Genomic DNA, 144,179 nt, shown 5'->3' with positions numbered 1-144,179 from the left:
CACGTCTCACCTATCTAAACTCTTCTCCATTATTGATCCAAGCTAGTGAAATGTTGCTCTCTTTTTTTCTTTTCTTTTTAGGGTTTTACTAAAGGTTTAATTATAAGTTGCCATTGGTTCTCGTTTAAATCTATTATTGGCGTGCGTTAGGGAGGCATAAAGCAAAAACTTTTATTTGGCTTTTCTAATCCTAATTATTAATTAAATACTATTTATTTGACTTTTCATTTTATATGCATTTAAAAAAAAAAAAACGTTCCTTTTCTATAAATGTAAAATTGCTAATTAATTAAGTTTTGGTATTTAGGTTTTATTTACATCTCTTTAACAAATCACAAGTTCTTAGGAAAATTTTGTAATGATTATTCGGCATACTCATAATAAATTTTTTGTTGTGAAATAGTTTATAGTTTCAATTGAGTTGGATTTCAATTGGCTAAATATTTTGGGAGCCTTCTTGCAGGTGGGGGAATAAAATGCAAAACCCATCTGTATATTTTTTCTTTAAAAAATTCATTATCATTTTACAATTTCAAAACATTTTTATACAATTTTGGTTGCCTTTTGCTTATGCAATAGGGATGCCTTAAGAGTTAAGATCCTCTAATTTTTTTTGGAATAAATGGAGGCTTGAGCCTAGGCCTTGAGTTGCCCCTAGTGTGTGCAGGATGGATTGGGCTGATTGATGGAAAAAAATTTAACCAATCCACCCATCGACATACAAAAATGGTGCGTCAGGTAAAAATTTGCATGATTCAAACTTGGTAGATTGGACAGGTTTAGAAGGATAGTTTTAGTTATGTGTTGAAGAATATTTTTTTTTTTTTTTTTTTTACCATTAACGAATAAATTCAAAAGTATTTCCTCTAAATCCTATAACCATTAAAGGACTTGGAACAAAAATATAAATCATTAAAGGAAATCATAGGAAGTATCCACTTTCTCATAGATCAAAGTATACATGTCTTATGGTATGAGTATTTTTCTAACTTTTTCTCCCAAAAAATAAAATTTAAGCATATTCATATCACTAATGCTTATGAATATGTTGGATAGTATCACATTTTCCATATTACACACATGAGTAAGTTGTCGTGGGGTGGTAGAGCTGAAATGGATTAAAATTAATGTGGAACTCAAGCTTTAGAGACCCGAGTTCCAGTTCTTGTAGTTCTTCCTAAACCAAACCAAAACACAACCCCACGAAGACCCAAATCAACCTCACAAAGACTCAAATCCACATAAGAAGAAGAAGAATTTGACCTAAAGGAGGATCTGACCGAAGAACCTCAACAACCAAACCCATTTCTCAGAAACCCAAACCCAAAAATAAAAAAAATACTCCCAAATCAAAACACAATCCCACGATAGTATCGATCTCAGCACCGAAGTGGCTTGAGTTTGTTGTTTCTGTTGGTAAAAAATCTGGTTTTGTATCTCATACAAAACACAAGCGAAAGTAACAAATAAGGATCTATTTCATTCATGATTGATAACGTGCACTATATAAATCTCAGAATTTAAGAACAAGATAACGTACCTTAGTGTAGAAAAATTTAAAATAAAGATTAGAAGCACTTGGGAATGCTTTTAATCTTCACTCCAATTTCACTTTTCGCCCAAGATGTGTGGTCTCTCAATCAGTTTTCAAAGGGAGAATGAAAGTGTGTCTCACTCTCTTATATACCATTTCTTATTTTTTCACGTATAATAATAATAAATAAAAATTCTGTATGTTTCTCCCTTTATAACTAACTGATTATCTAATTAGACTGCCTAATTGGGCTGCCCTATTGGGCTTTTCCAATTGGGCTTTAGTGTGTGGCTTGGAGTGGGACCAAAAGGGACCAATAAAACACTAACTCCAATGGGCCTTGGGCTTTTCCGTCAACTCTTGATAAGTTTAAAGTTACCATTAATTATATTTAATACCACTATATAAATATAATTGCCCTCTAGGTCTTATTAATAAATTATATCCTAAGACTTTATTATACACGCAACCCCTTCATAAAATATTTGTAGTAACACAAAGTCATAAATGTAGACTGCCACTTTGTAAATTACTATATCTTATTCTTGAGTACCCGGTTTAATCCTTTAAAGTTATTCATTATATATTTATGAAATCCAATTTCATAAATATATACTTTAGTAATTTCTTACCAAAGTGGTTAGGCCTAACACTCTGAATAACCAAACCTATTAAACTTATCTCAAGGGAATATTTTATATCTCCGTCAAGAGACTATGAATTCCATCTTGAGAATATATGTTCCATTAACACTTAATGTAGCTGCCCAACATACTAAGATTTTGACCGTCACTTTAGATCTCACTCCTGATATATCAAAGCAACCTACACCTCATGTTCAAGTCCATTATTCTCTCAGGATTAAGAGTTTATGCAAATAGAAGTCTTGGGATTTATTATTCATTTGACAGTCGTTAGGAGAATAATAAATCTCACAACGATCTAGTTCAATATGTCTTAACTCTTAAAACATATTAACATATCAACTAAAAGTCTCAACTTCCATAATCAAGACAAATCATCTTAGTTGATACGTTATAGTCTTCGCAGATGAAATGTCCAATTTCATCACCGACTATGAACTATAAATTCTGAGTTTATAAAGAACTTATGACTTATATCTTCTGTGACTAAATCATATGCTATGCATCTCATAAACTATATGATAATGTCCTAATATTCATGTTACCATTATTTTAGATAATAATAAAACAATTTTATTAATCACAATATTAAGTCATACACAATGTCATACATAATATCATACATAGTATCATACAATAGGATTTAAGGGCACAAATCCTAACAATCTCCCACTTGCCCTAAAGACTATTGTGCACTAATCTAACTCTCATTGCTTCCAAATGTGACTCGAAAGTCCTTGGAGGCAAGGCTTTGGTAAAAGGATCTGCTAGATTATTTGCACTTTCAATCTTTGCTAGCACAACATCTCCACAAGCAACAATGTTTCGAATGATGTGGTACTTCCTCTCAATGTGCTTTCCTTTATTGTGATTTCTTGGATCTTTGGATTGTACAACTGCTCCACTATTGTTGCAAAATAATGTGATGGGAACTTGCTCCATTCTCATAACACCAAGATCATAAAAGAATTTCTTGAGCCAAACAGCTTCCTTTGCTACTTCACAAGCAGCAACGTACTCAGCTTCCATGATGGAGTCCGCAATACAAAATTGCTTAACACTTCTCCAACTTATGGCTCCACCTCCCAAGGTGAAAAAACATCCTGAAGTGGATTTTCTGAAATCTAAATCTGATTAAAAATCTGAATCTGTATAGCCAATGGGAATTAAATCCTCACACTGGTAAACAAGCATATAATCTCTTGTTCTCCTAAGATACTTAAGAATATGCTTTACAGCTTGCCAATGTTTTAGTCCTAGATTTGATTGATATCGGCTGACCAAACCAACCGAATAATAGATATCTGGTCTAGTACAAGGCATGGCATACATGAGACTTCCCACTGTAGAAGCATAAGGAACTTGTCTCATCATATTTTCTTCCTCTTGAATCTTAGGCCTTTGGTCATCAGATAGAGGAACTCCATGTCTGGAAGGAAGCAATCCTTTTTTGGAGTTTTGCATGCTAAACCATTCTAGGACCTTATCTATATATCCAGCTTGTGATAAGTCTAACATCTTGTGATAAGTCTAACATCTTATTATTGCAATCTCACCAAAGCTTAATCCTTAGAATAAAGTTAGCCTCATCAAAGTCCTTCATATCAAATTGGCTTCACAACCAAACTTTAACCGATGGCATTACTCCTACATCATTCCCAATGAGTAGAATATCATTAACATAAAGCATTAGGAACATTACTACTTTGTCTCGATGTCTTTTCTACACACATAGTTCATCAAGATTTTGTTCAAAACCAAATGACTTGATTGCTTTATCAAATCTGATGTTCCATGACCTAGATGCTTGCTTAAGTCCATAAATGGACCTATTCAACTTGCATACGATATGCTCTTGGTTCTTTGCTATGAAACCTTCCGGTTACATCATGTATATTTCTTCTTCAAGATCGCCATTAAAAAATGCCGTCTTGACATCCATTTGCCAAATCGCTTAATCATAATGAGCAATAATGGATAAGAGAATTCTAATAGATTTAAGCATGGCTACTAGCGAAAAAGTTACATCATAATCAATACCTTCTTTTGTTGTATACCCTTTCGTCACTAATCTTGCTTTAAAGGTTTCAACCTTTCCATCTATTCCTCTCTTCCTCTTGTAAACTCATTTGCAACCAACAGGTTTAATACCGTTAGGCACCTTTACAAGATCTCATACATGATTGGAATACATAAAATCTAATTCAGATTTCATAGCTAGGACCCAATGATGTGCATCTATATCATTTATTGTCTCTTCATAAGTGTAGCGATTCGATTCAGCTTCTTCTGAAATAGCTACATGAGTTTCTTCCAAACCTCTAAATCTTATAGGAGGCCGAACAATTCTCCCACTACGACGAAGCACCTATGCACTAGACATCTCATGAGTAATATCTTGTGGTGTATCCAATACAGTCACACCATCCCTAGTTTCATCCATTGGTTGTTCAACTACGAGTTCATCTATTTTCAGCCAATACAACTTTACTTCTAGGATTAAAATTATTCACATAATCATCTTCCAAAAATTTGGCATGGGTGCTAACAAACATTTTGTTATCCTTGTGATTATATAATAAATAACCCTTGGTTTCCTTTGAATACCCTAAAAACATGCATACTTCCGTTTTAGCTTCCAACTTATCAAACTTCCCTTTCAACATATGTGTTGGACATCCCCAAATGTGGAGATATTTCATACTAAGCTTGCGCCCACTCCACAATTCCTTAGGTGTGTTGGGAACAGATTTTGATGAAACTAAATTCAAAACATGCATAGCAGTTTTTAGTGCATATTCCCAAAAAGAAACTGGTAAAGTTGAGTAGCTCATCATGGACCTAACCATTTTCAAAATAACCATATTCCTTCTTTCCACTATACCATTTTGTTGGGGAGTTCCATGTGCAGTCAATTGGGAGACAATCCCATTTTGAATTAGGTAATCCTTGAAATCCCCAAGAAGGTATTCGCCACCTCAATCAGATCGAATGACCTTTATGCGTTTACCCAATTGATTTTCAATTTCAGCCCTAAACTTTTTGAACTTTTCAAAGGTTTCGAACTTCCGTCTCATTAGGTACACATAATCATATCTTGAGTAACCATCCGTAAAAGTGATGAAATACTCATAACCTCCTTTTGATTGGGTTGACATAGGTCCACATACATCTGTATGAACTAATTCAAGCAACTTTTGGGCTCTTCTACCTTTTGCATTAAAATGTCGTTTGATCATCTTACCTTTCAAACAAGATTCACAAACTGGAAATCCATCAAAATCCATGGGCTGTAAAAGTCCATCTTTGATTAGTCTTTAAATCCTATTTGAATTAATATGACCCAAACGCAAGTACCAAAGATATGCATCATTTGTAGAAGGAAACTTTCTCTTTAATGATTTTACATGAGAGCTACTATCTAATTCTTTTCTTTAACCTGCAATGTCTTGGGTGTTGGGAAGTTTCAAATCTCGCAAGATACTTTAACATGCCTATTTCTTTTTTCTTTTCTTTTTTTAAACCCCCAAGATATTAAGAATGGAAAGATACTAATATCTTATAAAATAACACTACAAAGATGTTCCAATATATATATATAGAACAAAGTTTCTCTCCAAACTAGTTTGGAGAGAAACCCTACAAACTCATCATATATCTTTATATTGAGTGTGAATTTTGAAAATCTAACCATTAGATTACATATTCTTATTACATTCTTAATACTTACAAAATTTCAAGAAGATCAAAGATCAATTGCTATGTCATCAAATAAATGTTATAATTTCAAGTTTTGTGATTTAAAGTTGTATGTAAAAAATAAGTTAATTAATTAAATAGTAAATAATATCCAATTTGAACGAAATTTGATACGTATGTTAAGAACATAAGGAACATGAAATTCAACGGTTAGATTCTCAAAATTCACACCCAAAAATGAAATATATAAGAAATTTGAAGAGTTTCTCTCCAAACTAGTTTGGAGAGAAACTTTGTTCATATATATATATATACACACGCACGTGCGCGCACACAAAGAAATATGGTGGGGTTGGTCATATTTTTGTAATTAAAGAAAACAGCCACGTCTCACCTATCTAAACTCTTCTCTATTATTGCTCCAAGCTAGTGAAATGTTGCTTTTTTTTTTCTTCTTTTTTTTAGGGTTTTACTAAAGGTTTAATTATAAGTTGCTATTGGTTCTCGTTTAAATCTATTATTGGCATGCGTTAGGGAGGCATAAGGCGAAAACTTTTAGTTGGCTTTTCTAATCCTAATTATTAATTAAATACTATTTATTTGACTTTTCATTTTATATGCATTTTTTTTAAAAAAAAACCATTCCTTTTCTATAGATGTAAAATTGCTAATTAATTATGTTTTGGTATTTAGGTTTTATTTACATCTCTTTCACAAGTTGTTAGGAAAATTTTGTAATGATTATTTGGCATACTCATAATAAATTTTTTGTTGTGAAATAGTTTATAGTTTCAATTGAGTTGGATTTCAATTGGCTAAATATTTTGGGAGCCTTCTTGCAGGTGGGGGAATAAAATGCAAAACCCATCTGTATATTTTTTCTTTAAAAAATTAATTATCATTTTACAATTTCAAAACATTTTTATACAATTTTGGTTGCCTTTTGCTTATGCAATAGGGATGCCTTAAGAGTTAAGATCCTCTAATTTTTTTGGAATAAGTGGAGACTTGAGCCTAGGCCTTGAGTTGCCCCTAGTGTGTGCAGGATGGATTGGGCTGGTTGACGGAAAAAAATTTAACCAATCCACCCATCGACGTAAAAAAATGGTGTGTCAGGTAAAAATTTGCATGATTCAAACTTGGTAGATTTGACAGGTTCAGAAGAATAGTTTTAGTTATGTGTTGAAGAATTTTTTTTTTTTACCATTAACGAATAAATTCAAAAGTATTTCCTCTAAATCCTATAACCATTAAAGGACTTGGAACAAAAATATAAATCATTAAAGGAAATCATAGGAAGTATCCACTTTCTCATAGATCAAAGTATACATGTCTTATGGTATGAGTATTTTTCTAACTTTTTCTCCCAAAAAATAAAATTTAAGCATATTCATATCACTAATGCTTATGAATATGTTGGATAGTATCACATTTTCCATATTACACACATGAGTAAGTTGTCGTGGGGTGGTAGAGCTGAAATGGATTAAAATTAATGTGGAACTCAAGCTTTAGAGACCCGAGTTCCAGTTCTTGTAGTTCTTCCTAAACCAAACCAAAACACAACCCCACGAAGACCCAAATCAACCTCACAAAGACTCAAATCCACATAAGAAGAAGAAGAATTTGACCTAAAGGAGGATCTGACCGAAGAACCTCAACAACCAAACCCATTTCTCAGAAACCCAAACCCAAAAATCAAAAAAATACTCCCAAATCAAAACACAATCCCATGGTAGTATCAATATCAGCACCGAAGTGGCTTGAGTTTGTTGTTTCTCTCTGGGTTTGTTGTCTCCGGTGTCTCTTTGGTATAGTTGAGCTATTAGGATTGATGTAGTAATTTCTCATAGAAAAGCTAGAATGATGAAGCCTTGTTGAATGCATACTATCTTGAGAGAGCAATGGGGATGAACAAAATTGGTTCTTTAACATTGAGACAACTATCTGAATTCTTATAAACTTGTTAATTTTGGGAGAATCTTCTGGTGCTTCCGTTCTTTCTTTGAAGACATCATTCAAGCCTTGGATAATCAATCGTTGGATTTCTTCATTGACACAATCTGCTGAATCCTTTAGTCTGGATTAGGTATTGTGTAGGGAGCTCGAACCTTTAAAACTTAATTTCCATGTAGATAATTTTCAACTAAGCACTACCAGCACATTAAAAGCGAGTTTAAGAAATTTCAAATATTAATTTCCTAAATAATTTAAAAACAATATTAACTAACAAAATTGTTAACATTTAAGTGTCAAATTGCAAATAAAAAGAAATCCCATTTGATTCCTCCAAGGAATCCACTTTTGCATGTTGCCACCCATATTTTGCAATAAAAGATTGTTGGATCGAATCCACCACGTGGTTCACACTATATTCAAAAGAACGACACCATTTCATTTTTCATCTGACCAAAGGCCTTAACGAAGAAGACCAATAATTAAGGAACAAAAGAAACTAACAAACCACCACCACCTACCTACCTAAAAAGGCCGAAAAACCCATCAACAAAAAAAAATCCGAATCGGAAGAAACCTCCTCCGATCCGATGGGTTTCACCACCACAGCCAACGACGGAGACTCCGAATCAACCGTCCTCTTAACCACCACTCCAACTTCCCCAACCACCACCGCCGCCGCCCCAATCCCCAAAGACAAATTCCACCTCGCCTACATAATCTACTTCACACTCGGCTGCGGCTACCTCCTCCCATGGAACGCCTTCATCACCGCCGTCGACTACTTCACCTACCTCTACCCCGACGCCAGCGTCGACCGCATCTTCGCCGTCGCCTACATGCTCATCGGCCTAATCTGCCTCGTCGTCATCATCCTCTACTCCAACAAGTCCCACGCCTTCGTTCGCATCAACGCCGGCCTCGGCCTCTTCGTCGTCGCGCTCCTTATCGTCCCCCTGCTGGACGTGTTTTACATCCGGGGCCGGGTCGGGTTGTACGACGGGTTTTACGTCACGGTCGCGGCAACGGGTCTCTGCGGCTTCGCCGATGCGTTGGTCCAGGGTGGTGTCATCGGCGCCGCCGGTGAAATGCCTGAGCGTTACATGCAAGCTGTTGTTGCTGGCACCGCCGCTTCAGGTCAATTTTGAGCTTTTGGGTCTAAATTAGGGCATTTTGATTTTTTTTTTTTTTAATTTTAAGGTATAGCTCATAGTTCATATGACAGCAAAATTGATCTAATTTTCTGTCCATTTTGATGTATTAGATAGCTTATAATTCATACAAACTCTAATTTTTATGTGAAATAGTTTTTTGCATTACACAGGAAAATGGGTCCAAAAAAAAAACAAACTGTTTCTTAACTTTCCTTGTTTAGCTTGACATGAGATAGAGTTTTTTCATCCCATGCTAAAAAGAAAGTTAAGTGATAGTTTTTTAACTCATTTTAAAGTTGCTATTAAACATAAGCAAATGATACGGTTTTCTAGAAAAAAAAAAATAAAGGAAAATTATTCGTTTTCCAGAAAATGTTAATGTAGAAACAAACAATTATTGGTGTGTGTATTTTTTAGTACTACACTACTGCTGCTACGTTCTTGTGGAACTTTAGTTAATGTGGGTATATATATCTCCTTTCCGAATATATATATATATTATGCATTAAGATTTGAACTTACGGCTTAGTTCATGCCAAGGCATCAATAAGATCCTTTATGGTGTAGGATCACAGCTCACAAGTTAGTTAAGAGACTTTATTAGTACTAGTTTTTTTTTTACTGAAATTCATGAATAGAGTAAATCTTTGCACTTGAGAGATTAGAAGAGTTTTTTTTGAACAATGAGAGATTAGAAGTTAGCTCGTCATTTGGCTTATTATCAATTCAAGCAATTTCGTTTAGTGTTCCATTTTGAGTATGTGTGCGTGTGTGTAATTTGAATTTATGACATCTATCTCATGATGATTGTTCGCTATTATCAAGACAAGACATCAATGGGTTTTATAGGATTTGAGCTAAATAGAGTTTGAAACCCATATAAAAGAGTAAAATTCTGCAATGCTACTTTGTGTTTCATATAGGACCAAATGGCATACATCAAAATATGAATACTATTGTCAGGTCATTTTGAAGAAGATTGGTACTTGTTAATTGTTAAGAATTTCATTTTGGACATGCTAGAGGCTTAGGGTTCATGTGAAGCAATTTGTGCTGCTTATAACAGTTAAGGAGATGGTCATTCCCTAATGTGCAAGTTCATTCAATTTCACCTTTGCAGGGGTCCTTGTTTCTCTTCTACGGATCCTAACCAAAGCTGTATTCTCGCAAGATGAAGAAGGCCTTAGAAGCAGTGCGAATCTCTATTTCTCTGTTAGTATTGTGGTTATGGCCATATGCATTGTTTTTTACAATGTAGCTCATAAGCTTCCGGTTATGAGGTACTACACTGACTTGAAGGTTCTAGCTGTGAATGTGGAAAAAGAAGAGAAAGGTCCCCTGACTGGGCCTGTTTGGAGAGCAACCCTGTGGAACATAGTAGGAAATGTGAAGTGGTATGGATTTGGCATTGTTCTAATCTACATTGTGACTTTGTCAATATTTCCGGGATATATCACAGAGGATGTGCATTCTGAGGTTCTCAAGGATTGGTACTCGATCCTTCTCATCACTGGTTACAATGTGTTTGATCTGATTGGCAAGTGTCTCACTCCAGTATATTTCCTTAAAAGTGCAAAGGTTGCGATTGGTGGATGTGTTGCAAGATTGTTGTTCTTTCCTCTTTTCTACGGCTGCTTGCATGGTCCCGCATTATTCCGAACAGAGATTCCGGTGACCTTCCTGACTTGCCTTTTGGGGCTTACAAATGGATACTTAACTAGCGTTTTGATGATAATGGCTCCCAAAGTTGTCCCATTACAACATGCAGAGACTGCAGGGATTGTGATTGTATTATTCTTAGTTTTAGGTCTGGCCATTGGTTCAATTGTATCTTGGTTTTGGATAATTTGATATTAAAGTAATTTGGACGACATTAAAAACTGTCAAGAGTTACCATTGTTGCAAGCTCCCCCTATGGCCGTTGGAAAGGGTTGCCTTGATGGTGTTTGCATTCTGTAAAGCCTTGTAAGCTTGATTGTTAATAGTATCTGTAACGAGTGTGGTAGTCCCATGATGAATGACTCTCCAGGCCTAGCCATGTTAGGAACTCAATCTGATAATTTTCTGACTTGTCCAACTTGTTCGATGTTGGCCAATGACCGTTGCTCCACAACAATTAATATTTGGGTTATTGCAATTCAAATTCTAGCTTGTTATCCCTTGGACTTTCACTACAACTTGGAGCACTTATGCAATTCAAATTAAGAACATTACTGACCATTACTTGCAATTTGCAATTAATTATGTCACTCTGATCCTATTAGAATATAAATAAACAAATACTCCTTCCACTTTCTCAGAAGCCTTCGGACCTGTCTTTATATAACAAAATATTCTCAATTTTGTTTTGGTGTTGAGACCAAAGTGTAGTATCGAGAAGAAAACCAAACTAGTGGAAGTTTTCGATCTTCAAGGTAAGGACTGACACAATCCTTTATTGGAAATGGTTTCAAATTTTCAATGACAGGTCACAAGACTCAAGACCAACATGGCCTTCACATAGGGGCTATGCAAGATTCAACACTAGTATCGTATGTAATATGTAGTATGGATTCCTTCTTGTTGTTAGCCCCTTCTCCCTTATGTGGACCAAGGCGTGAGCTCTCTGGAGGGAGAGTCAAGACATGGCGAAGCTCATGGGCCCATTTGAATAGTTATATCGCACTGAGTGAATGAACTCATTGAAGTAGAGTCTAAGCTACAGGTGGAGTATATGCTTTGGTTTGGAGGTTTTACTTGCCACTTTGCGTGGAAGTTTCAAAAGGGTACAAGTAGCAAGTTTTATTGGGAACTTCAAATGGTTTAAGGAGTTGTTTGGACTTTGGATGCTTCTAAGAAAATATACTTAAAAATTATTTTTGTGATTAGAAAAACCAATCCGTAGATATTATAGTTTATTGAAATTTATGAGAGGAATACTCAATTTATGGGAGGGATTACTTCATTCATACTTATCTTATTGTTTTTTAGTTCATTTAAAGATACCACCGCACACCCTTGGTGCGATGGTCACTCCACAAGTATAAATACTTGTGGAGTGTGGGAGGCAAGGGCCGGGATTCAAGTTTCCAGGAGGGAGATTTACACACATTTACACTTAGATTAGGCTAGAGTAGAAATTCTATCTTGTATCCAAAAAAAAAAAATTCATTTAAAGATGATTGTTATGTATTATTATGTCTAGACACTAATTAGTTTATATGCAAAATTCAAATCCTAGTCAAGGATAGATTATATTTTGGGTTTTTCACACTGCTAGGGTTAGGTTTGCCTCCTAGCTGCCTATAGAATTATATCCCTAGCTTACTCTAGGTTTTTTGTTCCCTTCAACCCTTAGATCGGTTTGATAGGACGGTGGTGTTTGTCTCAATGTAGTATTCTTTTCTTGGTGGGTTGTTCTTGGTTTCATCTCATGGCTGGTTTGAATGATTTATGGTCTCATTTTTATCTCATAGAAGAAGAGGATGGTGGTGCAAAGGTTCCGCGACAGGAAGCTGCGGTGATTCATCGTCTGGCAGGGAAATTTTTCACAAAAAGAGTTGTGAATGTGGATGCAGTAGCACGAACCTCCAAACCTTTGTGGAGAGCGATAGGTGAACTTAAGATTCAAGATATTGGTGAGAACATTCTGTTATTTGAGTTTGAAGATTTGCTGGACCTTGAACGAGTGCTAGAATTTGAACCTTCGTCCTATGACAAAAATCTAGTGGCGTTTCGGTAAATGGAGGTCGTTGAATCGGTTCCTTATTTGGATTACTCCCATGCCTCTTTTTGGGTGCAATCCCACAATGTGGCCGATGTTGAGGACAAAATTTTCATGTCACATGACTTTATTTCATTGGCAACCCACATCACATCAACATTATCATGGATTTTGGGAAAATATACTTTAAAGTCCAAAAGAGCCCATATTTACACAAAATGATGCCAAAGCTCACGATCCAAAACTCATGGTGATATTATCTCATCAAAGCCCATGGTTCAAACTCATGGCACATCATTTCATTTTCGGCTTATGATCCAAACTTATGAGTCTCATTAGAGGAGCTTTGGGAGTCATGGTTTGGAGGGCCAAGAAGTATGTTCAGTAAAACTGTAGCAATTCAAAGTTGATAAAGAAAACATGTTGCTTGGCATGTCTTCCCCAATTCCTTGAACTCTGATGAGTCAGTGTGCAATAGGTAACATCTAGAAAGCCTCTCATTTCATATAATACTTAAAATGATAAAACTTCACATTGCTCTTTACCTAAAACTTAATATTCATCATATAATCTAATTATATTATTTCATATAAATTATATTATTATTTTCATCAATCCCAAACACATGCCTAAACCTTATTAGCTATCTCTAAATATAAGAAATCTATTTAATATCTTATCCAACATTAAATGTCCTCCTTGCTCTCCAAGATTTGGTCACAATACAAAGAGAGCATAATTACATCTCTAAAATTTCATCAAATATCAACCAATGAGTCTATTATTTATCAAAATTATATTGTAATAAAACCATGGACTAAACATATAATTTTTCAAAAGGAGAAACTTAGCCAAAAAGTACAAGCAACTACTCCAGCAGAAGCTGTAGTAGCTCTAGCAGAAGCTGTAGTAGCTCTAGCAGAAGCTGCAGTATCTCCAGTAAAAACAACAATAGCCCCAGCAGAAACTGCCGCAGCTCTAGTAGCAACTGCAATAGCTACAGCAGCAGCTTAGGCAATTGACACATGTTCAAAGCAACATCATCAACCCTTTAAAGCCCATTCCTAGCCACTTGCTGCCATACCCGAAGAAGCAAATATCCTATGAAAGAAATCCTACCATTTTAAGCTGAGATCCTTAGCCTTCAGCTGTAGTACTAGAAATAGAAAAATCCCATAAAAATTATCTTACCATTTTTACCTAAATCCATGAATTTAATGCAAAATATTTTCTCCAGCAGAAAACCTCACATAGTTGACATGATCTAGCTGTGTTAGGACAACTACTGCTGTAAAGCTGTCAGCTACAGCTGCCGTACTGCTGTGAAGCTGTCAGCTATGGCAGCAATTGCTATGTCAACTTCTGTATGGCTATAACAACAACCTTAAAGTTTCAAACTTTCTTTTTTTGGCTAAAAACCAAAAACCCACTAACAAAACCACTTACTTTGTGAAAGACTTTTCCTTATTTGCTAAATTTCCCTTCAACTGATTCTAATCTAATTACATACTTGGTTCTATATAAAGAGAACCAAGCCACACACTAACACACCCACTATCCATCTCTCTCTTACTCTCTTGTTCTGAAACTTCATCATTTTGCTGCCCATAAACACATCTTCATCTCCTTCTCCAACTCTTTTACAAAATCTCTCTTCTTTGAAGGCAACATAACCCATGACATAACACAAAAAACCACTCTAGCAACAACTATAATCTCACGTATTTACTATATTTAACCTCAATATCTCCCATACTTCCCTATATTCTACCTCACAAAATATTCATACATATTTCTTATATATCTTTAAACTCCATGTCTCACAGATATTGAAAGAGACAAACTTATTACAATTGCAGCAATTGGGTTAGTCTTATTTTCTTTTCTGTTAATGCTACTTTTTCATCGTTGTTTGTTTCATTTCTTGATATGTTTGTTGCTTTTTTTTTCTTTTTCATTTTTTCTGTTTTGTATTCATGTTCATGTCTAGTTGAAAACAAATACAAAACTCACGTATGAATCCAAATCACACAATAGAAAAAAATAAAATAAGTGAAAAAGTGAAGACGAAAAACTCTACATTCTGTCTTGTATGGATGGTCTGTTCCTTGTTGTTCTTATTATCTGTGCTTCCTTGTTCTATGGCTTTTAGGTGGGAATGAAGTTTTTGAAATTTGTGGTTTGGTTGACGAGGAGATTATTTTTCTTTGTCAGAATGATTTAAAGTGAGAGGCTCAGGTTGTTTCGGAAGTCGAAGTTTTATATCTACCTCACAAAGTATCTTTTTCAATTTTCACTTAACAAAAAAAACAAATTTGTTAAGTTTTTACCCGCATCGCACAGGTCTACAACTAGTGAATGGTTATAGCTATTACATTACATCAAATTTTATTACTATTAATAAATATTATCATTATTATTTTAAACCCCATTCGGGGTACCAAACATGCCCCTATAGGTAGATCTAATGATAAGCACACAACACTAGATTGTGTAAAAGGCAACAAATATGATTTGCACTTTTGTGAAAGTGTGTATTCTTAATTACATAGTGTTAAGAAATTGATTGGGTTTAGTATTTGAGTAATGTGTAGCAGCATAGATATTAATCCAAGGTCTAATTTTTTGTAATGTTTCCTTAACTACTAAAGTTGGGGTGACCCTAAGGTAATGAGAAGTAATGTTTGGTAGTGTATAAGGATGATATCAGAGACACCCTCATTAGTATAAAAAAAAAAAAAGTAATGAATGTTGGGTTTGAATCTTACCATAACACCCCTACCTTATGTAAGACATCACATTTTGTACCCCTTATGACTCGGACCCTCGTTCCACAATGATGTTAGAATCCAAAAACCCAAGATTGGTTTAGGGCCCGATTAGATGAAAATAAACTTGAGGAAAGTGTTTATAGAAAATGTAACTTATTTTTGGAACAAATAAACTATTTTTGGAAAAAAAAAAAAAAAAGGCCACGGAAACCCTAGGCTTTGCGCACGCATACACACGTATGCATACGTACTCTCAAGCTTTGTGTGCGCATACATGTTCATGCATGCATATGCTAAGGTTCTAGAAACTATGTAAGGAAAGTTTTGTTCATTTAAACTAGGTTTAAAACGAATCCCATGTTGTCTAGGAGCTCAAACCTCTATTTTTAGACTGTATAAAGCCATAAAAAGTACTTTTTCAGAGAGGACGGATTCTAGTGGTAAAACACACAAGATTTACTAGAAAATAGTAAATCAAAAGGGAAGTTTTCCACAAAACATCCTCAAGTCAAATTTTGCTTGATTGGGACCTTTTACAGTCTTGATCTTTGAATTCTAAGTTTACTAATCTGTCTTTGATTTGATTGTAAATAGATTGACTAAAGGGAACGGTCAAAACAAGCTCTAGAAAGTTTTAGTGTTGGGGTAAAGTTTCTAACTTTGGCTCTTTATTTTTCTTTGCTTTTATGCTTATATATGTGTTTTATTTGCTTTTATATGCTTGTCTATTTTAGGTTTACTTTGGTTCGTGTTATAAGCATGTTTGGTTGTTAGTTTATGTGTTTTTTGTGTTTTTGTTTTGCAGTTTCTGGGTTAGTGTTGTTGGGTGTGTACGTGCACGCATACTCTTACCTAGAAACCCTAATTCCATTTCTGTTTGTTTTCTTTGCTTTATTCACATGTTTTAGCCTCTGTCCAATATGTTTAACCTTTCTTTTAGTCTTTGTTTCTCCATCTTGTCTTGTCTTAATTTGTTTTATCTCTTTTATGCTTAGTAGGGTTTTAGTTTGCTTGAATACCATAAACATGCATATGAATATGAAGACGCATTGATGCATAGGTGCTGTGATGCAGTAAGGTAAGTCATGCATAATCATATGGACATGCATTGGATTTGAGTGATAGGCATGATGTGATTGATGAACATAAGTATGCTTGGTTGAATGCCATGTCTTTGATGTTTAGATGTTACAATATGCTTTTTTGATTCCGCCTTGAGATCTTTTTGCCCTTGGATGTATTTTCTTAATGCAGTGCCGGCTGAAGCTATAGGCGATTTAGGCCGCCACCTAAGGCCCCCACTTGTAAGAGGGGCCCCCAGTAATAATAATATATTATATAATATTGGTTTTTCATCTAAAAAAAAAAAAAGCCATTTCTCACAAAGCAAAAAGGCTAAAGTGACATGAAGAGTAATCCTATCACCATCACCAAATCTTTAGTGAAAAAAAAAAAATGGCCATTTCTCTAAAGTGACACGAAGGCTAATCCCATAAGTTCTCATTTGAAAAAGAAAAAAAAAAAGGCCCATTTCTCTGAAGTGACATGAAGGCTAATCCCATCAGTTCTCATCTGAAATAGAAAAAAAAAAAAAAAGACCCATTTCTCTGAAGTGACATGAAGGCTAATCCCATCACTAAATCTTTAGCTTGCAGAAGAAAAGATTACTAAAGGCAGAGATCTTTAGCTTGCAGAAGAAAAGATTACAAAAGGCAGAAAATTGAAAAAAGAGACAAATAAGAAAAGGAAGAAAAAAAACACTCTTCACTCTCTGACTCTCTCCATCTTCATTCATTCTAAATAAATAAAAAACTCTTTTTAGTTGGCTTATTCATCAATTGGTGTTGGCAATAGACTTAGTGTGTTCACAGATCTTCATTTCAGGTTCATTTCTTGCTTTCTCTTCCTTTGCCTCTTTCGTCTTCTTCATGGTTTGCTGTTGGGTGGCTTTTTTTTTTTTTTTTTTTTTTTTGCGTAAATGCACTTTTAGTCCCTACATTTTGACGCTTTTTCATTTTAGTCCCTACATTTTAATTTTACCACTTTTAGTCCCTAATTCAATTTACGCATTCTATTTTGGTCCTTTCCATCAGTCAACCAACGAAAATAGCTGAGATGGCTACCGGAGGAATTAAATTATTATAAATAATGCCACATCACCTGACACATCAGCATATAAATTTAAAAAATTAATTTATTAATTTTAACTAAATAATAAAAATAAAAACAGAATTAAAAACTAAAATTTACATGAATTAAGATTTAAAAGTTTCTTGAACAAGAACATCAAGAACACCAACTCAGATTTAAAGGATTCTCCCATTATTTCTCTTCTTGCATTTTCTTAGCAACCAATCATGCAAAACACCCAGCAATCTTCAAATGAGACCAAAGCCCAACAATCACAAAAATACCAAAACACAACATCTCAACCAAAACATCTCTACCAGACCCAACCAACCAAACACCAAACATCAAAACTCAACCAAACACTAGAACAAGAAAATCCTCCACCGATTCACCACCTTCAAACCCCACCAATGGCTAAAAAATTAAGATCTACCCACCACGTCTGAGCCCAGCTGACCACCGCCACCACCACCGCCACCCAAACCCATAAAACCCAACCAACACCATTGATCTCCATCTCCATCGAGCTGAGTTTGTCTTTCTCCACCTCCATTGCTAGTCTCCACCGCCGCTCTGAGCCCCTCCACTACCTTACTATCGATTTGCAACCACCACCTCTACTCCTAATTTGCAACCACCACTTCCACCACCACCGATCTAACCCCTCATTCTCTCTCTTTAACCCAAATCAAACCCATCTAGGAAAAAGAGAGAAAACTGAAAGAGAGTTGAGAGAGAGAGATCGAGAGTCAACTGCCGAGAGAGAGGGGAAAATGAAAATTAACCCACCACTGTGAGAGAGAGCAAAGCACTGATCTGACACCTTCTGCGTGGTCTCGAGGATCTCGACCGCGTTGAGTCTCTGGAGGATCGACTTCGTCACAACCCTCGGGAGCTCCAGCCACCAATTTTTAGGCATGAGATTCGCAATCAAAACCCACAAACTGTCGGCCGTCTCACAACCAAAAACCAAATCACAAACACACATTCAGACCGACCCATACAAGATCCACAAACACAAACCTCAGCCAATCCATCACCAAGATTTGTCGTGAGAGAGAGAGAGAGAGACATGGACCCAGCCATCATCACCCACTACCATCCGCGACCCAGCCACCGTACCCCCTTCCATCTCCGTCAATCTGTGAATGCAAGAGGCCCAAAACACCAAGACATGGGTGAGAAAAAAATCAGAAATTCTTATTTTATTTTAAAAGAATTTAGAAAAAAAAAACATAGAAATGTCTTTTTTTTATTATTATTTTATGCTGACTGGGAATTTATTAAATAACAAATAATTTTTTTTTATTCGCCACGTCAGCATTTTACTGTGTCAACAATGTGCTCCGGCTGCCACATCAACTATTTCCATCGATTGACTAACGGAAAGGACCAAAATAGAACGCATAAATTGAATTAGGGACTAAAAGTGGTAAAATTAAAATGTAAAGACTAAAATGGAAAAACGTCAAAATATAGGGACTAAAAATGCATTTACGTCTTTTTTTTTTTAAGAGGAGTTTGCTGCTGGCTGCCTGCTGGGTTTTTTTTTCTTCTTCTTTTTGGGTTTTGGTTGAACTTTAGTTTAGTTGCTGCAACTCTTTACCCATTTTTTTTGTTTTTTTTTTGGTTCTCTTAACTTTAGATTTGTCTAGAAGGCTATAGAATCAAATGGTCATTGGTCAATCCGTCAATGGGCCCACCGCTCACTTAAAGAGTTAAACGTGTAAGACTTCTCTAGAAGTCTTAGAGAAGTCTTATATGTTTTGTTTTGTTTGGTTTTTTTTTTTTTTTTAAGAAATTAGATCAGATTTAGTGGGATGGAGCCAGGAGTGGCTACTCTTAGTCTTAGCGAAGTCCTTGCTCATGGTTTTTAAACCCAAACCGGACCGTACGATCCGACCGGGTTAACCGTGAACCTCTCACAAACACAGTTCTTTTAGTCTTTAGAATCGGTATTGCCAGAAAAGCAGGGAACCGTTAGAACTACGGTCCAACTGCGGTTCTGAGAACCGTGATCAGACCGCTGATCACGGTTCCCTACTTCCAATCTGAACTTAAAAAAAAAAAAAAAGAACACAAAAAACTAGAAAAACAAGCTTTAAATTGATAAATTCTGCTTCCTTCAGATTATATCACGCAGCTCCCTTCAGAGTACTTACAGCCATTGTTGAAGGCTAAAGCTTCAACCACCATGAGATGCTATCAGACTTAAGATTGCATTGCCATCTTCCTATTCTTCTTCTCTATTTTGCTCGCACTCCCTCTTTGTGTTTTTAACATGTTGTTCCTTCATTTTTCCAGTCTTCTACAGAGTGGAGTCTTCTTCTTTTTTTGGTAAATGAAGTCCCTCCAGAGTTGCAGTCCTTTTTTTGCTGTTGCTTTATTATTTGTTGCTTTACTGTCAACCACCAACATGTGCTGTCAACCACTTCTTTTTTTTTAAACAAGTCAAAGCGTCAAACAACTGTCAACCACTTTTAGTTCTAGGCTAACTTTTGCATTTATCCTATAGTTTTTTTTTTTAATTCATAAATGGTGGACTATTCAAATGGGCTCGGGCATAAAAAAAATTGTTTGGGTTCTCAAATGGGCTTAGCCATGGCAAACATTAATTTATCTCTTTAATATTTCATTGGGTCTCATCAAATAAAAAAAAAATTTATTGGGTACTCAAATGAGCTTTGTTATGACTTAAGAGTTCTAACAAAAAATTTAAATATATATGTATGTATATAATTATTTATCTTTATTTTTAGATAAATTTTCAATTTTTACTAATTTAATATATTTATTTATATTTTAAATAATTATTAAATTAATTATGACATCATCACAGTTCGACTTCGGTCCAACCTTAAAAACCTTAAACCGCTCCCTTTTACAGTTCATTTAACGGTCCAGATTTCAAAACCTTGTTCTTGCTAAAAAAATGTTTATTGTTACAAAAAAAAAAAAAAGAGTATTGATAACAAAATTATAAATTTAGAATAATTTACTTTGTATTAATATTAATTTTAATTTTTTGTGCAGGTTTAAGGTGTAAAGTGCTCATATTAAGTAAAGCTACAATTGTGCTTTTGATAAACCAGGTTCTATTGTTTTATACATTAAATTTATATTATTCTAGTTAAATTGTAATTTTTTTTTATTATAAATTGTGTTTCATTTGTTTGCTTTAGATGCATGATAGAGTGTGTGTGAGTTAGAATAACATGTTAAATTTACCTTTAATGAAAATAAGATTTGGAACACAATGAGTGGAAGTCGATTCACGGGTCGGGTGGAGTTGTGTGCCTAACACCTTCCCATTCCCATACCTAAACTCTAAACACGTGCTCTGGTAAAAATCAGTCCTTCCATGAAGGATGTTATATTTATGGTTCCTAAACCTAATTTAGGTGGTGACTCCATTTATACCCTCCACCATGGTCCATCCTAAACCAAGGCGTACTTCCCATCGCGAGAATGACACCACGTCATGGGCGCTTGTGCCCACACCCCAAAGACGAGAAACTACAATGTATGTTAAAACTTTTGACTCGAATTTATTTGTGTCCACCTAATTAAAATGACAATTTTCTAGGATGAAAGATATTAAAAATGCTCCAAAATCAAATATGAATCATTAATCTACCTGTTGAAATGCCCCTAGAACATTTGTCCTCATTCACCAATCGGCATGATAATCATGCCGAAAACATTTTGTTAATAAATTGGAAGACTTGATCAAACTGAGCTTAGGGTTTGCCTAACGAAAATGAATTATCATTGAGGGTAATGATTGATTTCCAGTTGGTAGGACATTATAGCAAAGGTCATATGGTAGTAAGTTTGATTGCTAGAAAATATTTAACTATCTCACTTTTGACAATGTTATATGCATCCAGAACTAGAAAAGTTGCTCCAGCTCCTGATTCAGTAACATTTTTCAGTTGAAACACTTCTTGTTCTATTGGAAGCGTCTATCCATTTATGCTAATACCCAATACATTCACATAGTATCTACCTCAGCAGCTGTAGACATCCCATTTAATTTGCAACTCCCATTTAATCTTATTTGCATTGCATTGCATATCATTAGCATCTTAAGTCTCCAAGAAAAAACTATAATTTTGTCTGTTTGATCTCCAAACACTTTCATGAAATAAATCTTGAGATCATAACGATTAAAATGACAATCCATGGGTCTCAATTGGACAACTAGATTAAAAGATATCAAGAAAATATGTTTTAACAGTAACGTGCACTTGCATGAATTAAGTCTCAACCACACATAATTTTGAACTCTTAATTCTAATTGGTCTAATTTATTCCAATTTAAATGAATTAGGTGGTGTGTCATAACACTATTGGTTACAGATAGGATTTATGGTTAGGTTGCATATCAATTTGTAAGTTCAATATGGTAAAAGCTATAGTACCCATGTCACTACTCAATAAAAATACCTAACTAGGAAGAAAGGAAGAAGAAAAAGAAAAAAGAAAATATACAGTTAGATCGGCTCGGCTGAGTCAATCTCACAATATTCCAATCTTTGAGCTCCATCTCTACCCACGACCCAAATGTTAAATTCAAATTTTCAGCAAAAGTTATATAACAAATAAATAAGTAAACGTTTGCATGTAAATGCATATTTTGAGTGGATTTAAAGACTACCGAAATAAATCAAGCACGTACGGTCGACCAGCTAATAGCGTTGGAAAGTTGACTGCAACCAAGCTTTAAAGTAGATGTAGCCATGTAGGTTTTATACTCACATATAGCCACCCCCCACCCTTCTAGTTTCCACACAGGTCTATGCGACATTGGTGCCTTTCATTTGTTTTCACAGGCCCCTCCCGTTAGAAAAACTCAGCTGGCTAGTTCATTTGCACCTTCCTCACAGGTCACAGCCCCCTCCAGCTTCCACACACACTATTCCACAAGTATTCAATTAATGCAACATGACATTCATACGCTGCAAATTGTACCCTCTAAGTTTGACTGAAATTCATTTCAGTCCTCTAACTTTATTTTTGTTTAATTAAGCCCTCCAAGTTTGAAATTTATTCAATTCAAGTTTTTTGTCCAAATTTGTTAAAATTTTGCCATTAAGTATGCAATTAACTAATGAAACACCAGAAAATTCAACAAAACCCACCTTTCCACAAACCTAAACCCATCATCAACGAGACCCATAAATAGAAAACCACTACCGCCAATTCAAAAAAAAAAAAACCCACACAGAAAATATTAAATCAAACCTTGCAACCAAACTCAACACTTACCACAAGCCAAACCTCAAGTACAGTAGTGGAGAAACCAAGATTCACCTTCAATCAGTGGCTGTAGGTCTTGCTGATTAAGTTTTGGTGGTTATAGTGGTGGTTTGCGAGAGAAGAGAGGCTTGAGATAGAGTTAGAGAAGAGAAGAGAAGAGAAGAGAGAAGGGAGAGGCAAAAAATAAGTAATGTTTGTTTCACTGTTTAGAGACTAAATTATACCTAGGACCAAGTTGGTTAATTTTGAAAAGTCTTGGACTCTTTTGACATTACCTTAAACTTTTAGGTAGGGTAGTGTATTTTACTACCTTATATATTTTTCTGGGTGTGATTTTGAAATTTTAACTACTGAATTGCATGTTCTTATTTATATCATCCATAATTGCAAAATTTCAAGAATATTAAAGATTAATATTATACATAAAACATAAGTTTATTGATCAAATAGTAAGTAACATCCGATTTTAACGAAATGTTGACATATGTGTTAAAAACATAAAAAAAAATGTAATCTAACAGTTAAATTTTTAAAATACATATCAAATAAAATGATATGAAACAAATTTTATAAGGAAAATGGGCCAAACCAAAATTTTACACAAAGTCAGTTAAAAAAAAAAAACCGAACCGGTTAAACCAGATAAAGCGGTTTGACGTTTGAGTTAGTTGTTTTTATAAACGTTAACGTGATAATAAAAACGGCGTCGTTTTTCTCAGCAGAAACATCATAATTTTTGTAAAAAAACCCAAAACCCTACAACCTTTTCCTCCTCCACAGGAACGCCGAGGAACACCACACTCCATCTTTGACAAAGCTCCACACAGACACACTCTCTCTCCCTCTCTCTCTCTCTCTCTCAGGTATACTCCATCATCTTTTGCTGGGTCATCTCAAATTTTCAAGTGTGCACATGTTTCTAGAATCTCAAATGTTCAAATTTTGCCTTTGATTTGCTATGAGGAATTTCTCATTTTACACACTCATGATGTTTTGGGAATTTATCATAGTTGGTCATTGTGAATATATGTTTGCATTTGACACTTTCTTTTTTATTTTCTTTCAATTACTCATGATGTTTTTGTTTACTTGCTATGGTTGGAAAGGATCTTGATATCAAAAGTACTTTTTTTTTTTTTTGCAAAGGTTCTTCTGAAATCTGATTGGTTACTGAAGTAGAACAATTGGGTGGTAGCTGAAAGCAATAGAATTTCAGGTTATTTGACTGATTATAATCAAGAAGTTGAAAAGGAAGAAAATGAAAGACCTAGATTCCTCTAGGGTTTTAGGATTTAGTTATAGGGTTTGGGTGCATAAAAATTCTATAAACTTTAATTATTTTATAAGTTGGCTACAAACTGCTTTGATAACAAAGCTGCTGGAAACCCTTCATGAAAAAACTACTAAAATACCCAGTGACTTCTAAAAGAAAAAGAAAAAAGGATAATCTGACAGCGACTCGGATTTAACTTAAGACTCGGATATAACAAACTTCCAGCAATCAAACTAGCTTAGATTAATCCCAACTGGGTCTTGTCATCAGGTTAAAGATGCAGCACGATGAGGTCATATGGCAGGTTATCAGGCACAACCACTGCAGTTTCATGTCCAAGTAAGTCTCTCTTTCTTAAGCTCAAAAAACCATTGCTTTTTTGCTTTCCCCATAAATTTATCAATTTTGTTTTCTGATCCATTTGTTTATAGTGGCTGGCTAGTAATACGGTGGGACCTGTGGGTTCTGAAACTTGGTTTATTTTGTATGTTTTGTAGAATTACAACTGGAAATTTCTGTAGAAATCCCTATAATGTGACCGGAATTTGTAACCGGAGCTCATGCCCGCTTGCTAATAGTCGCTATGCCACCATTCGCGACCATGATGGTAATTTTCACTTACCCTTCTTCTTGTTCTGTCATTTTTTTTTTTTTTGGTGATTTATACATATAGGCAGTTGAATTGTTATTATATTGATAAGTTTGGGTCACTGAGAAGAAGCAGGTAGAGGGAGAAACTAACCTGTTGAATCCTTTATTTGTTATAGGAATTGAGAAAACAGAAACCTCCACCCAATTGAGCCTTTTAGGATTTTTTGGATATGTTGAGTTGAACTTTATTGTTTCCTTTTTCTGTTTTTTTTTTTTTTTTTTTTTTTTTTAAATAAATAAGTTGACACTATGAAAAAAATATGCTATAATGATTTGAGGCTGTCTATATGTGCTGTTAGTATGTGTGTATGTGAACTGTGTTGTGGTTGCACATCGATTGGTGTGTGTTTGTGCGTGTATTAATGAACGTCATGTGTGGTGTTTTTATATGGTTGTGTTGGTCTGCTGCAGGAGTCTTCTATCTTTATATGAAAACTATAGAAAGAGCTCATATGCCTAACAAATTGTGGGAGAGAGTTAAGTTGCCCAGAAATTATGAGAAGGCACTTGAGATTATAGACAAACATCTGGTATTGAACACTAGATTGCTTTTGAACTTTTGGATTATTTACTGTGACTTGATTATCAGTTCTGGAAGGGGTTAATTTGACCTCCCCTTTTTGACTTGACAGATGTATTGGCAGAAGACTCTTGTGCACAAAACAAAGCAACGATTGACCAAGATGACTCAAATGCGGATACGCATGAGGAAGCTTGCTTTGAAAACAAGGTTCACTTCTTCTCGTGCTTGCAATTTTTTCCATTTAACTACCATAAATGTTTACTCTTCCGACAATATTGTTCTATAACATGCTACAAGATTGTCTTTGGTACTCTACTTGGTTTCTTTTGGGAAATCATTTATTTTTGATAAGTAAACCAGTTTATTCTCCCCCGCACCACCCCCCCCCCCAAAAAACAAAAAAAAAAAACTAGTGGGAAATTATTGAAGTTATAAGGAGCCATTAATAGTTGTGTTTTCTAGAAAAGATGTTACTTAAAAAATAAAAAATTTAAGGTGCCGTGTGCTAAAATTTTGAGACTTGGAGTACTGCAGATCTTCAAATGTTTGGGTCTCACTTTTATACTCGAAGATTACCTCCCCCCCACCCCCAAATGAGATTTAGCTCATATGGCACTTCCTCTCCCTATAAGAGTGGTTTGGAGATGTGGTCATGGTTTAAAAACCCCTCGTGTAAGTTATGTTAACACTTTGTTTTCCAAAACTTTCAAACAGTAAGAATAAAGTAGTGCACAGACTTATTCAGATTTGAATACGGTTATCACTAGAACAATTTCTTCTTTCATAAAAAATACTTTATGAATAATTCTTTTGGTCAAAATGTAAGTAGACAGATTATAAGAAAATGGTCATTAATTAGCAGACAGAAGTTAGTTTTGCTTAGTTAGCAAAGATCTAGGCCAGCAGTGCATTATAGGTGTTCAGTAGTTTAATTTGCTCTGGGAATCAGGATGAACTATGTTATTGACCAAACAAGTGACATTGAAGTGAGGGTTGGATGTTGTAAGTAAGAAAGTCTTACTAAAAAAGACATGATACTCTGTATGGTCTCCGGGGTTCCTCGTCATCAAAAAGTGAGAAAATCTTATTCATGGTGAGATATTTAATTTGGAAGGCAAAAAAGAAATAAGTAAATGTAAAAGGCTAGTTGTCCTGTGCACAGAATGGGCAACTCGAACTCTGTGTGTGATGTTGAAAGGGGTCTAGTTTTTTTTTTTTGATAAGTGATGTTGAAAGGGGTCTAGTTGTAACCTTTTTATGTTAAAAAGTGTCCTCTGACATTGGCATGCTTTGTTATGGTGGAAATTGTTTCTGTTGCCTAACAGGGAGAAAATAATGACAACGCCAAGGAAGGAGAAAAAAAGAGAGGCTAGAAGAGAGGAAAAGGCTGAAAAGGCAGCAGCACTGGATAAGGTTATACATGAGCCTCATGCTACTGGTGTGCATCGACTCTGTGTTGTTTTTACAGCTCTCATTAAGACTTTATAGTTTTTCTGCAGAGTATTGAAAAAGAACTGTTAGAACGCCTTCAGAAAGGAGTTTATGGTGACATATACAACTATCCTGTTAAAGAATACAATAAAGTTCTTGATATAGAAGAGGGTCAGGCTGCTAGTGAAGATGAAGATGAGATGGTATGAACTGCCTGATATTATTGTTATAATTATGAACAATTTGCTTTGGTCATTTATTGAAGGTTCTACTTTTGAGAGAATTAAACCCGTGTCTTGTTCTTGCAATAAGCAGGAGCCTGAGATAGAATATGTTGAGGGTTATGAAGATCTTGATATAGAAGATGACATAGAAGATTTTGGTGGTCTTGCAATTGCTCGGTCTCAGATGGACAATGACAATGGTAAAGCTGTCACTAGATACTTTGTGTCAATTATTTTTCTTTTAATGTTGAATAAAAATGTTTGTTGATCTTATGCTTGCCTTTGCATGCACATTTTATATATTTACTTGCACCAAGTGAGTGTGTGGTTGGATGAGCTTATTTTCATTCTCTTATTTTGTTTAAAAGTAAGCTGTGAACATAGCTGTACCTAGAAAATATGAAGCTTTAAAAAGTTGTCCTAGCCAAATAAAAAAGTAAGCTGAAACTAGCAGACCCCAAGCAGCAGTTCATTTTTAGTTTACGTGCATATTTAATATTGAAGTTCAAGCATAAATTGTGGGGTTTGGTTTTTCCTGGTGTATAAAATAATGGGACAAGAGTACCTGATAGAATTCTGAGATGCATTTACATGTGTTTCTCAAATGAAATAAGAAAAATGAGTTTCATGATGCAGTTGGGATGGATAGTGATGATGAAAAGGTTGAACCGGTTGCTGGTAAGAGATTGAGGAAGGAAACTGCCTCAGCTTCGAGAAAGCTTGAGAAAGATGGACATGATGGCAAATCGAAGAAGAGAGCAAGGGTGCTTGTTGAGGTAATGATAGATGACATTTTTGTTTTTTACCGGCTTCTTATATTGTCATTGATATGCAATCCTTTCATTCATATTAAGACTGTTCCTACAGTATGGGGATTCTCATTTTATAAAGAACTTAGAGCCCTTCATCATTTTTGTTTTTTTTGTTTTTTTTTTTTGAGGAACCGGTAAGAAAGAGCCCTTCATCATTTTGATATGCAAAAACACAGATTTTTTGTTGATTTTGGAGTAGAAATCTTTCACTGGAAACTGTAGCACTATCACTTAAAACTGTGGTGATTGTTCAGGCATGATATATGCAACTAATGATCATAAGATTGTTGCCTTAGGATGTTACTCTGTTAATCGGATTCTCATGTACTTGGGGTCAGCTAGATTGCTTATATTCAGTCACTTTAGGGAGAATGATATCTTCCATTAAACAATGGGCAATATCAGCTTTTTCCTTCGTTCCACCCTTTCTTTTTAGAGAAGGGGGGAATATTGAATTCCATATGAGGCTATCAGAGCATTTTGATGGACATTTCTTCGATGCAATTATCGGAGAGTTCTTAACAGAGATTTTATAAAAAAAATAGTTACTGCTTCTCTATAATTGATAGTGTCTAGAAAAGAGAAATTTTTTAGGTACTCCTAGAGTACAAAGACATGGGAATCCCTCTCACATGAATGGTGGATTGGGATCCCATCATGATATTTTTTAGTGGGACTTATTATTATGTGAGAAGAGGGAATGCCATGCCTTTGTAGCCCCGGAGTATTTAATAATTACTCTTATAGCCACATGTGAAGGTGAGAATTTTTTTGGCAATTGCACTAAAACATTGGATTGCTGTTTCTGTTGAAATTCCATTTGAGTTGGTCAGTAGATACCCTGAACATCGAACAGCATCAATCATCTTATTTGCACCTAGGTTCCCTTGCAATTTATAGTTTGGGTAGATCAAAATGGATGCAATATTCTTGTGAACTTTGGGGGCATCCCCTTAACCTCTTACTAAATTTTCAGATTAAAAAATAGGAAATAATTGATCAAAGGTGGATACAGTGAAGTAAGCTAATGGTATCTTACCACATTTTCTTGATGATTATCTGAACTATTAGCTTCACTGTTCACTCACATAATTTTATTACAAATAATTTGGCTCTTGCATTCCTCTGTACTTTTGTAAATTGTCAGTAGCTACATTGATTTCAGGGCCCAAAATATTTCAATTGCTTCCTTTACTTGTCAGGTTGAGCATGGAGATGCTGATGAAAGAGAAAAGGTTATCCACTGAGTGCTTGTAGCATATTGCTTCACTTGTTTGACCCATAAACCAGGAATGGAAGAAATATCCTTGTTAGGGAGGATGTAGAGTATGTTTCAAAGCTCCGTGGGCAAAGAGGGAGTCACTAAAGGAGATAAAATTTTGATAGCTCATAAGTCATGATTGTAGTTGAAAGTTTTTTTTTTTTTCTTTTAATACGATGGTAGCTTTTCTTTATTTTATGTAGTTTTCTTTTAGCTTTTGGTTGTCTTCCTTATTTTTGGGATAAGGGGCTGTACAATAGTAGCATTCTCGAATCTTTTTGTTCTCAAATATTTTTGTTTATGTTGCTGCTGCTAAGAAATGAATGAATCTTGTTCTTGCACTTGTGTTATGGGAATTAGCTATCAATGGTTGCTTTTAAATGAGATTGAGGCCGTTAAAACTGAGTTATTAGACGACTTTGTTTAGTTAAACATTTGTATCATTATTAAAAACTGGACCATTTTTGTGCTTGTTTTCTGCCCAAAATTGTAGCAATATTCTTAGTACAACTCATGCGCCTCTATACCACTAAGTGCAAGTTCTATATCTACAGGGTACGTGCTCCATATTTGCTAATTACTAACTGAGTTCTAGCATAATGTGCGGTGCAATTTATTATTATTTACTAGCCTTATTGCATGCACTTTGCGCGTGCATGAGGCTCTTTTCTTTTTTTTCTTTCTTTTTTTTGAGGTTTAGTATCATAAATTTCTATTCATCACTATTTGAGATTTAAGTGTACGTTCAATCATGCTATGCATTTGATGATTACTAATACAACGAAAAAAAAAATTTGAAATTATATGTTTGTATGCGCATGTGCTCAATTTTTAAGCTAGCCTCATAATAGTACGTTGTATCAGTAATTCTCAAATGCATAATATGATCAAACATGCTCTTAAATCTCATATTGTGATGAATAGAAATTTATGATACTAAACCCCCAAAAAAAAAGAGCCTCATGCACGTGTAAAGCGCGTGCAATGAGTCTAGTATTCCATAAGTTTCATCCATTCAATGTGTTGTTCCTAATGTGATTTTTTTTTTTTTTTTTTGGGGGTAAAATTCTAATGTGAATGTTAATTGATTAGTTTTTTGTCCATAAATAATATGCTTTTGCATTTACGGCTTGGACAATATGGAACCAGTGGAATCATGTCAGGTTGTTACAAGCCAAATCGCTTCATCAGGTGGCTGAACAATCAAAAGCAGTGATGATAGAGTACCATACCAATCTGCAGCTAACTAAAACCCAGCCGAGACAGGGGAGGGAAGAGGTGGAAATAGATGGTGTACCACACCACTGGGATTTGTCAAGATAAATTTCGATGGTGCCGTATTCGAAGATGCTAATATGTCTGGTGTTGGAGTGGTAATCAGGGATAATAATGGCTCGGTTTTGGCCTCTTGCTCGAAAAAAATTCCCCAGGCTTACAAGCCCGATGAGATTGAAACATTGGCAGCGATGACAGCTCTCTAATTTGCGCATGAACTGGGTTTCAGACGTGCTATATTGGAAGGTGACTCACTTGGGTTGATTCATGCACTCCTTAGCCCCGCTGGGTATAGAGGATGTGAAGGTGCTTTCCAAAAATTTTGAAAGATTGTTTTATTCTCACATTGTAAAATGTTTTCCAAGTGTAAAATATTTTCAGATGAAAATATTTTTCGGAAAAGAAAATATTTTCAGGTGTTTGGTGGTATTTTAAAAAATACTTTGAAAAATATTTTTTAATGTTTGGTTGTGTTCTTGAAAATACCATAGAAAATACATTTTCTACTTGTTGCTCACATTTTCTTAGCATCCAAACAAATCTACATCATCATTTCTCAGCAAAGTTACATAAAAGAAACAAAACCCAAAAAAAAAAAAATCATCAAATCCGGTCAAGTTGAGAGAAGAAGGAAGAGAGAGAGGCGAGATCGCAAGATTTTCAGGCGACGGCGAGATCGCGCGATCTCAGGCGAAGGCACGGCTCTGCGATCTCAGGCGAAGGCGAGATCACGCGATCTCAAGCAGAGGCGAGATTGCACGATCTCGAGCGACGAAGGCGAGATCGCGCGATCTCAGGCGAAGGCGAGATCGCGCGATCTCAGGCGAAGGCGAGATCGCACGATCTCAGGCGAAGGCACGGCCCCGCGATCTCAGGCAGAGGCGAGATCGCGCGATCTCAGGTGGATGCGAGATCGCGCGATCTCAGGCGGAGCTGGGTTCGACGAGACCAGTGCTTCTGGTGCGATCTCCTTGATGTCTCTCTCTCTCTCTCTCTCTCTCTCTCTCTCTTCTATTTTCCTGGGGTGGAAATTATTTGAAGGTAAAATAAAAGCTGAAATGATTTTACGGCTGAGGCAGGGTATTTTACAATCAACGCGGAAAATGAATTGCGTTTGACCCAATTTTCTGTTGCTACCAAACACAAGGGCCGGGGTAAAATGATTTCCTGAAATCATTTGAAGGCAAAACAAACACAGCCTAAGAGAAACGACAGTTCTATAGCTCATAGTCTGGCTAAATATGCTATACGCATACCAGATTTTCTAGTGTCAATGGAAGATGTCCCACCGCAATTATTTTCTGTTTTACAATCTGATTTGGTTGATTTACATTAATAAAATTTCACAGGTTCACACTCAAAATATATATAGATATATATATTTCATCAACCAGTTCAATTAATTTTTTGTGTTTGGCACATGCATAAACTTCATTAGAAAACACATAAACTCCAAATTAAAATTGATGAAAATTTCAACATTTAAAAAAATAGAAAAAAAAAAAGGCTCTACACTTCTGGAGCATCTATGACAAATATTAGATGTGAAAAACATTGCACAAGTTGTAGTAGCCTTCAACCACTGCAACCTAATCTTTTCTACAGAATTAAGATAATTTTTCAAATATCACAGCCAAAATTCACAGGACAAAATACCAAATATATGCTAATAGATCACTTTAGTTCCAAGCCATGGATCATTAAACTCTCTAATGCACTCTTCCTCTTCATTGGGGTTGCCTCAAATTTTGGATGCCTGAAATCCAAAACTTAGCTACATCATTCTAGCAAATTGACTACTTGTATATTTTCACTAAAAAGAGTACCAAATTGCAAACTCAACATCACATACAACATCAATTAAAAAAATATTCTAAGCAAAAAAATAAAACTAACAAAATGACAAATTTTCATATTGACTTACCTCAGGGCTGTAAAATTTATATCCGGTGGGATCTTTAGCTTTTCTCATTAAAAAAAAAATGCATTTGAAAATGGTAGGAAAGATAAGAGGTTCTTATGTAATTCTTCTTCTTTTTCTTTAATACCTCTGAAGTCATAATCTAAATCAACCAATGCACCTCTTGGGCAAGTCCTTCAAATAAGAATATACATTATAAAGTTAATAAATGCATATAAAACCAAAGTAATGGTAAGTGTTCATTGTAAGCTAAATTAACACCAATTATATTTTTTGATCTACAAACTGAAACTTGTACATAGAAAAATCACTAAACCTCTTTATCTCAAACAAATTCATGTTTTCTTGAACACAAATTTTTCGATTTTGTAATGTGTAATAGTAATGTTGACTTGAAGCATATCTTTCATCATTGGAACAATAAGGCAACCAGTTTTTATAAAACTCCTATATATATATATATATATATATATATATATATATATATATATATATATATATATATATATATATATATAAACTTTAATACTAAAGTAAGTCATAATTCATAAATAATTGAATACAAAATTAAAAACTATGACGTATAAATATTCACAAGATAATTTTTAGGAAAACTTACCATTTTTTAAACTTTAACGAAAAAGGTTGTCTAGTTTGAATATTTGATGACTTGTCCAAAAATATCAACAAAAGAACTTAGTATGTCCTGTAAAATTTATGCTCACTAACAATCTTTCCTACAATAAATTTAATCTTTTACCATCTCCATAATGAAATTTGAAAAAATTTCATTTTTAATAAGAAAGCGCCTCTCTTAATGGGTGAGCTCAACTAATCAAAAAAATATCTCATGAGTCATGAGACATTTTGGGAAGCGCCTCTCTTTTATTTGATATGCTCTACACACTTATGAGACCCACATGTTGGGAGAAGATGCTCTATACGATTGCCTTATAAGATAATTTTTTTCAACTAATCACCAATTTACCTTCGCTTTTGGCAAGTTAATAGTAGTAAACAATAAATTAGTTTTGTTAATGAGATGATTTGATGACCAATAACTTTTCAAATTAGTTATTGTGAAAAATGTTGTATTAGCATTACTGTAAATCTCTAATGTATATGCCACTTTTTGTTATCAGATTCTCAATTAGAAGAGCTAGTAGCAGAGCTTCTACCTCTCAAAGTCGAAGACCTCCCAGTGATTAACACTATGTACCCTGATTCATATTATGAAATTGTAGCTTGCATGGTCAATGAAAGCAAGGCCTCTACAGGAATCATTTTGAACTCCTTTGAAGAGCTCGAAAAGTCTAAACTTGACACATTACGCCAAGAATTCCCCATTCCAATCTTCCCAATAGGCCCATTTCACAAATACTTTATAACCTCTTCTTCAAGTAGCTTATTAGCCCAAGACCAAAGTTCCATTTCCTGGCTAGACAAACAAGCTCCTAAATCCGTAATCTATGCAAGCTTTGGGAGCTTAGCGGCCTTAAGTGAAACCCAATTTTTGGAGATTGCTTGGGGGCTAGCCAATAGCAATCAGCCCTTCTTGTGGGTGGTTCGACCTGGATTAGTTCATGGCTCAGAATGGCTCGAGCCATTGCCAAGTGGGTTCCTTGAGACGTTGAATGGAAGGGCTCATATTATAAAATGGGCTCCTCAGCTGGAAGTGCTGGCCCACCCAGCTGTAGGTGCATTTTGGACTCATAATGGTTGGAATTCAACATTGGAGAGTATACTGTATATGTGAGGAGGTCCCTATGATTTGTATGCCTTGCTTCACTGACCAAAAGGTAAATGCCAGGTATGTTAGCCAAGTTTGGAAGGTTGGTCTACAGCTAGAGAATGGACTGGACAGATTGGAGATAGAGAGGTACATTAAAAGATTAATGGTGGAGAAAGAAGACGAGGGGATTAGAGTACTTGTATTTTAAGTTGTAAGCATTGGCACAAAAATTATTCTCTTCTTTGAGAAGAAATAAGTTTAAAGTACTTGTATTTGAATTTAATTGAAGAATTTAATGTAAGGCATTTAGAGAATTGTACCTAAGTTTTGTCTTTGTTTTAATGGGAAAACTTTGATGCTTTAACCTAACCTGAAAACTAGCACGCTAGATTTTGGGCAGAGTAATAAGGTAAAAAAATAGATAGACCAATGGTTGCAAGTGCTCCTTGGAATAGCTGGACTATTTTTGTAAAACCAAAGGTTCCCTCAAAAGAATTACTCGCAATCGTATTTGGCCAGCCCATGCATGACCTGAAAATCAGTCCATGCTAGAGCTTTCTGACTTTTGTTTTAAAGTTCAAACTTCAAAGTTAAAATCCCTTTTCCGTTGGTAGAATTCGGTCTAGATCCTAAGCATGCCATATTTTGGGCGTAAATTACTTACTACAATGTTCGCCCTTGAATTGGCCATCTGGGAACTTTGTGATGACATTGGGGATTTAACCTCTGTTATTTATCCTTGTGGAGATGCCCTTAATGTCAATTTAAATATATTACATTATTAGATATTTTTGGAGTATAATGAGATATTGTGTTCCTTCCTCTCTCATTAATGGTTGATCTTATTATGAATATAGAAGAGAGAGTATTATGTTACCAAATTTTGAGGAGTATCTAATAATTACTCAAACCCATCTCAAGGCCCTAGGAAGAGGTGAAGCAAATTTGAACCAATGGGAAATCCTAGAAATTTGTTCCAACCCAATTTGCTCTTTGGGCTTTTTCGCTCTTCACAACTCTAAGGGTTCGTTTGGTTGAAGAAGTAGAAAAGTTGGAAGATAGAAAATGGTGGGAGAGTGAAAAAGTGAGGGAATAAAAAATGAAATAAAAAAAAAGCAATCACCCAAATTTATTAGGAAATGAAAACCATATCTAGGAAAAAAAATCACGTCTAAAGAAAAAAAAAATCACCAAAGAAAGCAAAAGAGGAAAAAAAAAAGCAATGGATTGGACAAGCCCATGTGCAAGTGCGCTTCGACATTTTTGTCATTTATCTATCAAATTCCTCCCACTCAATTTTCTCTCCATTTTGGAGAGAAAACAATTTGGTGGGTCCAAAGAGAAGACACTTGGGTCCCACTAATTTTTTTCCCTCCCCTCTCCAACCAAATACTTACCAAAAAAGTTTTTCTTCCTATTTTCTCTCTAAAGTTTTCCATCCACCCTATTTTACCTCCAAACAAATACACCCGAAACTTGATCCTAATTTACTTCGGAATAAGATAAATAATATCCAATTCCTTAATAAATTAAAACGTAGTACGTCCATTTCTAGCAAAAACAGAGATGTCTAGCCTTTTTTTTTCATTGTCTGACTTCTAATGTCAACTTCTAGTGATTTTTAACTTGTATAACAAGAGTAAAGTTTTATTATTGAAATCAACACATTCAAGAAGAAAGGGACAGGCTAACACTTTGATCAATAAAGAACATTAGCATAATATATTTGTAGTCTAAATCTAAATCCAAGATTCGCTAACTTGCCCTAATACTAAACATAATGTTTTTTTCTCCCTCATAAGTGAGTTTGCCTCTTTGGTTCTAAAAAAGAGGCAAGGGCACTAGTGTTGGTTAAGCTCAGTTGATGGTTAAGACCACCAGTCCTCAAAACAACCCTCGGGAGCTTAAGACTGTCAGCGACAGCTTGAGTGAAGTAAAAGAGGGCATATGAGATTAAACAAGAAATAGGTTCCTCTGAGACATCAGACAAGAGCTTAACCATGCAATCCCGGAAATAGAATTAAATTGAGCTTAACCAACACTAGTGCCCTGCTTAATCATCCACAGTTGCATTGCCTTTGCTCCTTTTAAATAGAATTAAATATCGGGTCCACTAGGCAAGTGGGCATTGAAGGCAGTCTCTTTTGATAAATAGAAGCAAGTCTTCAACAACATAGAAGCAACAATCATATGAAGAACCCAATAGACACCCAAATGGAGCAAAGGAAGGGCCGCAGATTGGTACTCTTTCCATTGCCATTCCAAGGCCATATAAACCCTATGCTACTACTTGCAACCACTCTTCACTCCAAAGGCTTCTCCATCACCATAATACACACAAACTTCAACTCTCTCAACCCTTCAAACTTTCCCAACTTTACATTCCACTGCATCCCAGATGGCATCTTGGAATCTGAAGCCTCTTCAAAAGATGTTGTAACTCTTGTTAAACTCCTCAACACCAAATGTGTAGAGCCTTTCCAGGATGGCATGGTTAAGCTCTTGTCTGATGTCTCAGAGGAACCCATTTCTTGTTTAATCTCAGATGCCCTCTTTTACTTCACTCAAGCTGTCGCTGACAGTCTCAAGCTCCCGAGGGTTGTTTTGAGGACTGGTGGTCTTTCTTCTTCTGTTGTTTTTGCTGCATTTCCACTGCTAAGGGAAAGGGGTTACCTCCCCATACAAGGTATGTTGTTCCTTCTCATTTATATATGTGTAGGATACAGAGGAAAACTAGGAATGAGGTCTAGATTGATCCAATCCAATGCTAGTCTGAACATGATCCATTGGCTAGTGTGATCAATAACACCGTCTTAGAGGAATCGCTTTTGGTTGCTCAGTTGTTATTTGTTACCGGATGATTTGTTAGTTTTATGAAAGTTCTTATGGGATAAAGCCCAAAAAAAAAAAGGACAAATTTTCTTATAATTTTTTTTTTCCTATAAGAATAGTGTGAGGTCACTTTCCCAATTAATCGGTTATTGTCCGCTTTGGGGAGCCAGTCCCTCACGGTTTTGTCCTCAAGCGACATGGGAGGTACGGATTTTCACCCTCTAGAGGCTTTACACCGCAGTCCCACATCGGCAAAAAATTCCTCCCACTCATGGTTTATAAGCTTCTGGAGCAACCATGAGTGTACCACTACGACACATTTTAATGTGAGGTCACTTTCCCAATTAATCGGTTATTGTCCGCTTTGGGGAGCCAGTCCCTCACGGTTTTGTCCTCGTCCCCAAATGCAGGCACAAATAGTATCAAATAATTATCTGTTAACTGGAGCCAAATAATTCTTTCATTTCTTAGAGAGAGAGTGCTTATATTTTTATTACTAATAAAAATAAGGTAAAAGAGGAGAAACAATATAATTTAAATCCTTGAAATACAATGGATGATTCATTCATGTTTTTAGAAAGTAAAAAATTATATTTTTCTCTATAAAAACTTAAAATGTCCCCCACTTACCATTTCGTACTTTAATTAAACTTTTTGTTGATGTGTCTCACATAATAGATACTCTAATTAATAAATAAAAAAAAGCACTAAAAAATATATTTTAGGAACAAAAACGATATTATTGTGGTTCTATTTTTGTCTCTGGAATATTATCCTAGTTTTATGTTTGTCTCTAAGCTTAATAAAAGCGGATGGATGGATGAAAATGAAAACATTTTTAAAATTTCAGGATAGAAATAGAACACTTAAAATTTTAACGACTAAAAGAGAAATTAGAATATATTTTGGGTATAAAATTATTATTATTATTATTTTTTTTTTTTTTGAGAACGAATAAAAAGTATATTTTAACCCAAAAGTAATAACCTCAATGTTGACTCGAAGCATATCTTTCATCATTGGCACACAAATTGTGAGGCAACCAAAATTTTGGTGGCAGCGATATTATCCTTTAACATAAGAGAATGACGTCAAATTCAAATTAGCTTAGATTGCAATTGTTAAGACTGATGGATGTTTGAAAATTTAAATAATTTAAGGTATTGACAAAATGTTATTGAGTGCAAATTGTTCATTCACACTGAAAACGGTATTTTTTTTTTGCTAAATGAAATTGATCGAGAGGTTATAGCACAAATTTTCACTGTTTTTTTTCTTAGTTCAAGAAGATTGGAAAGGACATGGTTCAATTATAAAAGAGAGCTACTAGGTTAGTATCACTTAATGAGTGAGCTCAATAAATTAAGAAAATATTTCATGAGACGTATCACGGAGCACCTCTCTTATACATTTGGTGGACTCACTCCACACAGTTATAAAACTCACATATTGTGAGAGGATGCTTTATGAGATTGTCTCGTACGATAATTTTATCAACTAATCACCATTCTACCATTGCTTCCGGCAAGTTAAGAGTAGTAAACAATAAAGTAGTTTCATTAATGGGTCAATTTGAGAATCAATAACTTGTCAAATAGGTTGTAAAAAATGTTGTATTAGCATTACTCTAAATCTCTACTGCATATGCCACTTTTTTTGTTATCAGATTCTCAATTAGAAGAGCCAGTGGCAGAGCTTCCACCTCTCAAAATCAAAGACCTCCCAATGATGGACAATGTGGACCCTGAATCATATTATGAAATTATAGCTGGCCTAACCAATAAAAGCAAGGCCTCTTCAAGAATCATTTGGAACTCCTTTGAAGAGCTCGAGTAGTCTGAACTTGACACATTACGCCAAGAATTTCCCAATCCAATCTTCCCAATAGGCCCATTTCACAAATATCATCTAACCTCTTCTTCAAGTAGGTTATTAGCCCAAGACCAAAGTTCCACTTCCTGGCTAGACAAACAAGCTCCTAAATCTGTAATCTATGCAAGCTTTGGGAGCTTAGCAGCCTCAAGTGAAGCCCAATTTTTGGAGATTGCTTGGGGGCTAGCCAATAGCAATCGGCCTTTCTTGTGGGTGGTTCGACCTGGATTAGTCCATGGCTCGGAATGGCTCGAACCATTGCCAAGTGGGTTCCTTGAGACGTTGAATGGAAGGGCTCATATTATAAAATGGGCTCCTCAGCTGGAAGTGCTGGCCCACCCAGCTGTAGGTGCATTTTGGACTCACAATGGTTGGAATTTAACATTGGAGAGTATATGTGAGGGGGTCCTATGATTTGTATGCCTTGTTTCATTGACCAAAAGGTAAATGCCAAGTATCTTAGCCAAGTTTGGAAGGTTGGTCTGCAGCTAGAGAATGGATCGGATAGATTGGAGATAGAGAGGTGCATTAGAAGATTGATGGTGGAGAAAGAAGGGGAGGAGATTAGAGACAGAATTTCAAAGTTGAAGGACAAGGCAAAATTTTGCCTGCAACAAGGTGGTTCTTCACTCCAAAACTTGGACGGCTTGGTTAGTCATATTTCTAAACTAGAATCATTTGTCTTCCAATCTCAGTGACACCTTATTGCAAGAGTTTTGGACTTATTTGGTTTGGGGCATTTGAAGGGTCTACAAGAGTTTCACTCGATATCTTATGTTGTATTTTAAGTTTTAAATATTGGCACTTTGTGACAAAATATTTTGTCCAATTTTTACTCATTATTGTAAACTTTTGACTAGGAAAACCATCTTTGTTTCCTAAACAACTGTAAAATGTGAATTAATAATTTAGCTGAAGTGATGGGCATTCGCACATGCTACAAACTTTAATAATGACTAGTTGCAACTTCGCGCATTGCCTATGGAAAAATTTGATAGTTTATTTTTTTATTAAGTGAAAAATGAAAATAATAGATGAGATTTATAAGTTCTAGCCATAAATTATTTTTAAAATGATGTGAATATTTTTTAACAAAGTATAGTTAATACAATATATTATATTTTCTAAATGAAGCTATTATATTTGTTATTTGAAAGTATTTTAAATTTTGTAAGTTTTTTTTAAGGAAACATAATGCATTTTACATTTAATTATTATATAAGGTGAAATATTTGTAAATAATATAATGTGGGGTTGGAATCTGTTTTTAATGCTCATTACAAACGGTTTATCCATTATACATTTTGAATGACCTAAAGAATAAGCAAATATAAGTAAAATCTATCACTTATATTAGGAAAAAATACAAGACTTTAATAACATAAAAAATGTAATTTTATCAAAAATTTACTAACATTTTGCTAAGAATGTGATATAATTGTCAACAAAGCAGCTCCTCTTCTTACACAAACCTCTCCTCTCAAAGCATCATTAAAGTGGATTAAAATGGACAAAAGTTGATCGAAGTGAGTTGAAATGGATCGTATGGACCGAAAGGATTGAAATGGACTTGAATGAATCATATAGACTGAAATGGACCAAAGTGGATCGAATGAGACTGAAATGAATTAAAACGTTACACTAATGTGTAGCTCAAGAGGAGCGTAGTAGCAATATAGCAATACCTAAACTCTTAGATATTGTTTAGATATAGATAATAATAATAAATTTTGTCATTTAAAAAAAAAACATATAAATTTTATTAATGGTATTGTAGTACATTAGACTATTAGAGCTTACTTCCTTAGGTAGGAAATGTGGTGTTTCCTCCATCCGAAGTTTTTAAACTATCCACAATTTTATTTATTTCTACATATAACAATATAACAATATTACGAACATAAAATTTTTTACAATTTGTTTAAGTGACGGACTTTGATTAGCGTACAAATAATTTCACATAAATTCACCACTAACATTACTTTTATTGTAATGAATCACAACTTGCTATTTCAACAATTGTAGTAAAAATTTTGAAATTTGTTATACCAGACTTATTATTCTACATATCTAGTTAGATGTGAGCAGCTTTGTATACGCTCACTGCTTAAAACATTGTAAGTTCTGCTTTGCATCATCCAATACATATGCCATAATCAACGAGTTTGGCTGATATAGTTTGAGAGCTCTCGATGTCATTAATGAGGCAACAAGAAAGAGAAGTTTTAAATCTGTTTGTTCGTTTAGACCCCTTAAAGTAGATTGTTTAACCTAAAATATTAACTAAGTGATTACTTAGATTAATTATTCAAATCTAGGTTAAACACAAATAAATTATATCATGCAAAGCAGCGAAAAATAAATTGCACCACGATATGATGACCTAGGAAAACCGATGAAATGAATCGTTTCAAGGTAAAAACTTGGGGAGGATTTGACCTAACTATCCTCAACGTAAAGTAAATCCACTATAAGAGAAATGAAGTTTTTACAATTAGATTTAACCATGTATCTATTGCTACCTCATATAGTAACTTACTAACACAACCACGTGCAAGCTCTGAATCCACAGACTCCTTCTCTTCTTGGATTTATACCAACACAAACACCCTTGCTTGTGACTTTGAGATCCCACTCAAAGGTTTCAGATTACCATTAGTAATGATCTTGATGCAACAACTATGTTTTACCAATACTTGATTGTAGATCTTGCTCCGATAGATTCTTGTGTAGTTAGAAGGTACAAAACCTCTCAGATCTCACAAAGAGTAACACATAAGTCTTCCAAAAAGTCTGAAAAACGTAACTAGGATTTCCCTTTTATATGTAGAGAAGTTAGAATGAAACCTTAAACGTTTTCGTGGGCTTGGGCCTGTTTTAAAAATCTGCAGAATTTTTGTTCTTGCGATTCTCGATCAGTCAAGTCTAATTTCTCGATCGGTCAAGTAAGGCAGAAACTCACTTCCTTGTTTTGCAGTTAGCTGGACTTGAACCTTGAAATAAATACTTTTAAGCATTGCCTAACACCTAGACTAAACATGTTTTGTTCTCGGTTTACTAACACAATTAAAAATGATACTAAATATTTAAATCTAAATCTTTAGAATCTAACCAAATCCTTTACAGATAAGGTCTCATTAAATTTTAAAAATCAACAACCGAAGCTCTTGTGGCAATGAGGAAAGCAATTGAAGTTGGTATAAAACATTTGATGTGCAAAGGGGACAAGACAGCCTCAATGTCATACAACCTTTGTAGAACCCTATCTTATTTACTAACTTGTCTATTGAGAATATTATTCTTTAAGACAAGATCTTTTTTGGATTCTTTTGATAGTTGGTTTGTATTTTATATCTTTACTAACTTTCTATTTCCTTTGTTTGTCACAATCTCGCTAAATGTGCATTCTATCAAATTACGTGGGAGTGATCCCTATCTCTTACGTCCCAGAGTTTCGCTTTTGCCCATGACCTAGAGATGGTGGTTCTTCCTGTTTTGTGTGCAGTTTTTCTATTGTTTAATGAAATTCTTATTCATAAAAAAAGTTTTACTACAGTATATACTTAGGGCATATATTAATAAACTATTTTAAGAAAAAATTTTTTTATAGAAAAACGAAAAAATTACTAACTTTTTTTTTACAACTTTTTCAATTTTCCATTAAACGTTTTAAAAATGACTGATTAAATGATTAATGTATGTACTAAGAGCATATATTAACCAAGCCTTTCATAAAAAATAAAGTGTTTTTTTTTTTTTGGTTGAATCATAAAAAATAAATTGTTTTTCTCTTGTTATCACTCCACTTCATATTGATTGTACCTCTTCGGAAATAAGTATCTTTGTTCACTGTATATGAATAACTATGAATTAATAAAATCACCCTGGGTTCATGAGATTAATTGAAACTAGTAAACTAAACAATTGTCCCCATGTTGTAGATAGGAAATTGTGGTCCCCTAGTCTCATGGTTGTCAAAATTTCGAATTGGATCCTACGATTCTACGATTTTACGATCCCACCTGCCCAAAATGATCTGGATCTTTACAATCGTTCATGATCGGTAGGGATCGTATGATTCTGACGATCTCAAACGACTTTGATTTCTTGTAATCTTCTTTAACTTGACAAAAGGCTCAGTTGGACCTAAAAAAAAATCTCAATAGACCAAGTTTTTCCACTTTAATGTAGAAGGAGTGTCAGTTGGACTCAAATAAAAAATATCCCAATAGAATGTCACATTTTGAGGTTTTTGGCCTCTTTAAATGATGCTTACATATGAATGTAGTAATGTATGGTAATTATATCAATTAATGTATAATTTATGTGATTATTTAACATACTAATGTGTATTTTTTTGTTTTTTTCTCAAATAATGTAGGATCTTACAATTTACGATCCGATCCTACGATCTACAATCCCACCTACCTCCCACGATCCTACGTAGGATCCCGATTTTGACAATTTTGCCTAGTCTACACTGGACACAGCTACAAATTTTAATGCAAAAATTTAATTGCTCCTTATGCTTGGCACCATTGGTGCATGCGTCTGTGGTTCGCTTTCACCCCATTACATTATAACGATAGGTGGCAACAGGTGTAGTCTAAAAAAAAGTTGTTTTCCTTAAGTTGATTTTATTTATTTATATTTTTTGGGTATGATAGAATTTAAATTTATGTCATTTGCTCTATGACGATTGGTTGATCTTTATTTATTTATTTATTTTTATGTAGGCAGGATTGAAATCCAAATCCTTTGTTAAGTGACAATTGATTTCCTAAGCTTAATCTTAGTTTATTTACATGGTGCACTATACTAATACACTTGCACTTGCGAAATGTGCCTTTTCATCTTATGTGGCAATTATTAACCAAAAATTAATAATTTTATGTGGCATGGATTTTAGTTAGTTCAATCGATAAAGTCTCACATCTTAAAATAAAGTGTTATGGTTTGAATCTTACTTATACCAGAAAAGAAACTCATTGTATCTTAACCTAATAGTAAAGGAAAATCATAATTAATCTATAAATTGATATAAATTTTATATATATGAAAAGTATAACAATCATTTTTATTTTATTTTATACAAGATAGAAATTCTACTTTAGCCTAATCTAAGTATGTATATGTGTAAACCTCATTTTTAGAGACTTGAATCTCAACCCTTGCCCTCCACACCCCACAAGCACTTATAACAATCAAAATTATTATTTCACCTAAAATTGTACAACTTAGTTTCATTCATAAAATTGTGACTTTAAATCAAGGGAGGAAGGAAAGAAAGTTTCATTATTCAATTCCATGGAGATCACAAGAGAGATCCATATGCAACAAATAAAGGTCCGTAGGCTGATACTTTTCCCATTGCCCTTGCAAGGCCACATAACCCCTATGCTTCAGCTAGCAAGCACTCTTTATATCAAAAGAATGCATTTTTGTTATATAAAAATTATGATATTGAAAATTAGTTAAATAATATTTAATTAATAACAAAATGTCTCATTTAAATATATCGCCTTAGGCCTCAAAGTTTGTTGGACCGCCCCTGGTCAGCTAGATGGCTTATATTCAGTCACTTTAGGGAGAATAATATCTTCCATTAAACAATGGGCAATATCAGTTTTTTTCCTTTGTCCCACCCTTTCTTTTTAGATAAGGGGGGAATATTGAATTCCATACGAGGCTATCAGGGCATTTTGATGGACATTTCTTCAATGCAATTATCGGAGAGTTCTTAACAGAGATTTTATAATATAAAAAAATAGTTACTACTTCTCTATAATCGATAGTGTCTAGAAAAGGAAAAAAGTTTAGATACTCCGGAAGTACAGAGACATGGGTTTCCCTCTTCTCCCATGAATGGTGAATCGGGATCCCATCATGATATTTTTTAGTGGAACTTATTATTATGTGAGAAGAGGAAATGCCATGTATTTGTACTCCTGGAGTATTGAATAATTACTCTTATAGACACATGAAGGTGAGAAATTTTTTGGTAATTGCACTAAAACATTGGATTGTTGTTTCTGTTGAAATCCCATTTGAGTTGATCAATAGATACCCTGAACATCAAACCGCATCAATCATCTTATATGCATCTAGGTTCCCTTGCAATTTATAGCTTGGGTAGATCAAAATGGATGCAATATTCTTGTGAACTTTGGGGGCATCCCCTTAACCTCTTACTAAATTTTCAGATTTAAAAAAAGGAAATAATTTATCAAAAGTGGATACGGTGAAGTAAGCTAATGGTATTTTACCACATTTTCTTGATGATTATCTGAACTATTAGCTTCACTGTTCACTCACATAATTTCTAAAAAAATAATTGGCTATCTACTTTTGTAAATTGTCAGTAGCTACATTGACTTCAAGGCAAGAAATATTTCAATTGCTTCCTTTACTTGTCAGGTTGAGCACGGAGATGCTGATGAAAGAGAAAAGGTTATCCACTGAGTGCTTATAGCACATTGCTTCACTTGTTTGACCCGTAAACCAAGAATGGAAGAAATTTCCTTGTTAGGGTGGATGTAGTTTCAAAGCGCCGTGGGCAAAGAGGGAGTCACTAAAGGAGATGAAATTGTGGTCTAAAGATTTTTTTTTTTTTAATACGATGGTAGCTTTTCATTATTTTATGTAGTTTTCTTTTAGCTTGTGGTTGTCTTCCTTATTTTTGGTATAAGGGGCTGTAGTGCAGTAGTAGCTTTCTCGAGTCTTTTTGTTCTCAGATTTTTTGTTTATGTTGCTGCTGCTCGGAAATGAATGAATCTTGTTCTTGCACCTGTATTATGGGAATTAGCTATCAATGGTTGCTTTTAAATGAGGTTGAGGCAGTTGAAATTGAGTTATTAGTGTCCATTTAAGAACAACTTATTCAACTGAAACTGAAAATTTTTTGCTGAGTAGAAAAAAAATTTGAAAATTAAGTTAAATAATATAATGAAATTTATGAATAGTATCAAAAAGTGCAGTGTGATCTGTAAATATTAGTAAAAATAAGCTAAAATTGCAAATAAACTAAAAATTTCATCCCATCCCAAACAATCTCTAAAATAGACTTTTGTTCAGTTGAACTTTTGTATTAATACTGAAAAGTAATCCATTTTTGTGCTTGTTTTCTTCCTAAAATTGTAGCAATATTCATAGTACAATTCATGCGCCTATACCAGCCAAAATGGCCAAATACTATTTTTTGATTTTTTTTCAAAATATTTAGTAATTTACTACTGTTTTTGAAATATTAGCAGCATACCACTATTTTGAAACTCAAATTTTACAAAAAAAACTTGAATTTAAGAAAATTAAATTTCAAAAAATATATCACAACAACAAAAACTGATCTGACATTTTATAATTTAATAGTCCACGTGGAACTCTGGTTTGAGAAGCCTGAGTCACTTGTAACATAAAACTCGAGCTCTTTAGAAATTTGAAGTCATGTGGGACCCACACTACACAAGCATGTGCCCACACTTTTTTTTTTTTTTTACTGGAGGAACCGGTAAGAAAGCCTCTTCTTTCTTGACCGACGTTTTTTCTCTCTCTTTCTTTCTCCAGGTTCTTCTTCTTTCTCTATTTTCTTTTTTTCGTTTTTCTCCATTCGCCTATTTCTTCTTTCAGCTTCTTTCTTTCTTTATTTCTTCGCAACGGTGCTTCTCTTCTTCGAATTGAACACAGCACACACTGGTGCTTTCTCTTCTTCGATCTCACAAATTTCTCATGGTTGTATTTCGAAAATTAGGCCTGGGTTTTCTAGTTTAAATCTATGGATTTTGTTTGGTTTATTTGGTTGTGATTTTCAGAATATATAAGTTGTAATTTATGCATTTTTATGAGTTCTTGAGAATAGAAGAATAGTGGGTTTTTTGGGTTCTTATAGTCTTTGATGGGTTTCTTATTGTACCGAAGGCATTGATTTTTGTTAGTTTAATAACTGAATACATACATATAATATGGTTGTGAACAAGTGAGAATGATATCTTGCCTGGACTGAAGACAATCAAGAAGTTAGCCCGGAAAGTGCCCACCGTTTTTTGGAGCTCAACAATTTGACCTTCTGCATAGCACAAGTATTCTTGACTGGTGTTTAGCCTTTAAACATAATAAGAATTCAGATTTTTTTTCCTCTTCTAGTTTTACGTGTAATCTCAAGGAAACATTAGACAGAACTAAACTCGAGTTCCACGTGGCATTTTTAAATCAACTTTTGTCACTATGTCACATTTTTTGGAACTCAATTTTCATAAACTCGAGTTTTAAAATTGTAATAAATTGCTAAATATTTCACAAATAATGATAAATTACTAAATATTTTGGTATTTGGCCATTTTGACCCGCCAATGCCACTAAGTGCAAGTTCTATAGCTATAAGGGACATGCTCTATATTTTGTAATTATAAACTGAGTTCTTGCACAACTTATTATTATTTATTGATTTCTTTCATATTTCAATAACTTTTGCTAAAAATCTTATAATTTAACTAATTGGTATCTTTCCAACAGAGACATTCGTGGTTCAAATTCCCAACTTCCAACTATTAATGTACAAAAAAATTATTTCAAATATTTTCCTTATAAAAAATTGTAATATTTAGTTTTTTTAGAGACAATATAGAAAGACACTAAGAATAGTATAGTGATTTGATCATACTATATATATATATATATATATATATATATATATATATATATATATATATGTTTTTACAAATTGAAAATTGCATTAGATAGTGGCTAATATAGATAAGCATGTTTCATGCCTACTAAAAAATGCAAACATCCTTCAAAAAATAATTATACACTATTTATTGTTTTACTAAATTTTTTCCCCTTTTTGTTGGACATTGTTTCAATTGTTGCGAAAAAACTAAATTTGAGCAAGAATACCACACTTCTAAATTTCTAATCAATTGTTTCTGACATTAAAAAAAATTCAATTACTTCTCATATAAATCTTAGAAAAATGATATCAAAATTTCATTATGCTTAAAATAATTAATATAACAAAATAAACATAATTATTCTATTAGAAATCTTTCTAATTACATAGAATAAATATTACAATGTTAGTTACATGCACACACACACACACATACACACATTTAATTTTAATGAATTCACAAGTATTTAATTTTTATGGCTTTTGCGTCAATTGCTTTCACAGCAACTAAACATGAGAAAGAATATTATATTCTAAATTTATTATTATTATTTCAATTAAAAATTATTTTTTATATAGGGTTTATAAAAATAATCATATAAATTCATGTAATATAAATAATTAATGCACAACTACAGATAATTAATATATATATATATATATGTATATATATTATTGGTTAATTCATTGAACTAATACTTTGATATAAATTCACACTTTGTGGAAATAGAAGCCGAAATAAAGATACTCTTAAGATATGCACCATATGGCAAAACCCTATACTCTCCAACACGAGGTTTTTGCTTTTACTAGTAAAGGTCAGCTTTAATCGTGAGTTTTCTTTATTTTTTTGAGAAATAATAACCAAATGAGTTATTATTACATAATTCTAGAACTCGTTTCTAACTAAATGAATGATTATTATTATTATTATTATATAAAATGCATAATTTTGTATATTTATCCTTATATATAATATCTGTAATTAGAATTATAAATAAAAACTGTGAGGTTCCGAGGACCCAAGAACCCGAAGACCCGAAGAAAGGAAGGCCAACATGCATCAAGCAAGATGAAGTAAAGGAGTAAGGGAAGTTACCTGGAGATACCCGAAGATGAAGTAGCATGGGCGCTGCTGATGTAAGGGTTGCAAATATCCGAAGGTGGCAGGCCAATTTAAAGGGTTGCATTGAATGCTTGGCAACAACCATTCTGGTCGCATTAATTAGAAGGTACCAACTCAATCCGTTGCATTAATGTAGATATGACCTGAAACAGTGCTGAACGCAAAGTAGAACTCTGCTCCATTACCGACGGACAGGTGTCAAAGGGAAAAAGATAGTAAATTGTGAGGTGTAAGGCCACGATGAAAGGAACGTATGATATAAATAGGAACCAGGAAATTACAGAGGGGGACTTTTTGTTGTTGAACCCTCTCTACCAAATGTATTGTATGGGGACCTTTAGTGAATAAACAAACAGGGAAGTCTCTAAGTTGAGTTTATGCGTTTTTGGTCCTTACAATTGGCGCCGTCTGTGGGAACAACAACGTGACACATTCCATTTAGAAGTATATGGCGGAGGTGTATTTAGAAGGGGAAGAATCAGTGAATTCCCGAAGCAGGGATGTAACTGCAGGTTTCCAGCAAGGAAAAGGGAAGGGACATATCTCAGCGGTGGCGGAAGCACACGATAGTAGACGGGGGGCTGAACAACGATCACCAACTGAGGGGCACATATCTCGCGATGAGATGTTGCACCAAATGCAATCTGAAATAGCTTACTTGCGCAAGCGTGTAGATAGTAGAAAACGAAGATGTAAGAGTCATGCCTGTGACTCCAGTGATAGCTCGGAAGCGAACCTTGGAGGAAGTGAGCCCCCAGTGTTTGAGCCTACTCGGAGTGCAACCCGTGTCAGCGTATCTTCGGGTGTTAGGGCAAAGAAGGAGAGGGAGATGGCCAGGCCAGCTACCGAGGGGATATATCATGATGATGGAAGCGATGCAATGGGTAAAGCCCTAAGGCAAATCGCCAAATCCCCTTTCGTGATCGGGATTAATAGGGCGAAACTGCCTCGTAGGTTTTCTCAGCCCATTTTTACCATGTACAACGGGCGGACTGATCCTGTGGAACACGTCAGTCATTTTAGTCAAAAGATGGCCGTTTACTCACACAATTTGGCGTTGATGTGCAGAGTTTTTCCCTCTAGTTTGGGGCCCGTGGCCATAAGGTGGTTTGATGCTCTGGCTGAAGGTTCTCTGAGGTCTTTTGAAGAGTTGACTAGGGCATTTGGAGCTAGGTTCATAACGTGTGCGAGGATTCCTAAACCCTTGGATGCTCTATTGTCCATGACTATGAGGGAAGGTGAGACACTTAAGACCTATTCCGATCGGTATTGGGAAATGTATAATGAAGTTGACGGAGATGTGGAGAGCGTAGCTGTGAGAACTTTCAAAGTGGGCCTTCCCACGGAGCATGGGTTAAGGAAGTCTTTGACGATGAAGGCCGCGGTAGATATGCGTCAACTCATGGACCGGATAGACAAGTATAAACGGGTAGAAGAGGACCAGTTGCAAAGCAAAGGAAAGATGAAAATGTATCTGGAAAGGAAAGATCCTCGGGGAGGGGGGTTTCAAGATAGTCGGCCTAAACGAAACTTTTCAAGCCGCCCGATGATTGCCGAAATGCCTCTAATTAATTCCCTATTCAAGGAACCCGTGCATCATATATTGGAGAAGATTCGGCACGAGCCATACTTCCGGCCACCCAACAAAATGAATGGCGATGCAGCTATGAGAAATCAGAATCTCCACTGTCATTATCATCAAGATAAGGGACACACCACGGAGGAGTGTCGGACACTGCGCGATCATTTGAATCAATTGATTAAGGCCGGGAAGATCAACCACTTATTGGCAAAGCCGGATGGGAAAAAGGAACAACTAGGCACTCGGAAATATTGGGGTCATTCCCCTCAACCATCTCTAGGCACTATTAACGTCATCTTGACCCAGCCGAGAGGAGAATTTGGGAAACTTTCTCGGGTCATGGCCGTTCAAAACAAGTGTGGGAATGAGGGCGTAGAAGAGAGTCATCAAGCAAACAAAAGAATGAGGTCCTCGGTGACGCCCATATTGGGATTTTCTGATAAGGATAAAGAGGGCACGTTTCAACCCCACGATGACGCCCTGGTCGTTACGGTTCGTATCGGGGGATATGATGTGAAACGAGTCTTGGTGGATGATGGAAGTGGTGCCGAGATTATGTATCCGGACCTATTCAATGGATTAAAGTTGAAACAAGAAGATTTGGAAAAATACGACCATCCGTTGGTCGGTTTTGATGGAAACCAGGTGATCCCGCGGGGAATGATTAGGTTGCCTGTGCAGGTGGAGGGTTCCGAAGTACAGGTAAACTTCATAGTTGTTATGGCATACTCTCCGTACACGGCCATTTTGGCTAGGCCTTGGCTGCATGCAATGGAGGCAGTCTCATCTACTTTACATGTAATAGTGAAGTACCCTATACGAGGAAACGTGGGAATATTACATGGCAGTCAAATGGTAGCCAGGCAATGTCTAACGTCTGCCACTATTCGAACAGGCCGAGGATCGTTGGAAGGGGAAGATCTTGAGACATCATAGCAATTAAAGGAGGCTGTTCGGGAAGTCGGCCTAGATGAGGATGAAGGCTCTGCTGAGCAGCTAGCCAAGGTAGTTATTGGGGTAGATAAAGAGAAATATTTTCAAGTCGGATCTAGGCTACCGATACAGGAAAGAGAAGAGTTGGTTCAATTCTTACGGGATAATATTGATGTTTTTGCATGGACGACTTATGACGTACCAGGAATTAATCCAGAAGTTATTTGCCACCATTTGAATATTAACCCCCATGCGACGCCTAGGCAGCAGCCTCCTCGGCGAGCATCTCAAGAACACGCAGAGGCAGTTAAGGAGGAGGTTAGTAAGCTAAAGCAAGCTGGTGTGATCAAGGAGATCTTCTATCCTGAGTGGCTGGCCAATACTGTTGTGGTGAAAAAGAAGAATGGGAAATGGAGAGCCTGTATTGACTTTACAGATCTGAATAAGGCATGTCCCAAGGATCCTTTCCCTATACCCAGAATTGATCAATTGGTGGATGCAACTGTGGGGCACCCCCGAATGAGCTTCTTGGATGCATTCCAAGGGTATCATCAGATCCCTTTGTCATTGAATGATCAGGAGAAGACGGCTTTTCGTGACCCTAATGGTAACTACCATTACCGAGTGATGCCTTTTGGTCTAAAGAATGCAGGATCCACTTATCAACGAATGGTGACTAGAATGTTTAATGCGCAGTTGGGGCGTAATATGGAGGCTTATATCGATGACATGGTAATTAAAAGTAAGAGGACAGAAGACCATTTGACAGATTTGCAGGAGACCTTCTCGGTGTTAAGAAAGTATAAGTTACGCTTGAATGCATCAAAGTGTTCCTTCGGAGTGGGCTCGGGAAAGTTTTTAGGGTACATGATCACTCATCGGGGAATTGAAGTTAATCCCGATCAAATTAAGGCTATCTTAGGCTTGCATCCCCCTCAGAATCCGAAAGAAGTGCAGAAGTTAGCTGGTATGATTGCAGCCTTGAACAGGTTCATATCTCGGTCTGTGGACAGGTGCCGCCCATTTTATCGCCTTTTGCACAAGTGGAAAGATTTCCGGTGGACTAATGAATGCAACTTGGCTTTTGAGGACTTAAAGCAATACCTATCTAGACCACCGATATTATCAACGCCCGAGAAGGAAGAAGTGTTATATGCTTACCTAGCCGTCACAAATCACTCCGTAAGTCTTGTCTTAATACGGAATGATGATGGGGTCCAGAAGCCGATATATTATATCAGCAAGTCTTTACAGGAAGTAGAACAGCGATACCTACTTTTGGAAAAAGCGCTTCTAGCCGTGGTGCATGCAACAAGGAAATTGCCCAATTACTTTCAAGCTCACACCGTAGTAGTACTCACTCAATTGCCTCTGCAAGCTATCATGAGGAAGTCGGATTACACGGGTCGTGTAGCAAAGTGGGGAACCAAACTAGGAGCTTATGATATCAAGTATATGCCTCGGACAGCTATCAAAGGGCAAATCCTTGCCGACTTCGTGGCCGAGTTCACAGAAGGTCAGATTAATCACGAAGGTACCATGATGACAGTAATGTCCATTAGGCTGGAAAACGTCACTCCTTGGGAAGTCTACACGGATGGGGCGTCAAATCGAAAAGGAGCCGGGGTTGGAGTCGTGCTAATATCTCCTGAAAAGCTAGTCATTGAAAAGTCATTGAGGTTGGGATTCTCAGCCACTAATAATGAGGCCGAGTATGAGGCTCTCTTGGTGGGCGCCCAAATGGTTAAACACTTGGGAGGAAAGGTAGTGAGGTTGTATTGTGATTCCCGATTGGTAGTAGGGCAAGTTAATGGAGAATTTGAGGCAAAAGATGAACGAATGAAAAGCTATCTCAAACGAGTTCAAGGGGTGTTGGGTTTGTTTGAAAGTTTCAAGGTACAACAAGTCCCAAGGGGACATAACTCTCATGCTGACTCATTAGCGATGTTAGCCACTTCACTGGGTTCGAAATTACCACGTATGGTCATGGTGGAGGATTTACTGACCTCTAGCTTGACCAGCATCTCGGCAGTACGGGTTCACAGCGTTCATGTTGGTCCAAGCTGGATGAACCCAATTATAGCTTTCTTGCAGCACGGAATACTACCTGAGGATAGAACAATGGCCGAGAAGGTACGAAGAAGCGCTCCCCGTTACTAGCTATCAGAGGAGCAAAAACTCTATAGACGTTCCTATGCCGAGCCGTACCTGCTTTGCGTACATCCTGAAGCCGTGGAACCTCTGCTGGAAGAATTGCATGAAGGTGTGTGTGGGAGTCATACTGGAGGAAGATCACTAGCTCATAGAGCCATGACCCAAGGGTATTGGTGGCCGAGCATGCAGAGAACCTCTCAAGATTATGCCAAGAAATGTGATCAATGTCAAAGGTTTGCGCCCAGCATACATCAACCAGGGGGTAACTTAAATCCGTTATCCAGCCCATGGCCCTTCGCTAAGTGGGGTTTAGATATCGTAGGACCTTTTCCTCGGGCACCAGGCAATAGGAGATGGCTCATTGTCGGCACGGATTATTTCACGAAATGGGTGGAGGCCGAGCCACTAGCCAACATTAGGGATGTGGATGCCAAGAAATTCATCTGGAAAAATATCATAACTCGCTTCGGAGTCCCTCATACCTTGATTTCTGATAATGGACTTCAATTTGATAGCAAGGCTTTCCGACGGTACTGCGCAGAAATGGATATTCAACACCGGCTTATCCTCAAGGAAATGGTCAGGCCGAAGCAACAAATAAAGTCATCTTGGCAGGTTTGAAGAAACGATTGGATGATGCTAAAGGAGGCTGGGTAGAAGAATTGCCTCATGTATTATGGGCTTATCGCACTACACCCCGAAGATCGACAGGCGAGACTCCCTTTTCAATGACGTATGGAATGGAAGCTATAATACCATTAGAATCGGGTTTTCCCACCCTGAAGTCCGACCAGTATGACGAAGCAAGCAATCACGATAGGATGTATGATTGTTTGAATACTATTGAGGAAAGGAGAGAAATAGCCAATGTGAAGATGGGCAGCTATCAGCATAAGCTTAAGCAGACATACGACAAGGGAGTTAGGTCCAGGCCCTTGGTACCAGGAGACTTGGTACTGAGAAAAGTAGTGGGGGTAGCAAAAAATCCTGCTTGGGGAAAGTTGGGTCCTAATTGGGAGGGGCCGTATAAAATTACCTCATTAGCAGGTATAGGGGCTTATCGTTTGGAAGATCTGGATGGAAGGGTGATTCCTCACCCATGGAATGTAAATAACTTACGACATTATTATTATTGAGAAAAGAGTTTCCTTTTGTGCTAAAGATGTGTGTGCATGGTTTCCATTCGTATCAATTCTGCATCAATCAAAATACGAGTGTTAAACTGACCTTAGTTCTTGTTCGGCTCCTCGGGCCACAAGTCTAAGAAAAATTAATCACTTGCAAAAACACGAGTGTTAATCTGACCTTAGTTCTTGTTCGGCTCCTCGGGCCACAAGTCTAAGAGAAATTAATCACTTGCAAAAACACAAGTGTTAAACTGACCTTAGTTTTTGTTCGGCTCCTCGGGCCACAAGTCTAAGAGAAATTAATCACTTGCAAAAATCACAAGTGTTAAACTGACCTTAGTTCTTGTTCGGCTCCTCGGGCCACAAGTCTAAGAGAAATTAATCACTTGCAAAAACACAAGTGTTAAACTGACCTTAGTTCTTGTTCGGCTCTTCGGGCCACAAGTCTAAGAGAAATTAATCACTTGCAAAAATCACAAGTGTTAAACTGACCTTAGTTCTTGTTCGGCTCCTCGGGCCCCAAGTCTAAGAGAAATTAATCACTTGCAAAAACACAAGTGTTAAATTGACCTTAGTTCTTGTTCGGCTCCTCGGGCCACAAGTCTAAGAGAAGTTAACCACTTGCACAAATATAAGTGCAAAACTGATTTTTGTTCTTCTTCGATTCCGCGGACCATAATTCAATAGTCATAAATCCAACAAGATCAAGGCTAAGGAATTTCACGCAGCTAAGCATTAGCATAAACAAACCATTAGGCCTTGTTGCTCATTAGCACATTGAATCTCATGCCTTCTCTTTCAAGCGTTAAAAAATAACAAAAAGGGTTAAGTAGCGAAATTATGGTGTTCATGCTAAACTTTTTGTGTTTCTTAAAATCACAAGTGTAATCAACAATTTTGAAGTGATATTATAATTTTTAATTCAAAGTAAGCTTTTATCTGAATGCTTGCAAAGTGACAGTTGGATGGCATCGCATTGTAATAAGAGTTGTACACGAAACAAAAAAGAGAAAGGCTAATATTGATTTCTTAAAAAGTCTTTGTTACAAAACTGGAGCAATTAATAACCCCTTACATCCGTATAAAAACAAAAACAACAAAAAAACAAACAACAGAAGAGGATAACTACAATAAACTAATTAAGCAACAGGCTGCTTGTCCTTTCTCTTCTCGGGTTCTTTGTCTTTTTTCTTCTTCTTTACGGGCTCCTCAGTCAAATCACCCTCAACAACTTCTTCCACGATTTGGGCTGTAGGAGAAGGATTTTTTGTGGCGGGCGCATCAGAGGAGTCAGGAGCAGAAATAGGCGCAGCTGGTTCACTTGGTGGCATGGGGGGAGCAGGAGCAAGTCGTAATGCCGTGGGATAGTAAACACTATCTGGAGCCCGAAGTTCAGCATCGGCAGCTACCCCAGCAGCATCCAAAGCATGACCCCATACCTCCAAACAGAACGCCCTAGCAACCCCTTTGAGTTCGGCAGCCAAGCTATCCGAAGCCTTTTTCATTCCAGCATCATATGCTACTTGTTCTGCTGCGGCCTGCTCCTATTCCTTAGTGGCCAGCTTCCCTTGCACCTGCTTAAGCTCAACAACAACAAGAGCAAGCCTATTTTGAGCCTGCTTTTGAGCCTCAAGAGCAAGGTTTGCTTGTGATTCGTAGCTTTGAAGAGCAGCCTCAGCGTTCTTGTGGGCTTTTTCTACCTCAGACAAGCGAGTGAGGGTTTCCTTTAAGTTTAACTCAGCTTCTTTTTGTGCCCTCACTGCCGCCTCGGCATTATGCTCGGCTTTTCGGACTAGATCCAGCGAATGGTCTACCCACTCTTCGGCCATAAAAGAAGCCTGGACCGCCTATGATGCATCAGAATTAACAGAGTCAATCATAACAAACAGTTAAGTTCATAAGCAAAATGTGCAAAGATTTAGGAAATACCTTGGCTAAATCCTGCTTTAAAGACAGGAAAACTTCTCTTTTGCGGAATGACCGCAACTCAGCCATGTCTTCAGGAAGGCATAGAGCCTTCTCCAAACATTCAGCCACCAAGCTCGAACTTCCCTTATTCGGATCCCTCAAGTTGGCGTCATCCAAGACAGGGTTACCCGAGCTTAATGTGAAGTTGGGTCGCCAGGCTGACGCCTTCTTTGTAGACTCACTGCTGATATCCTTCGATGAACCAGTAGGAGCAACTTTTTTGGAAAGGGCTTTCCCAGCCCTGGTATCTTTAGCAGAAGGGTCGAGATTCTCCCCTTCTTCGATTTCTATCACATTCTTGTTACTTTGGCCTCTTTTTCATTTTTTGTCCGTCGCCTCCGAGGAAGGCGCACGAGTAACAGCTGGAGTGACTAGACGAGGAGGGACTGGCATCGCCGGTGAAGAGTCGCCTGCGTGCGCCTGCAATAAGGGCAACAGGTCGGGCTCTTTTTCTTGGAAACCCATTGCGCTGGTCAACGGGTTGGAACTGGAAGGAGCGTCTAGGTGGTAGAATACTTCAAAATCCCTTTCTGTCACCTCGGAAAGATTTGGCTCGGGTGTGGCAGCTCTATCCTCAGTAACAAGATTATCAGCTTGCTCCAAAGGAGGATAAAGCAATTGGGCGGCAAGTGGTGCAGGAAGTTGTGCGTCTTGAGTTCCTACAGGTGGAGGTGCGGGCAGTAGGAATCCCGGGGCCGCAACGTCAATTTGAGCTAGTCGTAGGTCCCTTGCTCTTATCACGTTCTTCGGGCTTTGGAAACGTTTGGTGGATGGCATGTATCCGAGGATGATGTGGGCTGCTCGGAGTTGTCCGTCCCGGTGTATAAATATCTCTGATCGAAGAATCCTGTTTAGATCGGCACGGTTCACAGCAGACAAGTTCGGAGCGGTATGATAATTGTCTGTAATGAGGTACGAAATCGATAAGAATAAATACGTTAAGTAGTACAAAGCATATAAAAGGATTTCGGTCAATCCTAAGTACTAAGTTAGTCCTCGGGAACCCAACCTGGCACCCCTTCTCGGGTAGGGCAGTGTAAACCGTCATGCCAGTTGCCCGAGATGACAAGGTAATCTTCATCCATCCCTTTGCTTGAATCAGGTAGACAAGAAATCAACCTAACGGAGGGGATCCTACACTTTATATAGTGTTTAGTCTGGTCCCCTTTTTGGCAGTTATATACCCAATTTACATCATGCCAGGTTAGATTGGTCCCCATTTTCCGGTTAAGAGCGTCTGTACATCCTAACATTCTAAGGATATTTGGGAAACATTGCGAGGGGGTAAGCCTATAGTTTATTAGAAAGTCTATTAGAAAGTCCCTAGTTACTCTACCCATAGGAATTTCCATGCCCCCCTCGATAAAGGCAATCATCGGAATCAAAACGGATTCAGCCGAGACACAAGCGGAATCTCTTCTTCCTCACAATACGTAATATCTACGTCATCGGGAATCCTATATCGGTTTTTAAAGGCGGCTTTCGCCTCGTCTGTGTTTACTAGCTTAGCGTACCTACCCATTAATCCCCGCGGCAAGAGGAGAAAATCAAGCAAATAGAGAGAAACGAAAGGAAGATGAACACACCTCTGAAGATCGCTTAAGGATGGTCCTCGGGAGCTCACTCTTCTTTCAATCCTTCAGAATGCCAAAATGAGCTTCATCCAGCCAAAAGGTTTGCTTTTATAGGGGTGGGGTAAAAGAAAAAGGAGCGGTAAATTTCCCGCTCATAATTGAGAGCAGGATCTAAGCCGTACATTACCCATCCAGCCGTAGAACGTGCGCGGGAAAAGAAGCGCCAGACTCCATAAATGCTCCATTGTGGGATACGAGGCGCCAGATGCGGGTCATGGGGCAGTGAAAGGACGGCTGTACGTGTGAAAACAAAGGGAAGGTAAGAAGCATGTAGGAGAAGTTAAAACTTGGTTATTAATTGATTGTTAATAACTCAAGTGTTAAAGGGGCTGTTGTGAGGTTCCGAGGACCCAAGAACCCGAAGACCCGAAGAAAGGAAGGCCGACATACATCAAGCAAGACGAAGTAAAGGAGTAAGGGAAGTTACCTGGAGATACCCGAAGATGAAGTAGCATGGGCGCTGCTGACGTAAGGGTTGCAAATATCCAAAGGTGGCAAGCCAATTTAAAGGGTTGCATTGAATGCTTGGCAACAACCATTCTGGCCGCATTAATTAGAAGGTACCAACTCAATCCGTTGCATTAATGTAGATATGACCTGAAACAGTGCTGAACGCAAAGTAGAACTCTGCTCCATTACCGACGACAGGTGTCAAAGGGAAAAAGATAGTAAATTGTGAGGTGTAAGGCCACGATGAAAGGAACGAATGATATAAATAGGAACCAGGAAATTACAGAGGGGGACTTTTTGTTGTTGAACCCTCTCTACCAAATGTATTGTATGGGGACCTTTAGTGAATAAACAAACAGGGAAGTCTCTAAGTTGAGTTTATGCGTTTTTGGTCCTTACAAAAACTTTTCTATTTTTTTATAATTCCTTATTTATTAATGAAGAGGATGATTTGAACTCAAGTAGTTAAATCTTTTCTAATACTTGCATATTATTGTTACTTGCATATGTGTAAGTTGCAACTCATAAAAAAAAGAAAAAAAAGCGTGGGGTGTAAGAGAGATCCTATGAAAGACCATTGGTGAATATATATAAGTTTTGAAATTTTGATAATAGATTTTTAGTTGGAGTAGGATTTAAATTTCTGAAATTTAGATGTATGTTACTTGTTCGGTAAAACATTTATTGTTACTTTACCTAAAGAAATTAATAAAAACAAATAAGTTGTAGTCTTTATCAACTGAAACTTAGATGTATGTTGCATATTTTGTAAAAATACTTACTGTTGCTTTATTTAAAGAAATTGATAAAAACAAATAAATTGTTGTCTCTATCAACTGAAACTTAGATACCATGTTTTGTTAAAACACTTATTATTATATTATATAAAGAAGTTAATAAGAATAAATAAGTTGTTGTCTCTATCAATTGAAACTTAGATATATGTTACATGTTTTGTTATAACATTTGTTGTTATTTTATCTAAAAAAATTGATAAGAACAAATAAGTTATTATCTCTTTCTAAAAAATTGTTTTTATTCAAAAAAAATTTGTAATTTGGTAAAGCCACTTGGCGCAATCACAGCTACTAAATCCAACTTTTATTATATAGTATATAATATATGATTACTTAAAGGTTCGTGCGTTGCATAGTTTTATCATAAACTTATAGAATATATATTTGACCAGATAAACAATAACGAAATAAATAATAATTATAATAACAAAATGAATAAATTGTATTGGTATAATAGCTATCAAATATAAAATGATAACACCTAAATAAAAAATTATTATTTTGTAATGTACCAATTGTGCTTTGATGAGAATTTTGTATCTTTGGAAGATTGTTGAATACCTCTTTATATACTATATTTTTAGTGTATCCTTATTCTTTTTTCTTTTTTTTTGAGTAAAGTGTATCCTTATTCTTGATTGTCATTATTCTTTATTAGAAAATTAATGATTGATAAAAATCATGTAAAACCATATTTAATGATTGATAAATAGTAAAAATCATGTCAAAGCATATTTAGTTTGTGGTGGTGCGGCAACCCAAACTGTACTTAGCAGCTCTTGATTCCTGCTTAAAAGTGCTGAACAGTCAATGGAATTCATAAACCCCATTGATGGTCAATGAATTTCATAAACCCCATTGATGGTCAATGAATTTCATAAACCCCATTGATGGTCAATGAATTTCATAAACAAAACAATACATACACTTTGTAAGTATTAATCTCACGGAAAAAGAGAATAAGCTGAAGATGAAGAAGTGTTTCTATTTGCATTTAACAACTTTACACACAAAAAGAAGAAGAAAAATCTACAACACCTAATTAATTCCTTTAACATTTCCATTGCTGATCTGTGGCATCACATGAGTTTTTTTTTTTTGAAAAGTATTGAAGTGTCTAAATATTTGTAAAAGTATAGTGTGGTAATATATTTTTGTGAAAATGAGAAGAGGGATAAATTGATATGAGAAATCGTATTGATATAATTTTTGAAGTTGTTCCCCAAAAATTATTGGAAAGAGAAACCCACCAATGAAGCCAGTGATCAAAATATGAATTTGAAGGTACCCAAATCATTTTAATGACCATCTTTTTTTAATTTATAAAATAAAGGGATCCAAAATAGTCTTTGCTACCAATTAAAAAAAAAAGATTGTCTTTGCCAGATTTTAATAAAAGTGGATTTATACAACTAATTTAGATTATGATATTTAAAAGAAATATAAATGTGATGTATCATTACCTGTTCCTCTTCTTCATTTGAAGTTTTCAACAAATGCATGTCTGTGAATAGTAGGCCTCAGCCTCTTTCTGTTGAAATTAATTTAAAACACATCAACAATTAGCCAATATATGCATACAAATCACTTTTACCACTTTTTATATTCCATTTTATGTTTTGTCAATTATAACTTATCATGCATTTGTTTAATTTTCCTCATAAAATAGCCAAAGTTCAAAATAGAAAAAAAGAAAAAAAGAAAAAAAAAAAGCACATGGCGGTATTTGACTTTAAAAGACAAATCATAAATATATATGATAGATTTCCATTTCATAGTCCTTAATCAAGGAGAAATTAAATTACCAAAAGTGATGCATGTCAAATATTTTGCTTGTTTTGTATATGACGTGTAACATTTTTATTTAAAATTAAATTATAGATAAACACTTCCTTGACTTTTTTCTTTTTTTTTTTTGTTGAGAAAGACACTACTGTGACTTCGTTGCGCTTTATGGTGTATTTTAAAAAAGCTGTGCAGGATACAGATCCCACCTCCTCCATTTATTGTAACTTGTATATATATATATATATATATATAGATACAGATCCCACCTCCTCCATTTATTGTAACTTGTATGTCTATATATATATATATATATATATATATATATATAGACATACAAGTTACAATAAATGGAGGAGGTGGGATCTGTATCCTGCACATCTTTTTAATATATATATATATATATATATATATATATATATATATATATACACGCACATGTATATATAGGATAAAACTTAGGTGCAGTACATTAGATTTTCTTTTTAAAAATTTGCCACGTGTCCCATTAACATTTTCATTAAACGACATTAAAGACCAACTATTTCCAGTTAGAAAATTCATCTAAAGCTGAAGACAAACCGATTTGCACAAGACCCAACATAAAGCCATTGAATTATTGAAACCCAAACAGAGACGGTAGACCCATTGAATTATAACAAATTTAGCATAGAAAATATAGATCAAAGAGAGAGATTATAGGATCTAAGAGGGTTAAAGAGGAGATTGATCAAAATGATAGAATGAAAGAGCAGCTAATCCGCCATGGCTAGCTCTCTCCAGCTTATCTCTTAGCCCAGACCCAAAATCAAGACCATCCTTCACTGCCACAGTAGATCAAGATGATATAATGATAACTTTTGTTTACACTTGAGATTGGATGGAATTAGGGATGACAATAGAGAAGGACGAGGCCAAATGATGGAATCTTCACCCTCATCCCGCATGATTTTGTCTTGCCCCATCCTAGTCCCATAAAATTCTATTTCGTGTTAATTTGTCCCACAACTATTACAATTTTTTTTTATAAAATTGTTTCATTAATATAAATATACTTGAATTCACAATTAAATGTATCCCATCAAATCAAACTAATTTTTTAGCAAAAACTGAATAATATAATCTAAGTGTTTATCAAGACAATTTCACAACAAAAATAAAAATCTTAATATCCATGTATTTAAATAAACTAATATTGGTTTGTTTGTTTAAATATTAGAGATTTAGGGTATGAAAATTTTAAAATTATAGCTCTTATCAATGCGGGGCAAGACGGGGCTAAAATGTCTAAACCCGTCCTTGACTAGCCAATGGTGAAGGCTAAAATCTCACTCCATCCTTGCCCCAACACCTATGTAGGTCAGGATAAACCCGTGCAGGGCAAAGTCGGGAGGGGCAGGGCAAAATTATTATCCCTAGATGGGATCCATATATCAATAGTTGGGGGTATTGACATGATCCCATAGAAAGAGTATTATTTTATTTTATTTTAATTTGACAGCCAAGGGAGAGGATATTTAAAATCTATATGTCTCTGTATAAGTTACATATTTATTAATCCCAAAGATATCTTATGTGTTAGTCAATCCAAAAAAGGATTGGCATGTAATCTTCCTCCTTTCTAGCTCTGAGTCAAATAGAAAATTTCCAACTTAAAATTATGGCTGGAATGATTAAAGAATTGCATCTCATTCCTTTAAGGCATTATGTCTCCAAAATGAATCCATGATTTGTATTTTATGTACTAACTGCTAACATTAATGCCTGATGATGTATTGATCACATTACTGAGTTACTAAAAATGAGAAAAGAACATTTTTAACCCTTGCAACAAAGGAACATGGGCATTTTTGGAGACTAGCTCACTTCCCATCACTCAAGAAAGAATTTCATTGCACATAATTATGGAAGCCATTGAAAGGTGATTAAAACGCCAAAAATGGAGATTACTCGAGTTATTGATAAACGCAATATACTTTTCGACAAAGTCCTATTAATTGATCATAATGATATCATGAAAATATTGCATGAATGATGAACCAATATATAGAGTGGCATGTAGTCTTCCTCCTTTTTAGCTCTAAACCAAATAGGAATTTTGGATTGAAAATTATGACTAACGTGATTAAAGAATTGCATCTCATTCCTTTGGGGCTTTATGTCTTGAAAAAGAGTCCTTACTTGTACTCTATGTACTAACTGCTGGCCTCAATACTTGTTGACAAATAGATCACGTGACTGAATTCTTATAAATGAGAAAGAAGATTTTTAGCCCTAGCAACAAAGGAACGAGGGCATTTCGAAGGATTAGCCCGCTTCCTATTACTCAAGAAGGAAATTTCTTGCACATAATTAACGTAGCCATTGAAAAATGATTAAGGGCCCGTTTGGTAGAGGAATTTGAGTAATATTATTTGTAATTTTTTGAAATACGTATAGATGAAAAAGTGTGTAAAAATGTGTATAATGTTATTTAAAATATGAAAATGTGAGTTTGAGCTTGCCTACCAAACAAGTCCTAAAATACCATAAACAAGATTGCTCGAGTTAATGAGACATAATAAAACTTTTTAGCAAAGTCCCATTAATTAATCATAATGATATTGTGAAAAATATTCTACGAATAATGAACTCATATATATAATAACAGAAACATAATCACCTTGATACTAAATAATCTTTGGCCACCTCAAAAATCTCATTTTGAATGTGTCATCTGTCCAAGACTCCTAGAACCCTAATCAATGATGCTAAAAAAAGAAAAAGAAAAGTCACATTTCTGGTATTGTACAGCTGCAAAAAAGGCATGACATTATTATTGTCTCTCTCTATCTGCTTCTCTGGACGGGCCCCTTGGGGGAGAGAGCCATATGACATGAGATTCCCCTGTTCCTCCTCGCATTAATTAAAATTTGGCGAGGGAAAGACGAAAGAAGGACGAAGCCGTTACGTTTCGTAGCGTTTTGTTGACGAACGGATAAAGAGTATTAAGCATACACGTACTTAGCACGCTTTTCCCTTTTGTCCTAGTCTCTCTGACATACCAGTCACGAGTAGAGAGAGAAACAGAAACAGAAACAGAAACTATTACTCTCTTCTTCTTCTTTTTTATTTTTTTATTTTATTTTTTACTTTTTATTAAAATCCAGAGCCAGATATTTTTATTACCAATTAATTATTTTAGAGAAATGTTAACGAATGTTCTTAGAGTATTGAATAATAATCTATTTAAAAAAATTTATTGAAAAAAAAAGTAATTAATATTTTGACAACTTTTTTCATTTTCCATAAAAGTAATGTCAAAACTTTCTTAAAATAAATTCTTAACTAATGTCTTAAGAGCATTTGTTAACACAATTCATTATTTTATTTTGAGAGTTTTAATCTATATTGTATATTTTTGATAATAACTTATTATTATCGGATTAAGATATTTATGTAAATGAAAATTAAACTCTTGTTTTATTGTTTTTTTAAGGATTGAGTTAACTGAATCTCACGTCAGCATTATTAATTACGTTTCTGAAACTGAAAGTTCAAAAAAAAAAAAAAAAAATTGTTTTTATCAATCAAAGTCCCTCCCTCCCAAAATACACGCTACCCACAAACCAAAACCAGTGGAGGTCAGTTTCGTAATTGGCTCACACTTGACGCGAGTCCCGAAGAATCCATGTCTCGACTTCCCTCGACTTCTTCTTCCATTTCATTTCCGCACTTCTCTCTCTCTCTCTCTATATCTCAGCTCTCGCTACTCACACTCGTCTCTTCACTCTTTCTTCACTTCGATCCCTCTCTTTCTTTTGTCTCTCTCTGCCAAACAAAACCTAAAAATCTTCGCCGGAGCTAAAATGCTCCGAACCACAGCGAACTCGAGCTCACCATGATCTCGCTCTCTCACTCTCAGTTAACCGAACCATGGAGCTCAACGAGCCGACGCGAGCTATGCCTTTCGACATCGACCTCAACGAACCTCCTCTCCCTTCTCCTCGTGCCTCTCACCTCTCTCCGCCTCCTCCCTCTCCGCCTCCGCCGCTGCCGCCGCCGCCGCCGAGCCGACCTCGCGCCGCCGTGCTTCTCGATATCAATGCGGCTCCGCCCATCGAACCCGACGCTGATCAATGCCTCCAATCCGTGAACTCTCGGTACTCATCTCTCTCTCTCTCTCTCTGTTTGTTGTTGTTTTTTTTGTTCAATTAGTTCAATTTTGAAATATCTCTCTCACTTCAAAGTTTCGATTTGGTAGCTGAGATAAATTTAGTAACTTTGACTACTAAAATTTCTATATTTGTATCAACACTCTTCAATAAATGCTAATTTATGAGAATTCAAGAACAAAGTAGAACGTGAAGTTCAAATTTTTTTTTTTTTTTAATTTCTGAGCTACTTTGTGCTATAGCTGCTTCCATTACTAGGGTTTATTAGAAAGGTTTTTTATTTTTTATTTTTTAAGTTTTGAAGTAGCATTTACATATTCAGCACCTAACGAATTTAGTAGATAATAGAGTTTAAAGCAGGCTAGTTACGTCAAGTTTTTACCTTTGCATGTATTATTTGCTCTGTGTTGCAATGCATTAAAATTATGAAGCATGGACATGAACACGAGACACGGGAACACATCAATTCTTGGAAATTAGGACACAACACAGTGGGGATACCACAGTTAATTAACTATAACAACTATCAAAATCTTTAAAAGCATATCTAAAATAAAAGGAATTCTTTTCCAATAAAAAAAAATATTATTTTTTCGCTCAATCCCCCATTTATGGTAGGCGCAAGCAATAAAAGGAATCTCATTTCAATGATATCATTCCAATCAGTTAAGGAATAGTTTGTCGCGTAGCTAGGTGTGGCTTTTTCGAGCAATCAATCAATCTGCTTATCACTTCCAACCAAGTCACTTTTGGGGGTGGACTACACGAGTCTTATGAAAGAGAGCCGGGGATTGAGAACACGCAAGCAGAAGCATCCCTGGCATGATTGACATAGACACGTGTCAGAATTGGACATGCTAGGGGATTTTTTAGCGTCCGTGCTTCTTAGATTAAAAATGTTTTAGTCACATTCTGAACAAAACTTTACATGTCTGACATAGACACATGTCGGAATTGGACATGCTGTGGGGGTTTTTTAGTGTCCGTGCTTCTTAGATTAAGAATATTTTAGTCACATTCTGAAGAAAACTGTACGTGTCTGACATAGACACGTGTCGGAATTGGACATGCTGGGGGGTTTTTAAGTTTCTGTTGCTTCTTAGATTAAAAATGTTTTAGTCACATTCTGAAGAAAATTTTAGACTTATTAATGAAAGTTAATTAGAAGGACCTAGTCTTCAACCTCTTTCTTATTAAGCCAATTCTGATACAGTAGTTGTCCTCTGGTGTAAATGACTTTCTAATGAACATGCTGATTTCCATATGGAGGGATGCAAGAAAATCTTAATGAATTGCCTTTGGTGTTCACTTTTGACTGCTGTTCTGATTGAATATTGTTGGTTTGAATGCTGCATATAATTGTCCTTGTCTGACTTGCATGTTTGAGGCAGTGGGTTTTTTTATTTTTTTTGGGGGGGGGGGGGGTTGTGGTTTATTCACGGTGTATATATTTTTCAGCCTTGAGTTTTTTTTTTAAATGTGTGAGTCCTTTAACAATTGATGGGTTACATGTCTTGTGGTTTGTAGAATGCAAGTAGTGCGTGATTCTTCTTTTATTGGAAACTCATTAAATGCCCCAGTGACATGTTCAAATTTGTTATATGTGGGGAATGAATTTGATCTTCTGAAGACACCTGGCAGTGTGAGACATAATGTTAGATCAGATTTTAAAGATTCGGTGCAGCAGAGACTGAATTTTGATGGAAATTTTACTGAAACAGATCTAGGCTCCAAACTAAAAGGAGGGCTTTGGGCTAGCGATACTACACCCCATAAAATACCATTCCAGAATCCAAGTGAGGCATATATGCAAGAACTGAGAGAATTTATTGCAGAAAATCATGGCATACTCAAGGATGGTTGGCGAGTAGAATTTAGCTATTGTCAGAATCGAAAAAAAATCTTTCCCATTTATTGTGCCCCAGATGGAAATAAGTTCCCTTCAATGTTTGATGTTGCCCGTCATCTTGGGTTGATACTAGACTGCCTCTCTGTAGAACCTGAGGGCACAAGTGATAGATTTGCTTTTTTGCGCAAAAGATTGCATTTGTGCCGGAGAAAAGAATCTATGTATTCAAAAGCAAAGAATTTGGAACGATTGCAAGAAAATTTGAGAAGTTCTCATGGAGAGGTCTCATTGGGCATTGGGACTGAGGTTAATCAGGCCTGCAGGTTGAAGGATAATTCAGGAACCACAGAGACTACATCATCAGAGGATAATGAAGGCTGTGCTGTTGGGCAGCTTCAGGTACTTTTAGACCAACTTATCTTTTATCCCATGTTTGTATTATTATAGTGTTAGAATTATGATGGTTATATTGGTAAGTTTATGGTTCATTTAGGCATTTAGCATCCTGTCTGACCTTATATTTTATTATAATACCATTGTAGGAAGGACTCCCAATTCAGTTTGAAGACTTCTGTATTCTTTCTGTGGGGGAGGTTGATCCCCGACCCTCATATCATAATACTAGCCAGATCTGGCCAATAGGCTATAGATCCAGCTGGCATGATAGGATTACCGGGTCTCTTTTTGTGTGTGATATCTTAGATGGTGGAGATTCTGGTCCAGTTTTCAAGGTTCAAAGATTTTCATGTTCTGCGCAGCCTATTCCTATTGGATCAACATTAATTTCCAAGCCAGGCTTTGGCTTACACAATGCTGAAGGCAAAGTGGAAAGTGATGATTCAACTGCTTTTGTTATAATTGATGATGATGATGATATAAATATTCAGATGATATTGTTTGATCATAGCCCTCCACAACTAGATCATGATATGTTAGCAGGTTCTAGGAATATTTCAAATGAAGTCTGCAATTTGCAGACAATGAATAGTTTGCAAACAGAGTCAAATTGCTTTCCTCAAAGTCCTAGGAAATATACAGCTGTGAACTCTGGGGTGATAGATAATATTGGTGAATTCTTAGTAGAAGGGAGATCATCAATTTCAGTATGGAAAATGGTATCTCAAACTCTAGCAGATGCTTGCCGCAATGTATACAAGCAGACTGGCTTATGTAAGTTTTGCTGCAAGGATGCTGTCCCTAGAATGTGGTCATCATGCTTGCACTCTGAGAGTAAAAAAGGTGATGATTCATTGGCTAAGTTTTGCTATATTTCTGGCCCTATTAACATCCCATGTTGTATTCAAAGTGATGATGAACTCATTACTACTTGTGAAGCACTGGTGAAGTGGTTAGACCAAGACCGATTTGGACTAGATATGGAATTTGTGCAAGAATTTATAGAACAGCTTCCTGGGGTACATGCCTGTTCAGAATATAAGTTCCTTAATGAAAGATGTGACATATCAAAGTCACAAACTGTTGGAAGTGGGTTTCTTCTTGTCAAAAGGAAGACTGGTATGCAAAGTGAGAAAGAAGCAGATGGTTTTCTCAAAGGCTGTAAAAGATCTAGGAAGCAGGCATTTGAAGAATCTGTCAAGAAAGATTGCTGTCCTCCTGGCAAGCCAGTTAGCTTAAAGCTTCCTGCTGATTTAATTGGTGATGTTCTTCAGGTATGGGTTAATGCTAGTTTTAAGTATCATGGAAACCTGTAGAAATTATAGGTTCATATACTTACCCTGTTCTATTCTACTTGTTCAGTCTTGGGAGTTACTTTGCCGTTTCTCTGAAGTTTTAGGGCTGGAGGAACCTTTATCATTTAAGGAACTTGAAGAGGAACTTATAAATGGCTATTCCTTTATTACTAGGAGAACTTTGACGAAGGTTCACTGCTCACTCCTAAAAGTGCTACTAGGTGAACTGCAGGTCAAGGTGGCAGCATTTGTAGATCCTAATTCTGATGTTGTAGGATCTAAGTTTAGACGGGGAAGGAAGAAAGACGCAGACTACCTGATTTCTGTCAAGAAATCCATGCTTGACATGCTCCCAGTTGATGAACTTACATGGCTAGAATTAGCTCGAAGGTACATTTTAACTGTTTCATTCATTCATGGTAACCTTGACTCTACGGAGATCATTGGCCGTGAGAGTTGCAAAGTGTTGCAGTGTTTGCGAGGTGATGGTGGACTAATCTCTGATTCTAATGTGGAAGTGGCTGGAAGAGAAGCAGATACACTGGTAAGATTTGCCGTTTGTTTTGTAATCTACTTGCAATAATGTTTTATTTGTTTCTTTTTAAAAGACGAGTGTTTTAAAATAATTTGAAAAGGCACCAATGAGCTCTAGCTCAACTGGCACCTCCTCCCCTTATAAGTTCTAGGTGGAGGGTGTGTGTGTGTCATATACCAATCAAAATAATAATAAAATTTTAAAAAAGCGATTCCATGAATTTTAATGCTTATTTCCTCTAATATTTCTCTGCAATCTCATCACTGGAATAGCTCATTTTGTAATTTGTGATTAAGATTGTGGATAAGTAAGGTCAAATCCAACTATGAAAATATGAGCTATTAAATGGGAATTGTGAATTTGAAATCGAATGAGGTTTGATTATGTTGCACTTACATGCCTATGTGCTTGATGACTGTTGAAGTTAGTTATTTATTTTGGGTTTTTTCACTTTTTTTTTTCCTTATGTTGAATTCATGAACTCTTTCTCCCATTCTTTTTTTATTGTTTTTAATATATATATATATATATATATATATATATAAAATGTTTGTATGTCTACTTGCATTTGGTACAATCTAGGTTTTATTTTGGTTTCTGGTTCATGCTCCTAAAATTGTAGAAGATGCTCATTAGATAGTGGTGCCCTAATTTTTGTTATTCTCAGCTGCTTGCAGAGGCTACAAAGCAAATCTTTGGCTCAGCACACACTGTCGATAATGGTTCAAGTGTTGAACACAACAAGTCTGATACAATTGTTGGTTGCAAAACAGTTAAAGTGAATAATGGTGAAACTCCTGAGTGGGCCCAAGCTCTGGAACCTGTTAGAAAGCTACCCACTAATGTTGGAGCTAGAATTAGAAATTGTGTTTATAGTGCTCTGGAGAAAGATCCCCCAGAATGGGCAAAGAAGGTACTGGAGCATTCAATAAGTAAGGAAGTTTACAAGGGAAATGCTTCAGGGCCTACCAAGGTACTTACTACTCATTTCTTTCTATCAGAAATTTCAGAATATGGTATTTAAAAATTTTATTTCATAAATTAAAATGGAGAGTTATTGTTTCCATTGTGTCTAGCAAGATGAATCAGTCAAAATTTCCAAATCTTAATGTCAACATGGCAATTTTTGAGTTCTTTAAGCTGCAGCTAAAGGAATGATAAGATGTTGCCTTACCAGTAGGGTCATAAATTTCACTTTAATTTGTTATGGGATAACTGGAGACTATTAGGCACTGTCAATTATTCCTCTAGCATCATCTCTAAATATGCTCCCCACTTCATGCGTTTGGTCATATTGAAGTTAGTATCTCTAATAATTCATTGAATTTTAAAGAAATCCCTGCTCTCATTAACCTTTAGCTTATATCTTTGTTAAGCTAAAGACATTTAGAGTAAAGATATGTTATTTTATACGAGGAGAAAACCCAAATCCAGAGGAAGTGTATCAAGCTATCCTAAATTATAATTTAAAACTTAAAAGATCTAAAAATTTAAACTAAAGACATTTATATGGAGCCTTACGCCAAACTCAAGGCTTGTTATTATTGGTTGGTTGCAGAAAGCTGTGCTTTCAATACTGGCAGAGGTGTGTGGTGAAGACCTGCAGCAGAAACCCAATAGAAAGAGGAAAGACAAGTGTGTTAACACTGTATCTGATGTGATTATGAAACAATGCCGAAATGTGCTTCACCTTGCCGCAGCTGCAGATAAAAAAATGGTTTTTGGTAGTGTGCTTGGAGGATCACTTAATATTTCTGATGACGACGATGATGAGGGGCTTCTTCAATCTCCTTCAATATTGTCACGTCCTTTAGACTTCAGAATTATTGATATGAAATTGACTTCTGGGGCATATGGTGGATCACATGATGCTTTTCTTGAGGATGTTCGAGAGGTTTGCTCTATGTTACTTAATCTATTTGGCTCTATGATTTTCAATGTCTAATTTTAATTTTTTTAATTTTTTAATTTTCTGCTGTTGCATAATTCATTCCCAGTATGCATATATGTCGGAAAAAAGGCTATTTCCGTTATACTTATACATTGCAAGAGCTTGCCTTAGATCCTGGATAAAATTGATTGAACACGTGAAGACGTTCTATGAACTCGGATCAAGAAAGCATAAATCCCAACTGTTTGGTTCAAATGCATTTGACATAAAAAGAATTTTAATGGCCAAGAGAGTTGAGTAAGTTGTGATTAGTTCAGATGGGATCGTGGTGGGTTAATTTTTAATGTATAATAAAGGCATGATGGTAATTTATTCTCCAATCTTCCACTTTGCCATCTTCTATACCAAGCACACATGGTGGAAATCACAAATGTTTTCTACCCTCACAACCAAATAGGTCTAAATGTAATTCTTTTAACTTGATCCTGCTTCAGTGTCACCTTAGAAACTGTCTTACTAAGACACTTGACACAACATGGATAAATATTCTTCTTACATAATATTACTTAAAGCAAAAAGATTAAATAAATATATATTTAAAAATTTAAATTAAATATTCACAATTTAGAGAAGATCACGATGATACTTGTATATAATTTGCCTAGTAAATGATTGACAGGCGTAAAGATCGTGTCTTTCTTCTACATAAAAAAAAAGGATAACTAGGTGTGTGCGTGTGCGCATGTGTGTGTGTGTGTGAGTGTGTGTGTGTGTGTGTAAAGTGCAGTTATTGTGTCTGAAATGTATTTCATATCTAAAGTTGCAAGTTTTTGTATCTGCTAAGGTGTGCCATATGACCCATATCTTGCAATTCATTTACCCCAATAATTTCTCTCAGTTACTTAAGGAATAGCAACTTTCTTGCCTACTCCACAAAGAACGGTGGGGAAGGAGAAGATAGCAAAATTCTTCATGATTCTGAATCACAGTAAATGTGTTTGGAGCAAGCAGCAATTTGTAATGTTGACATTCTATTTACTACATTCCACATTTAACTATGTCCTCAAGTTTATTTAACTTTTATTAGATAAAGATATAATAACTTTTGATGTGGGATCCAAAATGCTCAGAGCTTTGCGTGAAAATTTCTTAGTTTCTTGTTGACAATTAAATAGGAACTTCATTTTCTCAGATCAATTGTATACTTCCTGTGTGCTTGGGCTATGCCTTTCTTTTTATTTAATAAAATTTGTTACATATTAAATAAATAAAAAGGTTCTCACTGTGCAACTTCTCTAACCATATGGCAACATACACACACAGAGAACACTACCACCACATGAAGCAAGTTTGTGAATTCATTTTTTCTTTTTATCAAAATGTATTAGGTTGGTTTATTTATTATTTATATATTATTTTTATTTTTATTTTTATTTAAACTTTTGCTGCCTGCATCATCTAATGCTTCATCATTCAGAAGAAAATCTTAAGCTAAATCTTTTGGTACATGATACATGCAAATGTGAAGTTCATGATCTTATCTTCTTTGGGCAGGTTTGGCGTAACATTCGAACTGCGTGTGGAGATCAGGCAGATTTGATCCATTTGGCAGAAACATTATCCCAAAAATTTGAAGTACTTTATAAAAAAGAGGTTTGTTGGTACCGTTCTGCATCTTTCCCTTTTCTTTTCAGTTCGCTCACTATTAGTTTTCATGTCTAACTGATCCATATATATAATCATGTCTTAACAAAACTTCCACTATTGCTCCTTGTTATTTGGGAGTTTCCAGTATTTCACAAGCAAAATTCTTTCATGTTATCATATATTGATTGATGTGGTGTATTTGGTGAGAACAAAATGCTAGAAGCTTTGAGGTGGACAGTCTATTCTCGAGTTTTAAGTCTTTTTTCTTTCATACTCTCCTTCAATGGAGTTTAATTCTTTCATCTTCTTCTTGTTTTTTACTCCTTGTTTTACTTGATCATTGTAACTTTGGTTCTTGATTTTTGCCCCTGTAGTTCATTTTTAGTGTACTTGGGTTGGTTCTGTTTTTTTAATAAATTTTTTACGTTACCTATCAAAAAAAGAAATTGTTCATTTCCAAAACATATTTGCTTACTTTGTTGGGAAATTAATTTGACAACATGAATTTGCAATAAAGGATGAATATTTTTATGGGTTTGTCATATAAGATGTAACAAAAGTGTGCCGATTCTTTTTAGCTCCCTTTTTCATGAAGCATTATGCTGGCACAAGTTACTACTCCTTTATCAAAAGTGAGCCAAGTGACGTAGGACAAATTGGGAAAATGTATCTATGTGTGCTTGTGGTGGGTTTAAGGTTTTGATAGGTAAGAGAAAGGGCTTGATTTGGGGTTGTAAGGAAGTGGTAAAGGAAGGAAATTCATGGTGCTCAGATGTTATATAAACAGTACCCATGAATAGTATCATGAGAAAGATAAGAAGAAAATAGAGATTAAAGGAGAAGAGATAGTAAAGGGTAAAGAAGAAAGATCACACTAGGGCACACATGCTTTTTGCAACCAAATACTTAACACTTACTGTTTAACTGTCTTGTTGCAGTACAACAAACTTTGTAGCCCTTCAATCTTCACTTTTCCTAATAGAATTAGAACTACTTTGAACAGTAAATCCAATCATAATTGAATTGAACCAAATCCCTCACATAAATACCCATGAATTAAATATACCTATTAATAAAATAAAACTCAAGGCCCACAACTATGACCCAAAACCGACAATTACAGAATCCTGAAAATTTGTCACCCTAGAAAAACCAAATAAAACATAAAATAATGTACTAAAAACCTAATTAACCACCAAATTCATTTATTCTTGGGCTTTGCCTTAAGCTTAGGCTTCCAAAAAGGATATATTTTCTCTATCAATGCTATGGTTACGCCATCACCAAGTTGTATGTTATTCTTACTCCTGAAGTGAATCCAAAACTTGCATCATGAGGAAGAAGTAATGGTTTTGAATCTTCAAGAGTTATTTCATGAGGAAGTCATGCAAAATTTTAATCTTTTAATATTAGGGATTGTCACCATTTTTTGTGACAACACATACATCATAGATAAGTGATTGAGCAATGCTACAACTGCTACAAGTCCTGTGCAAACTGATATGGCATATGCATATCTTAGCTATTGAAAAACTAAATTGCCATGTCAGGTGTTTATTCATTTTAGTTATAAAAACCCAAAAAAAAAAAAAAAAAAACCCTTGAACAGAAAAATCTTCAAAAATCCCCCAATTTGCACAATCTTATTCCAGAGTTCCTCCTCCAATCTCGCCAGCATCAATACTGAATCTTTGCTCTCCGGCACTTAGATCTAGAAAATTTGATTGTCAATAGAAACAACTAATACTAGATGTTACAACTCCATTCTCATCAACAGCTAATCTAGCATGCAAAACAAAAAAGAAGGTAAGCAACCTGAGAGTGCTCAATACTCCTTAACCCAAACGTGGAAGGTATTGAGACATATAAGCTGTGTTTTAGTTCAAAGAAGGCAACATCATAGAATGATTTATCAGTTATGGAGGGTTAATAAACAATAGATTTTACTTTGTGTCATTGATAAGTATGTGAAGCTTCCTGGCTTATTGTCAGATATGCACAACAGAAATTGACAACCTCCCATGATGTGCAAGCTCTAGACAGATTAGTGTAATTAAAAGGGAAAGTTCCTACTCAATGATGCAGGGATCAGAGAAAAGGTTGAAGGTTGGTGCCAGTAGTGAGAACAGATGATATGGACAGTCAAGTTCTCTAGATATAGGTACTGGAGAAAAGAGATTCAAGATTGGTGCCAAACATGAGAATAGAGGTGGAAATCTGGATCAGATTGTGCAAATTGGGATTATCTAAGATTTGGCTGTTTAGGGGTTTTTGAAAAAAAAAAAAAAACTTTGGCTGTTTAAGCTTTTACAACTAAAATGAATAAAATCTGACATGGCAATTTAGTTTTTTAATAGCTGATGTGGCATGCTACATTAGTTTGTAAAGGACTTGTAGTAAAATTTGTAGTGGCTGTATATACAAGGCAGGAATCCCTAATCTTGTGCTTGTGGCTAAGTGAGGCCAAGATCTTCTTTTTCTTTTTTTCCTTTTATTTATATAAAGATTTACCTACACAAAATCACCTAAGCTTTATGTCATTAAAGCATAATCTTGTTAGCCATTCCACTATTTCTGGAGTAAAATTTCTCTGTAAAGCATTGATCAATATGTTGTCACTTTTAATGCAACACTTCTTTTGATCTTCTGCTAGTCCTTAGGCTGCAAGGAATACCCAGAGATTCTGTTGTCATGACAAACTTGGAACTGCTTTGAAGATTTAGGACAATTGTACCCTGCATTCTTGTTTACATTGCCAATAACACATGATGAGAGAATTGAAAAGATTGAATTTTAAAACAGGTTGGGATAGGGATGACTCTTGCAAAATTCCTATTTTCTTCCACCTCCCCTCTTAGAAGTTAAATGAAGCATAGGGAATTAATTTACATAAAAATTACTTCTGACAATAAATAATTTTAGATAGAAACAGATTTACATAGACTGGTCTCTACATGTAGCTTAGGCAAGAATATTATGTCTCTTTTTCCCATTGTTCCTTTCTGTATCTCCTTTTCAATAACACATCATAACTATGAGGGCCACATGAACAATGGTTAAAATTCCTTTCCATGTGATCCTGATGGGTGATAAACGACAAAACAACTTGATTCACTCAACTAACCATAGAGAGTGTAATCCTCAGTGCTGCATTTTTTCTGGGCCTTCAGTATGTACTTGCCTATTGTTGTCTTGAGTTTCTTGCTTTGCCTACACACACACACACGCACACACACACACACACACACAAGCTAAAAATAATTAATTGGCCTTGAATTTATGCTGATGACAGTTTGCTTCTAAAGGGTGTAGAGGATAGTGACCAGGAATTACTGATACCTTTAACTTGTTGCTTGCTGATTGGTTGAAAGCATAGCTTTCCTTCTCATGCAGTCATAAATTCACTTCTTATATAATTTACCTTTACACATTTTCCAATCCAGTTGGAGCTTTAGCATGGTTAATATCCACTGCAGGTTCTCAATTTTGTCCCGAAACTTGTGGATAATGAAACTGGAGGATGCTCAAGTGCTGAAGCAAAAAACAAGATGGGAGATATTAATGAATGTGCAAGAGAGAATCCCAAGGCTCCTTCAGATGAGGGTGTTTGTAAATTGTGCGGTGTGAATAAGGATGATAAGAAAGTGTTGTTGTGTGATATGTGTGATTCGGGGTATCATACATATTGCTTAAATCCTCCACTTGCCAAAATTCCTCATGGAAACTGGTATTGTCCTTCTTGTGTTACTGGTAATTGTTTCAGTCAAGGACCTTCACAAAGTACTGAGGTAATTAGCAGGTTCCGGAAAAAGAGATGTCAAAGAGAATTCAATCACAGATTTCCAAAAGCTCTGGCCCATTTGGTAACCACAATGGCGATGAAGGAGTACTGGGAATACACCATAGAGGAGGTTTGTCCATTGGTCCCTTTATATATTTTTACTGCCTCAAATTGATTTTTGATAGGCCCTATTGCATTTGTAAGTTACATATTGAATGTATGCCATCTAAGTAGTGGCTCTTTGATCATTGCTTTTTCTATTGAAAGCTTGGATTTTTTGAACTCTTAACCCAATACAGGTAACCAGTATAGTTACTGGGTCTTTTTCTGTGTGTATGTTGCATATACGTTCTGCCATTTCTCGTTTAGACAAAAGTAGAATGATGATACAGTACATGGTCCTCAGTAATAATATAAATTTAAGAGCAAAGAGAGATTGATGGTTTAATATCTGATCTTCAGAAACTATATAGTGATTATTTCTCTATTTTCATTTTGTGGAATTGAGCTTCCAATGTCAGCACATGGTGGATGTTTCTGGTCTAATTAAATATGTTAGATTTAGTCTGAAGGTTTTGTTTACTACAAGCTGCATTATATTTGTAATTGGTTATGTGTGTTAGGTTTATCTAAGTTGTTATTGTTCATATTTATCATGTTAAACTTATTCTGCTCCTATCTTGGTTGCAGAGGATTCTCCTTCTAAAGTTCTTGTGTGATGAGGTGCTGAACTCTGCTAAAATTCGGGAACACCTAGAACAGTGTGCCTCTATGTCTGCTGATTTGCAGCAGAAACTGCATTCACTATCTTCAGAATGGAGAAACCTGAAGTTCAGAGAAGAAGTTGTAGCAGACCAAGTGGGGAAAGTGAACCAAAGCACACTTAATGGTGTTGGAAAATCTGTAACGGAAGAAGTTGCTATAGTGCGTACAAGTTATCATAAATTGATGGGGCAACTACTTGGTAGAAGCAGCTGCATGTCACCCTTCTCCACTAATATGAATACTTTGGAAGATGGATTAGGGTGGCCTGTGCCAAATGATTCCAGTAAACAACCATGTTGGTTATATTCAAAAAGCAGTTCAGAGAAACATTCTACCAGTAGTGGTAGTCAAATTGTCAAGATGCATGATGTTGAATTTCAAAAAAATCAACTATCTTTTGGTAAGAATGGATTTATATCTGAGAATTCTTTATGTCGTATGATGCCTTCCAGTGAAAAAGATACATACAGTAGGCAAAGCATGCTACCCTTTTCCATTCCTCAACAACAGAAAGATAAGCCTAGAGGAGCGAATGTCACATGGAGTAATTTTGAAGGAAAGCAGGACTTGGAAAATGGCAGTGTTGATGGTTCAAGGGTGCCTTATTGTGAATTTCTAAGAGGTCATCTCTCATCAGATACCATTAGAACCCATGTAGCTGAACATGTACATGCAGTGCACATTAACAATGGGAATTTGTTTCCCAGCTATCATGGCATCATTCAACCTGCTGTGAATGAATCACAAGCCAAGAACCTCAAGGCAAGCTTCCTCAAGAATGAGATTACTGTTTTGCAGGATTCAATTGCCTGTCTAGAATCACAATTTCTGAAGGTATCATTGCGGAAGGATTTTCTGGGCAGGGACTCTGCTGGCCGGCTCTACTGGGGCTTTTCCTGGCCGGGTACGCCTCCATGGGTAGTTATTGATGGGACTATGTTAGTGCTGCAAAAGAAAATAGAAAAACAGGAAACTTCATTGCCTGGCAGTTCAACTTTGAGATGTCCTTTTGGAAGTGGGAGTGTTTTGAGTTCTGAAGGACTTGACGTATCTAATCCATATATGTCCGTGCACAATGATAGCACAACTTTTCCATGGATTTCTTTTCAATCTGACACTGAAATTGAAGAACTAATTCAATGGTTGAGGGATACTCACCCACTAGAGGGAGAACTATTAGGTGCTATCTTACAGTGGCAAAATATAAGATACAAGGATTCCAATGAAGCAATAAATTGTGTTCAGGGTGTGGATCAACCAACTTCGTCAAGGCCCGATAACAGTGAAGAACTTGTAAATTCTAATGCTATTGGGGCTTTAATTGTACTGGAGAAGAAGTTTGGTGCTTGCTTGAAATCAGAATCTTCCATTCCTATGAAGCAGAGTTGGAAGGCAGAAGTAAAATTTTCAGAGAAAATGTGCCGATGTGATTGCCTAGAACTCATATGGCCTTCTAGATGCCATTGCTCCTCATGCCACCAATCATTCTCCACTAGTGAGGAACTCAAGCGGCATGACAATGGAATGTGCCATCCAAGTGTGCCTACCTCTGTGAACAAGGTGAATGGTAGTGTCTTGAAGGGGAAGGGGATGATGGTGACTGAAACCTCACTGGGGGAGTGCTCTAATGAAAAAGGTCTTGGTAGAGTGACGGGAAGTGTAATGCATGAGGTTGGGGTTGAGTTTAATAAAATTACAGAGGAGTTGGCTTGCCCATTTGACATTGAGGAGATAAGTACCAAGTTTATCACTAGAGACTCTAATAAGGAATTGGTACAGGAAATAGGACTTATTGGTTCAAATGGTGTTCCATCATTTGTACCAAGCACATCTCCTTTCCTGGATGACCCCACCTTAAAGTTAGAGCCTTCTTGGAAAAATGAGGGGAAGCGAGGTGGTGATTCCAAGAACATAGAAAATCAGCTGCAACATTCAGTGGAAGGGAAAATGAAAATCAATGGGAGACAAGGCAAATTTTCCATTAACTCAACTAGAAGATTTGCCAAGAATGGAAAATTTGAGGGATCTATGAAAGGAGTTAAATCTTCTTTCTTGAAAAATTCAGATCGGAGGGTTGAGAGCTGTTCCATAATTTGTGAATCTTCATCAAGACCCATTATTGGCAGGGCAGTTCAGCTTCTTAGGCAGCTCAAAATGAACTTGCTCGATATGGATGCTGCCCTTCCCGAGGAAGCTCTGAAATCATCAATGGCTGGTTTGGATAAAAGACATGCCTGGCGTGTGTTTGTTAAATCTGCCAAGTCGATAATGGAGGTTAGTCAATTTCTCCTCTTCCATTAGGGAAATATTATTCCCATGCTAAAGCTCGAGGATGTATTTTAAACGGTTTTGGCTTACCTCCAGTACTTTTTAAACTGGAATCTCCTTTTGTTTTAATGAGAAATTACCACATCACTCACTAACTAAATAAAAGGTAGAGATTAAAACTCAATACCACTTACCATTGTTATTTAAAATAAAAGGAGATATTCGGTTAAAAAAAGTAATGGAGGTAAGCTAAATTATTTAAAAAGACATGTATTTTAGAACCAATTCCATATTTTAAAAAGTTTGTCAAAAAAAAAAATGTTCTTAGGTGGCCAACTTCCATTATTCACCAACCACACTTTTTTCTCTTCCAAGGAAGTCTAGAAGCACAATAAAATCTCACAACACTTTTGTTTTGTAGTGGGTCCCATATAATATATTTTTTTATTCTAGTTTATTTTAGTTTGACTTATGTTGGGCTGACACCTCAGCTTGTTGTGAAAATGTTGTTGGCTTTTGTTGTATCCGTAGAACTTTTTTTTTTTCCTATTGGGCCAGAGCCAAACACCCTCCTAGTGTCAAAGTTTCATAAGCTAGGCTGCTATGTAGCATGTTATCAAATCTCTCCAATAAATCATTTTTTCCCCTGATGCAGACAGTTTAGAACTGTGTGATTGTAGTATGTTTTACAACACCATGCATGATACAAAATTACGTATCAGTACCCACCATTGACATTACTGTACCTCCTTGTCTTACTCTTTCAGATGGTTCAAGCAACAATTGTATTTGAGGAAATGATAAAAACCGAGTACCTGAGGAATGGATGGCAGTATTGGTCATCCCTCTCTGCTGCAGCCAGGATTGCTACCATCTCCTCACTTGCTCTTCACATATGCACCTTAGATGCTGCCCTCGTTTATGAGAAGCCTTTGCCAAGTTCCAGTTCTACTGTGATTGAAAATCTGGGCAGCGAATCAGATATAAAAATTTTGACTTGTTCAAATCCTTTAGATACTCCAAAGACAGGGTGCAAGCCAGTCCAGAAGACTTATGGTGTAGATTTAACAGATAATGCCAACCCAAGTAGCAAACGAAGCAAGAAAAGGAAAGATTCAGGGGGATGAGTATGGAAAGATAATTACAAACACCCCCCCCCCCCCCAAAAAAAAAAAAAAAAAAAAAGGGGAAGATGGGCTTCTCTTCATTTGTGAAGAAACTAACTTACCAAGTTGTCTTGGTGGCATGTAAAGCAGAAGCATGCCTAACTGTTTAACGGTACAATAAATTCTTAACCTCACTGTGTCATAGCTAGTAAATTAGGTATAGGATAGATAAGACAGGCAGGTGAAAGTGTTGCTTTTGCTGCCTTCTGTGTAACTATAGAGCTACTTGACACACTAACTTGGATCAAAAAGCAGACGCCATTGGGTGTTGTTAGGGGTGGTTGATACATGCTGGTGTTATGAATTGAGCTAGTACAATTGCAGTTTGAGACAAGTTTCTTAGAGCTTGAGATATATGTTTGATTAGAAAAGAAACAAAGAAATGGAAGAGAAAGAGGCACAGAAGAAAGATATTTGGAGTCGTCTGCTGAATAGTGAGACCCACATTCAATGTATGTAAGAAATTAATATATGTAAAAGTTATGTGAAGGTAATGAAACTGATTAGTTATCTTCTCGTATTTCATTCTTTTCTACACAAACACCTCTACTATCTTGCTTGGGATTCATATTCCTTAATTTTTCTCTTGTTTAGTAGCCGTTCTCAATTGACAGGAATGGGGGTTTTGCACTCACTTGTGTGCACTGGTTTTTATGCTCAAAGCGCGCTGGTTAAAACCAGATTATGTTATTAACTACAGGTTTCCATGAGGTCTGGTTGGGGAAAAATCGCAGAGCAAATGAAATGCAACACTGAAATTTGACCACTGTTGACTGGATTTTCAAAAGAATTGAATTGTTGGAATTTCAACTGCTATATTTTGCACGCTAGATGTTTTCCCGTTGTGGTGTGCTGATTCTCTGGAGAAAGCTGGTTCGGACTCTCTCATGGCTATTCGCTGACAAGCTGACACAATCGAGCCACAAACAAGATTGTAGTAAAACCCTTGGGAGTATGCTGCCATTGTAAGCGCGCACAGTACCCAAAAACCTCATCTCATGCTAATGTTAAGTTACGTCTCAATCAGGGCTCAGCACATACTAGCAACTCTTTATAATGAGCACTGGCCTTGCACCTTTTCTTTTCCCCCATTTTCAGACTTACAAGATCATATTCAAATTATGGACTTGGATTGTACAGAAACATCCCACAAAGGCAACTATAAATTACATCCCTCACAGAATACTGCTTATATGATTAAAGCAACTATTTTTAACCGGCATCTCCAGCAACTATATCAAAATAAATCAAAAAGTTTTGTTTTGAGATAACTGATGGATGTCTTTTCCAAACATTGCTTTCCACTATGAATACTGGATCCAAATGGAAACAATTGGTACAAAAATGGGTCCATCACTAATTAACCTTTGAAGCAATACAGAATCAATAATCTCTAATCTACAATGAGTGATGACAAGAGCAGGGCCAATGAGGTGAAGCATATAGGTCCTGCAGGAACGAAGTAGCAATCAAACAATAAAATCCTAAAATATTTTTCACTTTGAAATAAGGCCTGCTTCTACTCTCTTGATTTCGTAGATGAGCATCCTCCACATTTTGAGCACAAACATTTCGGCTTCATCATCTAAAATTGATTGTAGTAGTTCCAGCATTTGAGTTGCCTTCACATGTTCTTGAGTACTGGATACAATGTAATCTACCAGTGTGGTTTCTTCCTCTCCTAAAAATTCTGTTATCTTTTTTGAAATCCACGGCCTCATTCTTTCATGCAGCTCATGCTGTGAAAGTGGAAGATAGCAAATAAACAGTCAGATTATTTAGAAGACATTGACCATGGTTATAACCAATAATAATATTATACACTAAAAACATCACCAACAATGAAATGTTATTTTCACTCCTGAATATCAAGACCAGGTTATCTAAACTTCTGAAGGCAAGTAGCACTAAACAGAACAAGCAAGCATAGGATGCCTGTTCTTCATTTATAGCCTACTTGAAGATACAGTTTCCAAAAGAAAAGAAACTGTCGGACAACTCAAACGGTCAATCTGTTATTTTCTAAGCAAAGGTTTCGCATACATAGTATAGGTAGCTATCCCAACATGTCCAAGTAGACACCAAATTTTTTCACCAATTACTAGGCCACAAACCATGATCAAGGGAATAATAAAAATTGACAGGGAGCCATTCCCTTCCCCTGCCTCAATCTCAAAGCATATAAGTTTAGTTTTTCCAGGAGAAAAGAGGTCCACAAATTTAAATAATTCATTTATTGAAGAATAGCCTAAGGTTGCATACCTTGTCATACACGGCCCAATTAACCTCATATGAAAATAACTCCTCCTTTGTCCTTGGTATCATATCTATCAATTGTTTTAAACTCAAAAGTTTTGTGTTATCTGGTGTCTTCAGTTTATCCATCCCCTGTCCACGATCCCTGTCCCGATCAAGACTCTTCTCCTTATTCTCATCTCTGGTGCGATTCACATCCTCATCACCCCGGTCCCTATCCCGCTGGCTTGACTTGTCATTGGAACGTCTACTTCTTTCCCTTTCTGCATCAAACTTATCTTCTTTGGGATTAACATTTGATATGCGCTTTGCAAATTCTGTTGCTGCAACCAAATTCGATGGTGGTGCCCCAGGTGCAGTGGGTTGGACAGCCTCCAGTTCCTCAGTCGAATAATCAATTGGGACAAGGGGCCTCATCTTTTTATCCTTATGTGCATCATCATCCTCCTCCTCATGGAAAACAGAAGGGACAGCAGTTCGTTTTCCAGAGCCAACTAAGCCAAACCCTAACTTTTTTGCAGGGGCATTGCCAGTATGTCGTGTGTCTGATACAGCAACTGATGCCATGGTTGATTCTTCACTAGTACCATTTCGTACAACCCCATCACCTATCATTTAGAATCATAACCAAATTCAAAGAAATGGAAAGGGGGTGAATAAAAGAAAAAATTCCACTCCAAGTAAATTCCAATAAGTTTACCTATATGGAGCTCCTGAGCAGGATCACCTTCATAACCCTGTTCCACAGGGTTTTCTTTCATTTCGACACTGGATGGCTCGACCAAAACAGTTTTTGCAACTCCGTTCATTACAGGATTGGATGAAACCTTCAATGCATCCCTCTGTAGCTTCTGTTGCAATTCCTCCTCAGCTCTCCTCTTGGCGTCAGCAATTTCTTCCTCTTCTTTACGTCTGTCAGCCAAGTCCTCTTCCTTTTCCCGTAGCCTCTTCTTTCTCTTTTCTTCTAATGTACGGCGCCGCCACCTTTTCGAATCCTCATCCTCATCTTCTTCATCATATTTTATCTCCTTCTTCCGTTTGCGTTCCCTCTCTTTTTCCCTGTCCTTCTCATTCTGCCGCTGTTTCTCTTTGTCTCTTTCTCTATACTCCCACTCCTTAAGACACTCCTCATATTTACGCTCAGCCTCCTCAATCTTTCTTCTTTGCTCCCTTTCTTTTCTAACCCGCTCTCGCTCTGTTTCCCTTTCATATCTGTCAATCTCCCGGTCCTTCTCCCTTTTCAGATCCCTATCTCGGTCTCTTTCTCTACTCCTCTCATACTTTCTATTCCTATCAGGTGAACTTGTTTCAGGCCTATCGTGCTCACTTGTTGGTTTGGTTTCACTAGTTGTCTCATCATCGTTTTTATCTTCAGCTGCATCTGCAAAAGTATGGACAAGCATAACCATATTAAAATTATGTCTTTTTTAAATGCCACTAAAAACAATCTCTTCTAATAACTACCACAAATGACAAAACTACCCATTTCCACAATAAAAACTCACCATTTCTCATTTCTGAGTCCCCATCCCTTGATTTAGCAGGGACGTCTGAGTTTGAATTACCAGAGCCACCATCAGTAATTGGTGGAGGGGGTGGAGGCAGAGGCCTGGTCTTTAATCTTTCTTCTATCATGCTTGTAAGCTTCTCCACAGCCTCACGGTCAGTGTCCTTGTCTTCGTCAGTCACGATTCCAAAATTAGCAAAGTCATGAATTTCCTTGCTCCCTGAACTATTGTCCTCTTTATTTGAGTTCTCTACATCAGCCTTCAGATGTTCACTCTTCTCAACCCCTACTGCACTTTCCTCCTCTTTCTCAGGCGCTGCAGCTTGTGCATCTTTAAGTTTCTTCGAGTTTTCAGTTTGTTTGTCAACATACCGTTCCAGATATTCTTTTGTAGCTTGATTGATATTTAACTATTAATCAAATTACAAAGAGACAAGGATCAAATATTTTAAAAATATAAATCCAATAAATTCAGGCAGGAAAAAGAATAATCCATATCTCAGAATGCACCAAAAGGTCAAGAAGGTGCTTGTTTTCATGCTTTTTAGAGGTGAACGCATAGGTTCAATGTAGCAATTTCCATCTCCCTAATCTATATGATTATCCACATACTCAACCATCAAATCGGCTTCTATAGATTATTCCCAAACATATTAAAAGATGGGCAAAACTTAGATACAGTTCCTTAAGTATTGTTACTTAGGCTCCCCTCTTAAAATTTTGACACTTGTCAAATTAGACAACTTAGCAAACGGATGTTAGCTCTCTCTCTCTTTTATTTTATTTTTCCTTTTCTTTTCTTAACGTTTTTTTTCCCCTTCCTAACCTGCGAGAAAACCAAAAGACAGATTTGAAAGAGTGAGGAGCCAAACGTGTATATGATTTTTCTCAGAGAAAAAAGAAAAAAAAAGAAAGAAACAGCTAGAAGGAAAATTTGTAGAGAGAGAGTGTCGATTGCTAGTTAACCCATAAAGATCTGAACTGAAGAAACCTTCTCAGATCTGAACAGAAGAAGTCTTCTTCCTTGTGCTTTCTTGCAGGTTAGGAAAAAAAAAAGTAAGGGAAGAAAACAAAAAGAGATGGGACTTTTAACGTCCGTTAGCTAAGCTGTCTAATTTGATAGGTGTCAAATATTTAAGAGGGGAACCTAAGTAACAGAAACTAAGGAACTATACCTAAGTTTTGCCCTTAAAAAATCTAACAAGACAAGTATCAACTTAGCCAAATATAATTATTATCATTATTTCTAATTATCTAATCATCTCCCATGTTTGATATTATTAGAAGCCAAAATACATAACAAAAAAGCATGATACCAATAGTAACTAAACTACTAATGGTAGAAACAAAAACATAGATACACACAAGTGCTCATTAGCTTATTTTTCAAGGTTTTTGTAGGACAAAGGGACACAAATTCCAATCTCAATAAATCTCTTTTATAAATATCATATGGAAGTATGCATAAATTAAAAGAAAAAAAATTCAGTTGTGAAAAAAGCTGAAGAAATTTTGAACTTTCTTTTCTTTGAGAAGTAAACATCATTTTATTAAGATGAGCAGATTACTGGAGCAACTCGTAAGTTCTTACGAATTACAACCTCTAACAAAAATCTTTCACAACAAAGTCCAATTTTCAAACGTTATAAATTTTGATCTTACATTTAAGTAGTCTTTCTTATTTCATCTCAAGTTTGGTTGTCAAATTTCAATAATGAGATCATGACGCTTGACAGATTTATTTTTTTCTTTGATAAATTTTCACTTTGACAGAATATATGTTAAAAGGAATGAGAAGTAACAACTGCATAAACACAGAAGTACCTTCATGACTGGATGCTCCCTCGGATCTAATTTTTTAAGCACACAACTAACAAATAATTTGGTTTCCAGGTCATAATTCTTTTTGGTTTGTAAACAGAAAAGCAAAATCCAGATATAGACAGAAAAGTCCATAATGGATGATAAGCCCATAACTTCAGCACCACCTAAAACACATAACTTAATAACAAATGCCCTACGATGAGAACACCCAATACTTTATAACAAGTATCCACCAGCCACGTAACCATTTAACAACTGAACTTGCTTTTATTTAAGAATAATTGAACTTACATTTTACATTCATCAATGGAGATTTCAAGCCTTGAAACCTACTAGATCAAGAAAGTAAGAGTTATTGAACCCTTAAATCTCATGTTAACCATAGATTTGATGATTGTTTAATTATTTCTACTCAATCTTTCCTAACTGGAGATACATTTCATAAGGTTTAGATCCTTCTGCATATCCGATCGATATTAATGACTTGTTAGAAAAATATCTACTTCATGTTTCCCATTAAACCAAGGATTTAAAATGTGTTTTTCCAGCAGATAGATATTCTAGAACACCATCTTAAATGCCAAAATCACAGTAAAAGTAAAAATGAGATAAAGACAAAAAAACGATCATAAAAACTTAAAAAGACAAAGAAAACAGTGAAAATCCAAACGTACCACCAATTCTTGCCCATCAATATTGAATTTACTAAGTAGGCGCAATGCACGAAGAACCCCTTCAGCAGACTCAAATTCACAGAACCCAAATCCTTTAGGAGTCCCATCTGTGGGATCTTGAGGACGTTTCCAACTTTTGACAGGTCCACATAGCTTCATAATGTGTACAGACATCAGAAATTAATGCCTCAAATAAAAGGCATTGAAGTATGATATTTATAATGTAAAAGAATCCAGAGTTGTAGGGTGTATATAAAAGGAAGCAGACCACCAAAAAATAAAAATCAATAACCTACCTTAAGAAGAGACAGCATAAAATCATTGTCCACTGTTGATGCAATCTTACTAATGTAAACTGTGGTTTGTGGTTTCTCAGCTGGAGTAACAGTAGGAACAACAGCTGGCCTAACAACAGGGGATATAATGGGGCGAACAACTCCAGGAACCCCTGGAATAGGAGGGCGTGACACTATTGGAGGCACACCAATTGCTCCTGGTAGGCGCATAGGGAATGTAGGTCGAACCATAGCTGGGTATGGAGATGGATAACGAGGAAGTCCTGCATAAATGGAAACAAATATCTATGCAAATATATCAGGGCAAGTTAACAAACAAAAATACAGTGATATTATACATCCCGTCACCAGTTTATATAGATATATTTATATATGAAAAAAGAATGTGACAAGAATAATTGAACGCAGTTACCACACATCAAAAGCATATAAGAGATGGCAGCACAGGCATGGCAACTATCACCAGCTGAACAGATAACCTGAAGGAAACATTAAAAAGTAGCATCCAGTTCATAAACCATGGATATGTAAAATGGGCTTACCTTATGAATCCATTTGCAACATACTAGCCTTCTCACACTATCCCATCCACCAATTGCAAAAAAACTGACGTTTAATTATCATGAGACTTCAAGCATCTCATGCAATCCCACAAAATTATATGTAAATTATGTCAATTTTATGTATCACAAGTGTTAGCAGCCCATGGTACAGCATGAAGAAAAGAAAAAGAGAGCGAGAAAGAAAAAGAAAGGGAGAGATGCAGGCTAAAATTGAAAGAATCGCAATACCTTAGAACACAAGCCAACGAGCATTCAGTGGCAAAAATGGTCTGCTTCTGGCAAATCATAAACCCATGAAAGGGAAAGTGTCCTCATAACTACCAGAAAGTAGCCTACTAAAATAAACATGGAATATGACAAGAGGGACAATATAACTTTCTGAATTTTCGAACACTGTTAACGTGTAAACTCCAAAAGGTTTTTTCTTTTTTCTTTTTCTCTTTTTTCCTTTTCTCATTAAAACAAAGTTTATTCTAAAGACAAACGAAGAAAACCAAGCAAAAAATATATATGTATATGCATACCAAAAAAGTAGTTGTAGAGGGAGGTCTCTAAGCAATATTCGCCTTCCAAACCTTCCCACCGAATTCAATCAAGACACTGTAGGAGAAAACATCCCGTCATCGATACCCCTAAACCAACTCAACTCTCATTAATTCTCTAAATCTTTTTTTTTTCCCAACTCATCATCTCTAACAACAAACTCTTCCCCAAATATTTCATCATTCACATCACATTCCACTAAATTCCTTAATCTACTTGTAACAGCTATTATTCAATCATGCATCATTTCCAAAATTAACATTCTAAGAACTTAAAACTCTCTCATCAAAACACACATATCAATTGCACATTGAAAAGTAAATCTTTCTTGGTTCTACTAATAATTTGGCAACACAAACATGCACATTACATGTATGCAATAATGAATTCATCAACAAAAAAAAAAAATCAATCGAGAATTTGACAAAACGTTAATAACAAACAAAGCATTTATAAGGAGACAGAATAACCCACCGGGATAACCATTCGGCATAGGCATCTGCGGCGGCGGCACGTAAGGCCTCATAGGCTGCCCCGGGTGCTGCTGTTGCTGCTGCTGCTGCTGCTGTTGCATCTGATACGGCGGCATCTGCATCATCGGAACCACACCGGGAGGCTGAACGCCAGGGTTTTGGTAATTCGGTATAGGCGAGAACTGTGGCACCGGCCGGAACGAAGGCGCAGATGGAGGAGGAGGAGGAGGAGGCATGACAACTCCTCCGCCGCCGGATACCTGCGGCAACGGCGGTGGCGCCACGTAGGACACCTGCTGAGGCTGAGGCTGAGGCTGTAACTGTGGCTGTAGCGGCGCCGGCGCCGGCGGCGGTGGTGGTGGAGTGTTCGAATTAGGGTTTACGGCGATCGGCGTAGATGCGGACGAGGATGATGGAGGTGTTGACGATTGAGGTTGTGGATCGGGTTGGGGATTTGGGGCTTCGGGTTCGGGTTGTGGAGGATTGGATTCTAGGGTTTCAGTAGTAGAGTCAGCCATAGTTGCACAAAAAATAAAAAACAGAGTGAACAAAAAATAAAAATAAAAGATCTATCTGTGTTGTTGCTGTTGTTGTTGTTGTTGTTGCTGGGCGTGACTTTATCAGAAACGTTCTTTGGTGATAAGTAATAAAAATGTTTTCTTTGTTTTTTGTGTTTTCGTTTTCGTTTTCGTTTTCGTTTTCCACTCTGGACTTTAATTGCTCTTTCTTCTGTGCCCTAAGAGAGAGAGAGAGGGTTTTGTTTTGTTTTGATTTGTTATGTGCTGGGGAATGCTTGGGTGTTTCGTGGGGGAAGATATTTGTTTTGGATCAGTACGCGTTTCGATTTGTAATTGGCTGGTAAAAGAGGCTTGGTGACTGTACATGTTGTGTAGTTGTAGCTGATCTGTTTTTTATATAAAGAATTCGGTTAAAGAGTACCATTTGGTTATTCATTAATAAAAAGTTACTTTTTTATTTTCTTATTAATTTTTTTTAATAGATTATTAATGTATTTTGGTATCGGTTTTTCAAAATTAAAATATGATGATGCTAGGTTAAAACATGCATTGTTATGCACTTGTGCAAAGTGCCTTTTAGCTTCATTGACACATCTATATATACAGTATATTGTAACTATCTAAAAAAATACATGTGTTGTTGTGGAGCTTAACTAATCATGCCCTTTTCAATTTCCAAATACAATTTTATGTTTTTTTTTTATTTTTATAATTTGATAGTAAGGAGGGGAATTTGAAGTTTTGAATTTTGAATGTTTCCAATGGAAACTTCAAGAGATGCCAACCAAAACCAATTTAACTACAAAACACTAGGTAATTTTATAAAATATATCTGGCTAAAAGTGGGAAAAAAGGTGCCTTCCATGGTTAACTTATCAAATCAATGAATTTGATTATTGACTAAATTTCTCTAATTATGAATAGTCACATAAATAACAATCGATTAACGTAACAATTTCATTTTCAAGTTGTGTTTCAAACTGTTAAGATTTGAAGATGACATTCTTATGGTAGAGAATTTGATACTATAGGGATAAAGGGCCTATGAGTATATATTGGGTTGTAGGCCTTGTTCGAGGACGCTTAGTGGTCTGAGGACAAATAGATGATAAGGAAGAAGTAAGAGTCAGAGCACCATAAACAAACTATGACTGCAAATGTTTGGAAAGGTAGTCCGAGGAGGAATGCCTCCTCAGCTAAGCAGAGCAGATGTCAAAAGGTTTGGTTTACCCTTAAGAGTAACACTACGAAATGTTCTACTAATAAGGATAAATATCAGGGAAACATAGGACAAAGGGAAGCTAAGAAATATCTAAGAGAAAGCTGCTACCACCGCATTGAATGCTCTGCAGCTAACCCTCTGGCTGCATTAATGTAGAGGTGATACCTGAATAGAGGTAAGCAGCCTTACAGCTACTCCCAAAAACTTTAGAAATGTGCTGATGGGACAAGGATCAAAGCCAATAACTTGACCTACACGTGGAGGGTGGAGATGAAGAAAATAAGGGTATATAATAGGAAAAGAAGCCCCTTACAAGGGGATTCATCTGAAAATTGAGAGAAAAACACTGTAGCAATAAGAACTAGACTTATAATCAAATTTAAAAGAAATATATACTAGAACTAATCTTCTCGGATGGTGCCGAGGACGATTTTTTTTGGATAAAACCAGTTTATTTTTATTTTCTTGTCATCCAGACCCACTATAATTGTTATCCAATTCATTAGAGCCTAGTTTTCTAACTCACTCTCTACAAATTTATTGTATTGGACTCCTTGGGCCTAGATCCTTTTATCTTTTGGGCTTAGAAACCAAACTGGGGCCTTACAATTGGCGCCATCTGTGGGAAAGTTACTTGAGCTTTGGTGAGATCAACATTCAGTTATGGTAGGCTCGGGGCCAAACCGGGAGGAGTCAGCTGGGTCCCAACATCAAGATTATTTTGTTAATTTTGAGTGGGGAAGGGACCGGGAGGTTAGTGTGCACACCACACACACTAGTAGGAGCCAATCTTGTTATGGGAGTCACATCTCCCATAAGGAAAATACTAGAAGCATGCAACTGGAGATTGACCGGTTGTGAAGAAGGTTACGTCGCGAGTGACGTAAGGGAACTCCCTCTAATTCTAACCATTCTTTTGGCGGTGATAGTGACAGCAGCTACTGGCCTAGGTCAAGGACTCCCCCCATTGAGTCCTTTTCGTGTGCTGAGAGACGCCATGATAGGCGAAGGGGGAAGAGTTCGTCTCACAAGGGCCTAGGCAATGGTGCTATGAGTAGAGCTCTGAATCATATTTCTAAGTCACATTTTTCTCGTAGGATTGAGGGAGGGAAGCTTCCTCAGTGGTTTACTCAACCAACGTTCACTATGTATAATGGCAGAATAGACCCTGTGGAGCACGTGAGCCACTTCAACCAGATAATGGTTTTTCACTCGAAGAATGAAACCTTGATATGCAAGGTGTTCCCATCCAGTTTAGGGCCCGTGGTGATGAGGTGGTTCAATGGTCTAAAGGAAGGTTCTATTGCCTCATTTAAGGAGCTAACAAGAGCCTTTGGTTCTCGTTTTGTAACCTGTAGTAGAGTTCATCGTCCTCTAGACTCCCTGTTGTCTATGACCATACGGGAGAGGGAAACCTTGAGGACGTACTCTGACAAATACTAGGAGATGTTTAACGAAATAGATGGGAACTTTGATGACGTGGCTATAAGGACATTCAATGTTGGCCTACCTGCCGAACATGGTTTGAGGAAATCTTTGACTAGCAAACCTGTTAAAAGTGTGCGTCAGCTCATGGACCGCTTTGACAAGTATAAGCGGGTCTAGGAGGACCAACAACTGGGGAAAGGCAAGGCCAAGGTGGTCCCTCAAGATCAAAGGGATTTCAAGTTAGATAAGTACAATAATAATCGTCATCGGCGGGATTTTTTTGGGCAATCTAGAACTGCTGCTACTCAGGTGGTTAGTATTCCGAGAACCAGTGTATCAAATCCTTGAAAAAATTAAGAATTAGTCATACTTTTAATGGCCAAATAAAATGGGCGGGGATCTCACAAAGCACAACTAAAGCCTTCATTGCCAATACCATCAAGAGCAGGGGCATACCACAGAAGATTGCAGGACTTTGTGGAATCACCTAGAGCAGTTGGTCTGAGGTGGAAAGTTAAAGCAATTTTCGTATCACCCTAATGGGCAAAGAGGTCAGGCAAGGTCAGGATCTCAGAGAGATGTTCCTTTAAGGCCCTATTTGGGCACAATTAGCGTTATCTTGGCTGCTCTAGGGAGAACTAGCTCTCATCCCACCAGGATGATGTCCGTAGCTCGGCCACTTACAGAGGACTCCTCCCCTGAGCCGAAAAGGAGCAGGCGGAGGTCCGACCAGAAACATGATGATGCCCTAGTAGTCACCCTAAGGATAAGGGGGTATGATGTGAAGCGGGTGTTGGTAAACCAAGGCAGTAGGGAGGAAATTATGTACCCTGATTTGTATAAGGGGCTGAAGTTGAAATCTGAGGATTTGGCATGTTATGATTTACCTTTGGTAGGTTTTAATGGGAGTCGTTATTCCAAAAGGCCAAATTAGACTACCGATACAAGCAGGCTCAAAAGTGGTTGAGGTGGACTTCATTGTTGTGGAGTACTTGTCGAAGGACCAGGTTGAGGAATTGGTCGGGAGCCAATCTGTGGCTAGGTAGTGCTTGGTAGCTGCAATTAGGCATCGGACTGAAATGGAGTCATCGGCCTCTATTGAGCGGGGCTTATAGCAATCAAGGACACCAATGTTATCTGCAAATGCGGTTTTAGAGGGGGCAAAGTGTGAAGAATTAGAAAAGGTGATTATAGGTGATGATAAGGAGAAGTTTTTCCAAGTCATAGCTTAATTGCCCGGAGAAGGAAGAGCTGGTAGTGTTCCTTAGGGAGAATATTGATGTGTTTGCGTGGAGTGCTTATGAAGCTCCTAGGGTGGATCCAAACTTCATTTGCCATCATTTAAATGTCAACCCAGCTGTCAGCCCCAAAAAGCAACCACCTCGGGCTCGTCTAAGGAGCATTCTTATGTCGTCAAGGAGGAGGTGATCAAACTTAAGCAAACTGGGGCTATTAAGGAGATATTCTACCCCGAGTGGTTGGCCAATACGGTGGTGGTGAAGAATAAAAATGGGAAGTGACAAATATGTGTAAATTTCACAGATTTGAATAAAACTTGCCCTAAGGACCCCTTCTCCATGCCTCGAATAGATCAGTTAGTGGATACAACTGTAGGCCATCCTCGGATGAGTTTTTTAGATGCCTTTCAAGTATACCATCAAATATCATTAGTTTTGGGTGGTCAAGAAAAGAAAACTTTCATTATGCCTACTAGAAATTACCACTACAAGGTGATGCCTTTTGGTTTGAAGAATGCAGGGTCCACCTATCAAAGGATGATGATCAGAATGTTCAAGCCACATTTAGGAAAAAATATTGAGATTTATATAAATGATATGGTGGTAAAGAGCAGGGAGGACTCCAATCACGCTAGTGACTTGGGAGATATCTTTGGAATATTGAGGAAACATAAACTGTCTTTTAATGCTTCTAAGTGCTCTTTTGGTGTTGGTTTTGGAAAGTTTTGGGAAACATGGTCAATCATCATGGAATTGAAGTCAATCTTGATCAAATTAAAGCAATTAACAATTTGCAGCCTCCTCAAAATCCTAAAAAGGTCCAGAAGTTAATGGGATGACTGCTACCCTAAATCGATTCCACTCTCGGTCATCAGAAAGGTGCAGACCTTTCTTCCAGTTGTTGGATAGGTGGAAGGGATTTGATTGGACCGAGGAGTGTGTCCTAGCCTTCCAACAGCTGAAGGAATACCTTTCTCAGCCACCTATCATGTTCAGGCCCGAGGAAGATGAGGTCATGTTTGCTTACATTGCTGTAGCTCTCCATGTAGTAAGCTTGGTACTGATACGAGTTGATGATGGGGTGCAGAGGCCAGTCTATTATGTGAGAAAGTCCTTACATGAAGTAGAGGTTCGGTATCTACCATTGGAAAATGCCATATTGGCAATGGTGCATGCTACACGTAAACTCCCCCATTGCTTCCAAGCTCACATGGTAGTGGTGTTGACTTAGCTTCCTCTTCAATCCCTACTTTGAGAGCTGATTATACAGGAAGGATTACCAAATGAGGTACGATTCTAGGGGCTTTTGATATCAAGTATATGCCTCGCATCTCTATTAAGGGCTAAGTCCTTGCGGATCTGGTGGCCAAGTTTGCTAAACTTCCTTTGGAAGAAGAAGGAGAAAAGCAGAACATAGATAAAAAAATCAGTTAGAATGGTCTCCTTACAAGAACATTTATCCTGGAGGGTGTATGTTGATGGTGCTGCTAATCAGAGAGGATCTGGGGTGGGGCTAATTATGGTATCTCCTAAAGGGATCATTATTGAGAAAACTTTGAGATTGCGTTTCTTGGCCACGAACAACGAGGCTGAGTATGAAGCTTTGCTAGTAGGGATGACTATGGTTCAGAAAAGAAAAGGAAAGGCGGTGGAAGTGTTTTCAGATTCAAGACTGGTTGTTGGATATGTAGAGAAAGAATTGGAAGCCAAGGTTCTGAGAATGCAAGAGTATTTAAGTCGGGTCAAACATTTGCAATCAGGGTTCAAGTCTTTCACCTTACAACAAATCCCTAGAAGTAGAAATACTCATGCTGACTCTCTTGCCACGCTTACAACCTCCTCGGCACAGAGTTTACCTCGGGTTATCCTGGTTGAGGATTTGTGCAAGCCTGCCAAGGTAAAGAGGGAGAGGGCGCAAATTCATCAAATTAGAGTGGGACCTAGTTGGATGGATCTCATAGTTCTGTTCCTTAAAAATGACATCTTGCCCGAGGAGAAAGGGGAGGCTAATAAAGTGCGAAAAAGCTTCTCATTTTTGTTGTCCAAGGACTAAAAATTGTACAAGCGCTCTTTTTCTTGACTATATCTGCTATGTGTCCATCTTGAGGAGATAGAGCCTTTCCTAGAAGAACTACATGAAGGGATTTGTGGAAGTCATACAAGGGGCAAATCGCTATCTTACAACACCCTCACTCAAGGATATTGGTGGCCTGGTATGCAAAAGGGAGCACAAAAGCATGTGAAGAAGTATGACCAATGCCAGAGGTTTGCCCCAAACATTCATCAGCCAGGGGGCATTCTTAATCCTCTATCTAGTCTTTAGCCTTTTGCTTAATGGGGCTTGGACATTGTGGGGCTTTTCCTTAAAGTAACAGAAAATAGGAAATGGCTTTTGGTTAGCACTGATTACTTAACCAAGTGGGTTGAAGCTAAGCCACTGGCAAATATCAGGGATGCGAATGCCAAGAGATTTGTGTGGAAGAATATTGTCACTCGGTTTGGGATTCCTCACACCCTCATTTCAGACAACGAACGTCAGTTTGACAGCAAGACTTTCAGGAGGTACTATTGTGAATTGGGTATCAAGAATAGGTATTCAACTCTAGCTTACCCGCAAAGGAATGGACAGGCCAAGGCTATCAAAAAAGTCATAGTAAATGAACTCAAAAAAAGGTTGGATGATGCCAAGGGTAAATGAGTGGAAGAGCTGCCACATGTTCTTTGGACATATCAGACTACCCTCGTAGGTCAACAAGGGAAACCCCATTTTTGTTGACTTATGGGGTTGAGGCTGTAATTCCTCTAGAAACTAGATTTCTGACGTTAAGGACAAGCTTGTTCACTCCGGACAATAATGACGGGTTATTGGAGAGGAGCTTAGATTTGATTGAAAAGTGAAAGGAAAGTGTCATGGTTTAGTTGGCGTATTATCAGCAGAAGCTCAGGAAGGGGTACGACTTAAATGTGAGGTTAAGACCATTAGTTCCTAGAGACTTGGTATTGCGAAAGGTTTTGGGTACTGCAAAGAACCTAGCATTTCACATAATTTTTTTTATGGTGTCGATCCTAATCAAAATCTTATTGTTGATGTTGATCAAGAGCTTGTGGATAGAGATAGAGATTTTGAAGAAGTGAACACTGCCAATGGTATTGATGCTAATGGTAGATTAGGTGCAATCTTACAAGATAATATAATAGCTAGTATGTGGCAAGATCATTAAGCTCATAGAGCATGACATTAGAATTATTGTTGAAAATATGTTGTTGTCTTTTTGGGGTTTTGGTAGTATTTCGTGTGGTTGAACTTAAAAGTTATTGTAGATTTAAATCTTTTGTTGTAATAAATATGGGATTTTCTAGTGGGTTAAAAATCATATTGTAAAATGTTTATATATATATATATATATATATATATATATATATATATATATATATATATATATATATATTTATATATATATATATATTATAAGCAAATGCACTTTCTTGGGTTGTGCAATATTTTTCTCATGGGATTTCTTTATTTATCTAATACTTGTTAGATTTTTTTTTAGAAGATAATACTTGTTAGATTGATCTAACTAATTTATATTATTCTATGAATATCAGTCATATTATAGATGGTTTTATTTTGATATTAACATTCTGCTTTTGAAAAATAGCTATAAAAGTAGACAACAATAGATCTGTTATTTCTATATATTAAAAAAAAAAATAGATATGCTAAATCTAATGACACTTTAAGCCCTCGTTTGGGAGGAGTGAATGAAATAGAACAGAAGTGAATGAAATGAAATGGAAATGAATGAAGAGAATAATTTTATAATATTCTTCATTTCCCTTATTTGAGAGTTTAAGTGGATGGAATGTAATGGGTAGGAGGGAACATCATTCCTCTCTATTCCCTTAAAATCTCAAATTTTCATTCCCCCGAAATTGAGAGAAATTGGAGGGAATGAAATTAGACTTAATGAATTTTTTACTAAAACTCCCAAAATACCCCTATATATTTAGCAATTTATTTTAAAATAGAGATCTAATAGTAATATTGTAATAAAATGATTTCATTCATTTCTCTCTATGTTACTCTCAAACAAGATTACTTAGGGTATGTTTGGTAAATGTTTTTTCCTCTTATTTTTTGTTTCCAAAAACAGTTTTCTATTTTTAAGACTAAAAAACTTGTTTGGCAACCCAAAATGGATAGAAAACAAAAAATGTTCTCAAAACTCAATTTGTGAAGGAAACTAAAAACATACAAATGATTGTTTTCAGTTTATAATTTTCAAAACTTAATGAAAACACGCATTTAATTTAATGAATCGGTCTCATTTAATGAGTTAGCATTAAAGTTCAAATCCTAATAATAACATATTTTAGTATTTTCTATTTTTTTATTGAAAAAACTATTTTTTTTTAATTTCAACTAATCAAACATATTTTTTATTTCAAAAATACAAAAAAATTATTTCTTCTTTATATTCCTATAAGGACTAGATTTGATTCCCGAGTCTAAAAGGAAAAAGACTTAGGCCCAAAGAGTCCAATACAATGAATTTGTGGATAGTGGGTTGGAAAACTAGGTTTTAATGAATCTGAACACGACTATAGTAAGTTCAGATGAAAAGAAAACAAGAATACAATTGGTTTGCATGAAGTAAATCGTCATCGACACGGTCCGAGGAGACTAATCTTATATATATGCTTATATTGAATTTTAGTTACAAGTCTTGTTCCTAATGCTACCGTATTTTTCTCTCTCTTCTCGATCCCTGGTCCCTGGAGGGTTCCTTGCATTATATAGCCCCCTTAGATGATCTTGGCCCTCCAACTATTGACCATCCAAGCCACTACTCGAGTGCATGTCCCATCAGACACCTTCCCAATCTCTTTGTGAGTCGCGGTAGCCAAGATAGCACTGTTTAGGGTTTTCTCCACATAAATGCAACTAGGAGGTTTGGTGGGATGCATTAAATGTCAGTGCTAGCCCCTTCCCCGAAGCTCTTTCTGTATAGTACGACCTCCTCTGATGACGTGCTATTGACGTAAAATTACAATCCGAGGGCGTGGCCTTCTCGGCAGGATAAATGTCCTCCTCGACCACGGGTATGACACATGGCGCAATTACCTTACTGGAATTCCTGTACCCCACAATTCCCAAAAACAAGTTTTTGAAAATAAAAAAATAAAAAGTGTTACCAAATAAGGTTACTTAATAAACTGTTATATTCCTTTATTTTTAAACATCCAAATAAGGTTACTTAATAAACTATTGTATTCCTTTAATTTTATTTTATTTCATTCTATTCCTTTCTTTTCCACTCTTTTCCCTTACTTAAATACATTTCATTTCATTCCATTCCTTGCCATTCCTTTATGTTCATTCCATTCCATTTCCTTATAAACTCTCAAATGAAGCCTAAAATAGACTGAGCATATGGATATTGTTATTATTGAAACATTATTAGATGAACGATATAAGGACAACAAAGTGGATAATGCTTTTACCTTCTATGCTTATGCAAATATTCTCAATGAATGAACTCAAAATTTCGGCTTCCTAATAGTTTAAATACACTTAAAACCAAATTTCATGCAGGTCTTGATCTTTTTAAAGGTTTGAGTAATTTTTCATAGACAACAATTTGGTGCATAGCTTGAAGTGTGGAATGATCTTGGAAAGGATTGTTTATATGTATATATATATACACACACAGGCACACTAGCCTCATTACACGTGCTTCGCATTTGCGATGAGATTTTTTCTTTTAATGTCACAATTGTATATTCATAACCAAATTTTATTATAACACCTTTTATGTAGTTCACGCATCACAGAAGGTCATAGATTTTTAAACTACTCTATGATCTTCTGTGATGTGTGAACTATTCGAAAGGTGTTATCAAATATTTTTGGTTATGAATAGAAAATTATGACATTAAATAAAATATATAAAAAGAAAGTCTCAACTAAGAGAAAACGACAGGGATTCAATTGACATAATACTAAAATGTTATAAACTAAATTCACACAAGTGAAAGATTAAAGACCAAATTAAAATATGATGTAAATGATAAGGATTGAATATATACTTTACCCATTATTATTTAATGAGAAAAAAATGCATTATTCAGTGAAAACCAAATGCAATTTTTTTTCAGCATAATATCTTTTTAGTAAGAATTTCAACACAACACCAAATGTTATTTCTCAGCAAATGTATTTTGACAAAATTGAAGAATTCATAATCTAAATGCAATAGGTTTATTTAAATCATGGTATGCCATACGTTTATTTAAATCTCCTTATAAAATTACTATAGTTTTTAAAAAAAATCAAACATAGGGCATACCATGATTGGTGAAGCATAAAGTGAAAAAAAAAAAAAAGTGAAACAAAGAATTTTTATTCATCTTGGTGACTAGGAGCTTTCAGGTATTGTAAAGATCCATACCTCACCTTGTCTACACTTAAATGTGATTTGTTGGGTATGGTAAAGATTATCAAATTAAATATAATGATGGATTTGGTAATGGGGGCATTTTTGGGTGTTTGCTAACTTGAGGAAAGAGTATTTTCGTAATAGTAATTTTGTTGTGGAATATTAAAAAAAAGAAGAAGATTCTATTGTGTTTTCAGATTAATTAGTTGCTAATTTTCAATAGTTGTGAGCGCAAAGGAGAGTACACCCCGGCTGAGTGGACCGTGACAGAGAAAAGTGAAGTTGCCACATAAATTAGGCCTAGGAACCATATTGGGCCTTTTGGGCCAATCACTTACATACATGGGTCCACATACAAGATTATGGGTACCGAGTTTAGGTACGGTTTGGGAAGGTGTTAGGCACCTAAGACTGCCCGGCTCGTGGACTGGCCTCCATTATGTGTTGCTAGGCCATTTTTAATTAAAGAGTTTATTAAGAGAACTCTAATCCTTAACTTAAACATACATCAGGCACTTAAAGAAATAATACACACAACATGTTAAATATCACATCACAATATAAAAGGAAACAAATAAAACACAATCAAACAAAATAAATTAAACGTGTTAAACATGGCAAGTTGACAATTAAATATAACCACACAAGGAAAAGATATTATATAAACTAAATATGGCAAAAAGTTTCAAATAAACATGGTTAATAATTAAACATAAATAATTAACCTAAATCAGAGTCAAAGAGAATCAAATAACATGTTAAAAAGTGAATAAAATAGTTTAAAAAAAACAAAATTTTGCCTTAATTTGGGTTCAGGGTGTGTACGCATACTAAAAAATGCATATGCATCCTTTAGCATAGATTCAAAAATTTTTACTTTTTTATAAATTTAATCATTCAAAGATATAAACATGCGAGATCAAACAAGCATGTTAGAACCCTAAACACTAAACTAACATGATGCAAATACAAACAAACATCAACATAAATAAATAATCAAGAAACAAAATCAAACGATTAAACTAAATTACATAAAATAAACATACATGTTATACTTTTCATGAAACCAAAATAATGAAATAAGAACAACCTAAAACAGATTATAAACAACCTAAAATCATATTAAAACATATCAAACATAATTAAAATCATCAAACAAATCAAAGATAACAAAATGAGAAACTCTATCAAGAAAATCATGTGAATCATATCAAGTAAAGTGGGAAACCATGAAAAAGAAAGCTCGCCTTGCTTTAGAATCACAGATTTGAAGTTGTTTAGCCGGCCCCTCAGTGCCTACAACACAAAAATTAGATTGAGGACAAGAATAATCAAAAGGACACAACAATAGTTAGTAATCACAACTCAAAAACAAGAGATTTTGATAAAGGTTTTGAGAAATCAAGTTAGAAAATTAGTTTCTACCTTAGAACTAACTAAAGAGAGGTTTTTAATTTGTAAAAAACGTGGTAAGAGGTTGTGTGTGAGTTTTGGAAAAGAGAATTAGGGTTTTAGAGAAGATGGAGGCCAAAAAATAACTCTCTCTAGTTAGGGTTTTAATTGGAGACATAATATGAGAATTTATAAGTTAAAATTAGGGTTTTCAGGGCTTTTTAATGGTCTTTGGACATTTCCAAGGGTCTAGGGGCTAGCCCACATCAAAGTATGATATTTTGAGCCCTTAAAATGAAGTTTTAAACCCAAAAAATTGGACCGAACAATTGGCTCAACTTCAAATGGTCATAACTTACTCGATATAAGTCCTAATTAGGCAAAATTTATGTTCAAATTGAAGCACAAGATGTCTACTTTTCAATGAAACAAACCTCACACAAAGCTTCTTTGTGGACCAAAAGTCATGGTTAAACAGTGAGCAAATATCATTTTTTAGTATTAATTTCAAAGTGATTTAAGCACTTTTAAGTTGTGATTACTTTCAAACTATTGTAAACTCTTTAATTACCCTTGGTTAACAGTACTTCAAGCTTATCATTGGAACTAGGGACCAAAATTTATTGACGGGTACAAAATGCGGTGTCTACACTATTTAAGGGTGACATTGCTCAATTTTGTTTTTTAATTTTATAGAAACATTGATGGATTTTATTTAATTTAGGGTAGGAGTGTACAAAAAATCGCTTCAACTACACGACCTCACTTAAATTGATCATCAAATGCGATCACTACACCAAATATTATGGTGGAGGTGCAAAAACTGCATTTGCAAGAGCAATTGCGATGCGATTAAAAAAGCTGCACCCCCAACGTACCTAATACTATATATGTTATATTTTATATATTTAATATATACTTTTTAGTAATTAAAAAAATAAAATTACTAAAAACTTTCACAACTAAAAGCCTTTTCACAATTAAAAAACTAATGGGCTACTCTAAATCAGTCCAAAACAAAGAAAAAAAGGGTAATTAGACTTAATTCACCTATGGTTAGACCGATTTTGACTAAATCGCTTGTGGTTTAAAAATTGTCACTTAACCCACTTAAGGTAGTTTATGTTGGAGAGACGTTACCCACCTTTTCCCTACCGTTAGAAAAACATATTTTAACACAAAACATAAAAGAAAATGGATCAAAAACCTCTCAAGAAAAACTTTCTCACACCATTTTTCTAGGATTTATTGACATAAAATTAGATACACATCACAATCAATCATGTTATTCACTTCCTATGCTGAATCCCTGTTCCTTCTTCTCCTTGTTGTCCTTGATCTTCTTCAATTCCAATATTCTCAAAATACAGACACCAACACACCCTCACACATCCAAACCCACAGTTACTAAAATAAAAATACCAAATGATTAAATCCTCCAACATAAAAAACTAAAAATCCAAGATAGAGAGAAAAATAACTTATAAACCAAAGATTCCTAACAAATATCCAAGCTCAAATCCCACAAACTGAAAAGACTCAAACCAAAATTTTCCTATTTGATCTATATACAAGACAAGCAAAAGTGTTTAAAATCCAAGGACTTGAGGAACCAGTTGAGGTATTTCATTATGCAGAGAGCTTGATCACGATCAAGGGGAAGATGGATTCATTGTTGGAGTGTGGTGATCCAAGATTGGTTGTCGGTCGTGGTAAAGAAAAAATCTAGACATAGATGGTGGTGTGACTCTCTTTGGTCATTCAACTCAAAATCTCCATGGCTTTGTGAGTCTCCTTTAAAGGCGATCTCCTAGATTCCCACCCCACCTTTTGCGACAGCACCACCCTAACTCCTTTTTGTCTTTGTCTCTCTCTCTCTCTCTCTCTCTCCCTGTGTCACTTTGTCTCTTTTTTCACTTTCTCTCTCCTATTTTGGGGTTTGGTTGTTTTAGTGGATTTGGGTTTAGATTTGGTTGCTTGTGGGTAGCAGGGGATCAAATGGTGGTTGTGATGGTTGTAGAATTTGTGGTGTTGAGTGGCTATGATTATGATTTAGGATTTGAGAAGCTCCATAGTTTTTTTAAACCATGTTGATTCTTTTAACCATGTTTGTTGTTGATTTTTACAAAAACCTATTGTTTTGATCTTTATTTATGTGTTTTTTTCGAAGTTTTTTATATTTAGGGAGGAGAGAGACATAAAAGGATAGCAAAAAGACATATTTATCCTTATTTTTTAACGGTGAAAACTTAAAGTGGGTTACAGAGACTTGATAGAGGGTATAGGTGGATTAAGTGACAATTTTTAAACAACAGGTGGCTTAGTCAAAACCAGTCTAACCACATCTGGGTTAAGTCTAATTACCAACCAAAAAAAAGAGATATTTTTTGGACTTGACCCAAACTAGCTCAAAATGGGAACAAAAGGCCCTAAACTAACACCAACTGAATTGCATAATTATAAACCGCTCCAAATGACATGGTGTTCGGGGGCCTTTTTTTGGAGCTCAGCCATGTGTGGTCCTTTGGAGGGGTGACCTTGCTAGGCTCAGGTTTGTTTGGGGAGTTGCGTCTGGAACTTAACATTAGGTCACGTGGTCTAACGGCTACCGGCGTACTTTTAAGCCTACAAAACCATTAAAATCAAATTCTAAGAATCACGATAATGGTTGAATAAATATGTAATATGTGTTTGATATAATAGCTTTAATTAATAGTTGAAATAAAGTAATATGTATTTAAAAGTGAAGTAATCATGTACTCAATGATGTAAATTTAAAGATATGGAAGTAAAGTCACTTATCTCTGATGGTTTGCAGCTCTAGCTGTATAGCATCAGTGAGTTGACAGTATTCCAACAGAGTGACTCTAGCAATTTAGAGACAGTTTGCCATTATATCTTTAAGATTGAGGGGGAAAAATGGGTGCAACTAGAGGAAGAGAAAGTATGTCCAGCTGTGTGTAGAGGCTGGTTAAGCTTGTCTCTTTTATCATGCACTTAAATGAGTTTCCCCTTGACAATGCTCTTTTAGTTGTTGTGAAGTTATAAATAGTGTTGCCTTCCATAAGAAGGGCTTTTGTATGGACTATTTATGCCTTCTAAGAGGACTTTGCGTAAGATAGATTTGTGTCTTCCGTGAGAAGGGCTTTTATAAGGAATATTTGTATCTTCTAAGAGAAGGGCTTTAGTATTAGAAGTTTATGTCTTCCATGAGAAGGGTTTTTAGTATGAGTGTTTGATATCTTTTGAAAAGTGTAGAGATAGTAAAAGATATAGATGTTTTGTGGGATGTAGTATTTATAATATGTATGATATATGGAAGTATGAGAGATATGGAGGTTAAAGATAGTAAAAATTTGAGATTATAACTGCTGGAGAAGTTGTAGAGATTGCTTTCCAAGAGGAAAGATTTTGTAAGAGAAGAGTATGAAGATGTGTTTAAGTATTTGGAGATAGGAGCAGTAAGATAGATGTATTTTCTGAATATGGAGAGTGAGAGAATGAGCATAAGAAAGTATTGGTTTTGTAGTGTGTTTAGTAATGCTACTGGGATTTTTTGCTAGAAGATTGATAAGGGCTTATGAAGGGCATTTATGAGTTAAGGGCTGAAAAGTTTAGTTCCTAATTTGGAAACTAAAACTCAGAAGCTCAGAACTTCATTAAGAGCTTAAGAAGATAATTAGAGGGAGAGAGAATAAAGAAGTTTATGAGAGAATTGTTCTTCCCCATTGTTGTTCCTTTTGTGTGTTGATGAAGGGTTCTCCTTATAACTGAGTTGAAGGGGGTATTTTAGCAAATAATCCCAGCCAAAATTTATCCCAAACAACAATGAATTTTCAGAAAATCCATCCTAGGATTTGGCCAAGAATGGTATGTTTAACTTTAAGATGTTCTTGCTGTTTTGGGTAATAGCTGTTGGGGAAAGAGTAGCAGAAAAGGAAAGTATTTTAACAAGAAAAAGATAGTTTCTTTAGTTGGTTTTGGTTTTTAGTCAAATGTGGAAAATCAGTAATATTAAGGCTACTGGGTCAGATGTCATAGTTGTTCTGAAAAGGTTGTCCCAGTTGTCAGGAAAATCTGTCACAGCTGTCATAAGACAGCTGTTACAGTTATCATAAGACAGCTGTTGCTTGTGGCAGAAACAAATGAGGTCAGATGTTAGGCTGCTGGGATGGATATTGCATGGATTTGGATGAAGATGGTAAGTTCTCTTTTAAGGGTATCTTGTTATTTTGGGTATAGCAGCTGATTGCTGGGATTTCAGTATTAAATAGCTGATGATATCACTTCTAGCCAGGTGTTAAGTGCTAAATACACTGCTGGGTTTTGTTGGAAATGTTTCCTTTTTTGGGTGTTTGTATTTTTGGTCAAATGTTCCATTACAACACATTTTTAGTAAGTAATAGAATGATTGGTTGATAGTTAATGAAGCTTTAGAAATTTAGTCAAGGCCTCATTGTATTGTGACTTAATCTTGGTGAGCAAGAAGAGCATTTAATGCTCTATTCTAGCAGCTGGCAGAGGAATATATGGTCTGATTGTGGTAGACAATAGCTGGGTATTAGAGATATCATGAATATTCTATATATTTGGAGATTAAATATAGCAAATCAGATTTGGCCATGTGTTTGAGTTGAATTTTAGCTGAAAGTAGTAATGTAGTTTATGTAGAAATATAGTTTATGTAGAATAATATAATGAAGTTTCTAAATTTTTATAGGAACAGCTGGAGGTTGAATGAATAGTTATTTGTTCAGCATTTAGATGGCTGGAGATATTGACTATTTGTCATATGATAAATATTAAGTTTTAGAAAAAGAGCAATGAAGAATTTTATCATTTTAAGTGCTATGTAATAAGAGATGCTTATCATATGTTACCCGTTACACACAGACTCGTCAGAGTTTAGGGAGTTGGAAAAGACACCACAAGCAACATGTTTTTTTTATCAACTTTAAACTGCTGGAGCTTTATTAAACATACCTCTTGGCTCTCCAAACCACGACTCCCAAAGTTTCCCCAAAGAAACTTATGAGCTTGGATCATAAGCCGAAAATGAGATGACGTATCTTGGGTTTCGTTATCATTTTGCGTAAATATGGGCTTCTGTTGAAGAAGCTGCTTGCCATGAGTGTAAGAGAGATAATATGAGTCGTGAGCTTTGATTCATTACTTAAGCCCGATCCATATGTTAATATTGATGATGTCATGGGGTTATGATCCCAATTGATGAAGAGTAAATGTGGACCATGAATCCGCCTCTTGAAGTAAGGATCTTGTGGGTTATATGAGCCTAATCCATGAGATATAAAATTATTTTGGAATTTAAAGAGATTTATCCAAAAAATCAATAATATATTAATATGACGTGAGTTGCCAATGAAGTGGTGTCATGTGAGGCGAAAAAAAGAGTCCTCAACCCACAATGATCTATCAATTTAAGGTGAGCTGAGTGTTTTGGACAAACCACAATGAACTATGTAAACCATTATAAAAATTGTAAACTATGCTTTATTTATTTATATTTATATTTATTTATTTAATTTTTTTATACAAAATAAAAGTTTTACTATAACCTACTCCAAGTCCGAGTATATATGCGTCAAACCCTCTCAAAAAAAAACTTTGGACTTTAATCCTGGTCCCATAGCTTAAGAACACTTGTACCTGTGGACTCTTTTTTTGATCACGGAGTGCCACTCTCGCCCCTAATTTTGCAGCTCACTCCTCTCATAAGACCCCAAAATTACAAAAAGCTGCGTCTCTCATATTCCCAAACTGAGTCTTAAACACTGAGAGACACGCAGAGACAGAAAGCTCTTATTGGGCTCTTAAATCGAAATTCAAGAAATTTAGAGAGAGAGAGGGAAAGAGTGTCTGTCAGAGCATTCCATGCATGGAAGAAGACAGAGCAAAGAAAAGACCTCTAGAGCTTGATTGGGAAAAGCTTCTACCCAATTCTAGCCAAAACGACGACGCACCGCCGGAACTGATCGTGAAGTCGTCCACCACAACCACCACCGCCACCACAATGGGCAGTGGTGACGAGCGGCACGAAGACTTCGAGAAATGGGGCGATCGGATGCTAGAAGAGCAGATAGAGAGAAAGCGGCGCACTTGCGAGACCATGGGTCCCAGAATGCCTGACAAAGGGGAGAAGTTACGCCTCACTCTCAAGCGATTGGAGGACGAGAGGGAGCGCAGGAAACTCGCTCGACCCCAAAAACTCAATTCCTCCTATGCCTATGTATGTCCCCTCCCTCAATAAAATTTACTATATCTCTCAATTTTTGTTTTTTCTCTCTCAAACTCAATTAGGAATTGCAACAACATAGCAAAATTAAATTCACTTTAAAAATATTTTTTTATTAATAATAAAGTAAGAATCTTTCTAAAAGGACTCGCTTTTTAGTAAGTAAAACCTACGGCCAACTGACCCACCACTAACCCCAGAGGATTATCCCTAACAGGCTAAGCAGTTTAATGCTCGTCTTCTAGAGTGTTAACTTTTTTTTATTGGGGAAAGAAATTACTAACTGTACACTAAAGTGTGCAAATTAGTCCACACAAAAAGTGATGCTCTTTACAATCTAAAAAAAAAATGAGATTGATTGTTTTGTGTGCTGTCATTTAGTTAGTGAGTGATTTGAAGTTTTGAACTGTCTGTCAGTGATTACTTGTGCTTTGTGTTTAAGCAGGAAGGTGATGGATGTGAGAAGCCCACACAATCAAGGAGCTTAGGTACTGTTGGTGAGGTTCTACTTACTCTGCTCTCATCATGTACCTTTCTTGATTACCAATAGAGCATTCAGTAGGTAAAATATATGTCACTAAGCATTGACACAAGCGGGGTTGGTCGATTAATATTATCTAATGCTCAAGCCATTATGGAACAGTATATTTTATAGTGTTACATATGAACAATGGGGATGGCAATGGAGGCATGACATGTGATGGATGTCAAGGGTTCAGCTGTTAGTTTTATCAAAACTAAAAAAAATGTTTTTTTTAGAAGTTTTCAATTGTGCTAATGGTTAATGTTACACTTAGGATATCTCATACTTCAAGTATGAACAATGTGTTAAAACAGGCTGCAGTTCTATAATTCAAGATATTTGTTTTGAAGACACGTGGTTAACAGATCTAATGTTGTCTGTAGGTGTTTCTAATGGCTTTAGGGAAGAGTCCACATCATCTCAAGCCAATTCAGGGTCCACATTTGCTTCTCGTTTATGTCAAAAGATGGAAGAAAATGTATGGTGCCTTACTATTTTTTTGATAAGTAATGAAAGTATATTGATAAAAAGGAAACACCTGTGTACACCTGGGGTGTACTCGGGGTGCAGTACAATCAATCTTTCAAATCACAATGCTCATATCTAATAAATTAGGGCACGGAAGAAGTTTAAGAGAAACATTCCAATCCCGTATAGTATGAAAAGAGAGTTTTGATCTGAAGAATAGTCCTCTAAGTGAACAATATACTTACCTTTCAACTTTTTTTAATTTTAAAGCAGATAAATTGTGGGGCAACTGAAGCATTTAAGGAAGAGTTATCAATTTTGAGTCATTGTGACCGCCGGAAAATGACAAGTAAGGAAGAGTTATCACAAAGTAGAAGACATAGAGGTCGATCATCATCAAAACAATGGTCTTCTCAACGTCACAACAAACTTTCAAAACATGCTCTCTTGAATGCTAATAAGAAACGTAGAGCTTCTCCTTCTTATTCTCTTCACCAGAATGGAGAACATTGGTCCAGCAGCTTCGCCAAGAAGTAAGCATGTTTCCCTTTTGCTGGGTTTCTCTCTCTCTAAATTTGATTAATTTCCACCTTTTTACTTGTACAAGAGCTCATGGAGTTTTTTGCAGATTGAAGGTTGTGTGGCTGCCATTGAATTTAAAGGTTGTGTACATGTAACTGAACTCACACACCATATGTGTGTTCCCATTGTATCTGGTTTTGAGATATAGGTACTAATTTCATTATATACATAGGGATGACTAGGTAAGAGTGATATGGCAGTATAGGATTAGTAGATTGGAGTATTGAAACGATGGCATATATATTTAGTTATTCAGTTTGAGTTTGTCAAAGTGGTGTAAAATTGGCCATAGAAGATAGTATTGAAATTCGATTAACTTTTCCTGTGGTTATTAGCATAAGCTTTAATAGGAAATATGAAATATAGCCCATATCTATGTGATGCAAACAACAGAAAAGAAAGGGCAGAAAAGATTGATGCACACACAAACACCCAGATTTATGTGGTTCCCCAAAACTAGGGCCATGTACATGGGATCACTGCAATTTTATTATGATGGCTACATGGAGGAAATTCCAATAAAGAGAATAGGACATCTAAAGTCTACTCAAATATTGGAAATACCCCCAAAATTGCCTGGAAGGAATTTTTCATGGAAAAGCTTTAGACAGTATAACTTGACAATATTTTAATGGATAATCAATGTACATGTATCCTTAATATCTCGTTGTCAGCTGTATTTCATTTTATTTTTGTCTTTCACTGGTTTTCTCCTTGTTCTTTCTTTTTTCTTTTCCTTGTAAAGTCAATGTAGTGCCACTGCTTGTGTACTGGCCATTCCTATTGGCAGTTTTGTGGTTGGAAAGGGTAGGGGCAAGAGGAATTATCTGGGAGTGGATGGTCTAAGAGATATTTTTTGTCCAAAACCAGCGCCCCCCCCTGCCCCCCTCCCTCCACAAAAAAAAGAGAGAAAAGAATTGTCTATTTTTTCGCTATTTACCTAGTGGCCATACCAATCACAACTACCATTCTATTGTTTTGGATTGAGTGTTTGTTTATTTATTATAATTTTTTAAGTTTCAAATCACAATTCCTGCCCAACAAGGCCTTTGAAGTCTTTGAATATCCTTTACTTGACTGAATTGACCTATGATGGCATTAATCACAAAACCTACACTCAGGAATAATAAGCCTTATTGGTCACAACATGTTGATATTGGTTGAGTTTGAGGGACCTTCACAGACTAAATCCATCAATAAACCTAGACTCCGGCAACCTTTGTACAAAGCATCACGACAACATCCAAAGGTCACCCTTGGATTCTTAAGTGGAGGGGCCAGGAGCTGCATGTAGGAAATAAATTAGATAGATAAGTTTAGGAATATGATTTTAGGATTCATGATTAAGATAATGAGTTTTGGGGTTTTAGATTGATAGGATCCAAAGAACTTTTAAGGCAAAAGGGGTTTGAGCTTTAAAATAATTTTTTGGCTGCAACAAAATAAGATGTTGAGTTAGGGGTTTAAGGAGTGAATTCAATGGAAAAAGTGTGTAGAACTAGGTTTTTAGGGTTTATGAAGGTGCAAGAAAGAGGGTTTGGTTTAAATTTAAAACAGGCTGTAAGAGATTGAAACTTGGCAGTTAGGGGCTTTAAACAATATCTGTGAACAGTAATGGTGAATTGAAGAAGAAGAAGACTAGAAATAAAGGAGAGAGAGAGAGAAGGAAAGAGAGTAGATGATTTCGCCTTCAATAGATGAATATACTCTAAATTCCATTGATAGATGCCTGAATTTGCTCAAGTACATTTGCTCTTTCTAGTCTTTTAGACTGGTTCCTATTTCAACAGGACTATGGCATCTAATTTAGAAAATTTGACTAGACATGTGGCTAGAAACTTATGAAAACAACGCATATTGATCCATAACTTTCCTAGCCAAAGCTAACCCCAAAAAGTTGTGCCTATCCAAAAAAAAAAAAAAGTGGACCCAATGTGTGAGATTTTTAAATGTGAGGTATAGTGGAGACAAATTTCAAAAACTTAGGACCACCTATTCTGATACCAAGATAAATTACCAATTGTTTCAAAAGTTAACGTTGATAGAGATGATGAATTTATTATTTAACCATTATTCTAACAAGAACATATTTCTAAACTCTTTTTGCTCTCTGAGTATCAAAATTCTAACTAGTCTTATTTTGTGTGCATCATGAATGGCTTGAAAAAATGAGTTTGTTGTATTTTGTATTCAATTTTGATACTTCTCCTTTTCTGATAGAAAGGATGCTTTTCAAGTCCATCCAAATGGTTCGAGGCATAAGAAGGTACACCTTCTTTGTTGTTTTTGCATTTTATGTTTAGCCGTTTTGTCAAAAAAATGTTTAGCCGTTTTGTCACCAACCTTGAAACTATTGTCATGGTTCATGATGTTACTTTCATATATCCTTTTCTTGAAAATTGAAAAGGGCTTTAGAAGAATGGGAACAGAACAGCTGTTTTTGTTTCTTTGGCCATAAACAAAACTACTATAAGTATGTTAACCAATGAAGATTCCTCATTTACAATATACCATATGATTTATATTTTTTTCAACCTTTTCGGTCCTTTATCTTCTTTTACTGATACAATTAATGGCAAAATTATTGATTCAGGAGCAAACCGTTGTTCTCATAGATGAGGATGAATCTCAAAGTCTAATAGATGAGGATGAATCTGAGAGTCTAGAGATTACAGAGCGAGTGGACAAACTTGCTGAATGGTAAATAAGACTTCCAATATTGGTTGTTACTCTTAGCTGCATTAGCTTTAGCTAATACTTAATGAGGTCAAATGTAATTTGATTCCCCTCTTTTCAGCATGAAAGATGCAAAGATCACCTACCCCTCGAGGTACACTGATAACTTTCCTTATAAATGATGCAGACTGTTTTTTCCTTTTACTTCTGTTTATTTAGAATTTGTGCATTATATACTTCATCATGTTTTGTTGGCCAGGGATGATCCAGAATCTATTGAAATTTGTTACGTGGACATAAACTGCCTTGCTCCTGAAGGCTATTTGACGTCAACTATTATGAATTTTTACATCCGGTTCGTGTATTTCGATTGTTGCAATAATTGGAAATATACATGAATAATACCTATGGCAGTAGTGTTGCCCTATCTGTCAGTATCATACCTTGTATTGCACTGTTCCAGCATCATACTTCAAGTTGTGCTATTGTTCTTCCAGCAAGTCTTGGATGGTTGAATGGGAACTTTTACTTTGTTTATCTTCTTTTATAGCGATTTCCATTTAATGAACTTGATCTTTGACATTTGTTTATAATTTGTTTCTCAGTTTTTTAGATATTGTTTGCCTGAAGGTATTCAATGTTTTCTGCAGTGTCTCTTATGCAGCTTTTCCTTTTTTTTATTTTTATTATCATTTTCTTTTTGATCTTCTTTTATCATGGTTGATAATTTAAAAAAAAGGACAAAAATGTGAATGGGTCCTCAGTTTTCTAAATGATGCTTTGGAATGATCTTAGTTGAATTCTGTTGGTCCACTGATGTTGAATTTTAATTTTGACATGGTGTAATTTCATCAACTAATGAAAATTTCTTTTTTGCTTTTTAAAAAAATTTCAATAATATTATATATACATTTTTTAATATACTAAATAAAATACATTTTTCTTGGGGATTAATTTAAGCAATACATAGCATGGTTATTTGGCTAGTTTAGAATATAATAGACGTTAAGTTCAGTCCATTTGGGATAAGTTTAGAGGCCTTTCTGTTGGTTTTGAAATCCAATGTTGGACTGGAGGTGGAGACTAATTAAGTCGAGTCCATGAACTCAATTAGTTTTGGAATTCTACCTCGGTCAAAATAATAATAAAAATATGCACTAGTTCCTATTAAGAGAGTTTGTCCCACATTGATGGGAAAAGTAGTTGTGTATGATAGTTCCTATAAATAGAGTGGCGATGTAGTCTCCTTTGCGCCTTTTTTTTCCGGGTGTTTGTTTTTGTTTTTGTGAGTGATAGAGTTGGAAGACTAAGCTTTGTCTAGTGCGTTAATGTGTGAACACTTTTGGGTGTGTTGGAGATTCAGTTTACGTTATCTTTATTACAGTTTTGAGTAAGGTTGTTGTAGCTTCTAAAACCTGGATTCTGGTTCTTCTATTATTGTGAGAAACACAAAACAAAAAAGATGAACACAAGACACAATTTTTGGTAAATAGGATAGACCATGCATTGGATTTGATAATGATAATGCCTTTGGCTTGGGGATCCGGAAAATTGGGTTGTTTAACCAAGCTTTGCTTGGAAAGTGGCTCTGGTGGTTTAGGAAGGAGTACACACGTTTATGGAGGCAGGTTATAGCTTCCAAATATGGGGAGACTAGAGGGGGATGGTGTACTAGAGTTGTTAGAGGGACGCATGGTTGTGGTTTGTGGAAGAACATTAGGAAGGGGGCTGAGAGTTTCTTTGGTCATGTGTTATATGTGGCGGGTTAGGGTTTTCGTATCAGATTCTGGCATGACCCTTGGAGTAGCCCCACTGCCTTGAAAGATTTATATCCGGCACTGTTTGATATTGCTGTGGACAAGGAAGCTATGATTTATGAAATGGTTGATTATGCTCCAAATGGGGGTGGTAGAAGCTGGAACTTCCGGTTCTGTCGTGCTTTTCAAGATTGGGAGACAGGGATCTTTTATGATTTCTTTGCGTACATCTCCCCCAAGCTACCTAGGGGGGGGGGGATGATACCATGATATGACAATTGAATCGTAGTGGTGTCTTTGATGTGCGCTCTTTCTATACTTCATTGCTAGTAGCCCCGTTGGTGTCTTTTCCTTGGAAGAGCATTTGGTGTGTTAAGGTACCTAAAAGGGTGGCTTTCTTCTTATGGACAGCTGCTAGGGGTGGGCTTCTTACTATAGACAACCTTGTTAAGAGGAAGTTACCTCTTGTGAATTGGTGTTGCCTTTGTCGATGTGAAGAGGAAACTGTGGATCATTTATTGATCCATTATATGTATGCTTATACCTTGTGGAGTGAAGTCCTTCGTTTATTTGGGGTTCAATGTGTGATGCCGAAGAATGTTGTTTCTCTTCTTACTGCATGGTGGAATTGGTTGGGGAGTCACTCTTCAAAAGTGTGGAATATGGTTCTAGCATGTCTTATGTGGCTAATTTGGAAGGAACGTAATGCCCGTAATTTTGAGGAAACTGAGAGACTTGTTGACTGTGTGAAGTCTTTGCTACTTAGGACATTATTTGAGTGGTCCTGAATTTGGGGGTTTACGCATTGTCATTCTTTGTTTGATTTTCTTAATTCTGTTAGTCTCTCTTTTTGATTGGTTTGTATTCTTTTCAGTGCAATGAGTTTACTATCGTAAATTCATTGTGCTTTTATTATCAATAAAGCTGTTATTACCTATCAAAAAAAAAAAAGCCTTTGGCTTAGTAATCTGGAGGCATATATATTTGCACACATGCACACCCAGGCATACACATGTATTAAGTATTAACTAAGTGGAATCACAATATTTACGTTGCCCTTGCTAATTCTCAAGTTTAACTTGCAAGAGTCCTCTTCAGTTGCACTGTCTAACATGCCTTCTTCTTGTCGTTATTCTCTTGTTTTTTCCCTCAATTAGATTCGCGCGCGCGCACACACACACACACACACACATATATATATATATGAAATTTTCTTTTAAGTTTCTATATTTTAATCACTTGCTGGTTCATTTTGCTAGATATATTCAGCTACAAGCATCTCCTACAAATAGAGCAATGTGTGATTATCATTTTTTCAACACATATTTTTACAACAAGCTTAAAGAGGCTGTATCATACAAGGTAGTTATTTCTCTCGGTTTCTTAATTTTCTTTAAGTCAATGTTTCCAGCTGCTAATGCTGTAGTCATTTTTACAGTTGGGGGTTGCAAATGCTGATCTTGGTTGTTACTTGTTAAGCTACTTATTAGCACAGTTTGATTTGTTTTTGATTTGATTATGAATAGAGCATTTTGATGGTGGCTTTGTAAGTTTTAAAACTGAGGTAACTCAGCTGCATATGGAAACCAGTTCTCTTTTTTTTTTTTTTTTTTGGGGGGGGGGGGTGGGCGGTGGTGATTATACATAGTGCGTTTTCTTATAAAAAAAAATTATGCATAGTGCATTTATCAGTTTATGTGGGAACAACATTACCGATGTATGTTACCTATAAAAAAAACATTAATGATGTATCTCAGATAAGTTTTGATATTTGCATTTGATATTGTGTTGCGTTTTTTTGTCTTGGCCCAATTTATCTCTAACTTGTATTCCCTTGTAATATGTAGGGAAGTGATAAGGATACTTATTTTGCCAAGTTCAGAAGGTGGTGGAAGGGTGTCAATATATTTCAGAAGGCATATGTACTTATTCCGATACATGAAGAGTTAAGTCTTTTTTAATTCATTTGGAGTTCCATATGTGTAAGATGGTAAAAATGGTCAGAGTAACATTTCAATGCCTTGACATATTTATTTGGAGTTCAGTCTTTTTTTAAGAAAGATCATTTGCTATTCACAAATGAGATTGACTGGAAATTCTTTGGTTCCAGCAAGCATCCTTTTGGTTATTGCAATTCCTAAGTTATTGTTATCATGACCAGAATGGTACAGCTTGTGGTCTGTAGCCACCCTGTCTACCTAAGTGTTCCCTTTCTTTTTATTCTCTTACTAATTTTTTTTTTTATTAAAAAAAGAAGGTAAAAATTATACAATAGAGACATTTGAGCTGTTTTCTCTCCCCTTCCCTCTCCCCTTGGGGATAAAACATGCTTATCAAAAAAGTTTGAGCTAAGATCTCACTCCTGGCAATATTATTATTGCTGCTTATTGAAAACAGGTACATTCCATGATCATGCAAGCAAACTACTCTCACCTTCTTATGTTGGGAATGTCAACATGAGGCTCTGCATAATATTTAATTAAGTTTCCTGTCCAACAATCATCCCCTTTCATTGTTGCTTGCTGATCAATACAGACTATATAGTTGGTACCAGGCTGTAAAAATGCCTGGGCTTAGATGAAGTCTGCGTTGTTTAACTAAAATGAGGCTGTTCTGATATGCCTGACTTAGGAACCTGGATGAATACCAAAATAAATTGGAACTGAACTAAATATGAGATGTAATGCTCAAGAATGGAGTGTATTACAAACTGGAAATTGTCTTTTATCATCTTAAAATGGTATATCAGCTTAGCCTGTTGGGGGGAATGCCCCTGGATTACTCAGCAACAGAATCTGACAGGTGGGGTTAGTTGTGGGTAGGTTTTCCTGGCTAGAGGCAAGGCCAAAGGGCTCTTCTTTAGAAAGGTTCCTTACATTATAAAAAAAAAATGGTTTACCAGAATGATTTAGGAATAAGTAGGATGGTATTGGAGCTTCAGGAATAGAGCAAGGTTTAGAAGAAAGGAAAAGGCAAAAAGAATTGGTGAAGAGTGCCTGATTGGGGGCACTAGTGCAGTGGGTCCATTAGGATGTTGGGTGCATTGTACATAAAACAAATATTAGTGGCTACTTTCCATTTAGCATGTACAACAACGAAACCTTTAGTCTTAAAAATTTGGGTCGGGTAGGACCCTCCACAAACCAGTCTCTATCCGAAGTCATACTCTTAGTTGGCTCCATAATTGACATGTCTCTTTTCACTACATCTACTAATGTTATTTTCCACATAACCTGCGAATGAGAGAAATATAATAATGTGCTATGCTTTCTGCTACTCACCCCATTTCTTGTTTGGCTAAAACCATTGCACATTTTTCGACTTATTTATGTTGTTGATGTATTCAGTCTTCATTGGAGCTTGGTGATTATATGTATCCCAGACAAGGAAGATGAAACAGGACCAATTATTCTTCATTTGGATTCATTAAGACTTCACTCAAGCAGATCAATTTTTGAGAACATCAAAAGGTGAGACAAAAAAAGACTTAGCTGACCAATTACGGATATCTTATGTCTGATATCCAGTGTACTAGGTGTAACTTTGTCAAATTGGTTAGGACTTTTCGATAGGGACCTTTTGGCATATATATTACAATATATCTTATATATACCTAATAACATAAACTAAACTAGAGACGCAACATTCTTTCTTTTATTCCTTCTCACAAAAAAGTAAGAAATAAAAAACATTGATTCCTTTTGCCTGACTAATAAAACTTTGTGCTGTTTCTTTCAATATCATTATTATTATTATTATTTTTAATTTCATGCATTTTTGCTTACTACAAGTAAAAGATAATGACTTTTTTCTCCTAAAACTCATTCAGTAGTTATTCTTGTGTATCGCACGAGTAAGCGACTAGTTAACATTATTGCCATTAGTTTTAGCCTTTACTTAGTAATTTGATTGTATGTTAGTCAGAACAATATATTGTTTGTTAAACACATTTTAATTTAAGATGCATAAAACTGTAGTGTAGTGGATTGGTGTTGTATGTGCAAGTTTAGTGGTGAAACTATGTATCATTTACTGATGCATTTTGTAGTGGCAAGAGGGCTGTGGTCTCTTGTCTTTCTCTTTTTGGAGCCCAATGGGTGATACCATAATGGGTGATTGTTGTCCTCTTTGGGATACCTATTGCATTTAGATTTTGAATTCTTCGTTTTGCCAAAATACATTTGCTGAGAAACAGCATTTGGTGTTGTGTTGAAATTCTTACTTAAAGGTTATTATGCTGAACAAAATTGCATTTGGTTATTTCACTGAAGAAGGAATTTTTTTCTCATTAAATAATAATTTGTTATTAGCATATTATTCATTTAATAATTTTCTAAATAATTCAACTGTAATAAAATATGCACAAATAAAAAAATTTAGTTTATTTTTAATCAGATAATTTTGTACAAAAAAAATTAAAACATATACCAAGTAACTGGAAGGCCATAAAGTCCTCTAAAAAAATTTATTATCTTTAATTTCTCTACAGTTTTCCATAATTTCTATAATTTCTCTACTATTTCCAGATCTATGCACAAACAACTTTTCACAGAAATCCATGAATTTGACATATTGTAAAAAAAAAAAAAAAGGATCATCAGCCCATCATCATCACTGGCACTGTGACCTAATCACCACACAAAACCGCCTCTACTACCCAAAACCACTATCAACAAATTCCTGAAATCTACCTCCACATTGTTTTTATCAACCTTGCTGGCCACTGAAAACCACCATAAAAAAATTCATGAAATCTACCTCCACATCAGTGCCATCAGCCTCACCGCCCACCCAAAATCACCACCAACAAAAATTCATGAAGTCCAACTCTTCATCGCTGTCATCAACCTCGCCAGACTCATGAATTGCTACAACCCAAAACCACCACTGTGACTGACTACAATCTAAAATCCCCCTAAGACCACTGCCAACCCTAAATTGCCACAGCCGGTCAGTGAGGAATGGGAGCAAAACAAAAGAAAGTTGTAGAGGAAAGAGGAACCTGAGAAAGAAATGGAGAAAAAAATGATTGTGGTGGGGTCCCATAATATTTTTTATTGTACAATGAGAATCCTCAGATTTGGGTATTCTCATTTTGGCTTAAAAGAATGAGATATAGAGAACGCATTTTTAGAATCTACTGCAAAGTAGATTTAGTAAACAAGTAAAAAAAAATTGCAAAATGCATTCTTGGTAGAGTTACCCAACATTAGCTAATATGACATAGTAAGCAAAGAATACACACACACACACACACACACACACACACACACACATGTACATGTATACATATATAAAATTTTGTCCTGGATTTTCATTTGGTTACACACCCCCCCTCTCTTTCTCTTTCTCTCATTTTTTTCTTCTTTTAGCTGAGTATTTTATAGACTAATAGAAGAAAAATTTTGAGTTCTTTAGAGTACTCAGTTTTTTTAGTTTTGATTGTGTATATTGAATTTTGAATTTTTATTTTATGTCACATGAGACTCCTTCAAGCAAACTTTTATTTGAGACCTTGGATGTTGGAGAGGGCAGCAAACTCATGCTCATGAATTAAATAACCAACCTTTTTGTGTGAAAACAACTTTTCTGTTTACTATATTAGTTTTATCATGTAGAAATATTTTTTTACCAGTGTAAGCTATTTTTACAATATTGACATGAGAAAGATTTCCTCAAACCAACTATTCATTGGAATGCCATTGTAATGACAATATTATTTGTTTACTCATGGTTCCATTTTTTAAATGCATTTTTCCTACATCTAAAATAAATTTAATATCAGATAATATTGATAGGGGGAAATATGTTTTTCAATTGCAGTGCCTTCGTAATTGTAATTTTTGAACCTAAGGGATGGTGTAATTGTTTTTTTTGTAGCTTTATGAAAGCTGAATGGACCTATTTGGCTCCAGAAGTTGCTCCTTTAGATCTTCCAATTGCAGACAAGATATGGAAGCATCTCCCTCGTAGAATTGACGATAAAATAATTGCGGTAATTTTTTTTTCCTCAATTGTCTGTAATATTTCTTGGACCATCAAGGTCAATTGGGCGTATGGCCTATGCAATGGAAGGTAACCCCCTTCCATCACTTAATCCCTCTTCCCTGGTGTAGGTGGGAATTGATCCCAATCCTCTTGTGTCATGGAAAGGGGTTTCACCATCTAAGTAGCTTAAACCTACCAAAGGTCACTTTAACTCAAGTGGTAACTGATGGTGACAGATTGGGGTTGAGCATAGTTCTTATGTTTTCCATTCTACTATGTGAAGCTGCTTACCTTGAAACATCGAGTGAGACATACTTTTTCTGGTTCCTTTTCTCAATCTAGACTATTTTTGACAGTAGTTGCATTAACAACGTTGGAGCATCATAATTGTCCAATGAATATTTTTTAGCTTCGAATTTAGTGTAGCTAATAAGTCAGAATATATGTTTAGAGGGGAAACAATGAAAATAAAATAAACACTGGATGGCTTAATAGGAGTGGCATCTATGTCCAGCCATCTAAGTTCACGCATTGAAGTTAATTTATTTACAAAGAAAGCAAAGCCCTCAAATACTGCTTGTTGGTCTTCAGTGAAAAAGTTAGTCATTTTATTTCATTGGTAAATTACAAATGCAGTTGGTGGGTTTTAAAATTATGACTCTCCACGTTTGGGAGGAGGTGCCATTGGAATGTTTTGAAATTCTGCAAGACAAATTGGAAGAGCTTCTGTTTTACTATAGAGTTTGTTTCACTAATGACAATATCCATGAAATCTGGGTTATGCCGCAATCCGTTGTGGGGCTTCTATCTTGTTGGCAAGGCAGGTTTGATCATCATTGAAATGGTCATATATGGTTCATTGTTCCCCGTTGCTTAATGTGGTGTCTTTGGGGGGGAGAGAAATAGTAGGTGTTTTGAAGATAATGAGAGATCCACACTAGACCTCAAGCTATTTTTCTTTAGAACTTTATTGGATTGGTTGGTTGCTATGCGAAACCAATCATTCTATTATTTTCTTGATTTCCTTGATTCTTGTAATTTTTGTACTTGAATTGTTGACCCCTTGTACACTTTGTGTGTACTAGGGTGTTCCATTTTTGATATCAATAAAACTTATTATTTATCATAAAAAAATAATTTTGGTTGGTAGAATGTGAATATGATGTTTTGGAACCTTAGTATGTGCAATAGACCCTGTTTTTATTATAACCAAAAAAGAAAAAAAAATCTGTTCTTAACTAAAAAGGTCATTGTTTCACTAATGAGTACAGCCTTGAAAGTGATGCTATTATTTAGGATTTGACTAGTAAGTCTTGCTCAGATTTGAAGGTTATACATGTCAACGTGAAACTTTGTCAGCAGGGTTTAAGCTCGATGATTAGGAACCTTTGTATGTCCACTTTGTCAAAATGGTTGGGGCTTAGGGGCCATACAAGTAGTTGATGGAAAAAAAGGAAGGGGGTGGGGGAACTGATTAGAGTGCTAGTCAATCGTCACTTTTGAACCCTAACATTTGACTTGATCAATTGCTATCAATGCAAGTAGGCAGATCAAGATTCAGGAATCAGGAGAATAACGTTTCCTTGAATATTCTCAGGTTCCGATTGTCAACCAAAAATCAGCTGGACCCTTTTTGATTGATTCTTATTGAGGATCTGGCGCTGGCATCTTGAATCAATAAACTTGCATGGGAGTTGTTGCTAGGGGAAAGGTTGATTTTGAGGATCATAAACCCTATACTGAACCAGAATATGAGGGGATTCTTTCTCCTGATTGTCACTTTTTTTAAACTCTAAGGTCGTTCATCTTTGCGATGTTTTCATTTGAAACTGTTGACGTGGAGTTTCATTAATGACAGTTTATCTTGGGCTCTTAATCTCTAAATTAATAGAACCCTACCTCTTCTTATCTGTTCTGTTCTTATTTCCCACCAGGTTCCTCAACAGAAGAATGACTCTGATTGTGGTCTCTTTGTTCTTTTTTTCATGGAGCGCTTCATTGAAAAGGCCCCTGAAAGGCTGAAAAGGAAAGATCTAGCAATGGTACGGTATTGGTTTTCATGAAAAAGACTGCTAAAATTGTTTGTTCCTTATTGTTAATTTCATGAAACGTTTTCCTTGGTTTATATATTTTTGTTCTCAGTTTGGTAGGCAGTGGTTCAAACCTGAGGAGGCCTCTGGTTTGAGAGTAAAAATCCGGAAGATACTCATGCTGGAGTTTAAAAAAGCATGTGACGTTAACTGCAACTCAGAATCTTCTCCTTTTCCTAAGGGTGATGATCCAGCCAATATTGACCACCGGACGGATTCTGACTGAATTTGGTGCAGATGCAACTTAGTACTTTGTCGGGAAATGGACGTGTCATATTTGTACAGCTCACATGGCTAATGCAAGTACTTTGCTTCTGACCTTTCATTTAGTCAGTGTATCAATGGTAAATCAGCTGTGTAGAGATCTTCAAATTAGTTTTGTATAGCTTGAAAACGTAGGCCCAAATATCATTACTGGAAGAGGTGTAAACGCCAATTCGTCTGGGTCACCGAGGCACATCTTGGTCATTAAGTACTGACCAGTTTTGTGGGCTAAAAGCCCATTTAAATTGCTTCACCAGATGTATAGAGGAACTTCAGTGATTTTTGAAAATAGTTAATAATTTTTCATTTCATTTTGCTTTTTTATTTTAATGTTCTGGAGTTCTGCAGGTAGTTTAAGAGTTAAATTCGATTTCACTTGAAGGCAGAAACAATAACGGCCATCGTTGTGTGATTTATAAATTGATACTCGTTAGTTCCAATAGATTGGCTTGCAGCATTAGGTATATTTTTGATTGCCACGCAAAGAGATTTGTAGCCTAGAGACAGACTACTTTCTTCTATCAGGGCTCGAATGAATCCTCGCTCCATCATTGTTGTAGCTATCAAATTATCAAAAAAAAAGAAAAGAAAACCATTGTCGCAATGAATGTGTTTGACACTTAATAGACACTTGCTGACTGGAAGTGGTAGCCAATGGGTAGTCAAGAGGAGTTCTGATGTGGGATCAAGGACAGGGATGCCATCTTTATGCAAAAATTGATCAACAATTAAAAATACCGAGTGTCTGTTCTTCATTGTTATGTGACCTTGTCAAAAGCAAATTGTAATTCATCCCATTCTACATTTTTGTATGTAATGTCTTTGTAATTCATCTCATTCTACATTTTTGTATGTAATGTCTTTGAAACTAATTTTGAGCTCGTTGACCAAATATAACAAAGAAAATTTAATCAAAGTTTGATTGAAGGTCTTGTAGTCTATATACGTGCTTGCTTCTTGAGCTGATATGTACAAATACAAATTTAAGATCCTCATCTGCAGAAGAGTAAACAGCCCAGTGGTCCATACAAAGTTTTCATCCCTTTTCCCTTTGAAGTGTCAATGGCTTTTAACATAATTACTACCTCTTCCATCTCTGGTCTATTGTTGGGGTTTACATCCCAACACTTCCTCATAATTTCTGCTAGAGAGCTTGGGCAACATTTGGGTATCTCTGGTATTATATTCTGCACAAAATATGTCAAACTTTATTTGATTTGATGTGCAATAATTTGTGTCACAGATAGGTAGAAGGGAAAATTATATACCTGATAAACAACAGTTGAAGATCGATCTGATAATATAACATTAGGATATGGTGCCACATCGCAACAATATATCTCCCACAAGCAAATTCCAAAACTGTAAACGTCGCATTTTCTATCATATGGTTTACTTTCAAGTACCTGCATATTATATTGACATATTAGGCTAAGAATGTCTTGGATTTAAGAATTATTGTGGAACATCAAATAAAGGAAAACAAAACTAATAATAATCTAAATTCTTATAGCAATTAATTTACACAATGTATGGGCAATTATGTCTAATTCAGCTTCCATAGCATCACTTCTTAGCCGGAAAGAAAGGAAAAAGTGAAACTTAGGTACAAAAGTATATTAGGTTCCTTAATCAAATTCAAACATCTTATTGCATTGATCAGTAAAACATAAATAATGTTCTTTTTCCCAATGACAATTAAATTCATTGCAACTAAGTGTTTGACTTCAATTGGAGAATGTGAGGCATTTAAGGTAATATATTTAAGTTGAAAAACAAGTTAGAAAAAAAGAAGTAAAAGCTTCTATAGCATTGCCTAAGTGAAATTTCTACTTGTGAACTTGTGTGTTAGTAAAGACTATTCTAAAAAAGCAAAGCAGAACTGTCAAAGCAACAAACAATATACCTCAGGAGCCATGTAGCCAAGGGTCCCTAATCTAGCAGTCATCTCATTAGGATTTGAAGCCTCAAGACAAGCAACATCAAAGTCAATTATCTTTAGAGTGTGATTTTTGTCAAGAAGCAAGTTTTCTGTCTTTATGTCTCTGTGAACAATCTTCCGAGAATGAAGGTAACTCAACCTATAAAAAAGAAGAAGGTAAAGTACTTAGTTGTTGAAGTGCTACTTCAATGAACTACTGGTCATGGACATTTTGAAAAGCCTAAACCAAAAGAGTAATGCTAGGGACATCATTTTTCCCGACTGTTGACATTGCCTGCTATGATTAGAACAAAGTTACTTTCACTTGGGTTCATCATTACATCTTTTATTTATTTATTTTTTCAATGCACCAATCATAACAGGTCATGTCAATAATTGTGAAATGTTTTTAAATAAGTTGGAACATTGAATGAAAGTAAGGATGGATGTGGGAAAGGAATTTGTCTGACCCTCTTGCAAGATCTAATGCCATTCGTACTACAGTTTTGAAAGCCAGCTTCCTTTTCCGATTCTTTCTTAGGTAAGATGTTAGAGTACCACAAGGAAGATACTCAATAATAACACTAGCAGAAGTAGCTGCATCACTTTGCATGTCAATTTGCTTGTTATGTGTATGGAATTTCAAGCCTGATGTGCCCAATGTTGCTCCAAGGCACTGAGAAAAAAAGAAATTCATCTAGAATGTTAGGGCATGTAAATAAGATTTATATATTTAGCAAGAGAAAAAGACTCAAAACTCTCTCTTTTGTCCATGAAAGGCACTTATGCTCAAGAGCAGCTAAACAACCTTACTTAATATCTTTTTATTGGAGGTGAATTTTGATAAATTCATCATTAAATTATATCTTCTTCTTATATCTTTCATACTTGCAAAATTTTTAGAAAATTAAAGATTAATAGTTATGCCATCAATAAATTGTTTAAATCACAAGTTTTTAGTTTAAAATTATACATAAAATATAAACTTATAGATGATATAGTAAATAATATCCGATACAGTATTAGTATATTAAGAGTGTAAATAATATTCTATTTAATGGTTAGATTTTAATTTTTTTTAAAATCATATTAATATGTATTAATGTTTATTTTATTGAGTAAAATTGTAGTCTAAGATTACAACCAATTTTGTAATTAAACTTTGTTTAATGGTGAAAATAAAGCAATATTTATCAACATTGATAGAAAAAACAAAGAGTATATATACTTTTTATTTATGTTTTTATTTTTTTATTTTATGGACTGAAAAATCATTCAATATAAAGGAGAGAACAACTGCATGCTTCTCCCAATAAATAAGAAGTTTTTTTTTTATTTTAAAAATAATTATTAACAGCTGATTTCAAGGAGTCCACGTTGTCAATGAATTCATATATAATAGTTGACCTGTATTGATTAGGGCGATTATGGAAGGCTTTTCTCATAATACAAATAATGAACTTGGAAATATAGAAAAGTATCAAGTAATTATATACAACTAGCTAGGCTAAGATTGATGTCACTATTCATAATATAAACTCTAATATCTATCTACATGTTCACACATGAAAAAATCAACCAAACAATATAAATTTTTGCAAAGAATTTATCTATCTACATCAAAGAGAGTGCAAATTCATAGGATTATACGCACCTTAGCAATATTAGGATGATCAAGCTTAGGCCAAATAGAAACCTCCCGTGTAAAAGCAATCCTAAGTGAAGCTATATCACCTTTTGCTCTTTGTTCTTCCAGGACTTTAACTAATAAGAATTTATAATAAATTAAGAAAAACAAAAACAAGGAATCTGCATCGAAAAAGTTGATGTAAACACATATAGAGATAAGAAAAGCATAGAAATTGTAATTACCAGCAACGTCTTGGCCATCATAGATGCCTCTATGAACAGTACCAAAGGCACCAGGAGCAATAACTTGTTTTATGATAAGCTTAGAGGGATCGATTTCCCAGTCTTGTTTTTCTGTAAATCTCACTTTCTTCTTTTCTTTATCATGAAGGTTCTGCTGCTTCTGCATGCCTTTATCGTCAAGTTTCTGCTTCTGCATGCTCCGTAGGCTTAGATTCCTTTGAAGCTGCTCGTCTATTCTCTTAATTTCCTCCCTCACAAATCCCTTACTCCTTTCTTTCATAACTTCTTCAATATGTTTTCAATATATACGAATAGATTTTTTTTTTCCTCGTATAATGAATACATGAATACAAATCCTTTCCTTTGTTTTCAATATATACTACTACAATTATACGAACCCTAGAACTCTTTTTTTGATAAACTAGGATAAACACAAAATAAGGAATTAGTAGTTTTGTTGATATAAACTTCTTTTTTAGAATTTGTGTGAGTAATTAGTAGTTTTGTTGATATGAACTTCTTTTTTAGAATTTGTGTGATCAGCTTTTTTGGGATTCGCTTCTTTATTTATTATTTTATTTATTTATCTGTTGAGTGTTATTTTTATTCCTGATACATCACTATTATTAATAGTTTTTATTCTCTTATAACTTCTATATTGATTAGAAGTCTAAATTCATTACAATTTTTATATATAATAAATTTCTTTCAACTTTATATATTTTCTATTTTTTTTTGGTGTAGCCACACTCACCTTTATCTTCTTTGTTTTTATTTTAATTTTATTTTTTTGGTCTCAGTGGGTTTAATTCTTTGGCCTCGGATGGTTTTATAAGATATATTTAGTAAGAAGAGATATGAATGGTGTCCTGAAACTTTCAAATATAATTTACAATTCATTAACAGTACTTCTTGAGGAGAATCTGTTTATAACCGTGGTAGGAGTAACATATTTTGCACACCTTCATAAATTTAACTAGCTCAACTAATCCTATAATGAGAGAGTTTACCTTATCTGGCAAGACATTTACAGATAATTTTTAGGTACTCTCGAAACACAGAGAATGATGCTCCATATTCTCACATTTATGGTGAGGTCCACTCATTAAATTCATACTGAAATCTACCATAAATGTGAAAGAAGGGAGCATAATTTTTCCATATGCCGGAAATACCTAAGAATTTTCCAACATTTACATGGTTTTTAATTTTCCTCATTATATTTTTAACTTAGTTTTTTTTAATCTGAGATAAAATTCTACTCTAACATAACCTAAGTGTATATGTGTGAAATTTCCTCCGGCACATTTGAACCCGATACTTGACTCCACATTCTTTCAAGCACTTAAACTTGTGGAGTGATTATCACATAAAGGGTGCATGGTGATATTAATTTTTTATTTTATATGAAATACTGTAATTTTATTAACAAAAATATATATCTTTAACTTCTGGTAGGAGTCCCATGTGATTTTCCCCCCTTATTAACACAATAATTGCTCACATGATCATTCCTTCTTCCTTCACTATATCTCTTTCTGTACGTGGGCAAACACATAATCCTAAAATAGTTCACTGTTAAAAATCACTGTGGTTTTGCTTTCTCTTTAGTTATGTTTATGTTGAATCTTTTTTCGATGGTTTGGTTAAAATTACGTGGAAGGTCTTTTAAGATTTGAGCAATAAAATATTTAAAATACTAACCTGAAAGAAAAAGAAAAGGTTATGTACTAGAAGTAGTTTATAATATACTGAGCTGATTGATGTGTTAATTTTATGTTAGGATAAAACTTAGGTACAATACCTTAAGTGTTGTTCTTTAGATTCTCTTCTTAAGATTCAGCCATGTGATTACTTAACTAAAAAATACACTTTCATCATATGAGAAAAAATTCACATGACAGAATCTTAAAAGTGGAACCTAGAGAATAGTACCTAAGTACTGTACCTAAAACTTGCTCTTTATATTAATACTATTTTAATACTTAGATTACATACACATCTTACTTTGTTAAATGTTGATATTAATTTGATTTTTTTTTTCAAACCAAATGTTAAATGTATACATGTTGCTTTGCCTTGAGTAAAAAGCTCTGAAAGTACATATTTTAATAAAGAGCAATGACAAAGAAGAAGAAAGATACACTAAGAACATAGTGTACAAATTAAAAGGCATTCAACAACCACCTAAAGGTAATAACTACTTCTAATATATTTCTTCATTAATATTATTATTGTTAATAAAAGTGCAATTCATTTACAAAACTCATTCTATTGCAGATCCATTAGAAAAAAAAATTCAAATGCAGACATTGCATTATATATAACTACAAATGTCATTATAAGATAATTGGTTGATGGTTGTTGTACCAATGCAGTTTACTCCTTTTTGTTTTTCATAGGGAAGGAATCTATAAGCATTACAAATATCATGTGTCATTCTTGAATGCACAAAGTTTGATTGGAAACTTGGTTGGAGCCTTAAGCTACAACTCACGAAGATAACACGTGTTTGTCATGTGCATTAATGCACATAATTCAATTGTATACAATCACTTAAGTGTAGTTAAGTACAACGACGCATTTCATCTCCCTATTGTGAGTTGTAGCTTAAAGCTCTAACTAAGTTTGTAGTCAAACTATGTCTCTCTTGAATAGACCTAAGCTTTTTAGCTACCTAAATTTCAGCTATAAGACATGCACCTCTTATTTGTTGTATAGAAGCTTAACACTTTTTTGTAATTGCCTCATATTTAATTCATAGTATTACCTATATTATCTATATGTTAGCAGCTATGTGACTATGTCTATGAAAATATTGGAATGGTAGATTAGAGTTCTAAAGTTATATAATAATTTTTTTTATTGTCCCTCAAATAAATTATGTATTCTATAAGTTTATGATAAAATATTGCACATACCTCTAATTAGCCAGACAATATTATATATAGGGCAAGACTTAACTACAGTACTTAGATTTTTTCTCATGAGAAGGAAGTGTATTTTTTAGTTAAGTAGTCACATGGTGGAATCTTAAGAAGGAACCTAAGAAACAACATATAAGGTACTGTATCTAAGTTTTGTCCATATATATATATAAAGCGATATTATGTGGAAGAATATGAGGTTTTCTCACGTGACACAATCTTTGATATTCTCTTTATTTAGGTTTTCATCTCAACAAAGTTTTCATTATATCAAACTATTAATTCATTATATTAGCCAACAGAAAAAATCCAAACATTAATTATTTATAGTTGTGAATTAATTGTTTACTCATATATTAAAAGAATTTATATGATTTTTTAAATATAAATTCTATATAAGAAACAATTTTTATTTGGAATAATAATAACAATAACAATAACAATAACAACGACAAAAAATTTAGAATATGACATTCTTCTTCCTTATTTTTAGTTGTTTCGACAAGAATTGCCATAAATGCCATCAAATTAAATATATGTGAATTCACTAAAATTAATCTTTACCATTTATATATCCTAATCCTTTCAGTGACATATAATATATATAATGATATTTTGATGTCATTAATTTATCTAAGAATTATATGAGAAATAATTGATTTGAAATATATTATTCTTGCTCAAATGTTAGTTGCTTTTGTAACAATTGAAACAAAGTCTAACAAAAAAAAAAAAAAAACAATAATTGCATTCTTTAGTAGGCATGAAACATACCTATTTATATTAGTCACTATATCATACAATTTTTAAATACATATATTATGATCAAAATCACTACATTAGTCTTATTGTCTTAGGGAAATTATTGAAATATTTTTTTATGCATTCAATAGTTGGGACTTGGGAGTGGAGATTTGAACATTGGATGTGTTCACAAAGAGATGCCAACTAGTTGAAGCGTTTAACAAAAAATATTGAAATATTAGAGGAAACTAATAATAAAACATTGTGCCAAAACTTAGCTAGTAAAAATAATTATGCACCACGTTTATTGTCAATAGTTCTTCTTCTCATATAACTCCTATATTGATTAGAATTCTAAATTCATTACAATTTTTATAATATAATGAATTTCTTCCAACTTTATATATATTTTTTATTTTATTTTGGTGTAGTCACACTCACCATCTTAGTTTTTTTAAAAAATATTATGTATTTATCTTCTTTGTTTTTGTTTTATGTTTTGGTCCCAGTGAGTTAAATTCTTTGGCCTCAGCCATCAATGATTTTATAGGATATCTTTAGAGCATCCATAGCCCATATGACAAATTGCAAATGTAAGCCCAAAAACGTCACTCCATTAGAACTTGTAAAAGCCAACAATTGCAAATTTTTTTTCAATTCAGCTACAGTGTAATTCTAAATGTAGAATGCACTGTAATTGAGTTGTAAACCTAAATACTATTATTTAATTCTCTTTCTCTCCTTCTTTTTATTAAACAATTCCAATACTTTCTCTCTCCTCTCTCTCTCTCTCTCGTTATTTCTTTGCTCTCTTCCTTCTCTCTTTAGACCCAAAACCCATAGCCACCACACCACGACAGATTGGCCTGGCTGACGGCGGCAACGTGGCTTGGTTTCTCTCTCTCTGGTTGACGGCAGTGACATGGATTGGTGTTGGTTTGTGTTGATTGTGTTGGATTTTTGGAATGGGTTTTGATGGGGTTTGCTATGGGTGGGTTTCGATGGTTTGGGTTTGCCATGGATCTGGTTTTGGGTTTGCCACCGCGAGTTGTGGGGACCGTGGGTTGCTTTTTTTTTTTTTTTTTGATTTTTGTGGTGTTGATGGTCGGAGAGGGTGGTGTTCTTCAGATTTTCATTGGTGGTGGTGGTTGGTTGGTTGGTTTGGTGGCATGGGTTTGTGGTGAGTGGGGGAGTGGTGGACGGGTGGGTTGTTTTGGCTGTGGATTTGGTGGACAGGTTTGGGTTTGGGCTTTGGTCGTGGGTTCTTCAGATTTTCAGATTTTTTTTTTTGGTGTTGACGGTAGATTATGGGTTGCTGGTGGTGGTGGTGTCAGATGTGTGTAGTGCAGCGGTGGTGGGCTTGTGGTGATGGTGGTTGTAGCGCTGGTGGGTTTGTGGTTGTTCTTGAATAGAAAGAATGAGAGAGAAAAGAATAAATAATGTGTTGTATGGTAAATACTGGTGATTTTGAGATATATTATTTTATTGTGTAGAAATGTTATTTTAATGTATTGTATTGTAAAATAAAAGTTGGGATGGTGGAGGATTGTAAAATAGTATTGTATAAATTGATAAAGTAGTTTTTTGAGATGGTAAAGTAGAATAGGATGAGATTTTGGGCTATGGATGCTCTTAGTAAGAAGAGAGATGAATAATACCTTGAAACTTTCAAATATAATTTACAATTCATTAATAGTACTTCTTGGAGAGAATCTGAGTATAATTAACCGTGGTGTGAATAACATAATTTGCACTACATAAATTTAAGTAGCTGAATTAATCCAATAAAATAGTTTAAAAGAGTTTACATTATCACATTAACTCTTGGCGGGACATGTACAAGGATTTTAATTTTTCTTATTAAATCTTTAATTTTTTAAATTTTTTTTATAGAACTCTACTCTAACCTAATCTAAGTGTAAGTGTATGAGTCTCCCTCTTAGAGACTTGAAAGTTGAAACTGACACTTATATTTGTTGACCAATACTTATATTTGTTGATTGACTATTGCGGGCGAGATTTTTTTTGGAAGGACTCCCATGTAATTTTTTCTCTCCTTATATTAAATCTTCGATCCTTCCAACAACGTAGAACACAACTGCTGCTCACATGATCATTCCTTCTTCCTTCACTATATCTCTTTCTTGTTCTTTATTTTAGTAGGTAAGTACGTACGCAATCCATTGTGGATTGCTAAAATAATTCACTGTTAAAAACCATTGTGGATTTGCTTTCTTTATCAGTTACGCTTATGTTGAATCTTTTTTCAATGGTTTGGTTAAAATTACGTGGATGGTCTTTTAAGATTTGGACAATAAAATATTTAAGGGTAAACTATGTATTTGGTCCCTGATTTTTTAAATGTGTCAATTTGGTCTCTAACGTTTTGGCTCTGTGTCAAAATGGTTATTATTAATATATATATATATAAAAGCAGAGACCTCATATGGGAGAGTATGAGGTTCTGCCACGTGGCACACTCTATGAAGAGAATTAAAATACCTTAACTCACATTAAAGGTAAGAACAAATTAATTATTGACTTTTGGTTTTATTTGGTTCAATGTTTTAAGACTTTTCTAATTAAAAAAAGATATTCTTTGTATTATTTGGTTCAATGTTTGAAGACATTTTATCTCTCACACATACACACAAAACACTTTGCATTTTAATTCACTTTTTCACCTCTTGCATTTCTAGCCGTTTATATATATCTACTTATTGCCCTTCATGCTATTCCATGTCAAATACACATAGACAAAAAATAATGTCATTTACCTTCAATCTTTCAACGACACTTACCTAACTCTAACATTGTTGCTTCATTTGCTCCTACCCCGTTTGAGTTGGCTATAACCAAGGAAGGAGGGTTTGCGTTTTATATTGAGTGACAATGGCGATTACGATTTTGATGTCAACGTCGGATGTTGTAAATTTGTGGGTTTTGTAAACGATGTGATTAACCGTGGGTGTTTGAGATGTGTATTTTGTTTTAGAATTAAGGAGAGAGAAAGACACATTCTATAAAAAATTTTATTCTATAATTTTTCTTCAAAGTTTTTTTTTTTTTCATTATTTCAATTGAATAATTATAATGAATATGTGTATGCAATTTATAATTGTTGTTTTTTTTGATAAACTCATTACTAATAAAGTTTTATAACAACTATGCTATAATACATCTACAACATTCTCCAAAATCATCTTATATAAAATATTACAATATTATCCGTGTATTGCACGGGTAACTTACTAGTTGTTAAATAATGGATGGAAAATGTAGATGTGGCTAATAGCCCAAATAAAAAATCATTTTTAGGCCACATTAGATGACATGTGTAATGCCACATGGAATAAAAAATAAAATTAAGAATTTGTTGAAATATCAAATATATTAAATTACAATATGCTCTAAAAATGAAAAATGAAAAATGAAAAATGAAAACTATAAAATAAAGTAAAACCATTTTAGAATATTCTCATCACTTTCTCAGCATCCAAATAGAAAATCATTTGAACCCCAAACACTCTTCAAATCAAGACCCACGGCAACCCATCTCTTGCACCACTTTTCAAACCAAGGAAAACATTCTTACTTGTTGATCTACTAGGAAAATGACTCAAATTTAGAATATGAAATTTCACCACCAATTTCGTCCTTTGTTTTGGGCAACAAAACAAGGGAACTACCAGCTGGCGTTGATGCTCAATCCAATTAACATCCCAAAAGAGAAAACACATTATGCCCAATGACGATGCAAGCAGTAAAGACAATGACAACGTCGTGTATGCAATTGAAATATGGGAGTGAAATCAAATAGGGCGACGGTAAGTGGGTTGGGCGATAGAGGCATGGGAACCGTACGTGAGCCTCCATCCTCATCTCCTCAAATAATTTCTTACTTTCTTGCACTTGTAGCCTATGCTATTTGTACAGCTTTATTTACTGGGGGCAAGAAGGAGCACGTAGGAATGCCGACTGCTACATAAGCCACTAGTAATGGATGAGAGAAAGCGAACAACACCTTGTATAGGTTGGGCAGAGCTTGAAGAAACGAGCTCATAGTCTCGACTGCACAATGATGGTTTTCGTGGGTTTTGTAAATTGGTGGAGGAGAAGGGTTGCCATGGGTCTTGGTTTGAAGGGTGTTTGGGTTCAAATGATTTTCTTTACTTTATTTTATAATTAAAATTTTAAAGCAGATTCTTATGACCAAAATTTTTTAATTTAATTTTTTATTTCATGTGGCATTATACATGGTATAAAAATGAATTTTTATTTGGGCCGTTAGCCATATCAGTATTTTTCATCTATCATTTAATTTTATAGACTATTTTAACACAATATTTAAATGTTAAAGACCAAATTAACACATTTGAAAGGTCAAGAACCAAATTGACATGTAGTGTAAAGGTTAAGGAACAAATACTTAGTTTACCCTATATTTAAAATACTAACCAAAAAGGAGAAAAAAGGAAAATTATATACTAGCCCTCGTCATCAATTGCGAGTGGCATGCAGTTTTAACTAATTGCAAAATTTAGTACTAATAATTTTAAAAAATTGATAAAAATGCATCATCATCTAATTATTATTAATAAAATACTAAAATTGAAAACAAACCATTTTTCGATATAAATTTGGATAGTTTATGGCTGCTTTTGATGTATATTTCTCTTGAAGTATTAATAAATTTATACTTTTATAAATAAATAAATAAATAAGTGTAGACAAAGTCTAAGTAGTTTTATTTAAGATCTAAAATCTAAGTAGGATTCGTATAATTTGGTTCAAAATCTAAGTACTTGTGATTAAATACATCACTTATTGTTTTTAGTTCAATAAAATTACACTTAGTTTTAGTTTGGTTCAAAATTTAATAATTCGTATAATTTGGTTCAAAATTTAATAATTTTAGTACTAAAATCTAAAATCTAAAACAAAGTTAATAAGTTAAAAAAAAATTAGTTCAACAACAAAAATTGCCAATAGCAAAGTTTATTTATTTATTTATTATAATTTGAAAAGCCCAAATAACCAATTTTACTCAAAATAAATAGCATAGCCCTTTAAAAAATTTTAGATAGAACTAGAGTGATCATACTTTTTGAGTGGATGGTGGGACCTAGAAAATTAGAATACTACCTACTTGTTTATAGAGTGGTTATAAGCTTTTGCTTGCTCTTTTAGTTTCTACTACAACTACGGAGTGAACATTTGTAATTAGGAATGTCACTAAAGTTGACATTTGCAACGAAATGGAAGATAAATTTTTTGCAAACGCTATGATGTTATTTATTAAAAGGGACATTGATGCGACATTTAGTACGGATTCAATCATAAATGATTTCGAAGATTTAAAAAAATGTTGAATTTTCTTTTCATAATTGATTACATTGTATTGTATTAAGAAACAATAATTTTGTATCTTTTTATATGTTGATAGTTTATTAATACTAAATGGATGCTTATTTGAAGTTTCAAAATTTTTTGTTTGTTTATATTTTCGCCCCTAACTCCAAGTTCCCGACTCCGTCCTTGCTCAGGAAAGACTTAAAAAAGATGAACAAACAAAGAGATACATATAGTTCATACAAAGTGATGTGGGGCTTTTTGTTAATAATAGAGGCTTAGCATCGTTTTCCCAATAAATATAATATAACAAAGAAATACTGAAAGCATTCTATACAAATTGAATATGTTTGTTATATTACAAGCTTTTCTGCTCCCTGATTTAGATAAGTACAACTTGAAGGTCCTCACTGGCAGCAGAAGAATAAACAGCCCTGTGATCCATACAAAGGTGTCATCTCTTTGCCTTTTGAAGTGTCAATGGCTTTTAACATGGTCACTACCTCTTTCATCTCTGGTCTTCTGTTGGGGTTTGAATGCCAACATCGTGTAATAATTTCTGCTAGAGAATTTGGGCAACAGCTTGGTATGTCTGGCCTCATGCTCTACATTTTTAAGTACAAAATTTGTCAAGCTTTATTTAATGTGCAATAATACATATCAAAGATAGATAAGTTGAAGGAAATTATATACCAGATAAACAACAGACGAAGTCAGATCTGAGAATTTAAGGTTAGGATATGGCGTATCACAACAATATATCTCCCACAAGCAAATTCCGAAACTGTACACGTCACATTTTCTGTTATATGGTTTATTTTCAAGTACCTGCATCAAATTGACATCATATGATTTAGCTAGAAATGTATTGGATTCAGGAATTATTTGCAAAAATTAACTAAAGGAAAACAATAGTACTAATAAATCTTGGTCAGATGTTCTTAAAAGTGACCAAAAAAAATCTTAGAATCTTTTAATTTATAGAATATATGGGCAATTATTTTTAATTCCCTGCTTCTACATAGTATCACTTAGTAAAGTTTCTACACAACCTTGTTACAAGCACAAAATTTTTCACCCAAATATTCACATTCTCGCTCACATGGCACCTCACTCTAGCCCAGCACAACATTAACAACAATTATAGGATCACAGCCAATTTTACACACTTTGCCACAACTTTCTTATTTGACTGGTTGTAAAGAAAATTCTAAGCTGAAAAAATGGCAAAATATAAAGCAAAAAAAACTATAAATTCTAAAATTGTAAAGTAACAAAGTCAAATAATTACAATAGGAACTATACCTCAGGAGCCATATAGCCAAGGGTCCCTGTACTGCCAGTCATGTCAATAGGATTTGAAGCTTCAAGACGTGCGACACCAAAGTCTATTATCTTTAGAGTAAGATTCTTGTCAAGAAGCAAGTTTTCTGTCTTTACATCTCTATGAACAATCTTCCGAGAATGAAGGTAACTCAACCTATAAGGAAGAAGAGGGTAGAGTCTCCTTAAGTAATTAGTTGTTTATGTGCTACTACAATAAACTACTGGGCATGGACTATTTGAAATGCTTCAAGATGTACATCTTTGTTAAACATTTTGCCACAATTTGCACATGCGTGAACTACTTGTGATTAAATACATCACTTATACATTGATTTACTATTGGTATTTGGTAAAAAGTAATCCAATATATCCGCTTCATGAGACGTGCAAATTGTGGCAAAATACATGTGTGATACTAGACTTGTCCCATTCAGGTGAGTTGAACATTCACATCGTTTTTATCATGTAACAAATTACCAATCACCACATGACATGTAAGCAGTTGTGAGAAAATGTTTATGAAAATGTTTTCCTTAGACTTATGAAACCCAAATAGTATTTAATTAATGTAAGTTGCAACATTAGAGAAATGTAAGAGAATTGAAGTGGGATAGGAATTTGTCTGACCCATTTGCAAGATCCAGTGCAATTCGTACGACATTTTTGAAAGCCAACTTCCTTTCCCGGTTCTTTGTCAGGTAAGATTTTAGAGTACCACAAGGAAAATACTCAATAATAACACAACCAGCAGTATTTTGCATGTCAACTCGCTTTTTTTGCGTTTGGAATTTTAAGCCTGATGTACCCAATGTAGCTCCTATGAACTGAGGAAAAAAAATAAAAATAAAGAAAAATGAGATCTATGGGCATGTGAATCAGGGTTATATATATATATATATATATATATATATAGAGAGAGAGAGAGAGAGAGAGAGAGAGAGAGAGTCAAAAAACTCTCTCTTTTGTACCTAGAAGGCAATTTTTTTTTTTTTTTTTTGGTTTTTTGTTTTGGGATGAATATGGAAGGCACTAGCATGATCCGACATTGTCAATGCAAGTAGTTATACGAATCAAGAAAGTTCATGCTAAATGAAAAGCAACATTTATTGCAATGCAATAATAGGAGGACAACCACACGATTCTCTTAATCAATAAAAAATTTTAAATTTATTTTATTTTATTTATTGACTACTAATTTTAAGAAATACATTTTTTTTTGCTATAAATTTTTTTAAAAAGAAATACACATTGTTTGACAATATATGGTTTACTTTTGTTGGCTGGAACGACTATGTATATATATATATCCAAAATTATACATTTTTCTCTTAATTAATACAAATGAGCAAGACTTAGGAAAATGTGAAAGAGGTATCAAGTAATATCGAATATGCAACTAGGCTAAGATTGATGCCAGTATTCATTAAACATGCAACTGAATTTTAATTTCTATCTCATATTCACACGTGAAAATCAACCAAAAATTATAAATTTTTGCAAAGAAATGTTTTCACGTATAGATTAATTAAACTGTTCCTTTTTTTTTCCCAAAAAAAGGAAATACATCAAATTAAGAGAGTAAATTCATTACGTACCTTAGCAATATTAGGATGATCAAGCTTATGCCAAACAGAAACCTCTTGTCTAAAAGAAGTCCTAAGCAATGCTATTTCAGCTTCTGTTCTTTGTCCTTCTTCCCAGTCCAAGACTTTAACTAAGAATTTATAATACAGAAAAAAATGGGGTCACTGAAATCTGAATCTAAAATCTCTTAAAGAAAGAAAAGAGGCTTAGAAACTGCAATCACCAGCGACGTCTTGGCCATCGTAGAGGCCTCTATAGACGGTACCAAAGGCACCATGAGCAATCACTTGTTTTATGATAAGCTTGGTGGAATCAATTTCCCAGTCTTGTTTTTGGGTGAGACTCACTTTATTTTCTTTGTCAAGGTTCTGCATTGCCCATACTCGGTTTAGATGCCTCTGAAGTTGCTCGTCTATCCTCTTTATGTCTTCTAACATGTCCGCCCTCACAACCCCTTTACTCGGTTCTTCCATATCTCTGTCTCTTTGAGGCTTTTGCTTTGCTGGGATAATCAACAAATTGAATTCTCTTTAAGAAGGTTTGGATGAAATGAATATTAAAGTGGAAAAAGGTTTTCTATTACGTCAAGGCAAGTTGGTCGAGTTTATTTTATTAATTTTAAAGTTCACATTTATACTTTATAACATTAATATAACACGTAAGTAGTTTTTTTTTTTTGGTAACCACACGTAAGTAGTTTTAGATTTTGATAAGAGAGACAAGTTATATGTTCCTACATGCCTACTGTTTCCTTTGTACAAGTAAATAAGCAATCCTCTATCTAAAAAATCCAGAATTGCCTGCCTTGAACTTGTATTCCTTTGGTTTGGGAAGCACACGTACGTTTGAGTCTTGACTAAGAAGATTTGCATGTGACACAAAAGTGAATTTGGTGCATGGTTGTTCAACATATCTGAACACTGATGGCATGTCTGCAAGCACAATACTCCAATTGAGGCGAGATCAAAGTCTAAGAGCACAACTTCAAGTTATGTTTTCAGAGCAATTTTCGTGTGTGCGCAACAAAATGTGTAACAAGTATTTTTCAAAGTCTAAAAGTAACAATTCAAGTCACATTTTTAATGCAATTTTTGCATGTGTACAACAAGATGTGCGTAACAAGTATTAACTACAGCGTAAGTCAAAGACTCAAAAGCCCCCCCCCCCCCAAAAAAAAAAAAAAAAGATTGTTAAAAGTTTGACCAGGTGAGAGATTGCGTATGGGTATGAAATTTTGAGCATGATGCTGCAACGAGATCATCAAACTCCGACCAGATTTGGTGGGTGTACGTATAATATGAGATACCAACTTCCTTTAGCTACGTCATTTTGAATATTTTGTGATTTTTAAACAAACTCATGGAGCATATAGTAAAATATTTTTGCTAATAAATATATTAATTGGACTTCGCTCAATGGCAAGCATTTAGCATGCATATCGAGATGCTCAAAATTATATTCATAAAATCAGAGTGAGGTTAATAAAAAAAAAAATATAACAGATTAAACCTGGCAACTATACATGTAAATAGAATGATATTATATTTGAGCTTTTATATACGTTAAGAATTTATTTTTTTATTTTTTTAAAACTCAGGGTTTAATTTGTTATACCCTAAAACTATAGGGTTTAAAATGAAAAATTGTCATTATAATATATCTTCTCACAAAAATATTTACTTGTATTAGACCAATAATTTGAGCAAATAAATAATATTGCACTTACGTGAGGATTTGCTTGGAACTCTCAGGAAAGAAGAGAATACATTAAATTATCGAACAAACTCATATTCAATACATAGAATGAAAGCCCACCTGATGGTAGAATCTATACTCCAACATCTCTTTCTAAAATATGGTAAGCATAATTATGCTTGACCATGACAAGAGTAAATTTTCATCCGAAAGAAAATCAATCTTTAAGTGAGTAATGCCAGTGGTTGCTCTAGAAATATTTTTCAAGGTGGTCATTAAGAAATTTAAATCACACAAAATTTAATTAAAAGAGAACTTCATATTTTGATCCAAAAAAAAAAACCGCACACACAGAAATACAAAAAGTCTTACAATTTCCTTCTACAATTTGTTATTTTTTTTAATTTTGAAATTTTTGCTTGATAGTTTCGTTACCAATGTTGCAAGTTACATCTCTATCAAAATTTTATTTAGATAAAAATTTTCTTGGGATTTTTTATTTTGTTTGTAAGGACCTAATATATTGTTAAGGGGACTAAAATTTAAGGACAAAATTTGGCTACGAACTTTCATTAAATAAATAAATTAACATGGCCACATATTTTGTAAATTTAATTTTTAAATTGCATGTTTTTTATATTTTTAAAAGGTATGTCAAATTTTATGTCAATCGTATGTCATTTTATTTTGATCTTTAAATTTATTTTTTATGTATAAATTTAGACTACAAAAATTTGAAATTTAAATATTTGATTGATGACATAACTATGATTTTCTTGAAATTTTGTAAGTATGAAGGATAAAAAAAAATGTAATCTATTTGTGAATTTGTCAAAATTCACGTATAATAAAAAATACAAAATTGAATAGAGTTATAGTCTTAGTTTACAACTAAGTTTGTTACCAAATTTTGTCCAAAATTTAATTATGTTGGGCCTAAAAAAATTTAGGGTGGTCACAAATATTTTTTGAGGATTAAAAAATTAAAAAATTTTATATATAATAATTTTTTTTTTCAGGTCAGGGTGGTCTTGTGACTACCCTGAACTGAACGTGGAGCCGCTAGTGAGTAATGCTACAACTACAAACTGTTGTACAATATTTTTACAAACTATTAATATGACAGATTCTTACTAGTTTTCATCTAGATCCACCACTAACATCACTATTTTTATTTACCAATAACCATTCACCGCACTAGCAGTTTTGTAAAATAGTTCGTGATTTTAGTATTTTCCATCTTAAAAGTATGGACTGCCATTTTAGCTTGCTTATACATTTGATTTGAAGATAATGATTGCGAAAGTAGATATGACTAATAGTATCATCTTAATCAAGACTACAAACATAGTAAATTTCATGGCCCTACGATTCAATCCTTGGATTATAACATTAGTATTCCAAGCAGCCTAAAACATAGCTTCTAGAAGCAACCACAAACTTATATTGGCATGAAAAGAGAACCTACCTTATAGCCTTAAAAAACTGCCAATACTCTCCCACAGAACCCATTTCATTTTTAATTCAGGAGTTTCAATGAAAAGAAGCAGAAAACTAAGATAGCTTAGCTCAGTTGTACATCTCCACAAGAAGATGGTATATGGTCATTTATAAAGAAGTGAGAAATCTCAATTCCCTTTCCCACCTGGAAACCAGAAAAGAAATCCTGTTGCTCCTACAATCCAATTTACTCAAACCCCTATAAAGCTGAAGATGCTAGTTGGGGGTCTGTGCACAAGAACTGAGAATGTCACAGTGGAAAGTCAAGAAATGATGTTGGTCGAAGAAAGAGGCATATTTGGATTTGTCTGTTAACAATTTTTTACTTAATTGCAAACACTATCATAGGCTGATTGATCTTTTTATTTTCTGGGAAAATTGAGAAGTCATAACAATGGGAACTCAAGACATCAAAAATTGATGAGATAAAATATAAAATTCATGTTCTATTTTTTGAGGAAAGGAAGTCAATCCCGCTTCAGTCCAAATTGTCACCGTCCAGAAGTCCACCAAATGTTGAGGATGATGATCTTTGAAAACTCTCTTTCTGATAATAAGAGGTTTGGAAAATGAGAGAGCGAGCAAGAGATGTGACTTGGGGATGACGATCTTGGTCAGAGAAAGAGGCAACGAAGAGAAAAAAGGTGAGAGAAAAAGCTTAATATGAGGTGAACATTTTTTAACCCTTGGATTTTATGTGGGCTACGTGTCAGTCATCTAAATTAAAACGGGAGAAAACGGGAGAGTTATAAACGGGAGGGGAGCCTGTCCCATATATCTTCTTCTTCTTCTTCTTCTTTAAATAAAAAAATATTTCTTCTTCTTTATACAAACATACAATTGAACAATATTTCAACATCAATCAATAAATCTCCCCTCCAAACCTTTCTTCTTCTTCTTCTTCTTCTTCTTTAACCTTCAGACCCAATTCCCTCAAAACCCAAACCAAACCCCTATCAATCACCTCTAAGCTCGCCACCATCTCAGTCTCTAGGCTTAGGCCGAAATACCGCGCCTTTGTTGGGCCAGAGTGGGGTCTGAGGGTCCAGCCCATTCCTTGTAAAGACCCTTGAAGAAACATGCAAGATCGAGAAAAATATCTTGCTCAGTTTCATCCAATTCTTGATAACTTACTTGGAGTACTTTTTGAATATCTTTGTCAGAAATCATTTTGTACTTATCTAATGCACTTTTCCATTCCATTTCACTTCTTCCATGCAAATTGGCACCAATTATTGATAGAGCTAATGGAAGGCCCTTGGCATAACATATAACCTGATCAATAAGTTTTGAATAATCTTCCTTGGGTTTGTTTTTATGAAAGGCATGCATACTAAATAGTTCAAGAGCTTCATGATTATCTAATCCCTTAACCTCGTAAGTCGAATGGCGTATGCTTAAAGTTTGTAACAAATGTTTATTTCTTATTGTTATAATTATTCGACTTCCAGAAGCAAGCCAATCACATCCTCCAATCAATCTTTCTATTTGGTATAATTTATCCACATCATCAAGAATTAGAAGAATTCTTTTATTGTGAAGTATGTTCCCTATTGCAACGGTTCCTTTCGATTCACTGCGCACCTTCAGTTGTCCATTCATCCCTAGGGTCTCACGAAGAAGTATCTCTTGTAGTTGGATAATGCCATCAAATGTCCCTGACTTGTCTTTAACATTTTCCAAAAAGTTGATTCCTTCGAAATGATCTAATATTTTGTTATAAATAGCTTTTGCAATGGTTGTTTTACCCACTCCACCGGGGCCATAGATACCTAACATACGAACATCATCTGACCCAATTTCTAATTGCAAAATTATGGCCTCTACGCGAGAATTTATTCCAATAGGGTATTGAGCAACAAATAATGGCATCCGATTTAATTTAAAATTTGAGATCTCTTCAACAATTTCTTAGATAAATTCAAATTCAGTACAGCTGTCATTCACAAAGCATACAAGACATATAAATAGTTAAATTATAAAATTGAAGTATGAACCGGAACTAAATTCAAGATGTTCAATTTGAGCGTTACAATTTACATCTACTAAATTTATAGATCTAAGAACTATAACTTTATTAGGATTTTTTCTAATTATTATTTTTTCTAGAAAATTAGCTTTAGGTTTTTAGCATGAATTTGCTTGGAAAATCTAGTTAGATGAGGGGCACAAACTTATTGAAATCCCACTTATAATACTTGAACAAAATTACTAAGAATTTCTTCTAAAAAAATTTGAAACCACATATTAGAGAAACTCCTTATTATTTGGTAAGATAATCTAATATTAAGTTTTTCTTTAAAAATTTTTTTTGGGTAAAATCTAATATTTTGTTATTTTATTTTTTACTATTGACCCATAGCTAACTGCCTTAGTAGAAGATATGACCAAAAAAAAAAAAAAATCCATAATTTGGAAAACTTAAAAAAGGAAATGGATGGCCATCAAATAGAAGTTGTTTAACTATAAAATCTACTGGTCATTACAAAACCATTAAAAATTTTCTTTTATGAGAAAACTATTAGAACTTGTATGATTGTATGAGCATAAAAGTAGTCATTAAATATAGGAACATACTCATGCTTGTAATGCCAACCAGATAATTGGCAGCATCACATAAAGCTTTCCTCCAACTTTGCAACTTCTTGTTATCCTTTGATTTTTTTTCATGTTTAGATAATGCTTTTCCATACTTTCCTTTTTGGTTGCGAACTTCTGATGGATCTACATTGTAAAAAACCGACCACACTAATTGGTCATTATTCTTACACTCAACAATTTTAGCAAGTTCATCCAAGCATCATGTGGAGGATGCATAGTTTTCAGAGAATACAATTATCGAAATCCTTTAGCTTTCAATGATTTTGAGTAGACTTGCAGAAATTGCCTCTCCTCTTTGAAGGTTATCATCAATAAAGGTGTTAATACCCTGTTGACACAAAGCTTTATACAAATGGCCTATAAAACCAAGACGGCACTACAAAAAACGGGGTCTATAGCCGCGTTTCAAAAACGCGGCTATAACCTATAGCCGCGTTTACAACCCACGCCTAAGCGGCGCAGCAACAGACCCTGCGGGTCTGTAGCCGCGTTTTTATAACCGCGGCTAAAGCCCAAGCCTGAAGCCGCGTTTTTGAACCACGGCTATAGGCTTTGGGTCTATAGCCGCGTTTTTGAAAAACGCGGCTATAGACCCGCTTGAGCCGCGCTTATTAACGCGGTTATAGGCTGCGGACTATAGCCGCGTTTTTAAAAAATGCGGCTATAGCCCTCTGTCAGCTTCGAAGCTAAAAACTATAGCCGCGTTTATAAAAAACGCGGCTATAGGTTCTTTTTTTTTTTTTTTCCTCTTCCCTGTTTTTTTTCTTTCTTTTCCCTGTTATCATAACTTCATTGATTTATTCCTGCTATCACAAGTTTCCAACACAACTTATCAAAATAAACAAATTCCCTACTATCACAAGTTACCTATTTTACAGGGCGAAAAATTCACCCATTCAAATATAATTCCACTTCCCTTTCCAATAGGGTACTGCACGCATGCATGTCCCAACTATGTTTGTTTTACAATTTTTTTTTTTTTTTGAAAATTTGTTTGATAGGGCCTACATATGTCTCAAATATGGCCCTATCATACAAATCTGAATGTACA

General features: G+C 35.3%; 8 protein-coding genes and 2 pseudogenes across 19 annotated transcripts; 6 read left to right on the top strand and 4 right to left on the bottom strand.

Moving 5' to 3' along the window:
* The first annotated feature begins 8,210 nt into the window (after positions 1-8,210).
* LOC142629770 (equilibrative nucleotide transporter 1) lies at positions 8,211-10,998 on the top strand. The gene is made up of 2 exons (XM_075803806.1): positions 8,211-8,970; positions 10,108-10,998. Exons 1-2 carry the CDS (start codon positions 8,424-8,426, stop codon positions 10,836-10,838), a joined length of 1,278 nt encoding a protein of 425 aa, XP_075659921.1. The 5' UTR covers positions 8,211-8,423; the 3' UTR covers positions 10,839-10,998.
* A 12,562-nt stretch (positions 10,999-23,560) lies between these two features.
* Positions 23,561-29,369, top strand: LOC142629834 (uncharacterized). 2 transcript variants are annotated; one of them, XM_075803871.1, is made up of 10 exons: positions 23,561-23,716; positions 24,397-24,465; positions 24,624-24,733; positions 25,189-25,307; positions 25,410-25,507; positions 26,626-26,713; positions 26,800-26,934; positions 27,047-27,155; positions 27,592-27,731; positions 28,970-29,369. In XM_075803871.1, exons 2-10 carry the CDS (start codon positions 24,404-24,406, stop codon positions 29,012-29,014), a joined length of 906 nt encoding a protein of 301 aa, XP_075659986.1. In that variant the 5' UTR covers positions 23,561-23,716; positions 24,397-24,403; the 3' UTR covers positions 29,015-29,369. The 2 variants fall into 2 exon arrangements, with proteins under 2 accessions (XP_075659986.1, XP_075659985.1); XM_075803870.1 differs by having other exon boundaries at positions 23,594-23,714; positions 24,393-24,465.
* Positions 29,370-33,353: 3,984 nt separating this feature from the next.
* On the top strand, positions 33,354-35,319 carry LOC142629084 (UDP-glycosyltransferase 76F1-like; annotated as a pseudogene).
* Positions 35,320-36,141: 822 nt separating this feature from the next.
* Positions 36,142-39,595, top strand: LOC142627549 (UDP-glycosyltransferase 76B1-like; annotated as a pseudogene).
* Positions 39,596-64,482: 24,887 nt separating this feature from the next.
* Positions 64,483-81,153, top strand: LOC142628023 (methyl-CpG-binding domain-containing protein 9-like). 2 transcript variants are annotated; one of them, XM_075801954.1, is made up of 10 exons: positions 64,483-65,023; positions 66,563-67,283; positions 67,427-68,554; positions 68,643-69,119; positions 69,778-70,083; positions 70,669-71,004; positions 72,556-72,654; positions 76,125-76,559; positions 77,120-79,468; positions 80,230-81,153. In XM_075801954.1, the coding sequence occupies exons 1-10, from the start codon at positions 64,797-64,799 to the stop codon at positions 80,587-80,589; spliced, it is 6,438 nt and encodes a 2,145-aa protein (XP_075658069.1). In that variant the 5' UTR covers positions 64,483-64,796; the 3' UTR covers positions 80,590-81,153. The 2 variants fall into 2 exon arrangements, with proteins under 2 accessions (XP_075658069.1, XP_075658070.1); XM_075801955.1 differs by having other exon boundaries at positions 64,881-65,023; positions 66,757-67,283.
* A 710-nt stretch (positions 81,154-81,863) lies between these two features.
* LOC142628024 (RNA-binding motif protein 25) lies at positions 81,864-89,522 on the bottom strand. 2 transcript variants are annotated; one of them, XM_075801957.1, is made up of 8 exons: positions 88,766-89,522; positions 87,598-87,664; positions 87,186-87,448; positions 86,890-87,042; positions 84,390-84,801; positions 83,585-84,265; positions 82,891-83,492; positions 81,864-82,367 (listed from the first exon to the last, which is right to left on the bottom strand). In XM_075801957.1, exons 1-8 carry the CDS (start codon positions 88,775-88,777, stop codon positions 82,125-82,127), a joined length of 2,433 nt encoding a protein of 810 aa, XP_075658072.1. In that variant the 5' UTR covers positions 88,778-89,522; the 3' UTR covers positions 81,864-82,124. The 2 variants fall into 2 exon arrangements, with proteins under 2 accessions (XP_075658072.1, XP_075658071.1); XM_075801956.1 differs by lacking the exon at positions 87,598-87,664.
* Positions 89,523-106,632: 17,110 nt separating this feature from the next.
* Positions 106,633-122,543, top strand: LOC142628142 (ubiquitin-like-specific protease 1D). 9 transcript variants are annotated; one of them, XR_012842990.1, is made up of 17 exons: positions 106,646-107,252; positions 107,704-107,755; positions 108,165-108,259; positions 108,520-108,782; positions 108,878-108,911; positions 111,056-111,097; positions 111,425-111,531; positions 111,629-111,661; positions 111,767-111,862; positions 114,524-114,626; positions 115,112-115,209; positions 116,612-116,734; positions 119,145-119,259; positions 119,381-119,556; positions 120,850-121,049; positions 121,187-121,294; positions 121,395-121,422. XR_012842990.1 is itself a non-coding variant. In XM_075802151.1 (15 exons), the coding sequence occupies exons 1-15, from the start codon at positions 106,902-106,904 to the stop codon at positions 121,566-121,568; spliced, it is 1,782 nt and encodes a 593-aa protein (XP_075658266.1). In that variant the 5' UTR covers positions 106,646-106,901; the 3' UTR covers positions 121,569-122,543. The 9 variants fall into 9 exon arrangements, 6 of the variants coding, with proteins under 6 accessions (XP_075658268.1, XP_075658266.1, XP_075658264.1 ...); XR_012842992.1 differs by lacking the exon at positions 119,381-119,556 and having other exon boundaries at positions 121,395-121,415; XR_012842991.1 differs by lacking the exons at positions 120,850-121,049; positions 121,395-121,422.
* A 55-nt stretch (positions 122,544-122,598) lies between these two features.
* On the bottom strand, positions 122,599-125,679 carry LOC142629083 (serine/threonine-protein kinase 54-like). The gene is made up of 6 exons (XM_075803074.1): positions 125,400-125,679; positions 125,182-125,291; positions 123,998-124,203; positions 123,513-123,687; positions 122,875-123,012; positions 122,599-122,793 (listed from the first exon to the last, which is right to left on the bottom strand). The coding sequence occupies exons 1-6, from the start codon at positions 125,677-125,679 to the stop codon at positions 122,599-122,601; spliced, it is 1,104 nt and encodes a 367-aa protein (XP_075659189.1).
* An 8,929-nt stretch (positions 125,680-134,608) lies between these two features.
* Positions 134,609-137,848, bottom strand: LOC142629293 (serine/threonine-protein kinase 52-like). The gene is made up of 6 exons (XM_075803254.1): positions 137,556-137,848; positions 137,344-137,462; positions 136,376-136,572; positions 135,728-135,902; positions 135,116-135,250; positions 134,609-135,027 (listed from the first exon to the last, which is right to left on the bottom strand). Exons 1-6 carry the CDS (start codon positions 137,803-137,805, stop codon positions 134,830-134,832), a joined length of 1,074 nt encoding a protein of 357 aa, XP_075659369.1. The 5' UTR covers positions 137,806-137,848; the 3' UTR covers positions 134,609-134,829.
* Positions 137,849-141,523: 3,675 nt separating this feature from the next.
* Positions 141,524-142,399, bottom strand: LOC142629082 (disease resistance protein RUN1-like). The gene has a single exon (XM_075803073.1). The coding sequence runs from the start codon at positions 142,397-142,399 to the stop codon at positions 141,524-141,526; it is 876 nt and encodes a 291-aa protein (XP_075659188.1).
* Positions 142,400-144,179: the final 1,780 nt, after the last annotated feature.

Source organism: Castanea sativa, chromosome 3 (assembly GCF_040712315.1).
Source record: "Castanea sativa cultivar Marrone di Chiusa Pesio chromosome 3, ASM4071231v1".
NCBI classification, from domain to species: Eukaryota; Viridiplantae; Streptophyta; class Magnoliopsida; order Fagales; family Fagaceae; genus Castanea; species Castanea sativa.
The sequence above is the reverse complement of the archived record's forward strand: the minus strand, read 5'-3'. Positions and strand labels throughout refer to the sequence as shown.

Bases quoted from the DNA above. Each gene is read 5' to 3' on its own strand.
- LOC142628023 (XM_075801954.1), top strand. From the start codon at position 64,797: ATGGAGCTCAACGAGCCGACGCGAGCTATGCCTTTCGACATCGACCTC. The intron at 67,284-67,426 runs GTACTTTTAGAC...ATACCATTGTAG, and splicing joins GTGCTGTTGGGCAGCTTCAG to GAAGGACTCCCAATTCAGTT. The intron at 79,469-80,229 runs GTTAGTCAATTT...TTACTCTTTCAG, and splicing joins CTGCCAAGTCGATAATGGAG to ATGGTTCAAGCAACAATTGT.
- LOC142628024 (XM_075801956.1), bottom strand. From the start codon at position 89,282: ATGGCTGACTCTACTACTGAAACCCTAGAATCCAATCCTCCACAACCC. The intron at 87,449-88,765 runs GTGGGTTATTCT...CCATTTATGCAG, and splicing joins TATGCCGAATGGTTATCCCG to GACTTCCTCGTTATCCATCT. The intron at 84,802-86,889 runs GTACGTTTGGAT...TTTGATTAATAG, and splicing joins TTGATGGGCAAGAATTGGTG to TTAAATATCAATCAAGCTAC.
- LOC142628142 (XM_075802147.1), top strand. From the start codon at position 106,902: ATGGAAGAAGACAGAGCAAAGAAAAGACCTCTAGAGCTTGATTGGGAA. The intron at 107,756-108,164 runs GTGAGGTTCTAC...TGTTGTCTGTAG, and splicing joins AAGGAGCTTAGGTACTGTTG to GTGTTTCTAATGGCTTTAGG. The intron at 111,863-114,523 runs GTTCGTGTATTT...TCATTTTGCTAG, and splicing joins ATTATGAATTTTTACATCCG to ATATATTCAGCTACAAGCAT.
- LOC142629834 (XM_075803871.1), top strand. From the start codon at position 24,404: ATGCAGCACGATGAGGTCATATGGCAGGTTATCAGGCACAACCACTGC. The intron at 24,466-24,623 runs GTAAGTCTCTCT...TATGTTTTGTAG, and splicing joins CACTGCAGTTTCATGTCCAA to AATTACAACTGGAAATTTCT. The intron at 25,508-26,625 runs GTTCACTTCTTC...GTTGCCTAACAG, and splicing joins AAGCTTGCTTTGAAAACAAG to GGAGAAAATAATGACAACGC.
- LOC142629293 (XM_075803254.1), bottom strand. From the start codon at position 137,805: ATGGAAGAACCGAGTAAAGGGGTTGTGAGGGCGGACATGTTAGAAGAC. The intron at 136,573-137,343 runs GTACGTAATGAA...TTTTTTCCTCAG, and splicing joins ATCATCCTAATATTGCTAAG to TTCATAGGAGCTACATTGGG. The intron at 135,903-136,375 runs GTCAGACAAATT...TCTTCCTTATAG, and splicing joins GCACTGGATCTTGCAAATGG to GTTGAGTTACCTTCATTCTC.
- LOC142629770 (XM_075803806.1), top strand. From the start codon at position 8,424: ATGGGTTTCACCACCACAGCCAACGACGGAGACTCCGAATCAACCGTC. The intron at 8,971-10,107 runs GTCAATTTTGAG...TCACCTTTGCAG, and splicing joins TGCTGGCACCGCCGCTTCAG to GGGTCCTTGTTTCTCTTCTA.
- LOC142629082 (XM_075803073.1), bottom strand. From the start codon at position 142,399: ATGCCATTATTTGTTGCTCAATACCCTATTGGAATAAATTCTCGCGTA.
- LOC142629083 (XM_075803074.1), bottom strand. From the start codon at position 125,679: ATGAAAGAAAGGAGTAAGGGATTTGTGAGGGAGGAAATTAAGAGAATA. The intron at 125,292-125,399 runs GTAATTACAATT...AATTCTTATTAG, and splicing joins TGATGGCCAAGACGTTGCTG to TTAAAGTCCTGGAAGAACAA. The intron at 124,204-125,181 runs GTGCGTATAATC...TTTTTTTCTCAG, and splicing joins ATCATCCTAATATTGCTAAG to TGCCTTGGAGCAACATTGGG.